This window comes from Durio zibethinus, chromosome 2 (assembly GCF_047325235.1).
Source record: "Durio zibethinus cultivar Kanyao isolate XHJ-2024 chromosome 2, ASM4732523v1, whole genome shotgun sequence".
Taxonomy (NCBI): Eukaryota; Viridiplantae; Streptophyta; class Magnoliopsida; order Malvales; family Malvaceae; genus Durio; species Durio zibethinus.
This window is the reverse complement of record NC_143163.1, coordinates 7,237,252-7,377,852: the sequence shown is the minus strand read 5'-3', so window position 1 is coordinate 7,377,852 and position 140,601 is coordinate 7,237,252. Positions and strand designations below refer to the sequence as shown.

The 140,601-nt window shown below is 31.9% G+C and overlaps 15 protein-coding genes and 1 pseudogene across 30 annotated transcripts; 7 read left to right on the top strand and 9 right to left on the bottom strand.

The window, feature by feature from the left end:
• Nucleotides 1-4,174: 4,174 nt before the first annotated feature.
• LOC111309162 (3-hydroxy-3-methylglutaryl-coenzyme A reductase 1-like) lies at nt 4,175-6,673 on the bottom strand. Its single transcript, XM_022908094.2, has 4 exons — nt 5,558-6,673; nt 5,277-5,458; nt 4,834-5,180; nt 4,175-4,689 (listed from the first exon to the last, which is right to left on the bottom strand). The coding sequence occupies exons 1-4, from the start codon at nt 6,541-6,543 to the stop codon at nt 4,447-4,449; spliced, it is 1,758 nt and encodes a 585-aa protein (XP_022763829.1). The 5' UTR covers nt 6,544-6,673; the 3' UTR covers nt 4,175-4,446.
• Nucleotides 6,674-52,920: 46,247 nt separating this feature from the next.
• Nucleotides 52,921-64,056, bottom strand: LOC111309161 (brefeldin A-inhibited guanine nucleotide-exchange protein 1-like). Of its 3 annotated transcripts, XM_022908090.2 has the most exons (12): nt 62,748-63,929; nt 61,646-61,963; nt 59,711-59,788; nt 59,278-59,611; nt 58,622-59,047; nt 58,057-58,349; nt 57,283-57,556; nt 56,073-56,575; nt 55,578-55,899; nt 55,134-55,494; nt 53,842-54,524; nt 52,921-53,745 (listed from the first exon to the last, which is right to left on the bottom strand). In XM_022908090.2, the coding sequence occupies exons 1-12, from the start codon at nt 63,788-63,790 to the stop codon at nt 53,137-53,139; spliced, it is 5,244 nt and encodes a 1,747-aa protein (XP_022763825.2). In that variant the 5' UTR covers nt 63,791-63,929; the 3' UTR covers nt 52,921-53,136. The 3 variants fall into 3 exon arrangements, with proteins under 3 accessions (XP_022763825.2, XP_022763828.2, XP_022763827.2); XM_022908093.2 differs by lacking the exon at nt 59,711-59,788 and having other exon boundaries at nt 59,278-59,621; nt 62,748-64,056; XM_022908092.2 differs by lacking the exon at nt 59,711-59,788 and having other exon boundaries at nt 62,748-64,048.
• A 1,361-nt stretch (nt 64,057-65,417) lies between these two features.
• On the bottom strand, nt 65,418-68,018 carry LOC111308083 (glutamate--tRNA ligase, chloroplastic/mitochondrial-like). Its single transcript, XM_022906423.2, has 7 exons — nt 67,915-68,018; nt 67,727-67,829; nt 67,452-67,515; nt 66,951-67,065; nt 66,748-66,848; nt 66,099-66,255; nt 65,418-65,975 (listed from the first exon to the last, which is right to left on the bottom strand). The coding sequence occupies exons 1-7, from the start codon at nt 68,005-68,007 to the stop codon at nt 65,745-65,747; spliced, it is 864 nt and encodes a 287-aa protein (XP_022762158.2). The 5' UTR covers nt 68,008-68,018; the 3' UTR covers nt 65,418-65,744.
• Nucleotides 68,019-68,939: 921 nt separating this feature from the next.
• On the top strand, nt 68,940-71,648 carry LOC111309159 (vacuolar sorting protein 9 domain protein). 4 transcript variants are annotated; one of them, XR_002692371.2, is made up of 4 exons: nt 68,940-69,302; nt 69,541-69,983; nt 70,644-70,710; nt 71,219-71,648. XR_002692371.2 is itself a non-coding variant. In XM_022908089.2 (3 exons), exons 1-2 carry the CDS (start codon nt 68,967-68,969, stop codon nt 69,940-69,942), a joined length of 738 nt encoding a protein of 245 aa, XP_022763824.2. In that variant the 5' UTR covers nt 68,940-68,966; the 3' UTR covers nt 69,943-69,983; nt 71,219-71,648. The 4 variants fall into 4 exon arrangements, 2 of the variants coding, with proteins under 2 accessions (XP_022763824.2, XP_022763822.2); XR_016330579.1 differs by having other exon boundaries at nt 70,644-71,019; XM_022908089.2 differs by lacking the exon at nt 70,644-70,710.
• Nucleotides 70,768-71,750, bottom strand: EXPA20 (expansin A20). The gene is made up of 3 exons (XM_022908086.2): nt 71,617-71,750; nt 71,170-71,488; nt 70,768-71,074 (listed from the first exon to the last, which is right to left on the bottom strand). The coding sequence occupies exons 1-3, from the start codon at nt 71,744-71,746 to the stop codon at nt 70,768-70,770; spliced, it is 756 nt and encodes a 251-aa protein (XP_022763821.2). The 5' UTR covers nt 71,747-71,750.
• Nucleotides 71,751-73,795: 2,045 nt separating this feature from the next.
• On the bottom strand, nt 73,796-75,905 carry LOC111308375 (uncharacterized). Its single transcript, XM_022906698.2, has 2 exons — nt 75,323-75,905; nt 73,796-74,214 (listed from the first exon to the last, which is right to left on the bottom strand). The coding sequence occupies exons 1-2, from the start codon at nt 75,886-75,888 to the stop codon at nt 73,953-73,955; spliced, it is 828 nt and encodes a 275-aa protein (XP_022762433.2). The 5' UTR covers nt 75,889-75,905; the 3' UTR covers nt 73,796-73,952.
• Nucleotides 75,906-87,506: 11,601 nt separating this feature from the next.
• On the top strand, nt 87,507-92,503 carry LOC111309155 (uncharacterized; annotated as a pseudogene). Its single transcript, XR_016330553.1, has 5 exons — nt 87,507-88,309; nt 88,509-88,771; nt 89,713-89,850; nt 90,270-90,494; nt 91,946-92,503. The product of XR_016330553.1 is annotated as an uncharacterized LOC111309155 (transcript).
• A 15-nt stretch (nt 92,504-92,518) lies between these two features.
• REME1 (Pentatricopeptide repeat (PPR) superfamily protein) lies at nt 92,519-95,037 on the bottom strand. Its single transcript, XM_022908084.2, has one exon. The coding sequence runs from the start codon at nt 94,498-94,500 to the stop codon at nt 92,572-92,574; it is 1,929 nt and encodes a 642-aa protein (XP_022763819.2). The 5' UTR covers nt 94,501-95,037; the 3' UTR covers nt 92,519-92,571.
• A 218-nt stretch (nt 95,038-95,255) lies between these two features.
• LOC111309157 (uncharacterized) lies at nt 95,256-96,599 on the top strand. The gene is made up of 2 exons (XM_022908085.2): nt 95,256-95,699; nt 96,169-96,599. Exons 1-2 carry the CDS (start codon nt 95,520-95,522, stop codon nt 96,340-96,342), a joined length of 354 nt encoding a protein of 117 aa, XP_022763820.1. The 5' UTR covers nt 95,256-95,519; the 3' UTR covers nt 96,343-96,599.
• LOC111309156 (exopolygalacturonase-like) lies at nt 96,169-99,743 on the top strand. 3 transcript variants are annotated; one of them, XM_089749025.1, is made up of 7 exons: nt 96,169-96,291; nt 96,730-97,774; nt 98,061-98,193; nt 98,284-98,460; nt 98,706-98,995; nt 99,120-99,348; nt 99,435-99,743. In XM_089749025.1, exons 2-7 carry the CDS (start codon nt 97,764-97,766, stop codon nt 99,660-99,662), a joined length of 1,068 nt encoding a protein of 355 aa, XP_089605151.1. In that variant the 5' UTR covers nt 96,169-96,291; nt 96,730-97,763; the 3' UTR covers nt 99,663-99,743. The 3 variants fall into 3 exon arrangements, with proteins under 3 accessions (XP_089605151.1, XP_089605152.1, XP_089605150.1); XM_089749026.1 differs by having other exon boundaries at nt 96,726-97,774; nt 98,284-98,423; nt 98,732-98,995; XM_089749024.1 differs by having other exon boundaries at nt 96,726-97,774.
• Nucleotides 99,744-106,217: 6,474 nt separating this feature from the next.
• On the top strand, nt 106,218-110,645 carry LOC111309153 (damage-control phosphatase At2g17340-like). Its single transcript, XM_089749007.1, has 12 exons — nt 106,218-106,615; nt 106,931-106,996; nt 107,117-107,183; nt 107,264-107,332; nt 107,726-107,866; nt 108,286-108,418; nt 108,556-108,638; nt 109,382-109,456; nt 109,558-109,635; nt 109,727-109,804; nt 110,172-110,234; nt 110,339-110,645. Exons 1-12 carry the CDS (start codon nt 106,446-106,448, stop codon nt 110,417-110,419), a joined length of 1,104 nt encoding a protein of 367 aa, XP_089605133.1. The 5' UTR covers nt 106,218-106,445; the 3' UTR covers nt 110,420-110,645.
• Nucleotides 110,646-111,140: 495 nt separating this feature from the next.
• LOC111309151 (cysteine protease XCP1-like) lies at nt 111,141-112,854 on the bottom strand. Its single transcript, XM_022908079.2, has 4 exons — nt 112,170-112,854; nt 111,825-112,060; nt 111,595-111,735; nt 111,141-111,510 (listed from the first exon to the last, which is right to left on the bottom strand). Exons 1-4 carry the CDS (start codon nt 112,630-112,632, stop codon nt 111,295-111,297), a joined length of 1,056 nt encoding a protein of 351 aa, XP_022763814.1. The 5' UTR covers nt 112,633-112,854; the 3' UTR covers nt 111,141-111,294.
• Nucleotides 112,855-113,666: 812 nt separating this feature from the next.
• LOC111309152 (CMP-sialic acid transporter 4-like) lies at nt 113,667-118,935 on the bottom strand. 3 transcript variants are annotated; one of them, XM_022908080.2, is made up of 16 exons: nt 118,881-118,935; nt 118,599-118,658; nt 118,045-118,111; nt 117,890-117,938; nt 117,664-117,775; nt 117,508-117,587; nt 117,342-117,417; nt 117,147-117,247; nt 116,839-116,910; nt 116,410-116,458; nt 116,261-116,302; nt 115,897-116,018; nt 115,596-115,655; nt 115,037-115,085; nt 114,242-114,336; nt 113,667-114,032 (listed from the first exon to the last, which is right to left on the bottom strand). In XM_022908080.2, exons 2-16 carry the CDS (start codon nt 118,623-118,625, stop codon nt 113,981-113,983), a joined length of 1,053 nt encoding a protein of 350 aa, XP_022763815.2. In that variant the 5' UTR covers nt 118,626-118,658; nt 118,881-118,935; the 3' UTR covers nt 113,667-113,980. The 3 variants fall into 3 exon arrangements, with proteins under 3 accessions (XP_022763815.2, XP_089605138.1, XP_022763816.2); XM_089749012.1 differs by lacking the exon at nt 118,881-118,935 and having other exon boundaries at nt 118,599-118,776; XM_022908081.2 differs by lacking the exon at nt 118,881-118,935 and having other exon boundaries at nt 117,147-117,208; nt 118,599-118,751.
• A 1,632-nt stretch (nt 118,936-120,567) lies between these two features.
• Nucleotides 120,568-121,692, top strand: LOC111308082 (uncharacterized). Of its 2 annotated transcripts, none has more exons than XM_089749019.1 (2): nt 120,568-121,093; nt 121,411-121,692. In XM_089749019.1, the coding sequence occupies exons 1-2, from the start codon at nt 120,690-120,692 to the stop codon at nt 121,514-121,516; spliced, it is 510 nt and encodes a 169-aa protein (XP_089605145.1). In that variant the 5' UTR covers nt 120,568-120,689; the 3' UTR covers nt 121,517-121,692. The 2 variants fall into 2 exon arrangements, with proteins under 2 accessions (XP_089605145.1, XP_089605148.1); XM_089749022.1 differs by having other exon boundaries at nt 121,406-121,692.
• Nucleotides 121,693-123,200: 1,508 nt separating this feature from the next.
• On the top strand, nt 123,201-126,019 carry LOC111309150 (uncharacterized). Of its 2 annotated transcripts, none has more exons than XM_022908077.2 (4): nt 123,201-123,771; nt 123,977-124,617; nt 125,150-125,350; nt 125,743-126,019. In XM_022908077.2, the coding sequence occupies exons 1-4, from the start codon at nt 123,513-123,515 to the stop codon at nt 125,800-125,802; spliced, it is 1,161 nt and encodes a 386-aa protein (XP_022763812.2). In that variant the 5' UTR covers nt 123,201-123,512; the 3' UTR covers nt 125,803-126,019. The 2 variants fall into 2 exon arrangements, with proteins under 2 accessions (XP_022763812.2, XP_089605126.1); XM_089749000.1 differs by having other exon boundaries at nt 125,150-125,354; nt 125,747-126,019.
• A 598-nt stretch (nt 126,020-126,617) lies between these two features.
• On the bottom strand, nt 126,618-132,882 carry LOC111309149 (calcium-dependent protein kinase 26-like). Of its 4 annotated transcripts, none has more exons than XM_089748995.1 (9): nt 132,824-132,882; nt 131,508-132,424; nt 130,641-130,784; nt 130,403-130,555; nt 129,672-129,787; nt 129,171-129,338; nt 128,244-128,468; nt 127,578-127,726; nt 126,618-126,899 (listed from the first exon to the last, which is right to left on the bottom strand). In XM_089748995.1, the coding sequence occupies exons 2-8, from the start codon at nt 132,268-132,270 to the stop codon at nt 127,604-127,606; spliced, it is 1,692 nt and encodes a 563-aa protein (XP_089605121.1). In that variant the 5' UTR covers nt 132,271-132,424; nt 132,824-132,882; the 3' UTR covers nt 126,618-126,899; nt 127,578-127,603. The 4 variants fall into 4 exon arrangements, with proteins under 4 accessions (XP_089605121.1, XP_089605116.1, XP_022763810.2 ...); XM_089748990.1 differs by having other exon boundaries at nt 127,615-127,726; XM_022908075.2 differs by having other exon boundaries at nt 131,508-132,333.
• Between the last annotated feature and the right edge of the window lie 7,719 nt (nt 132,883-140,601).

The following is a 140,601-nucleotide window of genomic DNA, read 5'->3' as shown; positions in this document are numbered from 1 at the left end:
AAAACCAGCTGGGGGGAATCTTAAAGGTTTTAGAGCTAGCGTGAATGGCCCAAGGATCAATCACCTCTTTTTCACAGGTAATAGTTTGCTTTTCATTAAGGCAAACCAAAGGGAATGCGAAAGAGTGAAGCGCTTGCTAAAGATCTATGAGGATGGGTCGAGGCAGACAATCATCTATGATAAACCGGTTTGTTTTTCAGCCGAAACACTAGAGATGATATAAAGGAGATGGTCAAACAGCTTTTTGGAATCAGAGTGACAAGCAGCCCAGAGAAATATCTAGGTTTGCCAATGATAGTTGGGAGAAATAAAAGGAGAGCCTTCCAGGATATTGTGGACAGAATGAAAAAAAGAATACAGTGCTGGAGCAACCAATGGATATCTCAAGTGGTAAGGAAGCGTTTATAAAGGCTGTTCTACAATCACTCTTAGCTTATGCCATGTCCGGCTTCTTATTCCCACAAGGATTATGTCATGAACTAAACAAGACAATCTGCAATTATTGGTGGAAGCAGAGTGCAACAAGTAGAGGTAGTCACTGGCTCGATGGAAAGACATGTGTACAAGCAAGCTGGAGGGCGACATTATTTTCCAAGATTTTGAACTGTTCAACAAAGCACTGGTTGCAAAACAAGGTTGGAGACTCATTCAGAATACGACGTCATTGGTTTACAGAGTCCTGAAGGCAAAATACTTTCCCAAAACGTCATTTATAGATGCTGACCTTGGCAATCTTCCCTCATTCTCATGGAGAAGTATTTGTTTGAGTAAAAAAGTGCTGGTAGGTGGAATTAGGTGGAGGGTTGGTAACGGGTTAACATTTAACATGTGGACTGACAAGAGGGGTTCCAACTATTACAGGCTTTAAACCTCAACCACGTGAGGGGATGATTGAAGATGAGGCTGTGGAACACGAGTTAATAGATTGGAAAAGGGCACAGATGGAATGAAGAGAAGGTTGACGCACTATTCTCAATCCAGTCAGCAGAGGAGATCAAAGCAATCCCTCTTAGCAGAAGTAGTTACTTGGACGTGATGGTGTGGCATTTTACACATGATGGAAGTTACAGCGTTAAAAGCGGATGCAAGTTTTTGTGTAGCAAGGAACGAACCATCGAAGATGCTCATGGGTCAACTGAAGGGGGGAAGAAGATGCAGGAAGGAGATATGACGCAAACTTTGGAAGGCTCAAACACCCAGTAAGGTGAAAGTATTTGGATGGACGCTCATGCGTGGAATACTACCAGTTTATGGAAATTTAAAGAAAAGGAAAATCATGGAACGAAGAAACTGCAAACTGGGTGGTACATTTTTGAATATATCAAACCGGAGCAATTCAATCATGGGGGTATGAAAGAAAATGAATATAAGATGTGGCAGTCTTTGTGTTGGGCGATTTGGAAGAGCAGAAATGATGAAGTAAAAAATAATATCCACAGATCTCCACAGCATATAGCCCTGTATGCAAAAAGTTTCCTGGATGAGTGCCAGAGGGTTCAAGAGATACAGGTTGTAAGGAGTCGGCATGAGGGGACAAGGTGGAAAGCACCTTCCGGAAACCGATACAAGGTCAACTTTGATGATGCGGCGAGGGCAGCAAGCAGGATAGGTGGGATTGGAGTTGTTATTAGAGATAATATAGGAAGAGTTTTGGCAACAATGTCAACGCCAGCCTCACACGGACAACCCCATGCACGTGGAAGGACTGAGAGCAGTTAGAGCGCTAGATTTTGCTAATGAAATGGGATTCAACAGAGTCGAGTTAGAGGGAGATGCTCTGAGCATAATCAACCGGATACAAGATGATGGAAACGACCTTTCTACCATAGGTAATGTTATTGCAGATGCAAAATTGAAGATGAGAACTATGGTGGATTCAAGATGTGTCCATGTAAGGAGAGAAGCGAATGAAGCCGCCCTTACATGGGCAAGAATAGCAGCTAATAGTGGTGAAACTAGGCTCTGGGTGGATAAAAAAAAAGGTGAGATTGTTAATTATAATGGAAGTGAAATTAATTAATTTAAAAATGAGATTAAAATCAATAATGAAATATGTTTAAATATAAAAATAATAGTAGTAGTGAGAGGAAAAAATGATAATTAAGAATATTAAATTAAAATTTGTATATAATAAAAATTTAAAGTATTGATATTTATGAAATTAATAAATAATTAAAAATTATTAAAATTATTCTTATGTTAAATAATAATTTAGTTAATAAATAATTAAAAATTAATAAATTTGTTAAAAATGATAATAATATGTCTAATAAAATTTTTAAGAAATTGATAATAATATATTTACATATATTGAAACTTAACAAAGTAATACTTGTTCGCTTCATTATTTAGGATATATTTTTATATAATTAATTATGTATGTATTTTTCATTTATGTAATTCTTTTATTCAATGAATAAATTGATTATATATTTTATTATTTATCCAATTATTTATTAACTTTATGATTATTTTATACGAAGATAATAATTATCTTTTAAAAAGATAAAAAGATGTAATGTATTTGCTTGTCTATAACATTAATTTTGGTAATTTTGACTCCTATAAAACTTGCCATTTGATAGTGCCTTTTTCTTTTTTTTTCTTTTTTTTTTTAATTTTAAAATTCCTTTTTTTTACTTTACATATTTAACTAATTATCTATTTTTTAAAAAATAAAAAATTGTATGTGTCCATTTGATATTATTGGCTAAAAAAATATTTTTTAAAATTTTTTGAGCTTTTTTATTTTTTGTTTTTAATTAATTATATAAATTTTCATATTTTTACTTTACAAAAGATCTTTCACATGTCATCCTGATTTAATAAAAACAGTTTTATTAAATCAAGATTAGAATGTGAATATTTTTTTTTCTCAAAATCATGGTTAGATAGAAATGAGTTTAAGATACTTTTTTTTTACATTATGTTTAGATAGATATCAATAAAAAATAAAAAATAAAAATTTTTTAAAGAAAAAAATATATGTACCTTTTATTTAGATAATTAAAATTAATAAAAAAATTTAACAACCATATTCTAGATCATTTGTAATTCTATTTGCATTTACTATTTTTCATCAAAAGTTGAAGTTAGTTGTTGCAAATGCTCATTTTATTAGATCTTTAAAAAATTCTCTGTTTTATGCCTTTTACAAATACTAAGAAGAAGCTAACTGAGCTTATTTCTTAACCATCTATGATCTCATGCTTCCAATAACATTGGAAATAGCCCTTCTTTTCCACCTATCTGGAAACAGATTGTCAAATCTCAATAGGTATACCCCGACCTGAATAGATAGCAAGTAATTATCCAGCACATAAAAACCGTTGGGATTAAGTTAAAAATTGTGAGGTAATGATTTGACATCCCATAAAAATAGTAACCAAATCTCAGATATAGCTTTTTAGCATGAAATTAAAAAACCATGAACCTTTAAATTTTTTATTGAATTTACATGATTAATAATGATACATTATTTGATTTAACATAAATAAAGATAAAAAAATAAATATTTAAAAGGATAAAAAACCGTAAAAGTTATGAATATAAAAAAATAAGTTCATACATCTAAAAAAAATTATTATATATGTCTGATCATGTTCAATCATTTAGAAAAAAATTAAATCATTAAAATAATTATTTATTAACAATTTTTATATTAAAAGAGCCATGTTACACTTAATCAAAAAAAAAAAAGGTTGACAGGAAAACATTGTAAAATTATCATGATACAGCTAGTTTAAATAATGTTAATAAAAATATAGATTTAATAATATTTTTATAAAAATAAAATTTTTTCTAATTTTTTCTAGTATTTTTCTCTCAAATTGAAGTATTAAAAAAGTTAAAAAGTAAAAAGAAAATAAAAAATTATTAGGTTTTCATCTCTTTCTTTTTATTTGAATTAAAAATTTATCTAAACAAGAAAAAAAATTTTCTATTTTTATTGCTTTCTTTTATTTTTCTTTAATTTCCTTTCCAGTATTTTTTAAATTAAGTAAATTTTTTAACAAAAAAATTTGGTGAATAGAGATAAGAAAAAAAAATTTTTAATCCAGACAACATGCAGATACCCACCTAATTGAAATAAAAAAAAAATACTAATCTTTATTTACTTCATTATATATGTATTACCTACTTTAATTAATTATTTATTGTGAAGAGGAAAAAATAGTAATTAACAATTATGTCATTTTACACAATTCTCAGATTACATGGCTTCGTTTTTTTTTCTTTTCCTAAATATAAATAAAAAATAAGAAAGAAAAGACAAAATACAAAATACAAAATATAAATAAAGAAAATTACAAAGAGATGATATCTCCTTAGCTTATTACAAAGAGATGATGTGTCCTTGCTTCGATTGGTTTATACCATGGGATCTGCAACTTCATACTAATTTCAGGCTTGGAAAAGCCTTAGCAATATCTCATTACGAGTTTTCTATGAAGAAGCCTTGGAAACATCCCTGCTGGACCTATTGTATTTCATATGGCTCCGGACTAATTGGCCTGCTGCAAGTGCGGACATGAGTGACAGCTCCCCAGCAAGGACAGCACCAGCTACAACGGTTGCAAGCATTCTAGAGTTTGCTCCAGGTGACTCTTTGCTAGCACCCTTGACCCCAAGCAGGTTCAAACAGGCTGACTGAGATGCAAGCTGAGTTCCACCACCAACAGTGCCAACCTGAAAGATAAATCAGACAGCAACATAGATATTAGGCACTGAATAAATATTCAGGTACCGTTAAAAACAGTTTTACTCTTGACAGATAACTTTGACAGTGAAAATCCTTGTGTTTGATAATCAGACAGCAATACAATCAATTACCTCGATGGACGGCATTGTAACAGAGATGTGAAGGTCCTTGCCATCATTAACAGCTTCCATCATTGTGATGCAATGAGAACTCTCGACAGTTTGAGCCGGATCTTGGCCAGTAGCTATATAGACTGCAGCCACAATGTTACTGGCATGGGCATTAAATCCACCCAGAGCTCCAGCCATAGCAGAACCAGTAAGGTTCTTAAGCATGTTAAGCTCCACTAGAGATTCAACACTAGTTTTCAAGACTTTCCTCACCACATCACCCTTAATGATGGCCTCGCAGACAACAGATTTGCCTCGTCCTTCAATCCAATTTACTGCAGCTGGCTTTTTGTCGGAACAGAAATTTCCTATATCCATCATAAATCCATAAAAATTCAGTGATCTAGCTAAAACAATAAAAAAGACGAATAACATAATTACAAGTCTATGCAAATGAAGCTCACCAGAGATGCCAATAACATCCATGTCAGGGAAATCAGTTTGAAGGAAATCCAAAACGTTTTGGACTCCCTTGGAAACCATGTTCATCCCCATAGCATCACCAGTACTGCAAGTGAATCTCAAATATAGATTCTTCCCAGCAATGGCACATTTGATACCTTGAAGTCGAGCAAATCTACTAGATCTGCAACCACCCAGAAAACCAAAACTTTCAACAAACCAGCACCAATATTAGCTTGCATTTAAATCATTCAGTCTGGATTTCGAAAAATGTTCAACAAACCTGTTAAAAATAACAGCCAAAGTCTCGAAATTGTCAGGATCCTCCAAATACAACTTCAGTTCAGCTGCCCTTTTCGCGGCACCGAACCTTACAACAGGAGCTCTAGTCATTCCATCTTTCAATAGAACGCATGTAGCTCCACCAGACAAATGAATAGCTTTACATCCCCTATTAGTGCTAGCCACCAAGCACCCCTCCGTGGTTGCCATAGGAACCGAGTACTCTCCTCCATTAAGCAACAAAGGCCCGGCAATTCCCACGGGAATCTGCACGTACCCAATCGGCATCTCACAACACTGCCCCAAAATCGACTCGTAATCAAATCCATCCAAAGGCAATCCTGATAATGACTTCCCAGTTAACCTCTGCAACGCCTCACGCCTGACCGCAGCCGCTCTCTTGCAATCACCTAATTTGGATTCCAAAGAATATGAAGGGGTTGTTCCAGCCACTACAGATTTAATTATTTTTTCGTCTTCCTCGGTTGTAACTGTCGCAGGCTTTTCATTGAACACTTTCTGGGTAGTTACAATCGGTGCCGGAGGTGGCAGAGGAGGAAGCGAGCAATCAAGAGCTTGGCCGCAAGGGACTTTACGGCCATCTTCTTTACGAAGCAAAACTTCATTTTCCTCATCATCGTCCTCGGAATTCCAAACGTCAGTCGATGGTCGGAAAATCAAAGACTGAACAAAGTCAATCCCGAAAAATCCCACAAGATAAATAAAGGAGGCGACAAAAGCGAGAATCGCGACGATCTCGGAAAAGGTGACGACATGGAGAGGAGTGGAAGTTCGGATCTTCTCTCGCCAACGGGAAAGAAGAAAATAAACCACAGAGAAGAAGAGCGTGAAGAACACCGCATTGGTTATATACAAAGGAAGAGGTAATGCGTCGGAGGCTTTGGTAGGATCTTCCTCTAAGGGAATCGTTTTTGCTGGCTTGAGAGATTGAACGGGTTTAGTAGATGATCGCCGACAGGCCTCCATTTTGGGTGTAGGTGGCGACGGAAGCCGGCGGCGGAGGAGGAGAATATAAGAGGAATGAAAGGAGAAAGCAGGAAACGATTACTGTTCGTCGTGGGCAGAACCGTTTTCGGGGGTTGAGTGGAGAAGCGAGAGTTTAGGGAAGGGAATATTTAAAGCGTTGTTGGGGAAAGCGCGTGAGCAAAATGGACAGGAGAAAGGGCGCGTGAGCAAAAATGGACAGGAGACGAGTCAAAAATGTTTAGGTTGTTGTTGTTTTGCAAAGTGCATGCATGGATGGTTGGGTTTGGGGAGAAATGGGCAATTGGGCGCTGCGGGTTACAATGTTGTCAGTTTCCCGGTTGTTTCATTTTATGATTTGGTCTTCCCCATGTGCTGCTGTTTTCTGTCCTTTTTTGTTTTCCTTCATTTACATGTTCGACCCGTAATTTCCAATCTTATTTTTTACCAAATTAAAATTAATATTATTCTTTAATTTGATTCATTCTTATTGATTAAAATATTAGGGTTGAAAGTGTTATAACCTCTTTGAATATCAACTTTTAATTGCCTAAAGTTTCGAATAACCAAGTCAAAGTTTGGGTTGCAGCCACTAATATATTTAAGGGAACCTTTGATTCAAGTTTTGAGATCTTATTTGCTTGGGATATTTTTGACACTTAATATATTACACATATCATAATACCATAGTCGTCAATTTACCTCTTCTTTCACATTTGAATAGTGGGTCGATAAATCTCTCATTTGTACTTTGATGAGCATGATTCATGTATTATTATTTAACTTAAACATTACTGTCAAAGTAGTCAAGGCATCAATAATCTAATTTTTTCTTCAAGAAACATATTGAAATTGGATCTCTTTGAATTGTTTTATTAAGTTAATTATGTGACTTTGGTATAATACTAATTTCGGGTCTGTGGTCTCCCATTTGCCTTTTAGTTATTAAAAAAAACCAAGGTTGAATCTCTATATACTTATAATGCCTCAATCTTCTTTTTAACGGCCATCTATAAAATCATGGCACATATTTTATATTCACCAATATTATTTGTGCAATTGAAATCCAACCTTGTAATATAGGGATAGTAATTTCTTTTCGGGGATATTAGCATTGCTCTAATGCCATGATCCATTATAGTAGATATACCCTATCGAAAAACATCTTCCACAATTTTCTTACAAGTTCTTCATCTTCATCCTGCAAGATTGCCATTAAGTCTTAATCTAGAAATTCAAACTTCACGGGTTCATAATATTTTGTAGTTCAGTCAAAAAGAAAATTAACTATTGCACTTCTTTTATGGATTTTTGTACCACATATACAATATCATATTCTGAAAGCAAGACCTACCATCTCATTATCCTACCTAACAGAGATGGTTTCTCAAAAATGTACTTGAGGGATCTAACTTTGATATCAGTCAGGTCGTATGATAGAGCATGTTCTATCTGAGCCTACTGGTAGTCCAAGCTAGGGCATAACATATTTTTCTATTTAGGAGTACTTGACCTCATACTCTATAAACATTTTACTTAAATAGTAGTAGCATACTTTTTCTTACCAATTTTATCCATTTGCCTTAGTATGCATCTCATCGATTTCTTTTATACTATTAGATACAAAACCAATGGCCTTCTTACAACTGGTGGTACCAATACTGGTGGGCTTGTCAAATACTTTTTAATCTTTTCAAAGGCATTTTAGCATTCTTCGTCCCATTTACCAAGATAATTTTTACAAAACAACCTAAAGATCAAATCGCATCTCGAGGTAAGTGGAGATATGAAGCAAGAAATATAATTCAATCACCCTAAAAAGCCTCTCATTTTTTTTGCATGTGTGACACTATCAACTCTTGAATGGCTTGAATCGTATTAGGGTCTACTTCTATACCTCTCTCACTAACTATAAATCCTAGCAATGTTTTAGATTTAACATTGAATGTGCATTTGGTCAAAATCAACTTAAGCTGATATCTCTATAACCTTTCAAAAAGTTTTATGAGATTAGCAACATGATCTTCACCATCTTGAGACTTAGCTATCATATCATCAACATATATCTTTATCTCTTTTTACATCATATTATGAAAAAAAGTGACCACTGCTCTTTGATATGTGGTACCAGCATTCTTTAGCACAAAAGATATGACTTTATAGCAAAATGTAGCCCGCATTGTCACAAATGTGGTTTTTTTCATATCTGTTTTACCTATTTTGATTTGGTTATAATTGAAAAAGTCATCCATGAATGACAAGGTAGAATGTCTAGTAGTGTTGTTCACAAAGGCATTGATATGAGACAACGAAAAATCATCATTTGGGCTAACCCTATTTAAGTCCCGATAGTATACACACACCCTAACCTTTTCATTTTTTTTAGGAACCAAGACTATACTGCCTACCCATTTAGGTTATTTGGTTACTTCTAAAAAACCCGCATCAAACTACTTTTTCATTTTTTTTTTAATTTTTAGTAACATTTTTTATTTCATACGTCTCAATTTTTGCTATATTGGTCTGCACTTTGGTTTTAAAGCCAGTTTATGTTCAATCACATCTGTGCTAAATCTAAGGATATCCTGATAAAACCATGCAAATACATTACATTTCTTGCAACAAATCCATCAGTTTCTGTTTCTCAATTGATGATAATGAAATACCGATCCTAACTTTTCTTATTCTCACCACCCCTCAAATTCAACAGGTTAGTAAATTATTGATAGTGTTATTAATTTTCTTTTCCTACTTCACCTGTTTTAATAGATCACAAGGTAAACTATAGTCTTTTGAATTAACATCATTATCAAGCTTGCTAACATGAATTGAACATTCGAAATCAAATCTGGCATTATTGTCTTAGTCATCCAGAATGTTCAGTATTAAAAAACTTGAAAATGGGTACAATCATAAGAAAATATAGACTGATTTTAGAAAAGGCAAAAGAAATATAAGTAACAACAAAAAAGAAAAAATAGAGAAGATGGTATATGTGAAATGCATCACATTTATCATTTTATTAGGATAATAAAAGTAAGCTCATACATTAACCTCCGTATGCTCTTGGGCAATAGCAATTAAAATTTTTAAGTTTGAACGATTCAAGGATAACGGAAACAGTACATCATTCTTGGATCTCTTAACCTAGAAATAGAAAAAAGAACATTTTTTCATCCTACATAACTTTCTCATCTGCACCAATTCAAACTTGAGAAAAAGCTTCTTCTAATCCCATTACTGGCTCACCCTTTTTAACCTTTAGCGATCTAGGATGGACATATTTGCCGAAGCAAAATGTCTCATACATATAGGGGAGCACCATTCTTCCATCAATTGACTTGTGCCTTTTGAGGTGTGCCATTCTTTTCTTTTTTCTTTTTAGCATAATGTTTCTTCTATCAATAGCAATAAATTTACAACCTAAACCTCATCTCTCTTTATTCTTAGTCGTGCTTGATGCCTTCTTAATTCCTTGTAAAACCATTCTCAAACCTTGTCCTGCTTGCCAACCTTTGTCAATAGTTTGCTTGATCACCATATCTATAGTCATTGATAACCAAGAGACTAGTATCTTTGACTATTTACAGACATAAGTAGCATTTGATATTTCAAAAGCTCTAAATGAACATTTAGTCACCTCTTCAGCAACTTCAACATAAAGAGTAATTAAGGTTTTTACTAATAATTTTTCCTTACCATCTAAACAAACTTGTTTCCCTTCAACAAAAAACTTTACCTTTTGGTGTAAAAATGAATGTATAGCTCTAGTTATATGAATCTAAAGTCTTTCAGGTAAACAACTATATGTTGGTGTTATATCCATCACCTGAAATGGGACAATAAACATACATGGACCAATTTGTAATGGAATCCCTATATCATTGATTATCTCTCTTCATGCTATATCAAATGTCTTTACTATCATGTGGTTGTTTCACATGTGGAAGGGGTCCACTAGAAGTTTTGATAATGTAGTCATAGGCATAGGATTAATAAATGACCCATTATCAATCAATACTTTAGTCATGGTATAAGTTTTACAATTAACAGTGATGTGCAAGACCTTAACACTATCTCATCCCACCAAAAGTATTTCATCATCATTAAAAGTAATAAAGTTAAAGGCTATAATATTTTCATTCATGTGATCTATTTTCTTAATAGAAATATTATGTTTGACATAAGCCTGATTAAGTACTTTCAGCAAAGCATTCCTATATAGCTCTAAGCTTAACAATAGTGATAATAAAGAAATGCGAGTTGATAGTTTGTTTAACCGATCATCCATGTTGTACTCACTGTGTTTGATGATCTTTAAGTACTCACAAGCTTCTTTCTCTGATATCGGCTATTTAATTTGCATTTATGGGTTTATCATTAATTGAGTACCTTGACTTTCCACTATATCATTTTCTTTCACCTTACCTTTCCCTTTTTTAGCCTTTTTGAACATCTCAAGAGTGTAATACCAACCACTTTGAGTTATTCTTCTTATGCCTATTATGTTTGCAATATTCTTCATACCTGTAGACACCAAATTTTATCCGGGTCTACTAGATTAAATTTTCAAGTTTTATTTATTAATATTAGAATTAATTAATAATTAAATATATTAATAATAAAAAAATTAAATAAAAAAAGAAAAGAAAAAAGAGACAGAGGTGGCAGTGGTGCTTTGCACGGCACCACTGGCCACCCACCTCACTGCCCATACCCATACCCTATCCAGTCCTATCACCAAAGCTCTACAGCCACCCCTACAACCATTTTTATACCTTACAAACCCTGTTCACCCATGTGCACCCCTTGTTTCCCATACACCCAACTCCTTAAAGCACCTGGCTCCTTTCCTCTGCCGAAAACCTCTCGAGCACACCAAAAACCCCAAGCTTGGACGCCCAGTTTTCAGACCTCCAAAAACTCCTAAATTTCCCATACCCCAAAACCATAAGGCTTGAATGACCCTGATCTTTACGCTTGCACCCAAAGTCCTAGCACCCAAACCGAATCCTAGCTTGACCACAACTACTCATCTGCCTATTCAACCTCTCACCCATAGCATTTGCTCGTTTAAGACACCACTTCGTAAACCCAGTGCCAAGTTTCCATCCATACAGACACCTAAGCCAAAACATACACAAAAATAAAAAAACACACAGTCATCCCTGTAAAGAGGAACCTTATCGCCAAAGCACTCCTACAACAAAAAAAGAGATCATTAGTTTAGGTTTTCAAAAAAATAAAAAAAATACCAAAACTTTGAGCCCTAATCTAAGTCGATTAGGGTTATTTTCGGTGAAAAGAAGATCAGATCTAGAAAGATCACATTGAGGTGAATGTTTGGGAGTTTTTTGGTGTTTTTCAACCACCAACTGCAGTCGACACGATAGCTAGCTCAGTGGCACGGACACTGGTGGCCAAACTCCGGTAGAGTCCCTAGAGCTTTGAAATTTTTTTTTGGTAAAAAGGATAAAATGAGCTAAAAAAATTTTGGTTTTATATAGAAAACTAAAGCTCACAACAATGTTGTTTTAAGCCAATGAAGATTCGCACGTAAACCTGGATCTAACTCGGGATCTGTGCAACCCGACCCAGCGACCCGTTTTAGCCAGTTTTCAATCGATCCAGACGAGCCGTCAGTAAATTGGTTCGAATCGGTTTGAACCGTCAAACCGTCGAGTCGACCCAGATCGACGTTGACCAAACCGTTGACTGATCTGGTTCATTTTTTTATTTTTTATTTTTTTGAATTTTTTTTATATTATTATTTTTGTTATTTTGAGTTTTATTTTTTTAATATTTATGCATGATAAATTTTTAAAATTGTTAGAATAAATATTTGATTATTTTTAATAATAATAAAATGAAAACAAAGTAGGATAATAGCTAAAAAAAATACTAAAAATGCTTTAAATAACAACAATAATAATAATAATCTAAAAAATGATAATAAGAATAAAATAATTTTTTTCTTACCTAAATGTTGGATGGAATAAAAACCTCAAATCTTAAAATATAATTTCGCCTAGATGTTAGAGAATTATAAAAAATAAAAAATAAAAAAACATAATAATAATAATAATAATAATAATAAATAACTGATAATAATAATAATAATAATAATAATAATAAATTTTCATAAAAAAGAAATATATAAAAAATTTTAATCATTTTTAAAAAATTATAAAAATCGAATTTGCTTTAAAAATCCGTCTAGAAGTTTTTGATTGTTTTTTAAAAATTATAAAAACCGAATTTGCTTTAAAAATCTGTCTAGAAATATTTTGATTGTTTTTAATAATAATAAAATGAAAACAAAGTAGGATAATAGCTAAAAAAAATACTAAAAATGCTTTAAATAACAACAATAATAATAATAATCTAAAAAATGATAATAAGAATAAAATAATTTTTTTCTTGCCTAAATGTTGGATGGAATAAAAATCTTAAATCTTAAAATATAATTTCGCCTAGATGTTAGAGAATTATAAAAAAATAAAAAATAAAAAGCATAATAATAATATTAATAAACAACTGATAATAATATTAATAATAATAATTTTCATAAAAAAGAAATATATAAAAAAATTTAATCGTTTTTAAAAATTTTAATCTATGTCGATCGGGGCTATTTTCAGTGAAAAAAATTGGATCTAGAAAGATTACATTGAGGTGAATGTTTGGAAGTTTTTTGGTATTTTTCGATCATCGACAGCGATCGGTGCGGTGGTCAGCACAGTGACACGGACATCGATGACCAAATATCAGTAGAGTCCTTGGAGTTCTCCCTAAAGCTTTGAAAATTTTCTTTTGGCAAAAAGGATAAAATGACCTAAAAAAATTTTTGATTTTATATAGAAAGCTAAAACCTAAAACGATGTTATTTTAGGCCAAATAGGATCCGCATGTGGACCTAGATCTGACTTGGGATCCACGTAACCCGACCCAGTAACCCGTTTTAGCCAGCCTTCAATCGATTTAGATGAACTATCAGTGAACCAGTTCGAATAGGTCTAAACTGCCAAACCGTTGAGTTAACCCATATTGGCATTAACCAGACCGTTGACTGGTCCAATTCAATTTTTTTATTTTTTTAAATTTTTAAATTTTTATATTATTATTTTTGTTATTTTGAGTTTTATTTTTTTAATATTTATGCATGATAAATTTTTAAATTTGTTTATTTAAATATTTGATTGTTTTTAATAATAATAAAATGAAAATAAAGTAGGATAATTACAAAAAAAAATACTAAAAATGCTTTAAAATAATAATAATAATAATCTAAAAAAAATGATAATAAGAATAAAATATTTTTTCTGCCTAGATGTTGGAGGCAATAAAAACCTCGAATCCTAAAATATAATTTCACCTAAATATTAAGGAATTATAAAAAATAAAAAATAAAATAATAACAAAAATAAAAATAAATTGATAATATTATTAATAATAATAAATTTACATAAAAAAGAAATATATGAAAATTTTTAATAAAAATAAATTGATAATATTATTAATAATAATAAATTTACATAAAAAAATATATATGAAAATTTTTAATCTTTTTTTGAAAAGTATAAAAATGAATTTTCTTTGAAAATTTACCTAGATGTTGGAGATTTTTAAAGATGTTTGCGTTTTCTTTAAATCTTAAAATCGAAACCTTAAATTTTAAAACCCTAAAATCCAATCCCTAAACATTCCAAACCATAAAAACAAAACCCTAAACCTTTTAAACCCTGAAAATGAAACCCTAAACCTTCTAAACCTTCAAATCAAAACCCCAAACCTCTAAATCCTAAAATTAAACCCTAAATCCCCTAAACACTAAAATCAAAACCCTAACCTTCCAAATCATAAAACCAAAAGCTTAAACCCTTTAAACCCTAAAAACAAAAACCTAATCCCCAAACCCTAAATCAAAACCCTAAACTTTCTAAACCCTAAAATTCAAGCCCTAAAACCCTTAAAACTTGAATCAAAACCCTAAAATTTGAATCTTCAAAATCTTGAAACCCTAACATTTAAAACCTTGACCTAAGTTCTAACCAAGACCATCCCAAAATCTTAGGAACACATATGAAAATTTCACTTGAAATAATTTGTTTTCAAACGCTGCCTATATGATGAGGTATTTAAGAAACTTTATTTCACTAAGTTTTCATGCCAGTCCTAAATTTGCTTTAACCATCAGATTAAAATTAACAAATAAAAAAAATATAATAATAAAATGGGATCTTAAATATGAATAGCCACACTTAAGCTCTGTTTAGATGTTGGAGGTCAAGGTGGTCTCTTTATATTTAAGAATTCAATTTCAAATTTCTTCATACACAACACTTATTGGCTTACATGTATTTACTTATTATTGTTTGCACTCATTTGCATTTCTTTGTCTTTAATTTTTACTTGCTATTTGATAATATCATCATTTTTTTTGCACAAAATATTTTTTTAATTACTTTAAAAATGTGAAGTTATAAAATAAAACAAAAATAACATTCCGAGGGGAATAATTCTTAATACTTTACTTAGATGTTAGAGAGTTATCAACAATTATCCTTCCCAAAGAATTTTATTTTCATTTTTAAGGGATGTCATAGTAAATATCAGTTAAAAGTATTATTTTTAAAGTTCTGCCTAAATGTTGAAGAATTTTAAGATAATTCTTTAACTTAAAGACTTCTTCGATACTCCTAAATAAATAATTTTGATAAATTTAATTTTTTAAAAAAAATAATAAAAAAGGATTATTATTAAATTTTAAATCGAAACCATTTCATCTAACACTAAAAATAGCACATGATTAAATGGTACTAATTTATGGGCATTGTGAAGGTATTAATCATTCCATACGTGTAACCGACTCCTAAGCGTAACTTGATTTTTCGTAGACCAAAAATTTATCTTTTTGATAAATTTTAAACCCACTTTTATAGTTTTATTAAAAAGATAAACTTTTGGGTGACCAATCATACCCTAAAAAAGATTGGTAACGACTCTTTATTTTTTTTTATTTTAAAATTTTTTTTGTTTGGAGATCGTAAAATCGTTACGACAATACCTGGATCATTTTAGGTCATATTGGGTCCTCAAACTACGACATCATAGTTGTAGTTTCATGGGATTGCTTTATTAGTTTGGTAAGGGAATAGACTAGGACCATAAATAGTTATTGTCATCATAGAAAAAGTGATAGCTTTCTTAATTACAGGCTTTAGCTTTTCATCATATAATATCATTAGAGGTTTGGGGATAAAAGACTTGCTAGGGGCTCATCATCCATCATATTCACACTACCTTCATCAGATTCTTCATAAAATTTTATTACAGCTACATCCATCAAAGTTTGCAAATTTGCTGAAAGACCTCACATCTTTGGATCAAATGTTCGACCATTCCTCTATGGTATTTACAAACATGGTCATGGTCTTCATGGCTTCTGTTGTCATCCAAAGATATCGGTTGAATCATGCTTGTCTTAATTAAACAATCATACACCTGTTCAAAAAAGTCTTTACTTTATCCATGTATCTTTTGATCCTCATATTTTTTTCATTACCCACAACATTAATCTTCTTTTCAGTGTGGTCTAGTAAAGGGTTTCCACTAACACTGGGCTTGAATTTGGTATAAAAAGCTAAAAGCCCATCTTTTATTAAACCTTATACCTTATGTTTAAGTGCTGTGCAATTTTTATTGGAATATCCTGCCACATCATAATGGTAGTCGCACTTGACGTTAGGGTCATACCAACTCAAGTAGGATAGCTTTAAAGGTGCCACACAAATAAGGGAATAAGGTGGCCTTTCATCAACTGGGGTACAAATTGGTGTAAGACATGAAAATTGGGTCAAACTAAGGCTTATCTCAATTATTATTATTTTGTGGGTTTATTTGATTATTGGTTCGATGGGTTAGTTAGGCGAACGATTGAGTTAGAGGTATAGAGGTGTAATTAGGTGGTTGAGGACTAAAGCTCGGCCTGTGTGGTGGCTGTTGGGGTATTTAGTAATAATATGATTTTTGAAAGATTTTGTTGGTAGTAAGGTAATAGGAAAGGTATGGTGGGTTTAGATTATATGGAACAAAGGAACGACGTGAGGAATTTTTGTAAGTGATTATGTATGTCTCATGCTATTTCCTTTTTAGATTTGTTGTATTCTTTTCAAGTCCTTCAATTTTACCACTCTTGATGGTATTCTCTATCATTTCCCTTAAAATCACCATATTAAAAAAAAATTTTATTGTATTTCTAACCAATTTATCATAATATAGGGCTTTTAGTGTGTTGACAAATAGCATAGTGATCTTCTTTCCAGTTAAAGGTTGTTGGATTTGGACCACTATATCTCTCTACTGATGCATATATTCCTTAAAGGTTTTTATTGACTTTTTTTTCATATTTTATAATAATAGCTTTATCAAGGGTTGTGTCAAGGACATGCTTATATTAGATAATGAAAGTTTCGACCAAGTCCTTCCACAAATGGATTTAACTTTGATCTAGTTGTACGTACCATCTTATTAATGATCTGATTAAACTATCTTGGAAACAATGTATCAGGAGCTTGTCATTTGGAGTATAACCTGTCATCTTTAAACAAAACATCATAATGTGAGCAAAGAGACATTTTGTTCTATTATATTTCTCATAATCTAGGGTTTTAAATTTTGTTAGGATAACTAAGTCAGGTATCAAGCTGAGCTCATTAGCATTAATAAACCTATAGATATCGCTACTTTGTACTGCTCTAAGCCTTTCTTTAAGTTGGTCATACATGTTTCATATTTCTGAGTTCATAACCAACTTTGATATGTAACGTGATTTCTCTTATTTAATCAGGTCATCTAGATTTGGTACCAAGATAGAGTCAACAGGGATAGATCCGAGTTAGCATTCAAGTGAATCTATGGTTAACAAGCAAATAGATTGTAATAAGGGTAAGGTTGTACATTTTGTGGCTACACATGTATGCCACAATGAGCTTGAGCATAAGATGGGGTGAACCGTAAAGGGTATAACGATTCTTTTGCATTAATCTTTTTTTCTCTTGGTCTTGATGTACCAACAACTCATTTACCCTTTAATGAACTGGGTAACAACTGCTTTAGTTCAGCCATCTATGCCTTAATACTTTGCTGAATTTTTATTACCCTTTCTCTTATTTCTTTTTACGCCTTTTTTACCCTCTCAAACCTAGCTGTATTTTCTCCTTTCATGACTTAAGCTTGGAAACGAATGTTATATCTATACAGGATTGATTAACTTGGGTTTTTTGGCTTTGCTATCCTTGAACATTAGTTTATTAACCATTAATAAGAGCGCACGATACAATATCATTGTTATTATTGTTAATCATTACTTTTATTAAATTGCATGCATGAAATTAATGTAATGTAAATTGTGTTTTGGATTAATCCAAACAAAAAAAACTTCCATTGACCATAAGAATTCTTGTACATCATCTGATCATCCTTAAATTAAAATCATAAAAACATTTAACTTGAGCATATTGTTCTCTAGCTTCACATAGAAAATCTAATAACTGCTGACTATAGCCTTGGGTAGGTGTAATCTCTCGTTCAAGTGCTTCTACTTTCTTGACCATTTTGCCCACCTTTTGAATAGCCTTGTAAATTTAATAGGTCAAGTGTTTTATGTATTGCTGCTTTCCTAAGCTTTTCACTCTTTACATTTCACGGGCTTCTACTTCTATGTTGTAGATATAGGCCTATTCGTCTTTTTTTTCTTGCCACTTCATTAGAATCTTGTCCATATGATTTTGGTTCTTGACCAATTAATGTTTTAACATTATCAATTTTTGTTCCAATGCCTTTTACATAATAAAATTTTTACTTTCTTCTTTCCTTATTTTGATCTTTAATTACTTGTTTTCTTCGACAACTTTGAAAAACTTATCTTTTCATGCTTGTTGGTCTTGAGTGAAAACAACAATAGCTTCCTTGTTCTCTTTGGCTCTATCTTTTTTAGTACTCCATTTTTCTTAAATCCTTTGTTTTCTTCTTGGATCTTCTTAAAAGCCCAACATTTAATATTAGTTTTTTGTTTTTTTGATGAAGATCTTTCAAATCCCATTTCAATACCTTTTGTTTCTTTGCCTGTTTTTGTAATACATCATCTTTCATCATTAAATCATATCTTAATTGATTAACTTATTCTAACATCACCATCTTTTCTTTCTTTATTTTTTTCTTTTCTACCTCAAATTCTTACTAGAAAATTTTGAAGGCTATTAACATTGACTTCGATGTAAGGGTGGGTAACTATTCTGAAACATCTTTTGGCAATGGCCTAACTTATTGATTCTTTTTACTCTCTATGAAAGAAATCCTTCTGCTACATTGTTCATATACCTGGATGGATTCATTTGATTGATCTATTTTTAAGTTTTGATGATTTCTCAAACTTTCTTCATATAATTGTGTGCACCATAATCTAATTCAAATAGGTTGAGCCCATGAGTCTTAGGAATAATTGTCAAGAATCGCATTATCTCTAGACCATAAAAGGTACGTAACTAGTTGTTAACCATATCCCTAGCAATAGGACCTATAGTTTGTCTCCATAACTATATAATATGATGAAAGAAAGCATCCATGGGGCTCTTCACGTTATAGCCTCACTCATGAGATTAAAAAAAAAATGACATCCAATGCTTTTTGATCCAATCTCTTCGTCATTCTTTAGTAACAAACTCTTTAATCGAGATAAACTAAGTAGAGAAAGGTCGAAATGACATTTTTTCCCTAAAAGTGACTCTAAATCCAAATGTAAAGTAGCTAAACACATCATATGAATCACCCTTCACCTTTCTTTCGATAATAATTTAATGATCTGATGGTTTCAATTAGGATGGTTGGAAACAAATTTATGCCCTTACCCAATTGCTTAAAGAAATCAACCACGGACACTTTTACATGCCCTAGTACCTTGGAAAATATTACCAACCCATAAACTACCAAAGCAAATATGTTTTGCCCACAATCATCATTCAAATGTTTCTTTATGTGCTCTAGCAAAAAATTTGAAGGAATTGACTCTATTTCATTCTTTTCTTTCTTATGCTTATCAATTTTCTCGATCCCAATTTCTATGATCCTAACCAACTTCTTCCCAAACTCGATTATCTTTTGTTTTTTTTAGTAGATCATATCCTGACTGATGGATTTTATTCAAAGCAATGATGAATACTCCTCAATCGTAAGGGTTAAATCTTCTTAGTTGAACATAAAGTATCAATTAGATAGATCTCAAAATTGCATCACGAATCTAATCAGTAATTCATCAATTTTTACAAACGTAAACAATGCCACATCTCTTATTTCTTAGAAAAAGATTCATTTCTCTTTACTCCCCATTGTGTTCAGATAGCCTCTAATTTTGATATGTCACTTTGACTGAAATCCATATACACTAACTATGAAAGCGTCGAGATATGACTATTTTCTAAACAGTCCCTTTTTTTTTAGTATTTTTTGACTCGTTCTTAACCTCTAAATAATACTTACACACAAATGATACCACTATAGGCTTCCTAAGAGTTTCTCTTGCTGAAGATTGGCCCAAAATAATAACCCTTTAAAAAATATAATGCCTATATAATGCATGCAACAAAATTGAAGGCAACAATAAAATAAATAAATAATCAAGCATAACATATAATAGAGTAGAATATATAAAGTGTCTTTGCTTTAGGTAATTTTCTTAAGAAAGATGGAATGACTTTATCCTAGGCTGGATCCTTATACCTCACGATATCTTAGGTTAGGATTTATACATCTAAAGGTTCCTAAACTATTTCTCACATTATCGTCTATTATAGATTAGTAAGGCTCTCCGATCCTCACCCATCATAGGCTACTAAAGGAAATGGTTTAATTGAGCGAAAGTATTTGCTAACAAATACAGAGATTATCAACTCATAAAAGCATAGCTACTTTATTTCCTCCTAAAAAGAATATAGCCCAAGTCTAAAACTCATGCATGCAAGCGAATATACAAAGTGTGTGCAAAGAGACATATCAATTAAACAACATAAGAGAAAAACAAATGATAAAACCAATGTAGGATGCTAACATGCAATGTTTTTTTTTTTCTTTTTGAAATAATTAAAATTAAGGGAATTAAATTTAAATATCAACTAAAACTATAAAATCCAACAATTCGAATAATGCATGATTAATTTTTAGCTTGATTCTCAACCCACTCCCTATTAGAGTCACTAAGCTATCATAATGGTTTTGGACCACCATACGTTTAAAATTATAAAATCAAAAAAAAAAATGAGAGTTGCCATTAATTTTTTTTAGGGTGTGATTGGCCATCTAAAAGTTTATATTTTTAATAAAACAGTAAAACAAGTTTAAAGTTTATCAAAAAAATAATTTTGGTCTACGAACAAAATTGAGTTTAAGAGTCAGTTATACGTCAAAAAATATTAACACCCCCACAACGCCCATAAAAATTAGTCCCAATTAATCATGTTTTATCTTCGTAGTTGGATAAAATGATTTTGATTTGAAATTTAATAATAATTTTCCTCATTTTTTAGAAAAGAAAATTAATTTTATTAGTCCTTTATTTAGGAATAATTGCAAAAATATTTTGGATAAAGAACTATCTTAAAATTTTCTAACATCTAGATAGAATTTAGAGATAATTCTTTTCGCCTAAGATTTATTATAACATTTTTTAAAAATGAAAATAACACTTTTAAAGATAATTGTTGGTGACTCTCCAACATCTAGGTAGAGTGCCAAGAATGATTTCTTTTATGATGTTATTTTTTATTTATTTATAATTACACATTTTAAAACTAAATTTTCTTAAAAAATATTTATGCATAAAAAATAAATGATGGTACAGTTAACTAGCAAACAACAATTAAATGTGCAAACATACGAAACAAGTACAAATAATAATGAATAGATGCATGGATGCCAATAAATATTATGCAAGATAATGAAATGCAATTTTAAAATCGGGTTTTTAAATATAATGAGACCACCCTGATTCTCCAACATATAAATAGAGTTTAGGTACGATTATTTATATTTAAGATCTAATTTTCATTTTTTTAATTTAATCTCATCATTATCACAGGTTAAAACTCGTACGAAAAACTTAATGAAATAAATTTTTTTAAATACCCCATCTTTGAGGTAGTATTCAATAATAAATTACTTCATGTGAGATTTTTACACGTATCCTTAGAATTTTGGAATGATTCTGGGTATGGGTTTAGGTTAGGGTTTTAAGATTTGAATGATTTTTCGGTGATAATTTGGGGTTGTGTGTTGAATTTAGAGTTTGAGTTAGATTTAGGGTCTTGATGGATTTTTAGGATTTAAGGCTTCGTGTGAGGTTTCAGGGTTTATAGTTTTAAGGTTTTGAATTTTATAGTTTCAAAATTTTAGGGTTTCAAATATTAGATTTTTAGGGTTTTGAAAGTTTTAGGGTTTCAAATTTTAAAAATACAAACTTTTCTAAAAATTCAATATCTAGACAGATATTAAGAACAAGCTCCCTTTTTATGATTTTTAAAAATCAGTTAAAAATTTTTCATATATTTCTTTTTTTATAAAATTTATTATTATTATTATTATTATTATTATTATTATTATTATTATTATTATTATTATTATTATTATTATTATTATTATTATTATCATCATCATCATCATCATCATCATCATCATCATCTTTAGTTTTTTTTATTATTATTTTATAAGATTCATTTTAATTTTTTAATAAAATTATCAAAAATTTAATCTTTATTGTTTATTGTTTATCTTTATTGATTTTTCTCATTTTTATTATTATTACTATAAAAAAGCAACAAATATTTATTCTAGAAAATTTAAAACTTTAAAAATGCATAAATAATAATAATAAAACTTAAAATGATAAAACTAAAAATCAAAAAATTAAATCAAAAATTAAAAATTAAAAATTAAAAAAAAGGTACCTAAACTAAACCAATCAATGGGGAGATTCGATCAGGTTGGTCAAGGGTGATTCAATAGAACATATTGAAGGCTGAAGGAGGTGCTGGGTCTATGTAGGTGCATAAGTTACAGATCAAAAGGTTAAAACAACGTTGTTTTACCCCTTGCCTTTTATATAAAAGCCATTTTTTTCAGCTCATTTCTTTCATTTTCTCTAAGAAAAAAAAACTAAAAAAACCTCATAACCAAAAAACTCAATGAGCCAGCTAGTTTTAGAAATTGACCACCTTTTGCCTTGCTGGTCGCCACCTAGTTCGCCAATGATGGTTGCTGTTCGTCATGTCGTTCATCGAAGAACCCAACAAAATACCCAGAATTCTTTTCTTTCTTTTTTTTTTTTCTAGATCTAGCTTCATTTCACCTAAAATTTCATCTTAAACTCTAGATCAACCTTCTAATTTTCAATCAAACTTTTTTTCTTTTTTTTTTATTTTAGTTTGATGGGGTTGGGTTCCCCATTCCCAAGAATTTATGTTTTTTTTTTATTTTTTATTTCGGTATTTGACTTTTTGGTCACTTGAAAAAATTTTTTCTTTTTTGGTTTTTTCTCTATCATGATTTTACTTATTTTTAGGTATTCTCCAACAAGGGTTTTCTTTTTGTTTTGTGGCTATTGTTTTTCCTTCTGGCATGGTCTTCGTTCTTTTTTTTTTTTTGTTTTGGTAAGATTGTTTTGGGCAAGAACTCTTTTTTTTATGGTTTTTGTGAAGCTATATTTATAGGGCGTAAATGAAGGTAAGTCCCTACATTTCTGGCCGTAATCCCCATTACCATGGATGATAGTAGTAGTTAAAGGGCTAGCAGGGTATGGTGCAGGGTAAGGATAGTTAGAAGATTGGGTATGGTTGGGTAGTTGTGGCTAGTGATGACTAAAAAAAGTGGTCTAGTGGTGTCGTATAAAATTTAATGTCTACTAGTAACATCAAAAACCAATCTCATTTACCATTTTCAACCACACATCACTTTAATACCCATCATATCAAGAGCCATTATCACCAAAACCACCTAATACCACAAAAAGAAAGAATCAGCACAAGCCAAGACCCCATTTAACGAGTAAGAAAGCAAACAGAAAACCCACCCCTAAATAAAGCTTCAAGCCCACTGCCAAGCCTAAATCAGTAACTGAAAACATTACCCACTAAACCTCCACTACAAAAATCCACTAGCACCCATTTTCTCATAAACAGCCATCCTTAACCAAACCAACTACCACACACAAAAAAAGACCTCAACCAAACACCCAAGACACAAAAAAAAATCTTAACAATCTATTAGTAGCAAGGAAAACCTAGCCACAATCTTTCTAAAGTAACAAGAAAAAACCATACAAAAAAATCAAGAAAAAGAGAAAAGATAAACCTTTGGGGTTTTCAGTTTGGAGTATTGGGAAAAGATTTAGGGCCCAAAGTTTAAAGAATAAGGGGTTTATAGAAAGGTGAATAACATAGTTTAAATGGGAATTGAAAGGAGTGACAAAAAAGGGTGTTTTAAAGAAGTGAACCTGTGACTTTTGGTATGGATTTAAGGAAATTTGGTGGGTTTTTAGGCATAACTAAGGCCAAATCAGGGAAGAGGGGACTGAGTAGAGCTTTAAGTGAAATTTTTTTAATGAAAAGGTGTTGGTCGACAAAGGCACTAATGACGAGAATGGAGGCCAGCCGCCAGAAACTAGATTTGAAATAAAAGGCTGGCTTTTGGTTCTAAGAGAAAATGAATTTTTTTTTTGAATAAGAGATGAAATGATTTTTAAAAAAAGGTTTGTTTTTATAAGGTAAAAAAAGTGGGTATACCTGATATGTGGTTAAATATTGGAGGAAATCCAAATCACGTTTTAAAAGACTAATTTTCTTAAGTTATGCCTAGATATAAGAAAATTAAAGGCAATTTTTCTTCACCAAAATAAATAAAAAATAATAAAATTTAAAATTTATTTCACCCTTAATTTTCTTGCAAATACATAAAAAGAAAAGAGTAATGGAAAAAAAATAGAGTTAAACATATATAATATAGGTCAATTTGATTTATGGCTGGTATTTACATCATTTATTTATCTTATGTCCTCATATAAAAATGTGAATTGGTAAAATGATAATTTTGAAATTCATTTTTTTAACAATGATTAATAGTCTTAGTAAAAATAATTATTGAGACCTTACTTAGATATTGAAAGGTTTTCAATAATTACTTTTTACGGAGGACTATTACGCATGAATTTTAAGGGATATCGTAAGAATTATAAATAAAAAAATATTTTTTTAAAATTTTATCTAGATATTAAAGAATTAGAAAATATTTCGATACTAAAATTTTCATTTTATTTCAAAATAAAGGTTTTTTAATGAAAATGAATTAAAATAAAATTTAAGTATATGTTAGATAAAGTTTAATTGATTGCTTGCATTTTATTTGCATTCATGTTATATCTTTGTTTCATAAGGTATTTGCTCGGATTTTGTTTCCCTAAAAATGGCATTTATAGAATTGTTTTTAGATAAAACTAATATTTCTAAATAAAAATAATTTTTTGGGACATGCCTAAATATTGGAGGATTTCTCAATAATTTTTTTTTTTGTTACATCAGAAGGACAAAACTCTAATATAAATAAGAGGAAGGGGAGAGGCATGGTTCAAAATCAGGCCCTTGATATTCCCTCAAACGCCTTTAACCACTAGTCTCAAGGCTTAGAGATTATTTTTTAATAATTATTTTTTATAAAAAAAATATCATGTGAAGTTTTTAAGGGATTAGTATGAAAATTCCAAGTAAAGAAATATTGTTCAAAATTTTACTTAGATATTAGAGAAATTAGAAAATATTTCAATACTAAAATTTTTTATCTTATCCCTAAAAAAAAGGTTTAAATAAAAAGAGAGATTGTTAATAAAAAAAAAAAATTGGAAGGAATCATTTTTTATGAAACCAAGGAGCCTGACCTCTCACCAATCGGTATTATGAATGGAGAAGGAAGAGATAAGATGGCTTGTATGGATGAAGGTCCATGTGTCACGGACCTAAGGGGGAGTCCTGAATCCCACATCGAACATAATAGGAAGGTCCCTGGGGTATAAAAGGGTTCACACCATCTCCGCCTTGTGAGGCGCCTTTTGTAGGACAAAACCGTGAGGTCAGGGGGGGCCAGAGCGGACAATACCTCACAAGGGTGTGAACCGTGGCAGGAAGGCTGATCTGGGACGCCGGAAGGGTGAATGCCCGGGTCCTGGAGCCGCGCGGGTTCGGAGCTTGAGTCTCGACCCGTGACAAGTGGTATCAGAGCCAGCCCTAAACCGTTCGATCCACGCCGAGCGCCTCGAGAGAGGTAGGCAGGGTGGCCGGCCTCCGTGACGAGGGCGTCACGAGGTTGGGTGCGGGAGAATGTCACGGACCTAAGGGGGAGTCCTGAATCCCACATCGAACATAATAGGAAGGTCCCTGGGGTATAAAAGGGTTCACACCATCTCCGCCTTGTGAGGCGCCTTTTGTAGGACAAAACCGTGAGGTCAGGGGGGGGCCAGAGCGGACAATACCTCACAAGGGTGTGAACCGTGGCAGGAAGGCTGATCTGGGACGCCGGAAGGGTGAATGCCCGGGTCCTGGAGCTGCGCGGGTTCGGAGCTTGAGTCTCGACCCGTGACACATGCACGTTCCAAAACAAGGGAATAGGGCGGTCCATAGCCTAGCTAAACACGGACTCCATGGTACAGAAAATCGAAGTCTGGGTTGATGATTTTCCCAGCTTCATTGCACAACTCATACAGTTCCCTTTTAACAAATGAAAGCGATTATTTTCCTTTAAAAAAGGAAAAAAAAAAAAAACCCATTTGATAGATTCAAATAACAATTACGTTAAGAGTGCACAATGTCTATGCGAATTATTACAGATTTTTAAGATATTTCTATCATGAACCAGTCACTTTAAGGTAATTGTTCATAAAAATAATCCAATATTAAATTTAGTAGAAATGTAATAGTATTAGTAGATAATTTAATAATTTAGATTCACTGTTCATATTAATGATGATAAGTATTCAAAATAAAATAAAATAAAATAAACGTAATTTTTTATCATTTTAAGAAACAACATCACTTCAATGCGAGGACTGATTAATCACCTATTATAAAATCGCAGATTGACTAAAAAGCACGTGTACTTAAATAATTTTTTTTTTTTTTTTTTTTTACTTTAGGTGTCTGTCGGGTTAGGTTGACAATTCAAATTTATTTTTCAAGGCCCGACTTGAAAGAACTCAAATAAACCTGTTACTATTTTTAAAATTTTAAAATATTAAAAAATTATTTTATATTAATATTTTAATAATTTTTTATATTTTTAGGTTGAAATTAAATTAAAAATTTATTAATGTTGTTAGCAAAGTTAGATTCAAATTTAAAAAATTTTATCTAAAATCCAACTTGAGTTGGACTAAATCATCGGATCAAACAAACTGATAACTTAATTCTTGAACATGTTTATATTGTACCAAATTAATATTTTAGTCTAATTAGGTGCTTAAAACCATTTAACATTTCAAACTGAAAACTATAAAAGTAGGTAGCATGCCAACAACTGTACGCAGTGGCTGATGTAAATTGATGAGTAAGGTGTTTGTAAATACTTAAATTTTGAAAAATAATAAAAAAAGTTGAAAAAATTATTTGGATATTCATAAATTTTTTTGAACACCCCAAATTTTTATAAATATATTTTTTAAAATTTCCAAATCACTCCAATCATTATCATTATTCAAGTCTTTATTATAATCACAGTAAGTCAATACTCATTGCTCAACAGATATCCATTGCAATAAATAAACATCCTAAAAAAAAAATTTTGCAGCAGTTACTCACCATATGATTTCTTAGTAGAACAATAAAATTTTAGTTTCAGAAAATAAAATTAAATTCCTATCAACCTTACGTAATAAAAAAAATTCAAAGGGGAAATGTGAACAAAAGCTTGAAAAAAGAATTCTGTCTTCCTTTTCTCTCTCTATTGTTTTTAAATTTTTGCCACAAAGTCAGAGGGAAATTACTTAGGAGGTTACCTAAACCCTTGACGCTGGAGTAAAAAATTAAAGCTTTTGTCGAGGGAAGAAAAGGGAAAAGTTTACTATTAATTACTGATATTATCATCAAATTATGCATATAGGACATTGCGTGAAAAAAGTCAAAAAAAGTGCTCGGGAGCTTAGCAACCCTCTTAAGAAAAGTATGAAAACCTAAATGTCAAAACAAGTTTGTCATACTTCTTTCAATATAAAACAGTTGGCAAATATTGTAAATATTAAATTTTAAATTTTAAATTGTTAAATATTTTATTTTAAAAATAATTATATGATCTAATTGAATTAGTCTTAAATTCATGTTTTCTCGTTTTCACATTTCATTGGAGATCAAATTGATTAATTGCTATATGTATAAATCATGCATGCTCAACAAATTGAAGCCAACTGAAAAAAAAAAAACTCCTACTATATGTGAGAATAATAACATATATGTATATGAAGAAATTATTTTCTTAACGCCCTGATTTGTAGAAATTGCTGGTAGTAAAAAAAAAATGGCAGAATGTTCAATCTAAGAAATATGATTCAAAATAGGATACGTAATTGATTATTATTAATGTACAAGTGGTGCATGAATGTGTTCTTAATATAAAGTAAACAATAAAATTGCATTTTTTTTTTTTCAAATAATAAGCATGATAATTTCTCATGATCATGTTCCAATGACTTACGCTGTATGTCAAAGTGTTGTTAAGACAAAAAAAAAAAGATAGATTATAACGTTGCTGTCATATGTATGCATGCATAGTCAGGCCATCCAAACAAGAAAAAGATCTGTTTGATTTTGTCCTTGGATCATTTTATTTGCACAAGTTTGGTGGAAAATTAATCCCCCATCTTCAAACTCAATTAAATCGTGGATAGAGACACAAATTAAGTGTGAACTTACTAAAGATAGTTGGAAGCAAAATGTCATTTCAAGATAGGTAGAAAATGCAATCAAAGGAGATATTATTATAACTATATGTCTACTAGGTGGTGGCCTCGTGTTGCCGATGTCAATAATTTTTTTTTTATTATCAATCCTATTCATTGATTTTTTTTATTGAAAATTTTGTTTTTAAAAAATTAAGAAAAAAAACTTCAAATGAGAGTAACACGTGAATATATAAATTAGTCTCTTATTTCATAAAATATAATTTATAAAAAATAAATTTTTTTATTTTATTTTTTGTGTGTAGAATCCACTTAATATCAAGTTTTCAACAAAAAATTAGTGAATACATATTTATAAATATAAAATTAAATAGATAATAAAATATATACTTTTATATGTATTATAGGATGGTTTGGGACAAAAATATCATAAATATATTTTTGACCCATCCTCAATTTCTATAAAAAACAAAAATCGATTCAAATTAATTTAATATCGATTTTTGTACAAAAACATCCATATCCGATCAGACAGATAAAAATTTATTGGATATTGATTAAGTGTGTTCAACATAAAAAATTAAATTTTAAAAAATATTAATTAAAATTTTTGGAAAAAAAAAGAAAATGATAAAAAAGGAAAAGGAAAAAATTAGGTATAATGTGGATCCCACTTTTAAAAAGTTAGATCCTTTAAAAAAATTTTACTAAATATTTTTAAAAAATCTTTAATAAAATATTTTTAAAATAAAGGGAAAAAAATGATAAAAGAGTACCTACTGGCAACATTAGGGAGAGTCAAAATTAATAGTATGAATTGATATGCTTGATGCATGCATGTGAAGAGATGTGAATAATGTCATATATTTTGAAGGAAGATTGCCCTAAAGTCTTTTTTGTTTCTACTAATTAATTAACCTAAACCACTAGCAATATTTATACATCAAAGAGAGAAGATTAATTAAATGAGCTTATGAAAAGATCCTATTAAAGAAAGGAGTTCCAATCAACAAATTGATTCTTACTTTTCCCCCAATTTCATCTATTTTTTTTTAAAGTGTAATTTGAATATTGAATATCATTTGTTAAAATTGATTACATGAACTAACTAAATTTTTGGTAAAAAATTAATTTTCTTTGTTTTATTTGTAAGCATTTATTGAAGTTACCTTCAAAGTTAATGAACTCTTAAAAGAATGCTTGCCAACAATTAACTTAATACAACGCTTGCATGAACCTTGATAAGCTAGCTATTCTTAAGCAGCCAAACTATTAAAATCTGACACCTAATTTATTAGTTACTGTTAAATTAAGTTTGACCAGTATTTTATACATATATATATATATATATATATATTAACCCACACGGCACACGCCTCAGCCCAAGAAATCAACATATCAAATGTCACAAATTTCATTAACATGAAAAATGTTTAAATTAAAAGAGAAAAGGGTTATCAATCAGTATATGATGCCATACTATAAATATTGATTTTTTCTTATATTTTATACTCTAAATTTTAAGTTTTCAGAATTTTTGGCATAGCATAAACATCATATCATTTTTTTTTAAGTATCAAATATTATCATTCAATTTGAAATAAATAAAGTAATTAATACACTTTAAAAAATTAGTCATAGTTCTATACAAAATATATATATACACATATTTTTTTAAAAAAAAAAGGTGTTAGTTTGCTAACAATCATATAATTAGTTAATAAAATATTGAATTTTTAATTTTTGTGATTAAAATTTAAGTTTTGATAATTTTAAATATAAAAAAATTAATAATTTGATTTAAATTAGTTGTATGAATCAATTAATTAGTTTCATTTAGAAATTTAAAGCCGACGGTCATTGAGTACAAATTTTGCAATGCCCGTTACACTACGCAAGTTGCATGTCAACAAAAGTACATTTGTACTATATATAGAATTATTTCTTTAGCAATATTTCATGTGCCTCAATTTTCAACCAAAGCAATCTGCACGAGATTATATTTTAATATTATTAGGAACTAGTTATTAGTTGGATAAATTCATATAATTATGTCTAAAATTAAACGGGATTAGTATTATTTTAGATACAGATCCCCAATAAAATTTTTCAAATTAGAAATTATTAAATAAATAACATAGCCATTAATTTTTATAAATATACCCTCACACTTGTCAATCCTCTATAACTCAAAAACTAAAAATTCCAATAGCAGTATTTAAGATAATTAATTAATTTTCGAAATGAGAAAAAATATATAAAAGGACAAACTAGCTAGGTAGCTAGCAAGAGGCACAAATTGTCGCCAGTTCCTAAAGTTTGGTCTGATGGGGGTGGCGCAGGTCATTTTCTTATTAGACTTCAGAAAAATGAATGCTCATCAATCACTACGATAAATATTCCTAGTCCAACATTTATTAAACTTTCATATAAGTATGTCAGAAAAGATATGGACGAGACACTCAGCTCATAGTCAACTTCATGCATCCATATATATATATATATATATATATATATATGAGATTGATTTATACAATATAAAATAAAAAAATTTTATATAATTTTTTCATCATTAATTTTTATATATCTAAAAATAAGATTAAATTATTTTTTTTATTTTTATTTATCTCTCATCTTTAAATTTATTAAAATTAATAATTAAAAAATATATAATTTTTTGTTAATTTTATACAATATAAATTGATTCCTTCTCATATAATAATTATAATTATAACGGGTGTTTTATTGGGTTTGGACCTGATTTCTGAATAAGCAAAGGCATGAGCTGAGAGTTCACAGAATAAGGGAGACATGCATTTGCAGTTCACATAATAGGTGTCGATAGAACAAAAAGTTCATGAATCTCTTGGTTTATTAATTTTAACAAGTGATCATAAATAATATTTTAGAATTTAATTAAATGAATAGATAAAAAAGATATATAAGAAAGGTCATTAATATTCGATACATTTACACGAGAGTGTAAAACGAATAAACATTGGACAAATAAAATAAACAAACTTAATTTTTCTTTATTTGTATTTATTTATTAAATTTAATAAATCATAAATTTATAAAAAAATTTATTTATATTTAATTCATTTATCACTCTATTCAAAGTTGCGGTAGTGTTAGACTTAGGACAAATAATAATCTTAAAGCTGATCAAAACAAAAGCAGCTAAAAAAATTGGACTAATTGGGATACATTAATTGGAGGATGAAGACCGCTGTTGTAATTTCATGATCATTGTTATAAATGTGGGGGCCATTTTAGTTACTTGCTAAAATCAATTTTACGTTTGGATACAAATAATAATCTGATTCAATGTTTTCAGTTGTAATTTGAAATACGATACGAAAAGATAATATCAAAATGATATAAATAAAAGACATAAAAATATATAATTTAAAATTTTATAAAAAAATGTAAATATGTTTAATAAAATTAAAAAATTATATTTTATATTTTTATATCAACACGAATTATAATACGTAATTTTTATGAAAATATGATATAAACATAATATTTTACACGATATAATAACATAAATTGTCATATCTAATTTCTAACGAGAGAACAATTAATTAGAAAAAAAATGTCTTTATACTCATATTCGTGAATTAGTTAAAATATAGAACAGTTTTGGGATTAGAATTTTAATATTTATAATTTTTTTTATTTTTAAAATGTGATCTTTTTCTATAAAAAATATATATATATTAAATATATATGATATAACTCATGTATCAGTGAATCAAATGATTTTGAAATAATTTGGGCTAGTAAGGACAGAATTTTTATATATTTTTTCTTCCCAATATATTTTTTTGAAGAATTTTTCTTCCCAATATTAATGCTTGCCAGACCACATTATTGTTTCTTATATATGTTTCAGTTTTTGCATCAAACGCCATATCAATAAATAGCATGTGATAATTTCATGAATAATTTTTGAATTATATATAATATTTAATATAGTATTTGAATTTTAAAAATTTTTAATATAATATTTAAATTATAAATTTATTAATTAATATAATATTTAAAAAATTATTTTTCAATCACATATCATTATTTGAAGTTAACGATATTATAAATAAGTACCACATTAATTAAAATATTCATAATTTATATATATTAAAAAATTTTTAAATTTAAATATCATATTAAATATTTTAATTATTATTTAAAAATTATTCATGAGATTAAATAGCCTAATATACTAATATTTTATATGTTAATATTTTTATATTTTAAATTACGATTAAAATTTAAATTCGAAATCATCAATTTTAAAATCAATTTCAATATCATTGAATTAGCAGCTCAAATATAAACATATATATATATATATATGTATGTATGTTTAATACTATAATATTCTCTCTCAACATTGGACTTCTTCTAGTTTCTTCGAATTTTAGGCAGCATTCAACCAAGCAATGATATTTGATAATCAATGATTCAGAATAGGATTAGCGTCACCCCACAAGTTATTGAACAATTATTATTATTATTATTTTAAGAAAGAATACTGAATCAAAACCTTAAACTACTACTGCATGAACTACTCAACTTGAGTGAATATATAAATTTTGAATTATTACTTTGAATGTTCACTTGTAGACTTCTTCCAATGAAAAGATATTATTTTATGCATTAATCTTTGGGAAAAAAAAACTTATCATTTATTTGGTTAAAACTAAAAAAAAAATATTATTATGCATAGTAATCGTTAATACATTAATAAAGTACTAAATTTTTAATTTTAATAATTAAAATTTAAATCCTCACGTCTGAAACATAAAAAAAATTATTATATATTTCCAACTTAACTAGCAAACCTTCAAGGTGGACCACAAAAATCAATTCATAAAAGTACAAGTATTTGCGAAGAAATAGTCAATCAGTCAAATATGAATCACAATTAATTTCTTATTAATTCAGCTTACTACATCCCAAAGTTTTGAAAAGTTCCAAATTTTAGTATATTATATATATATATATATATAAATTACCACCAAATTTATGAAATAAAAATAATAGTTCTTAATTGAGAGAACAATCTTTTGATTCAAGGCATCTAATTTCCTTTTATTTGGGCCTATAGAATATATGTATTTCAAATGAGGATCATATGCCAAATATTAATTATTATTAAAGTGGGAAAAGAGGATTTTAAAAAAAAAAAAAGTGGGAAAAAGTACACAGAGGATAGAACAAGAGGGAGAACATTAATGAGTGAGTTAATGGCCTAACAACACCGTTTGCTTCTTGGATTAATGAAATAAATGGAAATTAGAGAAGTAGAATAAATTGGAAAATATTAATTAGTTTTTAATTGGTTTGCTGAATAAAATATATATATATATATATATATATTTTGGATTTGTTTGCATTGAATGATATATGGATTGAGTAATAAGGAATAACTCCACAATTACCATTCTTGCAAACCCTAACTTTAGGGTTTAGGCCACATTCACCGCCAATATTAAAAAGAATTAAATCTTCTTCATTTAGATTTTTGTATAAACTCAAATATATATTATATATTATAGGATAATTAAAAATTAACCAGATTAAATTATGAAATAAAAAAATATTACTTTCATCGAAAAAGAATTATATAAAACAGTACTTACACCACATTATCATACATCTCTTTCATTTAAATCACATCATATAATTATATAATTTTTAAAAAATTCATTATTTATTATAAAATAATTAGTTAATTTATTAAAATAAATATTCATCATTTAATTATCAATAAAGTGATTCCTAGATATAATTTAAATAAAATATATATATATATATTAACGTGACGTGTCTTTTTCATACAATTTTTTTTTCTGCTTTATCAAATTTGTTTATCAGCTTTTTACTTAATGACTCCAGGATCTTTCAGTCCAGATATTTCACAAAATTTTCAGTCGCTAATAAAAACTCGTGAGGGAAAATTACTACGAAAAACATGCGGTATCCACACCGACCAGGTGCAAAAACCTTGCTCTTTGACAATGGAGGAAGAAGAAATTTTCTTTGGTGAAAAAAAAAAAGGGAGAGACATTTTATCAGGGAGCAATTTCACACTATTTTTCTGCAAGTCCGATAGCTACTTATCCTAGTGAAAAATTCCAAATCTTTTATTCAACTTAAGAGATAATTAGTTAGGATTTAAATCCCAATATAAATCTCAGTATAAAAACTTAATATTAATCTTTAATAAAAAGAGTCAGTAAATTATTTTTTCATGATGAATTTTTCAATACTGAATAGTGGCATCAGTGCAAAGGACACAATTAGGTTTCACCAAAAGTTTATTTAAAGGTGACAAACACGTTATAGACATTGAATTTTGTTTGGATCTATTAATGTCTTAAATCACATTTTTAGTTTTTGATTATTAATATTAAACTATTAATAATAAAAAAAAATATTGATAATAAAATATTAATATTAGTTTAATATTAAAAAAAAAAAGAAAAAAGAGAGAAAAATTAATTAAAAAAAGAGATACAGAAAAGTGGCAAAAAGTAAGGCGGCTGATGCCTGGCACCAGCCACCCTGCAACCACCTCTAGCCATCCTACCCTGTAGCTTTCTGCCACCACCCTACAACCCCTTGCAGCCTCCCGACCAACATCTTGCTACCATCTTACAGCCACCCTACAATCTACCTTAGCCATATCTGTAGCCACCTAGATCCCCAACTACTTAAAGCCTTAGCATTTCTTTTTTCACTCTCTCGGACACACCTTTGGATACCATACACCCAGCTCTCGAACACATGTCATAATGGTTTTGGGACCGCCATGACGTAAAAGAGTTTTAAAATCAAAATAAATAGGGAGTCACCACCAATCTTTTTTAGGGTGTGATTGATCACCCAAAAGTTTATCTTTTTAATAAAATTATAAAAACGAGTTTAAAGTTTATCAAAAAAATAAATTTCGATCTACAAAAAATCAGGTTGGATCTAGGAGTCGGTTACGTGTAGGAAGAATTAGCACCCCCACAACGCCCATAAATTGGTACCATTTAATTACACACTATTTTTGGCATTGGATAAAAGTGGTTTTAATTTGAAATTTAACATTAATTTCCTTCATTTGGAAAAATAAAATTTTTGCTAAAATTTTTATTTAGAAATATTGAAAAAATCTTTAAGTTAAAGAATTATCTTAAAATTCTCTAACATCTACGCAGAATTTAAAATAACTCTTTTCGTTTAAGATTTAACACAACAATCTTTAAAATGAAATAACATTCTTTATAGAAAATTGTTGGTGACTCTCTAACATCAAGGCAGAGTATCAAGAATTATTTCTTTCAGAATGTTATTTTTATTTTATTTTGTAATATCACAATTTTTTTTAAAAGTATTATTCTTTTTTATTATAAAATATTTTATCACCAAGTAGTAAATAAAAATTAAAGACAGAATAGTGCAAATAATTATTGATAATAACATGTTAACGTATGTATGCCAATGAATGTTATGTAGGATGAGATGCAATTTTAAAGTTGGATTCTTAAGTATAATGAGACCACCATGACTCTCCAACATCTAGGCAGAGCTTAGATGCAACTGTTTATATTTAAAATCCCAATTTACTGTTATACTTTTTTATTTGTTAATCTTATTGTTAATGTGAATTAAGAAATCATGTGAAAAGACTTAACGAAGTAAAATTTTTTAAAAACCCCATCATCTAGGCGACATTCCGGAACAAATTGCTTCAAATGAAATTTTCACATGTGTCCTTAGGATTTTTATGAGGTTTTGAGTAAGGGCTTGAGTAGAGGTTTTGAAGGTTTGGTTTTAAGGTTTAGAGGGTTTTAAGGCTTGAATTTTAGGATATGGAAGGTTTAGGGTTTTGATTTTAGAGTTTGGAGATTTTAGGGTTTGGATTTTGTGGTTTGGGGTTTTGATTTAAGAGTTTGGATTTTGGGGTTTGGATTTTTGGAGTTTCGGATTTTAGGGGTTGGATTTAAGAGATTTTAGATTTTTAGGGGTCTCGGATTTTAGGATTTTGGATTTTATGAGATTTTGGATTTTAAGGGTTTTAGAAACCTAAGATTTTGAAAATTAAAAATTAGTGTTTAAGGTTTCGTTTTTAAGAAAATACGAACATCTTAAAAATCTCCAGCATCTAGACAAATTTTCGAAGCAAGTTCGATTTTAATGATTTTTTTAAAATTAATTAAAAATTTCTTATATATATATATATTTTTCATGAAAATTTATTAATAATAATTCCCCAACATTTAGGCAGAATTATTTCTTTAGAAAAATATTTTTATTCCCTTCAACATCTAGGCAGGAAAAATAATAATAATTAATATTTTTTGAGCATTTTTAATATATACTTTTAATTATTACTTGTTTTTAATTTTATTATTATTAAAACAATTAAACAAAAAACTTATCCTAACAAATTTAAAACTTATCATACATAAATATAAAAAAATACTTAAAATAACAAAAATAATAATATATAAAATTATCAAAAAAAAAATTTTTACCTGAACCAGACCGATCAACGGTCCAATCAACGATGGTTCGGTTAGATCGAAAAAAGTTTGATTCAGCGGTGGTTCGGTTGAGCCGGTTGAGGCGCGATTCAGGCCGATCTAAGGAGCGATTCGATCCGGTCTGATCAAATCGGCTCAGAACCATTGAGAAGTTGGGTTAGTGGGTCGATTGCATAGACCCTGAGTCGGGTCCGGGTCAACGCGTGGATCCTCTACGCTTGAAACGACGTCGTTTTGCCATTATGCTTTCTATAAAAATCAAGAAAAAAATTTCAGCTCATTTTCTGTTTTAGAGGAAAAAAAATGGGAGAAAGGGCTCTGGGAGAGGTTCGATACTCTCGCCGTCTGCCGTCGTCGCCTATACCGTCACGATGGTGGTTGCTGGTGATAAAAAATTCTAAAATCCTCCTGGAGGCTCTTTTTGGTGCAATCTTTCCAAATCCGATCTCCTTCACCGAAAACGGCCCCGATCAACGTAGATCGGGGTTCAAAGTTTTCTGTTCTTCTTTTTTTTTCTTTTTTTTTTAAAACTCAAACTAATAACATTTTTTTTTTGTAGGTACATCCTTGACGCTTAGTTCTTTGTCGATTCGGCGAGGACTGTGGTTTCTGTTTTATGTTTTTTTTTGTGTTTTGGCAATTTATTTTTTTTACAGCGTTACTCCCCCTCTGTCTCCGTCTTTGGTTTCCCTAGGAGCTCTATTTATAAAGCTCTGACCGTGTGTGTTTGAGGGAAGGGCATGGGGTGTAAGATGAGCCTTATGCCTCTTTATTTCTTCTGTATTTTCTAGTAGTAGGGCAGGATGAACAGGGTATGGGTAAGGGATGGGTGGTAGGGTATAACAACCAGAGGGGTAGCAGTGGTGCCGGGGATGGCACCACTACCATCATCAATTTCTCTTTCATTCTTTTTTTGTTTTGTATTTTATATTATTTTTGGTATTTTTTGTGTATTTCATATTTTGAATTTAATAATATTATTATTTTTATTTTTTTTAGGATAAAATTGATGTCCACAGTTGTCCCTCTTTGCACATTACTGATAATTAGTAATAGGGCAAAGATAAAGACAACAATTTTGTCCGAAATTCAAATGGATTTTTTTTTCTTTTTTTTTTACAGGTCAGGTCAAGTGATAAAGAAAATGACATCGTGTGTTGAAAAATAAAGAATCGATTAAGGCAACACCGAAAGTCGAATAATAAAGAAAGTGATCGGGATAACACTACGAGTCAAGGAATAACAAGATCAGGATTGAACTTGAATTGAATCACAAGTCAAAAATGAGGCGACTGGGATTAAACCACGAGTAAGAGAAATACTAAGGATCAGGATTAAACCGTGAATCAAAAAATAAAGAGACCGAGTTTAAACCGTGAATCAAAAAATGATGTTAACTTAGATTAAATCGTAAGTCAAATAAAAATAAGAAGATCGAGAATAAATCACTAGTCAAAGGTTAACAACAACAATCGAGATTAAACTACGATTTTAAATTAAAAAGATCAAGATTGAATCGTAAATCGAAGAATAAAGAGACCGGGATTGAACCACGAGTCAAAAAATGACATTAACTTGGATTGAATCACAAATCAAAAAATAAGAAGATCAAGAATAAACCACGAGTCAGGGGTTAACAACAACAATCGAGATTAAACTATGCTTTTAAATTAAAAGGATCGAGATTGAACTGCAGATCGAAGAATAAAAAGATTGAAATTAAACCACAAGTCAAAGATTAACAACAACTGAGACTAAACCTCAAGTCAAAAAAATAAAGAATCGATCGAGAGAACATCGCGAATCGAATTTATACCTAGGGTCTTAAAAATCATGCCTGAAGGTCTTAGGAATCATGTCGGAGGTCTTATAGAATAACTGGGATAACACCATCAGTCAAAAATAATGAATCGATCGGATAACACCGTGAATCAAAATTATGCTCAGAGATCTTACAGAATCATGCCCGAAGGTCTTACAGAATCAACTGAGATAACACCACAAGTTAAAAGATAAAAAAATCAATCGGGATAACATCGCAAATTAAAATTATACCCGGAGGTCTTAGAAATCATGCCCGAAAGTCTTACAAAATCGATTGGGATAACACCGCCAGTCAAAAATAATAAATCGATCGGGATAACAGCATGAATCAAAATTATACCCGGAGGTCTTACAGAATCGACTAGGATAACACCACAAGTCAAAAGATAAAGAATCGATCGAGATAACACCGTGAATCGACTAAAAAATCATGCCCGGAGGTCTTACAGAATCATGCCCGAAAGTCTTACAGAATCGACTGAAATAACACCACAAGTTGAAAGATAAAGAATCGATCGAGATAACACTGCGAATCAAATTTATGCCTGGAGGTCTTACAGAATCGACGGGATAACACCACAAGTCGAAAGATAAAGAATTGATCGAGATAACATCACAAATCGAATTTATGCCTGGAGGTCTTAGAAAACATGTCAATCGAGATAACACCGCGAATCGAATTTATGCCCGCAGGTTTTAGAAATCATGTATGGAGGTCTTGAAAGTTGTGCCAGAAGGTCTTAGAGATTATGCCCGAAGGTCTTACAAATCTCAAAATCTTTGAATGCTCCTCATAATCAAAGGCAATGAAACTTTAAAAATTTAAAAATCTTTTACTTAAACGTCTTGAAAATTGTGTGCAGAGGCTTTAGAGATTATGCCCGACGGTCTTGAAAGTTATGCCCGGAGGCTTTAGAGATTATGCACAGAGGTCTTACAAATTTTAAAATCTTTGAATGCTCATCATAATCAGAGGTAATAAAACTTTAAAAATTTTAAAATCTTTTACTTAAACGTCTTGAAAGTTATGCACAGAGGCTTTAAAGATTATGTTCGGAGGTCTTGAAAGTTATGCCCAGAGATCTTAGAGATTATGCTCAGAGGTCTTACAAATTTTAAAATCTTTGAATGCTCCTCATAATCAGAGGCGATGAAACTTTAAAAATTTAAAAATCTTTTTAAACATGGCTTTCGCTTGATCAGAGATTTTTGAGACTCTAAAGATCTTTTCTGAGAAAGGTTCCTTCTAAACAGAGGCTTTGAAATCTTGATTGAGAACGGTTCATCTTAAATAGAGACTTTAAAATTTTAAAAACATACCCCTTTTTTTTCTTTTTTTTTGTTTTTAATACTTACAAAGTTGATAAATGCAAACATGATACAAATGTCTATTCTCATCAAATGATGCTAATGGAAATGTCAATGCAAATGTCAATGCCAACATAAGAATGCAAATGCTTGATACATTTGATTTTTTCACAATGCCCCTACAAATACATTTTCTTAGGATGCAGATGCCATGATGCAAATGCAAATTCTTCTTATGGTGTGAATGCAAATGTCTTTTACAAATGCCAATGCAAGTGATGCAAATACGAATATCTTTCTTGTGATGCAGATGCAAGTGATGCAAATGCAAAAACTCTTCTTGTCCCCTCTTTTTTTTTGAAAAATTTTTGTTTAAATTTTCATTGTTTCATTTTCACCCAAAAAATGATCTCAGTATTATGTACAAAATACTCAAATAATCTATGAAAATTTTAAAAATGATCAAAAATTGACCCACATAAAGTATATTTGTAATTGAATGAAAATTTTAAAACTCAAGACTTTTGAATCTCTTGAAAATTGATTATTACTATTTGGAAGGCTCATGGGTGAGGTAATTGATAATTCAATTTTTTTCACTAATGGCATATCTCATGTAAAGCCCGATGAAAGTTGCAAGGATTTCACTTCGGCTCACAAAAGAGATAATTTTTTAAAACATTTCTTTTATTGAAAACGTGATACTCCAATGTGAGTCAAAACTAGCCATTACTTTTCAAACAAGATTTGAGAAGAAGATAAGGCTGGTCTTTTTTAAAAAAAAAAAAGTTTTTATTGGGTATTGGTCCTTCAAAAAACTTTGTATCGAGACCTTTTATTTCGGATAGAACCTTGGAACTCTGAAATTCATTATGAAGTCTCAAAAATGACTTTAGCTATAAACTGCTCTTTTGGGGTTTTCACCTTAGAGCTATATTTTTTTTTTATCAATGAAGAATTCAACAAGTATATATAAATTCAAGGATATTGCTCTTCAATCCAAGTATCCACATTTAATCAAAATGGGCTTTTCAAGGTGTGTAATGTAGGCTGAGGTTAAAGGTTTTGAAAGAAAGGATACATAGGCTCAAAATATGTTATTCAGGGTGATTAGGCCAAGGATCCTGATGAGCATTCTCTGACTTTTTTTTTTTTAACATTTGGCTTTAATTTCAGTAACTTTACTTAACCTTTTCTTTGGCCTTGAATTCTCATTTTCAAGGTACATATTTTTTTTATTTGATTTTTTTTTCGAATTCTAATTGAAGCTTCAAATTCTTATTTCTAAGGTTTCTTTGTTTTGCCTTAGAAATACTTAACTTCATCTTTGGCTGTTCACTTTCTTGAATCTTGAAATTTCAATTGAAGCCTTATTTACTTTTTACGCCAGACTTTTACCTCCGAAGGGCATGTTAGATGCTTTCAATTATTGGATGCTTTCAATTATCGGATACTTCTGTATCCTAATTTTGCCCTTTAATGTAGAAAATGATCCTTGGCTAAGGTTTATTTTAGAACAAAAAATTTAATAGGCTTATATGGGTAGTAAATGGATAATTTTTATGTATAAAAAAGATAGAAAAAGATGGCCATTCATCATTTCAAACATGATCACTTCGTTAGAAGAGCAAATCATTGAAGATGTCCCTTTTGTTTGTTTTTTTCTCTTTTTTTTTTTTACTTTTTTTTTATGTCCCATCCTTTTTTACTCAAGGTTCTAATGACGATCAAGTCATATAAGATCGATCGCATAGTTCAAAAAGGCTCTTTGGGCTCCAAAATTTTTTTTTGATATTTTCTTTGTGAAAGGAAAAAAAAATGTATAAAGGTATGAAATAAATTGTCTTAGGCAGAAAGGGATTCTTTTTTTTTTGTATAATGTACCTTAAGACATGAAACAAAAGTTATTTAAGAAAAAAGCTCAAGCGTTTTTGTATCTATGGTCATAGTAAAATTTTGACACACATTGAATTATCAATTGAAAGAGTATCTGATTTTTGAAATTCAAAACAAACTTTCAAAATTAATCTCTTTTGTTCTTTGCCCAAGAAAAGATTATCGGCCCTTTAAGGTCTGAACTCAAACTCACATTCCCTGAAAGATTGTGGTTGATAAGTCCAATCATTTGAGTGATTAGGGTCATGAAAGTATTCGAAAAGGTGTGAAAGTATTTGATGAGCTTTTTCCTAATAGTAATCACCATTTCTTTTAAGAATCCTTCCATCTTTATTGCAAAATAAAGCTTCTTTTTCTCTTTTTTCTTTTTTTTTGACTTTTTTTTTAAAGTTACTTATGTGTGACTTTTATTCAAACAAATGCATAAAGAGAAAATTTCATGAAAAAGATCCAAAGTATTCAATTCTTCCAAAATAAGTTAGATAACTTCTAGAGACATAATGCGCATGTATACATATACAGTAAAAAAAAAATCATCCTATCCTGATTTTCAAAACTCGAAACCTCCCTCTTCATCTCAACTTCTCATATTTGACAATTGAATGGAGTCAACAACTTTCATTGTTCTATTACTTCCAGAGTCAGAATACCATTCTTGATAAGATCTTCAACATTTTCTTTCAACTGCTTGTATTTTTTAGTTGAGTGACCAATTACCCTCACATGGTAATCACACTTGTCATTGGGATTGTAACTCGTTACTGATGGATTTGGTGTTGTTTTTAGAGGTACAAAAGTGAGATATCGACCTTCTATTAGTAAAGGTAAAATGTGAGAAATAGGGATGGGCAATTTCTCTTGATCATTCTTTGGTCTCTTTCAATTCTTTGTTGGTTGAGTGGTGGGTTCAAATGTAGGAACAAGATCATGAATGACCATTTGAGGATGAGAATTTACTGGAAAGCCCAAATGCTGGCTTGGTTGGCAAATATATGAGTTTTGAGAGATATGACTTATGGCAGGGTGATGAGGTTGATAAATAGGATAAGGATCGTACGAGATAAAGCTATTAGGTAGATGTCCCTCCATTATGATTGCTTGCACCTTTCTTTTATTCTGTTCTGATGTACTTTTCTTTTCAACATCTGTCGTATCTTTTAACTTAATCCTGCCACTTTGACTGTATTTTCTATAATTTCATCAGAAATTACCATGTCCAAAAAGTTTTTAGAGATATTCTTAATCATTCTTTCATAATAGAAGTGTCCAAAAAATTGACAAACAGAACAATAATTTCTTTCTCTGACAAAGATGGTTGTACTTGAGCTGCTATGTCTCTCCATCTAAATACATATTCTTTGAATGTTTCGGTTGATCTTTTTTTCATGTTCTGTAAGGACAACCTATCTGGTACCATATTTTCAACTTGCTTGTATTGTGCTAGGAAAACCTTAGCCAATTCATTCTAAGAGTAAATTTTACTTCGGTCTAACTGAACATACCATCTTGCTGTAGGTTCAATGAGACTATCTTGAAAGTAATGGATCAATAATTTATCATCATGAGTGTAACCTATCATTTTTTGATAATCCATGGTAATTTATGTTAAAGGGTATTTCATTCCATCGTACTTCTCGAAACCTGGGGCTTTGAATTTTGATGGAATAACAAGATCATGTGCTAGACTAAGTTTACTGGCACCAACATTCTCGTACACATCATGGCTTTCAATTGCTTTCAATCTCTCTTCCAACATATCATACTTATCTTTCATCACTATATCTTTTGATGGATCTGGCACCCTTTTCAATTTTTTTAATTCTTTATGATCATCCACATTAGGCACAGAAGTGAAGTCATGAGGAGTATGCCCAGGATTGACATTTGTCTGAATTGATGGTAACTAGGCAAAATGGCCAATCTAAGGTTGATGAGTTGTTGAAGGTGCTTGTGACACATGAGGATCTTGAACATATGTGAACCCAGATGGATACAATGGTGTCTGGATAGTTGTTTTCTCCCCTGTCTTATGCATCTCAATAACTCTTTTTCCTTTTGTCAATTCCATTATCATCTATTTTAATTCTACCAGTTGTCTGTTCCTATTTTGTTGCATTCCCATAATTGTTTCGTTGATCTCTTCTTAGGCTTTTTTTACTCTATCCATTCGATTGGCATCTTTATTTTCCATGATTCTGGTACTAACTCGAGTGCTATAAGTGTGTAGACTCAACTGACGTCGTTTCCTAGGATAGCTATCCTTGAACCTTTTATTAATTATCAGAAGTCAAAAATGCACAACATGAATTTTATTATAAAAAAATCTTTTGGCTTTGAAGGTTTAACAAAAGCATATTCACAATCATCATCTTTTGTCTTTAACTACATGAAAAATAATGAATTTAAATAAATGATGCATGATGTGCAAGCCAAATTTTATTATTATTAAAATGAGGGAAAACTCGAGTTTCATCATATATTCTGGCTGGGTTATCTAAAGACATTCTTTTCTCTTTGAAAGTTCGATGAAAGTATATTCACAATCGTCACTCTTTTTCACTGGCTCCAATTATTAAAGGTAGACAAAGGCATCAGTTCATAGAAAATCTAGGTTAAAAGAAATTTTCATTCATTCCAAAAGTATTAAGTTTACACATCATAAACCATTCTAGGGTTAGGGCCAAAAAGTACCAAACCTGCTCCCACTTCCTTTTGTCTCACCTAAAAAATAGTTGATTATGATTACTAGAGAGGATAACTCTTTGCTTAAAAAGTTTTTTATTCATCATCCTGACCAACTTTACTGTTGCCTGCAACACTGTCTACCATTTCAGTATGGATCAAAAAAAGGTTCTCATGAATAACTGGCTTCATCTTGGCATCAAAACTCTAATATTCAATTTTCATCAATCCATGTACCCTATGTTTCAAAACTGTGCAATCTTTCAAAGAATGGCCCATAACCTCAAAATGGTATTCACATTGGGCATTTGGGTCATACCGTTTGGGGAAAGGTGGTTTGCAAGGTTCAACAAGGATAAGGGTAATGAGGTAGTTCCCTATGAGCAGTGGGTATAACTCTGTGTAAGATATGGGTATTGGATCAATAAAAACTTTTCTTTTGGTATTACCAGAGTTTTTCTGTCTTATGATTGGTTTGCTTTGCTGAAAAAGTGATGGTATAGTTGGTCTCGAGGTGAATTGAGAAACTCTGGGTTGAGAATTAGGCCGATAAAGTGGTGATTGGATAGCATGCTGAACAAGCGATTGTGAAATGTGAGGTGGGAGACGTGAATTCAAGTGTGAAAATTTTGAAGGTTGCATGACACTTTGGTGCTTAATTTTAGATGCTTGGAAAAAAGGTTGAAAGTAGTCATAAGGAGAATTTAGGTACGGGTTAGGATTTGAGATAGTTGGTGATGGTTGTTTGAAGCCAGGTGACTCCTTATTGAAAATCAAACTCTTAAGCTCAGTCATTTGCGTGGCACGTTCACCCATTCCTCTCTTGAGTTCGCTGAAACTTCGATCACTGTTCAAATCACCCAATGCCTTAGTTGTTCTAAAAAAGTGCTAGGACTAACAAGAGCTGATTGATCTTGACTTGATGGAATCGAAAGTGACAATGATCCTTGAGGAGGAACAAACAACTCCACCACTACCTTTAACCATTTCTATCAATTGAGCCATTGTCATTTCATCTCTCAAAGCTCAAGCCATAATTCATTTTGATTTAACTCCAAAGCACTGATTTTTGCTTCTAATTGATCTTTCATTTTTGCCATTCTAATTTCTACCAAGACAAACATTTTATTTCGAGACTTAGACCAAAAATTCTAGACTATTACCCTTATTGAATGAATATCATAAAAACAAAGACACACAAAGTATGTTTATGAATACATGAATACACACATTTGGTAGGCATGTATCATTTATCAATAAGTGTATAACATGGGATGCATGCACTGTCCATTGATGTGGATGGGATGGAATGCTCATATTATCCTATCAAGATGCGCATGGGATGGGATACATGTATTATTTCATCATGATGCATGAAATGCGAAAGATGTAGTAAAATACAAAATTTTTTGTTTTGAGAAGGAAAAATGAAATAAATAAGGCTTGAAAATTAGTCTTTATTCGACCAATAAACAAAGAATTTAAGAAAAATCCTTAATCTTTGAAAATGTTCTTTTGCTTTTTTTTTCTTTTTTTTCTTTTTTTTCAATGATTGACCTAAAATAAATACCACATATTCAAATATAATGCACACAATCAAAGAATATATATACAATAAAAATAAAATAAAATAAAATGAATCAAGAATTCAAAACAAACAAGTAAGAGAAATAATATAATAACCATACAACAACATAATATAGCGTATAATGTCCTAATTTTTGGTAATTTTCTAAAAAGGTGGCATGGCTCTATCCTAGGCAGGCTTCCTATGGCTCACGATATGTTGGGTTATTATTTATATGTCTAAAGGTTCTCAGACTATTCCTTACATCATCGCCTATTATAGACTAGTAAGGTTCCTCGATCCTCGCGCATTATAGGTTGTTAATGGAAAGGGTTCAATCTGAGTGAAAGTTTTTTGCTAGCAAATGCGGAGGTTATCACCTCACAAGAGTGTAGCTACTTCACTTCCTCCTAAAAAGGGTAGAGCCCGGGTATAAAGCTCATACATGTAAGCGAATATGCAAAGTGTGTGTAAAGCAATGTATTAATCCAAACAAATAAATCAAAAGAACAAAATCAAAATAACAACTAATATACAATTTATTCTGTTTGTTAACTTGTATATATATATTTTTTGTAAAATTAAAGTAAAGGGAATTAAACTAAACATTAAATAAAACCAATTAAATCTAACCATTACTAATAGCGCATAATTAAAATTTTGGCCTGACTCTCACCTCTCCCCACTAGAGTCGCCAAGTTATCGTAACGATTTTGGGACCGCCATGACGTAAAAGAGTTTTAAAATCAAAATAAATAGGAGTCGTCACCAATCTTTTTTAGGGTGTGATTAGTCATCCAAAAGTTTATCTTTTTAATACAATTATAAAAACGGGTTTAAAGTTTATCAAAAAGATAAATTTTGGTCTATGAAAAATCAGGTTGAGTCCAGGAGTCGGTTACGTGTGGGAAGAATTAACACCCCCATAGCACCCATAAATTGGTATCATTTAATTACGCGCTATTTTTGGTGTTAGATAAAAATGGTTTTAATTTGAAATGTAACACTAATTCCCTTCATTTGGAAAAATAAAATTTTTGCTAAAATTTTTATTTAGAAATATTGAGAAAATCTTTAAGTTAAAAAATTATCTTAAAATTTTACAACATCTAGGTAGAATTTAAAATAACTCTTTTCGCTTGACATTTAATACAACAATCCTTAAAATGAAATAACACTCTTTATAGAAAATTATTGGTGACTCTCCAACATCTAGGCAGAGTACCAAGAATTATTTCTTTCGGAATGTTATTTTTATTTTATTTTGTAATATCACAAATTTTTTTTTAAAAGTATTATTCTTTTTTATTATAAAATATTTTAACACCAAGTAGTAAATAAAAATTAAAGACAAAATAGTGCAAATAATTATTGATAATAACATGTTAACGTATGTATGCCAATGAATGTTATGTAGGATGAGATGCAATTTTAAAGTTAGATTCTTAAGTATAATAAGACCACCACGACTCTCCAATATCTAGGCAGAGCTTAGGTGCGACTGTTTATATTTAAGATCTCAATTTACTATTATACTTTTTATTTATTAATCTTATTATTAATGTGAATTAAGAAATCGTGTGAAAAGACTTAACGAAGTAAAATTTCCTAAATACCCCATCATCTAGGCAGCATTCGAGCACAAATTGTTTCAAATGAAATTTTCACACATGTCCTTAGGATTTTTAAGAGGTTTTGAGTAAGAGCTTGAGTAGAGGTTTTGAATGTTTGGTTTTAAGGTTTAGAGGGTTATAAGGCTTGAATTTTAGGATATGAAAGGTTTAGGGTTTTGATTTTAGAGTTTAGAGATTTTATGGTTTGGGTTTTGGGGTTTGGGATTTTGATTTAAGAGTTTAGATTTTAAGGATTTTGGATTTTGGGGTTTGGATTTTTTGGGTTTTGGATTTTAAGGGTTTGGATTTAAGGGATTTTAGATTTTTAGGGATTTCGGATTTTAGAATTTTGGATTTTAGAGGTTTTAGAAACCTAGGATTTTGAAAATTAAAAATTAGTGTTTAAGGTTTTGTTTTTAAGAAAATACGAACATCTTAAAATTCTCTAACATCTAGGCGGATTTTCGAAGCAAGTTCAATTTTAATGATTTTTTTAAAATTAATTAAAATTTTCTTATATATTTTTTATTTTTTTTTCATGAAAATTTATTAATAATAATTCCCTAACATCTAGGCGGAATTATTTCTTTAGAAAAATATTTTTTATTCCCTCCAACATCTAGGTAGGAAAAATAATAATAATTAATATTTTTTGAGCATTTTTAATATATATTTTTAATTATTACTTGTTTTTAATTTTATTATTATTAAAACAATTAAACAAAAAAACTTATCCTAACAAATTTAAAACTTATCATACATAAATATAAAAAAAAATCCTTAAAATAACAAAAATAATAATATATAAAATTATCAAAAAAAAATTTTTTACCTGAACTGGATCGTCAATAACGGTTCGGTTGGACCGAAAAAGGTTCGGTTCAGTGGTGGTTCGATTGATCCGGCTAAGGCACTGTTTAGGTCGGTCCAAAGAGTGGTTCGATCTGATCTGATCAAACCGGTTCAGAGCAACTGAAAAGCCGGGTTAACGGGTCGGTTACGTGAATCTCGGGTCAGGTTCGGGTCAACGCGCGGATCCTCTACGCTTGAAACGACGTCGTTTTGGTCATATGCTCAAAACGACGTCATTTTGCCATTATGCTTTCTATAAAAATAAAAATAAAAATTTCAGCTCATTTTCTATTTCAAAGGAAAAATAAAAGGGAGAGAGGACTCTAAGAGAGGTCCGACACTCTCGCCGTCCGACTGCCGGAGCACCGCATCCGTCGGAGCACCGCATCGACCGTCGCCTGTGCCGTCGTCGATGGTGGTCGTTGGTGATCAAAAATTTTGAAATCCTCCTAAAGGCTCTTTTCGACGTGATCTTTCTAGATCCGATCTCCTCTTCACCGAAAACGATCTCGATCAACATAGATGGGGTTCAAAGTTTTTTGTTCTTCTTTTTCATCTTTTTTTTTTGTATTTTGTATTTTTTTTATATTTTTTGTGTATTTCATATTTTGTATTTAATAATATTATTTTTTTTATTTTTTGGGGGCAAAATTGATGTCCATAACACAAACGCCCAAAAACCTCCTAGCACCTACACTCAAACCAAGTCTCCCACGTCCAAAACCCCAACGCTTAGCGCCCAACGCCACCACAACACCTTTAAAACCCAAAAGTCAAACTTTCACCGCACCCTACCAGAAATCCAAACCTAGTGCCACATATCCATTCCCTTCACTTGAAACCACCACACCAGCCCCCAACAAAAACCCTTTATCCACTGGAAAGCTAAAAACCCAAAGCCAAATAAAAAAAAATAACAGTCCTCATCACATGGAAGAACCCAGCACCGAGCTAATTGCAAACACAAGAAATCATCATCAGTTTCATTTTATTAAAAAAAATTTAAAAAAATTTAAAAAATTTAGTTTAAGTTTTTTTTTTAAAAGAGACCGAAAACTTCAAGCATCGATTTACGACAATCAGAGACATTTTTTATGAATGAGACACCGAATCTGAAAAAAAGACGAAGCAAGGAAGCTTTGGGGTGTTTTGGAGGCTTTTTCGACTTTAGTGATCGGTGGGTGACTAACTTCTGGCAGTCGACCAACCTTCTGTTTTTTTTTGTTAAGAAAGAAAAAATGAGTTTTTTTTTTTCTAAAGAATGGGGGAAATGAGCTAAAAAAAAAGAACCTTTATATAGAAAGCCTAATCCCAAAAACAATGTCGTTTAGACTAAGAAAAATCCGTGCGTCAACCTAGATCCAACCCAGAATCAGTGCAAACTGACTCGACAACCCAGTGTCCTTCAGTCTTAAATCAGTTCGATCGAACCTTTACAAACCGCCCCTATTTGGTTCAACCGTACTGAACTGCTGAGCGACTTAGATCGACGTTGACAGGATCGTTGACTGGTTTGATTTAGGTTTTTTGTTTTGAATTTTTTATTTTTTTTATATATCATTATTTTTGTTATTTTGAGTTTTTCTTTAATATTTATGCATGATAATTTTTTAAAATTTGTTAGAATAAATATTTGGTTGTTTTTAATAATTACAAAATAAAAACAAAGTAGGATAATAACTAAAAAAATACTAAAAATGCTAAAAATAATAATAATAACAATCTAAAAAAGTGATAATAACAATAAAATAATATTTTTTATTTTTTCTACCTAGGTGTTGGAGGGAATAAAAATCTCAAACTCTAAAATATAATTTCGCCTAAATGTTGGAGAATTATATAAAAAAAAGCATAACAATAAAAAGTATTATAATAATAATAATAATAATAATAATAAATTTTCATAAAAAGAAATATATAAAAAGCTTTAATTAATTTTCAAATTTTATTAAAATTGAATTTGCTCCAAAAGTCCGCCTAGATGTTGAAGATTTTTAGAGATGTTCGCGTTTTTTTCAATTAAAAAACCTAAACCCTAAAATCAAAAACCTAAAACCAGAACTTTAAACTCTCCAAATCCCAAAACTAAACCTTAAATCCTCTAAACCCAAAATCTTTCAAACCCTAAAATCAAATCCCCAAATCCTCCAAACCATAAAACAAATCTCTAAACCCTTTAAACCTTAAAATTAAACCCTAAACCCTTCAAGTCCTAAAATCGAAACCTTAAACATCCAAACCCTAAAATTGAAACCTTAAAATCAAAATCCCAAATCTCAAACCCTAAAATTGAAGCCTTAAAATCGAAACCCCAAATTTTAAACCCTAAAATTAAAACCTAATCCCCAAACCTTAAAATTAAAACCCTAAACTTTCCAAACCCTAAGATTCAAGCCCTAAACCCTCAAACCCTAAAATCCAAAATTCTAAAAATCTAAATTTCGTACATGAATAATGTGATCAAATTTGATATAAACTAAATGATGATTTTCAATTTTGGTGCCGAAGACCAAACAAAATCTGGTTTTGTAGACAACGAAAAATCAAGGTTGAATGAATTTGTTCAAAATTGTGAATTAAAAACGTTTAGAATTATTCCTTATTTGGAAAAAAAAAAAAGGCCATTTTAAGGTGGAACTTTCCCATATCATGTACTATACATTTTGATCAGGAAAATCTTTTCCAACACTTAAAAATGCAACCAAAGATGGGAATAATGTGATATTAATCTTGATATAATGATTTTTATATTTGTATCATATAAAATATTAAAATTTATATATTTATATCATATTTTATATAAAAATTATATGTCACAATTCTCTTCAATACAAAAATATAAGATATATTTTTTTTGTTTTATTAAACTCATATATAGTTATTACTAAAATTTTAAATTGTATCATTTTTATATTTTATTTTTATATCATATTAATATTATATTATTGTGTCCTATTTTAAATTGTTAGGGTAGAAAAAAGGGGAGAAAAAGCCAACAAAATGGCCTGTTAAAGACTTGAATTGAAACCTTGGAAAGATGAGAAAGAGATAAGATACCTTTGAATTTACACTCTGACTTGGAGACCAAGAGGGAAAAAAAAAAGGGTTTAAAGAGTTGAAAAGTGATTGAGCTTTTGAGTTCAAATTTTGCACTTCACCTTTTATTGAAGTTTTGTCCAACAATTGGATAATTAATGGTAGTATTAGAAGCTAGTAATTTGTTTTGTAGAGGAAAGACACTAGGAAAAAGACGAATTGATAAGATGAGAAAAAGAATTTAGGTTCAAAGCCAACAAGTTGTTTGTTTAATTCAATGTGCTGGACTGCCCCCATCAAAGTTGAAAATAATCAAAATACAGGGTAATGGGGGCAGCCGCAGCCAGCCATGAACCAACCCAATGTCTTCATTTTCCCGCTGCTAGAATTAAAACTAACCATAACAGATGATGCACTAACAAAACAACCAAAAACAGGACATAATACCTGGTATACTGGATCATATAAATTCCAGACAGGCATATGCATCCAGATTAGTAAATAATAGGGGTGAGGAATAAAAATTGAAAATTGATTTAAAATTATAATATTCGGATTGATTCATATCTTTTTTATTCAATTCAATTTGGATTTAAGTACTTTTATGTTTTAATTCAATTAGATTAGATTTTTGGATAAAAAAAACAAAAATAAAAAATATCTTAACTTAATCTAATTATATATTTTTATTAATTTTTATGCCTATTTTAAATTTTTATAAAGTAAAAATAATTATTTTATATTTAAATTTATTTAAAATAATAATTATTATTATTATTAATTAATTTTGAAAATTAATAAATCAAATTAAAATGATAAAATTTAATTTAAATTAATTTAATTTTTAAAAAAATTAATTTAACTTTTTATAATTCATAATATTATGTACAACTTAAAATAATTAAAACAAATCCGATCTGATTTGACAAGTATAATAAATAAATGACGCTAGTAAGTAAAGACATAGGCACTTGTCAACAACTGCATGGCTGTTAATAAAGTATTATATTTTTAATTTTAATTATTAATATTCAAATTCTGAAAGCATCGAGTAAACAAAAAAAACGTAGACACTTCGAATTTTGAAGAAATTTACATTTATATAATCAGGATGTTCATAAAAAAGTTACTCCTTTTCGGAGGAAAGAAAACAAAGAAAGAAAAAAAAGAAGAAAAACTAAGAACATGCTACAAAAAATAATATTGATGATATAATGGCTCCTCATCAACTATAATGATCAAAACTGTGACATACTAATGAAATATCAGTCTTGTAATATTCTATAACATAATAGATTATTGCATTATTATTGGACCTATACATGCCAGGAGCATGTTGCTTAGAACAATCTGTACTTCGCCCGAGCTATGCTCACTCCGAACAAGATCTATCAACAGATGAAAGAAATTTGCTATGTACTTTCTAAAGGAATCCTTCTCCAAGCCACTCAATGCCTTCAATGTTGACACAAGTAAAGGAGTTCTAGCCACCAATTCTTCCCTCTTGGCTAAACCCAAAGGAAGAATCCAACGGGTCACCAGCCTGTCAACCGATTTCTGTTGCATGTAGTAGTAATCAGTACAGTTAAGGTATATCTGCAATATTTTTTCACACACTGCCACAAGTAGTGATTCTAGATTCAACTCCTCCGAGACAGATGGATTATTTTTTACTAAATCTTGGAGGAAGTTGAGGTAGTTTTGATAAGCCTCGTTCTCAAAGTGAACCATAGGAGGATCAGAGAGCTCCAAGATTGAGCACGCTTTCTGTATTCTCTTTTGCAGTGCAGTCCCAGAGTTCAGTTGCTGAGCATGTGATGAAATTGAGGAAAATATCTCAACAATGATATTGATATTGGCAGCGGACAAGAATTGTAGGTGTTTTTTGTACATATCAGTTATAACCTGAAATGATGAAGCCAAAACAAATATGGTTATGTCACATGTTTCTATGGCATAGTAAAAAATAGCATGCAAGAATATTGCTTGTAATGAGAGAACCTGCAAAATGAGCAGCTGGATGGCAATATGACTCTTCATTCTTGAAACCACATGGGCCACAGTTTGCAGATTATCATCCTCAAGATCATCATTTGTTAATTCATGATCAGAACTTGTTTCAGTATTAGAATACGATTGAGAATTGTCAAGCACCTTGATGTCATCCATGGTTCTCAAAAGCTTCAAAAAGTCTGGCAACGTTGACATGGCTGCTTCTTTTAAAGCTAGAAATATTTGTCGCCATTCATCTTCTGAAAGTCCGCTTTCTAACTCTCCTGTCAAACGAAACATCACCGTAACCCCAGTGCTTGCAGGACCCTGTATTGAACTTTTTAAGTATCCTGTCAGCACAGATAACACATTTGATAGCTGGGGCCTCAATACATTATAAAAACTAATAAATAGATCTACTAGACACTGTGCTGCCACAGCAGAAGTTTCAGTGTCCCATGTACTTCCATCAGGATGAGGAGATTTCAAAGTTGGTGAATCCTTCTCATCTTTTACAGCCATGTCTCTCTTTTCGCACACACCATTGAATATGGGGAGAACAACAGAACTAAAAACACTATCCCAGAATGTTCGTGAGAAAAGATGACCATGATCATTCAGTATGTTGAAAAGCACTTCCAACGAACTCTTTCGGATAGCTAATCTTGAGTCAGATGTTAGTTTTGATAAACCTGAAACAACATATCAAAATTCTATAACTTCGAAACAGGAAAGGCACTTATGAAATGTTAAAAACTAAAGGTGATAACAATCATGTTGCCATTCAGAGAGAAACAGTTACAAAGCAAGTTGAGGTTTTTTTTTTTTTTTTACATTCAACATGGTAAATACGACTTTAACCTAAATTGGAAGCAGTTTGTTGGATTAGCGAAGGCAATTGAATCAGGAGGAGTCACATACAACACCTCAGTACAGAATAAATTGCTGATAAGAGGCCCAAAACAGTGGGGTGTAAGCAAGGGAAATCATGAAAAAGGATCCTGTGCAATGATTTAAACAACAAAAATGGATATCTCTGACATGGGGCTTAAACAGGGAGTGTGATGGGGCAAAAAAGTAAAGTGCAACAAGAGGAAAGATGACATATACATGTTGAACTACTCGTTCAAAGAGTATAGCATCCATCAATCAAACATGTTATGTGAACCATATATAATATAACCAACTTAGTTTTGTATTGTTAAAGGGCACAGTCACACAAATAGCCCATTATGCATCCATATTGCATAACAGTGTCAACAAGGTTATAGGATTTGCAGGGAACTAATCTAGCAGGTTACCTGTTAGCAAAGGGACCCAACAGGATCCATGATCATCAATATCAGTGAAACTTTGTACATCTGAATCATCCTTATTTACAATTGAAACAGATGAACCATCATCTGAGCTCTTATCAGTGCAAACAAGTCCTCCCTCAGCAAGTTTGACAGCACAGAATCGGAGAAATGCAATAGCATTGAGGCTAACATCACTATTAAACCTGCTATTTGTGAACTTGATGAGGCATCTTACACAATCAGTTAAAGTGGCAGCCTCTGTCTCAGTTATACGAGGAAAGTACTCTCGCACTATTTTTTCCGTTGTCTCAAAAGCCAGTAAGACAATATTCATACGCTCATCTGCAGCAGCAGCTGTGAACACCTGAGAAAAGGACAGAATTGTGTGAAAAGAAATGCTATAAGAGCTACATGACAATAGAAATCTTATATGAGCCCTTAGCATACCACAAAAACACTTTTCCATCCAGATTTCACATTACTGACACGGCTGAGGACCATCTGAGAAATGCATCGAACTATTAATTCCCTTATTTCTGGAGAGTTGCTTTTCTGCATAACAATCACAAATGGTTTCAAAAATTCATTCTGGAAATTGTAATTTGCAAGCTCCTCGCGTTCTAAGAATTTCATAGCAAGCTGCCGCAATGAATCCATCACAAAAATTGCTACAGATAAATTCTCAGACAATCCAACCAAAACAAAGAAATCAGAGAGAACATTCCACATGCGAGACCAAACTAATCTGATGCGGTTCATATTGTAATGCCTGCAATAGAACATTGTAGGATAAGGGTTCTCCATAGACACACAAGGGAAGGAGATAGACAGAGATAGATGCACTTGAGAGAGCGGGAAATTTTATCTGTGAGGGTAAAAACTTGAGATTCGTTGGAGTAGCATTATAGGAAATTTTCTAAAAGAAAAAGACAAGAATCTTACGCAATTTCAACTAGTTTTGTGAGGCTAAAAACTCGAGGATCTGTTGGAGACTGCAATTCTGATATAGAAACTTTGCAAAGAGCTTTCACAAATGCCACTATTGCTTCACTGTTTAACCTTTGGCTATGTGCAAAAACATGGTTCAACTCGAAGTTTCCTATCTGGTCCAATAAATTCAAGTTAGCAATGAAGTGATTAATCTGCTCTGGAGAAACCAGTCCAGAACTATTGACTCCAACAGTGGTGCTATCATAAGAACCACCTCGGACAACTGCCATTACAGCTGGATTCTGCAGGGTTCCTTTTTTCTTCAGAGATTGAAGACCAACGGATTTGGTCATCTTTTCGTCTGTTTCAGTGTCAGACACAGATAAAAAGGATGCATCAGTTGGTGCACCTTCTCCCAACAGTTGCAAATGCTCAATTCTGGACAGGCATGTCAATATATGCTCCCAGGCTTCCAGAAGATAGTTACCATCTTCAATGGCGATAGAAATTATTGCCTGCATACAGTAAAATGTTTCAACAAGTGAGATATAAAAAAGAACATCCATATGCATGCAACATGCATTGCTAACTAGATTCAATGCATTAACTTTTCACACTCCCTTTACTAACAAACAATTGGAAAACTTTTATTATTCAACCATCACAGTTTAGGCTAATTGGTAATTATCCATGCATAGCCTCGTAGGCTTGTAAAACACAACCCTCTATGACTAACCTAATAGGCAAATAAAGTGCAACCCTCACTGAGGTTGCCTGCTTCAACTTATTGTTTATCAATGATTACTTAAATGATAAAACAAATATCACGCAAATGGCCAAGAAATTTATACATAATCATATTCACTATAAAGTGACCACACTTACAATTCATGATGCTCGCTAACAAAAGTTTAAAAATTGCATTATATTAAACAAAGGCCACAAGAGCAACCAAAGACTGAACATCCTCAGGCATCCTTGAACTGATTATTTCAACTTACTAGATTATCAATGTTCCATAACCAAGCAAACACAAGGAGAAGGAAATAAAAAGCATAAAAGTATAATGCACACAGCAAATGAATTTTATATTATCTGTGGCGGGAGGCCATAAGTGCAAACATTCAGATGCAGCAATTCTAACTCTTCCTGTGATATAGCATACAAGAATACCCAGGGAAGATTCTATTCTTTGTTATTATCGCAAACAAATACTAATTACCTTTACAGCATCAACATTCTTTTGTTTCATATCTGCAGCACAATGGAGAAAAGTGAACTTTGCCACAGATGTGACAAAAGCATCTCTCTGCGTCTGCATGCCCATTACTGCAGTTACATGCACAGCATATCGAAAGCCCTGTAAGCATTGAGTGGTAGCAAGTCTATCATCACTCTGGTCAAGAGTGACACTAAATGCAGCCAGCATAGGTCCCCAGCAGACCTCCACCATAAACCTTACGATTGCTATATCTGAAACAGCATGATAAACAAGCCTGCAACAACAAAGAAAAAAAAAAAAAGGCTACAATTAACAAACATTAGTTCTAGGTCTTCTGGGATATTTGGGATGATAAAAGAACAAAGAATATATTTAAAACAGAAGCAGGATGGAGAGAATATATAGAGGAATATACAAGAACTGAATTCTCTTTGTTTAAGGATGCATGTTCATTTCTCAGACTTTTATGCCAGCATCAACAAAATCAAATGACTTCATTTCCCAACCAACATATCACAACCTATGGCATGCAAAAAAGGTACTATAGCATCTCTAATCATATATAAAAACATGTGAAAAATTCATCTGGAGCTCACAGATAAATGGTAAGAAGGAAAAATAAACTGTCAAAACTATAAAAGAAAAAAAAAAAAACTATGATTCAAGACATAACCAATGTATGACCTATACAATTGCCAAACTTCTACTATTCCTTGCCCAACCAATCATCTGATCTTGGAAGGAGCAACCTTAAAAATTAGACTAAAAACTTACTCTGATTTTCCTGACTTTGCCTTAAACTGCTCTTGAATATGTCTTATAAGAAGCCCATTTGCACCCAATGGCCTTTCTTCTGTTTGCTTCCAACTGACCAGATTCAGTATACCATCCAAACCCAATAACTTATTTAAGCTGTTTGCGTGCTTGCTTTGTGGAACAGAAGAATCAGCATTCATCTTAATTTCATTTTTCACAATCTGATCATAAAGAGCGCCAAGATACTCCTCAGGTAAATCCTTGCCATCATCTATTCCTCGGTTGTTTCGGATAAAATCAGACTTGGTCATCTGAATACAGTAGCAACATATAACAGAAATGATAACAGAACTGAATCTATTGTAAGTTTATCTATGTACAATTAAAAACATAATTCACAAGAGTACAAAGAAAATTCCATGTTATTGACTAGAAAATTTTGAAACACCAGAATGGCTTATAAGCCCCAGAAAAGATCAGAAAGGTTCTTCAAAAGACAAGTACATATGTAGCAAGCATGTAAAACAAAAGCTCACAATTTAGTGATGTTCCTAAGAAACAAAAACAGGTTTGACAAACAAACCTTATCTTTGACCATGTTATTATGGGCATCAGTGTTGAGCAAGATGACAGAATATGCCAGAACATAGGCAGTATCTGCACTAGTAAATGAGTTTGGATTGCATTTACAATAGCGCTCGGCAAACTTTTCCATGATGCGGTCAATTTTCTGTGCCTCTCCTGGTAACCTGAAGCCACGTAGGAAGAACCTTATCGATTCACCAAAATCCATAGATTTGAAATTAAAGGAATCCACATAAGCATGCATAACTCTTAGAGCAAATTCCTCCCTTTCACCCAAATAATCACCAATCATGGTTTCATTCAGCCCAGTAGTGTTTTTCTTCAGAAAAGAAGCCACTTCCTCTGGAGAGTTGCCAACTTTTTTGGTGTTTATAAGAAACTCGATGCCTTTGGATGGCTTCCTGTTGAACAATGAGACACTGTTCTGCATGTAACCCAATGAAGCTGTCACTAAAAACTAAGCTTGTGAAGAAAAGGAGAAAACTACATAGCTAATAAAGCTACAAAAAAATTGAAAGAATATAAGTCAATAGTAATATGGCAAATTATCATGATATATAAAGGCAGCCATCTGTGACAATTTGGGTACTAAATAAGTATGTGCTAATTGAAGATACAGCCATGCTTTACGGCTTAGTTAAAGCAATAACTAACCTGGAGTTCAATCTTGTAAGCTCGGCGTTGCTCAAGTGTAGCAGCATCTGACAATTCAGAATTCATTTCTGGATGCAAGTCGCAATCAGGGACAGTTCCATCTTCTGCAGTCGGGGTTGAATGGCTCTCTGCTGAAGTGTCACTCTCGAAGCTCTTAGGCAAGTCAGAATCACCTATCTTCAGCTGTTGGTCCATCCAAGCTCCCATTGACTTAATAATACCAACCAAGCACTTCACTGATTCATGACGGAAAGTAATATCCTGGACTGCAGACAAAGTTGTGGTTGAACCAGGTGGTGGCCCTAGAGCTGTTTTCAGAAGGCCATTGACAATCCTGCAAATATCTGATGGAATTATAACAGTTTTAATACATTTTACTAAAGTGAGATGCATTAAGAAATAAAAGAGAATGAGAAATTAGAAAAAGAATTACATTAGAAAATATTCTAAAGCAAGCTCTGAGAACATCACCAAGTGACAGGTGCTCCAATTAATTCCTATGTTGACCTGCCTTCTTTTTGGAAAATTTGGCAAAAGGTTTTAAATTCATATACGATTTTACATTGATTTGATTACAAGAGGTCTAATACATTTTGCTAAAGTGAGAAATCAAGAAATAAAAAAGAAAGTGAAATCAAAATAAAAGTACATTAGAAACAAAGCTAAAGCATGCTCTGAGATCGTTAACCAATAACTGATGCTTGAGTTAATTCCTATATTTACCAACCTTTTGCAAAATTTGAGAAAATGTATCAAATTCATATAGGATTAGAATTAGACCAGCACTACATTGCAGGACTATTTTTTTTTTTTTTAAATTATGTTTTAAATATAAGAGAAGTAAAATTTTTATACCAAGTTTTAATGAATAACAAAACATAGACAAATATAAATGTATTTATTTTTTTAATATAAATTATAACTTAATTATATAAATGTGATTTTTATTAAATTAAAATAGTGCATAATATTTTTATTAATATAATACATATAAAAATACAAATTAAATAAATAATAAAATATATTCTTTCAGCCCAAACCAATCCCAAATTGACCCAAATTGTTCAAAAAGGAAAAACTTAACCCAATCCTTATTTAAAAAAAGCATATCAATTGGATCGTGACAAATTGAAACTCATAGGTTATAGGTTGTTTTGTCATCCCTACATCCATTTATTTTTCTCTACAAAATTTATCTAATAAATAAAATTTTAAAAAACAAAGAAAATGACCAAAAAAAAAAAAGAAACCACACATGGATTTATTAAATTTACATATTAAATAATACTTTTTAATTAAATACATATATAAATATAGAATTAAATAAATAATAAAATATATTGTTATATATACCAAAGCTGAAGCATAATACCCAAAACTTTACCTTTATCCAAGCTTGATTTAAAAAAAAAAAATCTTAACCCAATTATCTCGAATTAAAAAAAAGCACACCAATTGGATTGGGGCAAATCGAATCTCATTGAATACAAATTATTATGTAAAATTTATCTAATAAAAAAAAAAGAAAACAAAAAAAAAGCTTTAAAATAAGAAAATGAAAAAAAAAAAAAAAATGGAGACACCCAAGACAGGACAAAAGACTTTGTATCCATCTGCAACCCAACATCATTTTAAAAAAAAAACACGTCAACCTGATCTTAATTTTTTTAAAAAAACGTACTTATGCTAGATTGATGCAAATCAAAACCAATTGAATACAGATTATTTTATCATTCTTACCTCTATTGATTTTTTTTTTTTTTACAAAATTTATCTAATAAAAGATAAAATTTTAAAAAATTAAAAAAATTAAAAAAATGGATTTAATAAAAAATAAAATTTTAAAAAATTGAAAAAAAAGTAAAGAATGGAAGAAGGATGGGTGCCAGGTGGACACCGTCTCTTTCCTCCATTCTCTACAAAATTAATATATTCATCAATAATAAAATTTAAAAAGCCAAATAAAAAATTTACCAAACAAAAAAAAATGGATTTGATAAAAAATAAAATTAAATAAATAACAATAAATAAATAAATAAATAAGTAGACAATGAAGGATGGGGTGCCACGTGAACACCCTCTACTTCCTCCATTCTCTACAAAAGTAATAATTTATAAATAATGAAACTTAAAAATATAAAAAAATGGATTTAATAACAAATAAAAAAAAGTAGAGAATGGAAGAAGTATGGGATGCCACGTGGATACCCTCTCCTTCCTCCATTCTCTACAAAATTAATATATTAGATTTCACATATGATGTGTTGTACACATCTATAGAAAATTGACTTGATAAACATACTTGAGGACATGGATCCAGCACTAACATCAAACAATTAGACAAACAATTATTAGGGGAAAAAAATACCTTTCAAATATGTTTGGTGAATCCACATCGCAGTCATAGTTCACAAATATATCAATGATAATCTGTGAATCCCCCACAATCTTTTCCAACAAATTAAGGACAGTCATTTTCTGTACAAAACTTGGCTGGAGAACATTCTCTAGAACTCGGAGGATTAGCATGGGAAAGAATATTCCAATTTCAGCTTTCAACCCTGACCTAAATTTTGTTAACAAGGTCACAAAAATAGAACACTGGAGCTGGAAAATTGACATCACTGACAATGCACTGTTTTTTAACAATGATAAGCAGAGATACTGCTTAATTGCATTAAGAAACCTGCATAACGTATCACAGAATATAAGAACACTAGAATAAGTTCAACAGAGGACCTTAGAAAAACAAGTGAGTTCTTTATTGCAAATACTAAATGACATACAAAACTTTCAAGATAAACAATAAATGTTATTAATAAATTATATATATAAAGAACTGATAATGGTTTTGGAGCATTTTTCTTTTTATTTATTTATTGTATCAACTAGCTAAACAAATGATTCTTCAGATAATTCATGAAAATCCCACTTCTTGGTTTACGTAAGCACTTGAAAAGAAAGAGTTATTTGGGAGTTATGAGCACAGAATCGGGAGTGAGTAACTAAGCATTGAAAACAGTCATATGTCTTACACAGGTTCATTCAGGTTTTTCTCAAGTTTCCCTCATATTTGGAGGATCAAGACCCCAAATGAAGTCCGCTTTGAGGTGTTGGATATGTGTCCTGCCACTGCCAGAATTTGGAAAAATGAAACCTAAATACCTTTTCATTTACTCAATTATATGACACCCATATCTTGATAAGATTAGCAAACATAAGACTAAATGTTCATTACCATTTTAAATTTCTTAACACAACAATCATAGTACTAGTAGTAGTAGGCCAACAACTATCTGAAAATTTCTGATAACTATCAAAGATAAAAACTATCTGAAAAATTCAGGTAACTGTCAAAGATAAAGCCTAAAGTATGGCATAATGCAAACAAATTATATCCAATAATAAGTCCATATTTCAAGGAAATAAAAGATCAGAATCCTAGGTGAACATAGTATAGGATGACTTGCCTCTCATTTGAGCGCCAAATTGAACCCCCATTATGCATTATAACCTTGAGGAGTTCCAAAGACACTGTTTTCCCTCTCAAAAGGATCTGATCATCCGGATTCTCCTGTGACGAAAACTTCATGGACAATTTACACAAATTCTTAAAAACAAGAAATCCATCCTCCCTAATTTTACTATCAACCCCACCAGAACCCGATTCCACCCCTTCCTTCGTCTCTTCCTCCTTCTCCTCCCCTTTCGACACCTTAGAGACACCATTTTGCAACTCCTGACCCGTACTCAGCTGCGAAAGCTTCGAATCTGGAACCCCTTCACTGGCACTCATAATCTCGCTGACAAAATTCTGACAGTAATAAATTGAACTCCCTTCATTTAAATTCTTATCAGTAAACTCTAAAAGCTCACTAACCAACACTGTTTTGATAGAATCATCCATGGAATCTTCTTCCGCTCTCGTGAATACAATAAGCATAATCTGAGCAAGAACGGACTTAGCACAGATCTGATTGGTTCCGTTTAAACCGCCTAAATATACGTTATAACAAGTTCTAACGACGTGAAGCAAACACTCTCCACGGATCAAAACGCAGGGGCATCGAACGGCGGAGAGTAAAACTCGTAGCACAGCGAGCTCTACCGATTCCTCGCCAATGCCGCCGACTTTGCAAACACTTTCGACAATTTTGTACAGGATCGAATTGGACATGTAGCTGTCGATCTCGCCGCGAACGACGCCGAGAGAGAATAATTTGAAGGTGCATTCGAGGGCAGGCTCAGCGACTTTGGCGTAATTGGAGTCGAGGGCGAGGAGGATAGGGTTGAGCACAAAGTCGGCGTCGGAAGAGGAAAGGCCAAGTAGAGGAGAAGTCGGATCGGATAAGGCGGTGTCGGAGAGGGTCTCGAGCTTGTCGAGAGCAGATTTGCATGAGGAAACGAGGTGAGAGTGTTTTCGCCAAGCGGCGTTTTTGACGATCTTGTCGAGAGAGGGGCCCAGAAGGCGGCCACACCGCGACGGACCGCCCAGCGTTTGGGAAGCTGACATCACTCTTTAATTGTTTTCAGATCTGTGAAATCTGAACCGAGTGTTAGTTGAAATGCAAATTCATTAGAAATTGAAATGCTTGAGATAGAACCAATCCAGATAAAAGGAAGAAGAAGAGAGCGAGCCTTTTTATTTTGGATAATAATAATAATGACTAATTTGTGGGAGGGTGGACTGCAATTTGATTTGCCTGAGGCTGAGCTGAGGGGGTGTGGGTGGGGAGCCGAGTCGAGCCGACAGATGCGTGCTTGAAAAAACAAGAACTTGTGTTTGTTTGTAAAATTTTTAAATATAAAAAAATAAAATAAAATTCTTTTCTTTCCTTTTTTTTGTTGGTCTGTCGTTTGCCGTGTGGTTGTCACGTGAAGGCTAAGAAACAAAAGCATCCAATCCAAGTATCCAACCACTGATTATTAAATATTAATATACCCATTTTTGCGTGTTTAGTCCGTTTATCGGGCCCCTTAAACCTCTTCCATCGCTTTTATTTTTATTTTTTTTAAACTTAGGGGGTAGGGGTGGGGAGGTTCGAAACCACGACCTTAATGTTTCTTTTAGAGATTCTTTGGCCCCTACGTTAGGAAGCACGAGTATCAACTCTTAGAAGTGAACCGTCCCTTATTTTTAAATTTAAATGATTGTATTATAACGAGTTAATTATATTTTTAATACCAAAATTTTAAAAAAATGTATAAATTGATATTTTAAAAAATAAAATATATAACTTGTATTTTAAACTTTCAAATAATGTATTATTTCCTTCTAAATTCTACTACTATTAATTTAAATTTCTTATATGGTAAATAATCAATATAATTTTATTATATACATGTTATTTATGAAATAAAAATGTTAAACATTTTATAAAAATATGGCGTGAATATCACTATACAAATAATAATTGATCAATCCCCTAGATAATTTTTAACGTTCAATTAAAAAAATATATATTTTTAGATCCTTTTTATTAAAAAAAAATTTAATGTGTAAATAAATAATTTAATAATATTTATCAAATATCGCATATATAGATTGATAAAGTTAGTGAGATTGAAGTATGGATTAATATAATTTAAAAGTTTAAGGTGTAAATGGTATATTTTATAAAAATATAAGGTGTAAACTGTACATTTTATTTATTTATATACCAATTTATACATTTTAAAAAATTTAAGTATCAAAATTTAATTAACTATTTAAAATTTGTGCAAACACGTGAAAAATATATTTTTTATTTTTATCAAATTTATATGCTTTTTTTATCAATTTTAAACCATATCATGGTTTTATTCATATTAAAAAAAAAATTTAACCATATCATAATTTTACTCATATTATCACACTGTGCTTAAATTTATCACATATAAACAAATTGAGGGAAGTTTATTAAGGCAACAAGCAGCCGGAATTTTCTATGTTAAACTTTCAAACTTGTACTACTTAAGAATGAAAACCGTAAAGCACTCACTAAATTGCAGAATTAAGCGGCATTCAAGCTAATTCATGTTGCCATGATTTACTCCGATGCATCATTACATGTATAGTAGTATTTAATTGAATTTCAGAGTCGTCAACAGCAACACTGCTTTTCAAATGTTAAGCTGAAAAAGCAAATCAATTACGGACACCTTTTAACATAGAATTCCTCTTATGATTAAGAGTACAACATTTGACAAGCGAGCTCTTATGGCAGCATGGCCTATACAGAAACACAACCATGTCCCCAAGGAATGTTAAATTTGAGTCAAAACATTTCAGTGGAAGAAAAATCTCCACATGATTCAAAAATATCCATATGTTAACACTACCTAAATGCTTATCACATTCACAAACGTCAAACCATGATAATATTGAACCATCATCTCATCAATATCTTTGAGAGACAAAAGGGAATCTAAAAAGCGAACCTCAAGCAATTATTAGATTGCGAACTCTGGAACAAAATTTCAATTTGTTAATTTGATATAGTAGCCGCAGACTCCAAAGCAGGCTGATCCTGGTTAAGTGCTTCCCAGTCAAGTTGTCTCAACGCTTCAAACCTTTCTCTCAGTGTCATGAAGCCAGCTTGAGGAGAAACAACACCATGTTTTCCAGCTTTATGGATTAGGATTATACTGGAACCGATATCAGGGCCATGGAGTTTTCCTGTTAGTAACACCCTCAGGGGCATAAAAAGTGATTTCCCCTGCCATGAGTGTTGTAGCAAGGCAAGTCTAAGTTCAGTACCATGCATGGGATTACTATTTCAAGAAGGCCATAAAAGGAAAAATCAAGACCACAAAAAGGCAATGCATAAATTAAAGCCCACCTTGCGCTGCAGAGTTTTGCCAAAGCCCTTTACCCACCTCTGCCAGCCAGCATGGCCCTCTTTCAATGCACCAAGGAGTTCACCACTATCATAGGCAGCTAAGAGGCTGGCAGAAACCTCTGGAAGCTTGTCTTCTACAATAGGTTTACCTTCAGGGCTGCAGAGGATACAGAGTTAAACAACAGAATAATAGAATTTGTTGATGTAACCAAACTCCCACAAATGCTTTGGGCATCTTGTAAGCTATAGTAACAAATGCAGAACATAATTTTGCAGCAGGAAGTCTGAAGATATTATGGCTTTTTCAGATTCTAAACATCCAAAATTCCCAACATTTCTGATAGTATATTCATTTGTTAGCATGAACTCACAAAAACCAATGAACCCACAAAATGGAGAAAACATAATGTTAGAAAGCTGTGTTCTCGGTTTCTGATGGTCCATGTAATATTTCGAAGCATTTTCAGTATTTGGATCCTAAATTAGAAGTTTAGAACATTAGTAATTTCTATACTAAAGGCTTTAACCCCAAGATTATGAGACTGGGAAGAATGAACAAGCACAACCAAAATTGCCATCAAGAAAAGTACCAAAGCCAAAAAATAATACCATAGAGACCAGAATTTAGGGGCAAAAATTCCATAATCACCTTGACAAGGTAGCATGCAAAGGATAAGACAGCAAGTTTGAGAGTGCTGTATCTGAATCTGTTACCAAGTCAATCCCATCCTTAAGCAGCTGAACTGCCTCCTGTTTGGACATATTTACATACCATCATTATCATAATCTATTTGTGCATGATGTTGCACAAATGTAGAATACTTTCAAAATATGTGCTAGAAAGAAACTTACATCTATTAATGGCCCTTCTGATTCTGTGAGAAGACCAGTACTCTTCCAGCGCTCACCAATAAGCTTGGTCAACTCCTCAAAGGGAAGTGCTCTTAAGTGCTGACCATTCATCCACCTTTAGGTTTCATGGGGAAGGAATAAATTAGAAAACTATAGCAAGAGAGCAATATTTAGCAGACAAGAATCAAGAAAGAGATATATTTCAGTATTAGTTCTTCTATTGTCCTACAAGCCTTATGTCATGACAAATTGTAAAATCCATTGTAGTTATCGACAATGATCCCATGTGAATATCTTGATCAAGATTAGAATTTGCATATATCGTACAATTTAAGAAAACAGAGATCATTAAAATATAAGCAAATATAGGAACTTGTAAGACAGTCATGAAATTAGGATATCTTTGGTCTATCTCCCACAGCATGCTATATAAATAACCTGGGCCTGGGTATACTTGCAAAAAGTAACAAAGAATGCAACTTCAAAGTATAGAGAAGTTACCTTAACTTGGTAGATTCAAAAACAGCACCACTTTTGTTCACACGACCAAATGAGAACTTTTCAACTGTGAATTGCATGAAAAAATATTCAATTGATTAATAGGTCAAATTACAATCATCCAGATATTATCAGCCTAAAGTGATCCTGATTTTGCTTTCCTCATTCCTTTTCTCTCCCTCTATCTTTTCACAGAGAGTGGACAAGGGAGGGCAGGCTGTTTAGGACTTAGGAGTAGAGAAGCATATACATTAGAACAAGTCCAAGGAAAAACTAACCAAGTTGCTTAATTGTGAAAAACTCATTTTCAGTTCCATCACCCCAACCTAAAAGTGCCAAGTAATTCACCATTGCCTGAGGCAGATATCCCATCTCTCTGAACTGCAACAGTGTAATTGTTAACACAAAGAATTTTAATCCTCAATTTATTGCCACAAAACAAAGTAGAATGAAGATAACTACCTACCTGACCAACAGAAGTTGCACTTGCACCATGGCGTTTTGACAGTTTACTCCTATCGGGTGCAAGAATCAAAGAAACATGGGCAAAAAAAGGCATTGGGAATCCAAGAGCCTGAGATAAAATAATATTTAAATGCCAAGATATGCTTCCTCTTATTGTTGAAAGCAATCAAAAACTCCAAAAGCCACCAAACTCTTTAAAAAAGAGCTGATGCTTTTTAAGATTACCTTGTATATTAAGGCTTGCCTTAGAGTATTAGGTAAATGCTCTTCCGCTCTAAAATGCCAGTGTATAGAGAGTGTGAGGACAAAGAACCAAAAAAAATAATAATAATAATAAATAAAACAGATATTGGATGCAGTAAAAGGCTAAAACAATTTGACTTCTCTAATTACCTTATAACATGTGAAATAGCCATGGTAGCATCATCAACTGTAACACAAAAGTTGTAAACAGGTTGCCCATTGCTCCTCATTATAACAAAATCTCCAAGTGTATCCAATTTCCAGCTAACCTTCATGACACTATCCAACCAAGTTAGTGCCTGTGTAACTAAATTACAGTTAAGTGTTAAAGGACCACTGAAACTTAAACATAATGAAGCAGCTGAGACAAAAATCCACGGGGTCCCTGCAATGAGAGTCGCCATTTCTGAAACGAAAATGGCGATGAAGCGAAACGCAAAAAGGCTAGGAGAGCAGACTGCTATAAATAGAATCATATAATGACGGTTACAGTCTTGCAGCCGTGCGTTAAGTCCATTTCATGCGAGATGAACGGCTACGATGAATTGAGGGAGTGAATAACAGAATAAAGTAAGGTCAATTTTTACATAAATAAATAAAAGGGGCTGCGGTGATCATGACCGTCCATCTATATAGACTTACCGTCCACGATTCCCCTGCTTTGCTTTAAGTTATGCGAATTCTTGCCACATAATGTAGGACAAAGTGGGACCTGTATTAAAAAACGACGTCGTTGGAACCACGAAATTTTTATATCAGCAGCATCGCTAGCTGATAACAGTTGATGGTTGTACGTGGTGTTTGTTCGGGATGAATCGAAGGATTGCAACGCCAACTACTCCGGCTTGCTTCCTTACTATTGGTAGCATCACCTCTTTACGGTTCGAATTGAACCATAAAGCTATGCTAATCACCATGAAAGACAGAAGCAAGAATCGAAAGCCGCTGCAAAAGGGTAGGAATCTGAGCATCGAAGCAATTCAAGCGGTGCAGGCGTTGAAGCGAGCCAACCGTAACACTTATAACAGTTCATTATCGGAATTGGAGCGCGTCTTTGACTCCAAGTTCCGGCGCTTATTAAAGTTCGATATGATGGCTGTTCTCCGGGAACTCCTCCGCCAAAACGAATGCCTTTTGGCTCTCAAGGTTTGTTGCATTCTTAATTTTGTTTTCCTTTTATTGTAATTCGTAGTCAAATAACTGGAGAAATATGAAATTGAAGTAAAAATTTTGCATCAATTAATCTTAATTTGGAGAATAATGGTTTCACTGATTAAATTTTCTGTTATTGATTGGATTCAATTGGGCTTTAATTATTTACCCTTTGATTTTCATTTGTGTTAATCAGAAACCTAAATTAGTTTAATTGATTATTGTTGTCTAGGTTTTCGACGATATTCGAAAGGAGGTATGGTACAAGCCTCAGGTGTTGTTATATGCTGATATGATTGCAGTGTTTGCCAGCAATGGGTTGTTTAAAGAGGCTGAGCTTGTGTACTCATATTTGAAAACAGAAAGAAGTTTAGATCCTGATATCATGGGTTTCAATGCTCTATTCAATGCTTTGATAAGTTTTAAGCTCACTCACCTTGTGATGGATTGCTATGGGTTGATGAGAGCTGTTGGGTGTGAACCAGATAGATCATCGTTTAGAATACTCATAAATGGTTTGGAATCGATAGGCAAAACGAGTTTTTCAGCAATTTTAAGACAGGATGCTCAGAAATGTTATGGTGAATCTTTGGAGTTCTTGGAGGAGGAAGAAGAGGTTACAGCTCGCTATTAACTGATTTGGTCGGACTATTGATTAATCATTGTTTGTAAGAGGTCTGGAGCCATCTTTCTTGGGACCGTATGTTAAACTAGTTGAATTTAAGATAGAGATTGCTTGCCGGGGTTGTTTTTGTATGTTACCTAGTATCTATAGGTGTTATTTTGGTAGAGTAATCTTATTTGTCTTGGAAATAAGATGCCAATTACTAGCATTTCTCTTTCTGTGAAGTAATACTACCAGTTTTTGCAGATCCCATGTTTTTGCTACTTATCAGTCTATTCTTTAGTTGTTATCCCAGCCTCTCAGCCTCATGAATCAACTTTTGCTTTGTGCTGGTAGAGCCTTGTTGGGATAGGTGCCCTTTGGTGGGCATTCCACATAGCTGATTTCCATATTTTGCGGCTAACTAGCTTACTGCTACTGTGGAAGCAAACTATGCGGTGCAGCATCTAGAAAGACACCCTAAAGCAAGATCAGAGAATTCAAAGTGGGATTTATATAACATTGCTCTTAAATAAGTATTATACATTGCATAGATAATTTGCTCTCTAATGACTATATTATAAAGTGACAAAACTGGGACCTTCTATTCTTGTTTCTTTTACCGTTTTCTTCTACGACTTTTTCTTTTCTTTTGACTATTATGCTGAATCCTTGGCATAACTGGAGATGTTCTCACTTCTCTCTCTAACTCGTTGGTTTTGAACTTGTAGACCTCTTCAACACAGATCTTACATATGATCAGATCTTTATGATTCCAGCAATGGTTCAGAGCCGGAGGTGAAGTTATCTCTGCCATCCATCTTTCCATATATAAAAATCTCAAATATTGTCGCCTTACTTGAACTGTTTTCCTTCATACGTCTGACCAAACTGCCAATTTGCTGGAGCAACACTGTAAGATGCAACTGTCCTGCCAGTACTGGCTGTTACTTCAAAAGAAAGTGGCTGTCCTATAAGATTAATATTGCTCTGCCAGTTTTGTCCCCAGTTCCTTGCCATTGGTATCCACCCCGTTTTCGGGCCTTTAACTTTCACTGCTACTACTTCACCATCCAATCCCACATTGGTAATCAGGACCTGACAGAAGTGAGCACTCCCGCTCATTGTAAATCTTATCCCACCCCTTCTTTCACACTTCACCCTGCACAATGTTTGCAGAAACAGTGATTTCTTTTATGCAAATATATGGAAATTTTCTTAAAACTTGCCAAACGGTTATAGTTTGATATGTTGTACCTCTTATACTGAACTGGCACAATATCTGCTCTTTTCTCTGCAATTTCAGCAAATGCTGCCTCAGACATCTCAAAGTGTTCTTTGGGGAAATTGCACCAGCCACCATAATCTGCTGAAAGCCCATAATTCGGTGGACAGAAATCTGTGGCAGTAAGGATGACTGAGGGGCTTCCTTGGAGACACCACAAAATGTGGTCAACACATCTGAGCTCAAAGCAAGCTCCACAGGTACTCCCTCTGTTGAATAACATGGTACTTAGTCCAGCACTGTACTTCCCATAGCTGGCCTTGTGAAGGTCCCCATAACCACAAGCTCCTTCTGCAAGATCAGACCGGTTCTGTTAGCTGGAATTAATTGTAGCTTTTGGTATCAATTTAGAAAGTTGTTAATATAAAAGCGCATTGTGTGTTTAAAACTTGGGAATGGAAAATTGCAAAAGAAAGTACCTGTGATGATTGATCCGTCCATTTCTTTGGTATATGTTGCAGTAGCTGACTTCCATTGTTCCTCCTTGGAAATGACCTGGGATGTTAGCAGTAGAATCAAATAGATGACGGTAAGTTGAAGGGCACCCATTTGAGATAATGAGGTCTCTCAGAACTTTGAGTTGTGCTTCAATATGGTTCCTTTTTCTTTTTCCCTCTTTATTGGGATTGTTGTGAGAAGAAGGGTAAAGAAAGCCCTTTTCCCTTAGGAAAGGACCTCAACTTCCTTGGTGAGGTGCAGCTAGGTCTGTTGTTAACTTGTAATTGATCTAGGTGGAAACCGCATTCAAAGTACAAAGTTTGAACTTGGGCCAAAAGACAACCAGAGCGATGGAGTCCTTAGTTCACATTGTGGGGTCACTCGACGAGAGCCTGATGGAGGAGGGTATCTTTGTCTACAATGGAAAAGAAGGTATGCTTTATCTTTTCATTTCTTCTCTTTAGTTGGTAATGAGACCGAAAAAGCGCGCGCAGCCTGCAATTTGCGACATAGTTAAGAGAGCAAGGCCAGAAGGGTTTAAGGCTTTGTTATGGTGGCAGACAGGAAAAGCTGAAAGTCTGAGAATAAGATAAACCAGGACTGTTAAGAATCCTAAAACATAGTTTTAAGCGGTTTAGATTTGTTTGTAGCAAACACTCAAAGAAAGTCAAGATACATCCATGGCTCTTCTTTTTAGGAGAGAAAAAAATAAAGAGGGGAGGGATTTGACAGGGAAAAAGGGTTTTGACTGTTGGGAGGCGCTCACCAGTGAAGAACAGTAGCAAACACCATAATCTTATAACTAGCTGTATTATTCAGTATTTTTGCTTGACATCATCAAAGATGAAGGGGAATATAAATATATATTTTTTTGTTTAGGCCAAAACTTTAGTATAAATAAAAAAAAAAAAGTTTGATTCGAAATTAAATTTTTGATTTTTTTTAAGTATTTTTAATCATTAGATTAAAAGTTTGGAACGAAGGAAACATAAATATTGTTTTAGAAAATTGTTAAAAAATGTTAGAAGATATTTGTTAAAAGGATATTTATAAAAAGATTTTTATAATTAATATATTAATTCTTCTTGAATTTAAGAAAAATAATGCATGAAAAAATATTTCTTAAAATAAAAATTTAACGTATATAGATTTAATAAAAGTTAAATAGTATGTTTCATATGTGATATATTTACATAAATTATGATATGATAATTTTTATATTTTATATATGTTTAATACAAAAAAAATATATAATACAAATATACAAATTATTAAATAAATAAGATAATATGAATTAAGCAAAAGAATTAATAAAAACGTTCAAAGAAAAATTCCATAATCAAATAAATTCTTATCATTTTATTTTAATTTTAAAATATTTATTTTTATCGATTGAGCTTTTGTCAAGTAAAATTTGATTAGCCATTAATATTAATTTATATCAAGTTAAAATTTTAATTAAAGTGAAAATAAATATTTAAAAATTGAATATTTAATTGATTTGAAATAAAAAAAATTTAAGATTTGATTAATTATAACAAAATATTAAAAATTGAAATGGTTTTTTTTTTTTTTTTTTTTGAGTTTATTGGCCCTTTAGCCATTATAAATTAGCTCAAGTGGACTCAAGTGGGCCACTGTAAGGCGTGAGCCCTCTACCATTGTTGCCCGAATTGGTTGCCACTTGTTTGAAATGTCATTTAACTTGAATCTATCCATCCGGCTATTACTAAGTTAATAACAGCATTTTGGGATTGGGATTCTTTCATTGAAAAAACTAATAAAAGACCTAAACAAAAGAAAAATGAAATTAGTTGGATCATGCTAAATTATAGCACAACAAATTTCAAATATGTTCCTTCAATTTTGGGATTTATGTTTAGGCTAAGTAGCAAATTATAGCAAATTTTGTCTTTTATGCTTGCTACAACTACCTGGCCCAACCTGGAGAAACCTTCAAACAAAGGTCCATCAGAACCAGTCCGAGCCGCACACAGATATCTCCATGTGAGCAGCAGAGCCTACGTTGTCAGCTCAATGTAGTATCCTGGGTCCCAATTTAACTCGGCTGCACCGAATTTAAGTCGACGGGTGACACTAGAGCAATCTAGTTCTTTCCCCTTTTTCTTTTTTATCCTTCTTGATGATGAAAAAAGGGTGTATCTAATAGTAAAGAAATTATTCTATGTGATTAAATATATCATTATTGTTTAAAAAAAAACTCGAAAAAACAACTTGAATTATATCAACACCATGACAAAAATGTGAGCCTTACGGGCATGGTGTTTATGCTTTAAGTGTCCAAGCATGTTTGTAGTCATACCATACATACTATAATATCCTTCAATGGGACAAAGCAGCTAACAGGGGTGTTGTTCCCTTTGTCACGAATGACTATGGAACTGTAGCCGTTGCAGCTGCCATTGCTGCTGCTGCTGCTGGAGTTTGGCTTGTTGAAGTGATACAAGTTATATGTCGTTTGTTCCAGTGTTCCTTCCCTGTAGACAAACACACTATCATCTTCTTCCATACATCTCCACTTCCTGCTCCGGTCATGACTCCGATGAAGAGGCATTCCCCTGAAGGAAAAAAAAAGGAATCATTATAAACTATTAGTCATAGAAAGGCATTGAGCTCGAAAAACATTAATTAATTTAAAATCCAGGATTTTGCATGAATTTGTCAGTAAAGATGCTTCAGTAAAGCCTGCTAAACTTTATTTTTATATTTGCAAAGATTAAAGATATTTACAAGGGTCACACATGTACTACCTACCTCTATCAGAATAAATTATACTAAAAGATATAGATCAACCTTGCATTCATTTAAATTTATTGAACAAAAAGCACCCTCCAGACCTGTGAGAGCACTCTAATCGAGCTCCAAAACGAACCAAAGGTAAGAAGAAAAGTGGGAAAATATTCTACTAACAAGCATTTTAGGGAGATATGGTGGGATAGCTTTCTAAGATTAATTGCTAAAGATATTCAATCTCAGTTTTTCTCATTTTACTTGCTACAAAGAGATTAAACACATTCCTGCTAGCTAAACAATGGAAGAAAATCAGTAAACCCAAAAGCTTGTTAAGCCTAGCACTTGGACTACATGACTAAGCCAGTAGAAAGTCAAGGAATATCATTGTCAAGAAATATACTGTGAAAAGGGTTTCTCCAAAGACAAAGAGAAGAAACTTAACACAGGTTTTTAGTGTATAATCCCAGTAAGGTCGGAACTTTGGTTGGTAAATACTATGAGAGTAGTTGTCTCAGATATCAAAACTCAAAGTTAAAAACTGAGGCTTACTCGTACTGTTTATCTAATCGCCTCAGCACCTATAATCTTTTCTTTTATCTCTTTGTTAGGTTCTTAGTACAAATTCAAAGGTAGCAACATCATTCAAATGCAATTCCATTTGAAAATGTAATAATTTTTTTGGCTAAAATCATCACAGAGTTTTAAAGTGAATTAAGAATGAATAACAGAAAGCTGTTCACAATAAATAACTGGTTCCAATGCACACAATAAATGTGGAACAAATAATTAATCTTCCTATTTGGACATGACATAGTGATTTTCCAACAAACAGACTTTAAGACAGTAAACGGAACTAATTAATGTTAGTGCCAAAGAAAATAAAATGAATTGCTAGCTTGATTGAAGGAAGAGAAAAAAGAAAATGATCCGTACCTAATGTGAAAGAGTTCAGAAATATCGCACTTCTCGAGATAAAAGTTAAGGGCGTCAAGGAAGGCGCGATAGGTGTAAATGTGGAGCCCATCGATCCTGGGGTAAGGCAACTTCGGTCTAGGGGGCTCCGTCATAGGCAGTTCACCTGCCGTGGAACCCAAGCAAGACGAAGACTTGGACCGCCAGGAAACCACAGGAGGCGACGCCGCGTAAACGTACTCCTTCCAGACGAGCGGAGAACTTCCCTGGTCTGGCGGGAGTCCGACGAAGCCCATGGTAGCCATGATGGGCTCGAGCTCGTCGTGCGTCATGAGGGGTTTGAAGGTTTTGGTGTACCAAAGCGCCAGCTTTCTCATGCAAAGTATCATGCAATCCTCCATTGTTGTGGGGTTCTGAGAGAGGAATGGAAAAGGGATTGCCCAGGAAAAAAAAGGTTTGGTTTTGTTTGTAAAGGTAAGGGAATAGGGAGATCGATTGTAGGGATCCAAAGTGTTGATTTTGGAGGGTGGATTTGAAATGGCTTCTTTATTTATTTGACACCTTACTTGACATCTATTTACTCCCATTACCAATCACATTAAAATCAAATATGGTCAAACTCAATTATCAAAATCCGCTTTTATGTCCCCCCTTTTTTTTAAAAATTTTTAGTGCACAAATTATTAATAAAATTGTCTGTAAATTCTCATACTTAATACAAAGTTTAGAAGTAAAAACTTTTTATTAGAGTAATTAATATTAAATTTTTATTAATTTTCACAAGCATACCATTGAAAATATAACTTTAATAGAAAGTTTATGAAATTATGCTAGAAATAAAATTTTAACTCAAATTATATTAGAAATTAGATAATGTGTATATAGTTGTATTAAAAGATTTGGATCTAGTTGACCCAACACTTTTGTGACTTAATACCCATGAAAGTTCTTAAAGAAAATATTTAGCAATATAATATTTATGTCTTTTATCTTAAAATAATTTATGAATTATTATTTTATATATACAAAATTTAAACGTTTTATAAATGAATTAAAGTATTAACATATGTTCTTATTTTTAGTATACGTTATTATTTTTTTAAAATATATCTTGAAGATTGTGTCTACCTTTTATCTGTGGTAGAATTTAAAATTTTTATCAGATAAATTTTCTTAAGTAGTTAATCTCGTTTTTTCTAAAGAAATTTAAAATTGTTAATGTTCCAATATGTTTTTATTTTGTTGCTTGCTTTTTACCATGACATTTACTTTTTCACCTTTACCGACTAGGTAATGGTATTAACAAATAATTCAAAATTTATTTTTTATATTTGAGGAATAATTTAAAATCGATACATCAAATTATACATATATTTCATGTATTAATATATTCAATTTATACTCTTTCTAACTTATAAAAATTGTCTTAATTCTAATTTTAATTTTTTTTAATATTTGATAAAATTAAATTTTACATAAATACGTATTTGAAAATTAGTTTGCTTACATTTAAAATATATGTATTTTAAAATTTTTAATTAATAATGATTTTATAAAGCACTATGTTAACCTTAAATTGATTAAAAGTTTTAATTTGACAAAACAAAAATTGACCTAATTTGAATTAAATTTTCTTAATCTTAAATTGAATATTTTTTCAGCCTTCTATCTTGTCCAAATTCATTTAGAACTAAAATAGAGTAAATTCTCGAAACAAAATAGATCAAGGCATGTTTTGGATAAAAGGATCGATCTCTTAAGGGAATGGATCGATCCCCTCCTTTACCTAATCGATCCCCTAGACAAAAAGATCAATTCATTTTTCTTTTAAAAGCTAAACTCGTGGAATTTGAGCAAAAACCAATCAATCATTTTCCCTGTAGGGATCGATTGGTTAGGGTTTTAAGCTTACCCGATCGATCCCTCTTTTAAAGGGATTAATCTCTTTTTTATACAGAATGCTATACTCGGTTGAAAATCTATAAAAGGGATCGATCCTCTCATATAAGGGATCGATCACCAGGCATGAAATCGATCCTTCCCTTAAAAAATCGATCTATTTTTCATACAAAATGTTATTTTCATTTAAAAATTCAAAAAAGGGATCGATCCCCCTATATAGGGGATTGATCACCCAAGGAATGGATCGATCAAGTATACTACCTGATCAATCAAGTAAAATTTTTAATGCACAAAATTAGGCCTTTCTATAACTAACCCAATCGATCCCCTACATAAGGGGATCAATCCTCTTATGCCCAAAAAGCCCCAACAGCTATTTTTTTATTTGATATTTTACAGGTTTGAAGTATTAAATGCAAGGCAACGACTTTCAACTCCTTCCTACATATAAATGAAGGCTTTTACTGCAAATCAATAGTATAAATTGCTAAGAGAACTTATTGCCTTCACTAACCATCTTGTTTAAATATTCAAACCAATTCAAAAGAGAGAAAAGTGTAAAAAATCCTTTTTGTATTAGTTTTTCTCTAAATTCTCTTGTCAATACTGCTTTGTACTTCAAACTAGCAAACACCCAACCTTAGAGAGGTCTTTTAAGCTTGCATAACATTTCAAAAAATCTATATTGAGAGATTATGAGCTTAAGGGGGAGGATACCTTAAGAGTTTGTGGTGTTGATTGTGTAAAGCTTTGAGAAGCTCGATTGTATCTTTCAAAACATAATGGATTGAACTTCTTGGCAAGTAAGGTTAAGAGAGATGACGTAGATGCTTAAAGAAATGATCGAATCTCTACAAATCTTAGTGTCTAATTCTCTATCTCTATCTCTTGTTTACTCTCATTTATTGTGTTCATTTGCTTAGATAAATTATTTTGTAAAATTTGTGCTTATTAAATATTGATTTTTAAAAATTTTATTATCAATCAATTCACCTACTTCTTGGTTTATTTCAAGTCTTTGAACTAACAATTGGTATCAAAGCTAGTACTCTTTTTTTATAGGTCTAACAACCTAAAAGTGATCCTGAAAATAGCTCAAAAAAATATGGTGATCAATGTGAAACAACCATCCTCAAGCTACAACAAATATAGTGGACAACAAAAGGTATGTCTCATGACAAATGAAACAATTGCAACATCTCTTCGAAGTAAAGGCCATTCAATTGTAAAACTTCATCTCTTTGTTGGTGACAACTACTCTTATTGGAAGACTAGGATGGGATTATTTATTCAAGCCAATAATTATGAAGTTTGAAAGGTCATTGTAAATGATCCTCAAATTCTAATGAAGATGGTGGATGGTAGGAAGGTGATCAAGTAAGAGAGTGAATAGGATATAATGATATTAAGATAACTCAACTCAATGCCAAAACAATGCATACACTTTTTATGCATTGGGGCTAATGAGTACAATAGAGTTTTTTTGTGTAATAATATAAAAAAAATTTGGGATAAGTTAGCTGTCACTCATAAAGGTATAAATTAAGCGAAAGAGATAAAAATTGGCATGCTCACTCATGATTATGAATTATTCAAGATGAAACTGGATGAAACCATTCGTGAAATATCAAATCGCTTCACCAACATCATTAATGATTTAAAGACTCTTAGGAAGACTTACTCAAATGTGAAGATTGTGTAAAAAATTCTTAATAGTCTAGTAAAAAGCTAGGAAGCCAAAGTGACAGTCATTGAAGAGTCTAAAGATCCTCACACACTCTTTTTGGATGAACTAATAGGTTTTCTCTTTACCTATGAAATGAAGCTAAAAAAAGGATAAGAACCAATCAAGAAAGGTGGCATTGCTTTTAAATCTACCTTTTAAGAAGATAAAGAAAATCTTAGACAATACAAGGATGATGAAGTTAAAGAGATGGCCAGATTTGCAAAAAAATTTAAGAAGTTCATGAGAATGAATAAGTTCTCAAGTAGAAGAAGACCACAAAGAAAAATGATTAAAGAAGAATCAAGTAGAAGAGAAAGAGATTAGTTTATTTGCTATGAATGTAACAAACTGGGTCATATTAAATTTGATTGTCCTTTATGAAAAAAGTAAAATATGACAAAGCAAAGAAGAAAGCAATAGTTGCAACATAAAGTGATATTAACTTCTCTGAAAATGAATCAAATAAGGAGAAAATAGCCAATCTATGTCTTCTGGCTCTTAATAGGCCCAAGGTAACTTTTAATCCATATGATTTAAATTCATACATATTTGATAAATTACAAGATGCTTAGGATGAATTAGCTATAGAATTTGAGAACATGAACATGAAATATAAAAAATGATCTCTAAATTTAAATTAGAAAATGAACTTTTGACTAAAGCAAAGGATGACTTAAAAAAGAAAGTTGAGCTCTTAAAGTTGAATATCAATGATTTAACTAAGAAAAATAAAAATTTGCATAACTCATTTTCTAGATTTTATATGGGACATTAAAAGCTCAATGACATGCTTGAAACACAGATAACATTTTTTGGTAAAGATGGATTAGGCTATAATGGTGGCAACAAATATACTTATTTAAAGAATTTCCTTATTAAGTCAAATAATTAATCTAGCATATGTGCATATTGTCATAAATTGGGTCATTTTATACAATATTATTCATTGAAAAAAGTTACTTATAGAGGTAAGCTCATTAGGAGAGTGTGAATTCTAAAAAGAGTTAACACATCTCAAGATGAGATTACTAAAATGAAGTGGATTCCAAAATGCACAAAAATTGTTAGTACTAAGACTCAAGGACTCAAGAAATTTTAGGTACCAAAAATAAAATTTAATTGTGTTTTTGTAGGTGGATGAGCATTGCTACAAAGTAAATTCAAGCCAAAACAATCTATGGTACCTTGATAGTGGATGTTCAAAACACTTGACCAAAAATAAAATTATTTTTGAGGACTTAAAAGCTAAAAGTGGAGGAGATGTTACATTTGGTGACAACTCCAAAGGCTAAATTGAAGGGATTGACTCCATTGATAATAATTCTTTTACTACTATTAAAAATGTTTTACTTGTAAAAGGACTCAAGCATAACTTACTTAGTATTAGTCAATTATGTGACAAAAGACTTAGAGTTATGTTTGAATCTATGTGCTATCAAGTGGTTAATATCAAAACTAACAAACTTATTTTTGTTAGACATCATTAAGTAAACATTTATGTAGTGCATCTAGATGATCTTTTCCTCTAAAAATGTTTGATTTATGGCTAAAAAAGAACATAAAAGTTAGATTTGACATAGAAGACTTGGACATGCAAGTATGCATATAATTTTAAAACTTTTTCAAAATGATTTGGTTATTGGTTTGCCAAAATTGAAATATGAAAATGACAAGGTTTGTGATGCTTGTGCTTAAGAAAAATAAAGACAATTTTTTTTCAAACCTAAGAATTGCATTTCAACTACTAGATATCTTCAACTACTTTATATTGATCTTTTTAGTCATATTAAGACAATGAGCCTTGGTGAAAAATAATATGAGTTTGTTATTGTTGATGACTTTACTATATTCACATGGGTTCTTTTTTTGCATTCAAAGAATAAAGCTTTGAAAAAATTTATCACTTTTAGCAAACAAATACAAAATGAAAAAGGTTTTTCAATTTCTAGTATTAAAAGTGATCATGGAAAAAAATTTAAAAATATTGGCTTTAATGTGTTTTGTAGTTAAAATGGTATTAGCCATAATTTTTTTGCTCCTAGAACTCCTCAACAAAATGGAATAGTATAAAGAAGAAATAGGACATTAAAAGAAATGGCTAGAACCATGTTTTGTGAAAATAATTTACCTAGATATTTTTAAGCGAAAGCCATAAATACCTCTTGTTATATTATAAATAGAGCTATGATTAGGTCAATTTTGAAGAAAACTCCCTATGAACTTTTTAAAGGAAAAATGCCTAACATAAGTTATTTTCATCCTTTTTGTTGCAAATGTTTTGTTTTTAATAATGAAAAAGATGATTTTGGAAATTTTGATGCAAAAAGTGATGAAAAGATTTTTTTAGGATATTCTTTGAATTCAAAAGCCTATAGAGTCTTTAATAAAAGAACATTAATTGTTGAAGAGTCTATATATGTTATCTTCGATAAATCTAATCCACTTCTAAGAAAAGTACCTCTTGATGATGATGATATAGGTATATTTCAAGAAAAAATCAATGATGCATCACTTGACATCGAAGAAAACATTTAAAATGAAGATGATGAGTTTTTAAAGGAGCTACAACATATAAAAAAAGAGCCAAATCAACATAGATGAAGGAGTTATGTCAAAGATAATGAGATTATTGGTGATCCAACTAAAAGGGTAAGAACTAGATATTTTTATAATATGTGTAATTATATTACTTTTTTATCACATATTGAACCCAATAATATAGATGAAACTTTAGAAGATGATCATTGGATATTGGCTATTGGCTATGTAAGAGGAATTAAACTAATTTGAAAAATGCCAAGCATGAAATCTTGTATTTAGGCCTAATGATCATCCTACTATAGGCATCAAATGGGGTTTTAGGAATAAAATGAATGAGTATGGCAATGTTGTTAGAAACAAAGCTAGGTTGGTAGCTCAAAGGCATAGTCAAGAAGAAGTAATTGATTATAATGAAACCTATGCCCCGGTTGCAAGGTTAAAAGCCATTAGAATGTTGCTTGCATTTGCATGTTTCAAAAATTTCAAGCTTTTTCAAATGGATGTCAAAAGTGCATTTCTAAATGGTTTTATAAATGAAAAGGTATATGTAGAGCAACCTCTTAATTTTGAAAATCTTAAATTTTCAAATCATGTTTATAAATTGACAAAAGCTTTATATGGTTTAAATAAGCTCCTAAAGCTTGGTATGAAATATTGTCAAATTTTTTAATTGAAAATAGTTTTAATAGAGAGAAGATTGATACTATACTTTTTATTAAAACAAAAGAAAAAAAATTATCATAATACAAGTTTATGTTGATGATATCATATTTGGTGCTACTAATGAAATTTTTTGTCAAGAATTTGCTAAGACTATACAAGGTGAATTTAAAATAAGCATGATGAGAAAACTTACATTTTTCTTGAGATTACAAGTAAAGCAAACAAAAGATAGTACCTTCATCAATCAAGTCAAATCATCAAATATTTGTTCATAAAATTTGAATTGAGAGAATCAAAGCATTGCTCAACACCTATGAGCACTTCCACAAAACTTGACAAAAATGAAAAAGGTAAATATGTTGACTCTAAATTATATAGGTCTATGATTGGTTCATTACTATATCTTATTACAAGTACACTAGATATAATGTTTAATATATGTTTATGTGCTAGATTTCAATCATCACCTAGAGAATCACATTTATCTGTTATCAAAAAAATTTTTAGATACCTTAAGGACACCCTTAATTTATGATTATTGTATCCAAAAAGTTTATCTTTTGCTTTGCATACATATTCTGATGTGGATTTTTATGGTTACAAAATTGATAAAAAGAGCATTTTCGGTACTTGTCAATTGTTTGAAAATATGCTCATATCATGGTTCTCCATGAAACAAAATAGTATTGCTCAATCCATAACCGAAGCCAAATATGTAACGACCGGTAGTTATTGTGCTCAAATTTTATGGATTAAGCAATAATTGAAGGATTTTGAAATTATCATAGATCATATTCCCATTAAATATGATAATACTAGTGCCATCAATCTCACCAAAAATCCAATTCAACTTTTTAGAACCAAGCATATTGAAATTAGGCATCACTTTATTAGAGATCATGTTCAAAAATGTGATATTATGCTGGAATATGTTGATACCTTGCATTAATTAGTTGATATTTTCATAAAATCTCTTGATAAGGATAGATTTTATGTAATTAGAGGTGAATTTGGTATAATAAATGCTCCTTTAAATGAATTTCTTGATGGTATGATGAATGTTGCTACCTTGATTGATCAAATGTATGTTTATCTTAATATTTTTTTTAATATTGTGTATGATTGTATGATGCATATTTGAATGTTTATGTTGCATGGCTTTAATTTATAAAAAAAAAGCTACAACCAAAATCGATCGATCCCTTTTTAGATCAGATTGATTGGTTATTCTTCTAGTAGCTAAATTAAGGGAAAACATTGAGGAACCGATCGATCCCCCTTGGACCAAATCTATCGACTCTCCATCCAGTAGCCAAACTGAGTGAAAAACAAGAAGAACCAATCGATCCTCTTTTATAATCGATCAATCGGTCCAATGCAAAACTACGCCCAATCAATCTCCTTTCATAATCAATTGATCAGGTCATGCATAATTGTGCTATGCATACCGTTTTGGCTTGTCAAAATCGAGTCCTTTCTCTTTGGCCTATCATTCAGCCTTTTTATCTGTTCTTTTTCTTCCTCAAACACACTTTTCTCAAATCCTAGAAATTCTTGCTCTATTTTCTCTAAAAATTGATCTTTCTTAACCAAAATTTTTGACAAATTGCTTTATTTCTATTTAGTTTCTTGCAAAAATCATCCTTAAAAATTATCAAATCACACAAAAATTCTTACTCATTCTTTTCACTTTAGAAAATTGATCCCCTTTTTGAAACTACCACATTCACTCATCTTTTTTGCCTCTCTCAAATATATTCTACTACCTATCATCTACAATCACCAATTTATTCATCAATTTCACATAAGCTTACCTATTTCAATCTCATTATTTTTATGGCTCTAAAGATAAAGAAGAATCTTTCAAAAAAGGCTTCTAACTCGTTAATGAGGCCTTTATTCAATCAAAATTTTATCAATCTTGATGTCAAGGAAAGATATGAGACACATTTTGATCATAAAGAAATCAAGTATGGAAGGGTAATTTCACTTGAATTATTACAATCTATAGAATTCCCTTATTTACATACATTTGAGATATTTGGATGGATGAATTACTTGTGCATGGATGAACTTTTATTTGAGAATCTAGTTAAGGTGTTCTATAGCAATGCCACTTGTATTAAAATTGAAAGGTCACATAAATATTATTTTGATAGATTTAGAACCTATATGATGGGTAAAAAAATTATGATTACTAAGCAATTATTAGCTGAAGCATTCATGCTAGATGATGGAGAGACACCAACACTAGGTGTGACATGTTGGAACTAGCTCAAGATATATTTAAAAATGATAATTTAAGAGTTGCCCCTACTTAAGCCTCTAGACTGTCAAGCATAATAGATTGTTACACCTTATTGTCACTTATGTATTGATACCTTTTGGCATTCAGTACGCAACATTGAGAAGCAAGATTACTGGTGGATGTATAAAATCAAACATAAAAAAAACTTAATTTGGTGCATTTTATTTTCAGTGATATGATGAGGATAGTACAAAATAGAGACTATACCTTGGTTTATGGGTTTACAATCAATAATCTTTTGAGAAAATTAAACATTAATACTAGATGAGATAAAGAGATGGTGTTTAATGATCCATTTAGCATCATTCTTAGTGATCTTACTCTGCATAGTATAGGATATATTCAAAATACAGCATGTTTATGGGTTAGAAAAATTGATATTAGGGCTGTGCAAGAAGAGAGAAAAGAGCATGAAATTTTAGATATCCCTGATGTACCTTAAAGAAAATCTTTTATCCCACCATTTGATACCCAAAGAACCTTAGAAATACTTATGCTTCAAATGAATAGTCTATATTCAGTGGTTGGGATTATGAATTCTCGATTGAAAAACATTGAAGAGACTCAAAATGAGCTAGTTTCTCACTTAGAGTTGATATTGAATATATCTGATCTACACAATAGCAAATGAGGTAACACTTCTCTCATTCTTCTCATTCTCCTCATTCGTCACCTCCTCCTCAATGATCATTCCTAATGCCATTCCTTATATGTTTTCCTACATCTTTTTATGTTGTAAATTTTTCTATAAAAATACTTTGCATTATGGTTTGTTATCAAACTTTGGTATTTCATGTTTAGATTAATGAAATCTATATTTCCTTTTCATTATGATATTTGCTATATCACTTTAAAATTTAGCTTGTGAAATTATGGATTGTGATATTGGTATATTACTTGATAATTGGTATATTGAGTTGGTATAACCTTATGTTGTCAAATTGAGTTGGTATGGCATTGAATTGATTGCTATCTCCATTTGCTTAACTTCATCCTTTTTGCTATGACAAAAAGGGGAAAAAGCAATGGTATGAAAATTTTCTATTTGATTGATGAGCTTAATGGTATAAACATTATTTTTGTTTTTAGTTGTTTTAAAATTTTTTAAATTTTTTATGCTTAAATTCAGGAGGGAGCTTGTTTTTCATATGAAAAAATATTTTTAAACAAAATTTTCACTAGGTTTTGTCATATCAAAAAGGGGAAGATTGTTGGCCTTGAATTGATTAAAAGTTTTGATTTGATAAAACAAAAATTTGCCTAATTTGAATTAAACTTTTCTAATCTTAAATTGAATATTTTTTCAGCCTTCTATCTTGCCAAAATTCATTTAAAAACTAAAACAAAGCAAATTCTTGAAACAAAATGGATCAAGGCATATTTTGGATAGAAAAGATCGATCTCCTAAGGGAAATGATCGATCTCCTCCCTTACCCGATTGATCCCTTAGACAAAAAGATTAATCCATTTTTCTTCTAGAAGCTAAACTCGTGGAATTTGAGCAAGAACCAATCGATCTTTTCCCTGTAGGGATCGATTGGTTGGGGTTTTAAGCTTATCCGATTGATCTCTATTCTTCCCTTAAAGGGATCAATCTTTTTTTTATACATAATGCTATACTTGGTTGAAAATCTATAAAAGGGATTGATCCCCCCACATAGGGGATTGATCACTTAGGCATAGGATCAATCACTCCCTTAAAGGGATCTATTTATTTTTCATACAGAATGCTATCCTCACATAAGGGATCAATCACCCAAAAAATGGATCGATTAGGTATACTACTTAATTGATCAAGTAAAGTTTTTAACACATAAAATTGGGCCTTTCTATAACTAACCCAATCGATCCCCTACATGAAGGGATCGATCCTTTGTTGCCCAGAAAACCCTAATGGCTATTTTTTTTTGTCTGATATTTTATAGGTTTGAAACATTAAATGCAAGGCAACGGCTCTCAACTTCTTCCTACATATAAATGAAGGCTTTCACTACAAATCAAGAGTATGAATTCTAAGAAAACTTATTGCCTTCACCAACCATCTTGTTCAAGTATTCAAACCAGTTCAAAAGAGAGAAAAGTGTAAAAAATCTTTCTTGTATCAATTTTTCTCTAAATTCTCTTATTAATACTACTTTATACTTCAAGCTAGCAAACAACCAACCTTATAAAGGTCTTTTAAATTTGCATAACATTTTAGAAACTTTGTATTGGGATATTGTGAGCTTAAGGAAGAGGATAACCTTTAAAAGTTTGTGGTGTAAAGCTTTGAGAAGCTAGGTTATATCTTTCAACATATAGTGGATTGAATTCCTTGACAATTGAGGCTAAAGGAGAAGACGTATGTGTCTAAAGAAAAGACTGAAGCTTTATAAATCTTGGTATCTAATTCTCTATCTCTATCTCTTATTTACTCTCATTTATTATATTCATTTGTTTAGATAAATTATTTTGCAGAATTTGTGCTTATTAAGTATTGATTTTTAAAAATTTTATTATCAACCATTTTCACCCATTTCTTAGTTTATTTTAAGTCTTTGAGCTAACACACTAATTAGTTATCACATATTACTATTTTTAAGTGCAATTGTATAAACATCAATTATATAAAAAAAAATGAATTTGTAGTTTTAGATTACAAAAAAAATTTTTATTTACAATCAAATTTGATAACTTTAAATATCATATAATGATACTATACAAAAATTACTATTTTAGTCTCAAATTGTTTGGATATTAAAAAAATTATTTTGATTTTAATATATTTAATATTAAAATTTAAATCTTTTTTATAAAATTAAAGTTTCATACTTTTAAATATTAAAAATTATAAAAATTATAAAAAAATAATTTTAAAATATAAAAATAAGAATTTTAAATATTAAAAAAAAAACAATTTGGAGACATTTGGAAAAAAAAGATGGGCAAAAAAAAATTGAGACAAGAAGAGTATGTAAAAAATAAAAATTGACAGTAATTATATATAAATTTAAAAACTAAATATATATTTTTTATTTTAACATATTTATAACATAATAAATTTTATATTTTATAAGAATTTGAAAGAAATACAACTATAGCAAAAGTTCAAACTTTCACCTCACTTGCCCTTCCGGAGCTCTAATTATGAGAAGAAAAAGGCAGGTGGCAATAAACGTTAAACAAACTAAAGTAATCAGCATCTTCCCTGGAAATATAGACAGACAAGAAGCAATCAGAATTCAGTGCACCCATTACTACAAGTGAGAGCCAAATTGAAGAAGCGACCGAATCAATGGGAAAACCTTGCAACTTCAATCATCAATTTCTCCTTCTTCTATTCCTCTCTCTTCTTCTAGGCCTCACATATTCAACAGCAGCGCCAAACCAAGACGAGCAATCCAAAATCATATCAAGATTCCAAGAATACCTTCAAATCAACAGTGCCCAACCATCCCCAGACTATCAGAAATCAACCCACTTCATCCTATCTCAAGCCGATTCCCTTTCTTTGGAATCCCAAGTCATTGAATTCGTCAAAGGCAAACCATTTGTTCTCCTCAAATGGCCAGGCTCCGACCCTTCCCTTCCTTCTATCCTCCTTAACTCTCATACGGATGTCGTCCCCTCTGAACACTCAAAGTGGGTCCATCCTCCTCTTGGGGCCCACATCGATGAACAAGGTAATATCTTTGCTTGAGGCTCCCAGGATATGAAGTGCGTTGGCATGCAGTATCTGGAGGCTATTCGTAAGTTGAAGTCTTCTGGGTTTCAGCCAAAACGGTCTCTTTACTTGTCCTTTGTTCCTGATGAGGAGACTGGTGGCCGTGATGGTGCTGTTACTCTGATGTCTTCAAGAATATGAATGTTGATGTAGTGCTTGATGAACGTAAAACCAAAGTCAACTACTTTTTTATATTTATTTTCTTAAAAACATGCAATACCATGTTTGAAAAGGCCGATAGTGAGGGCCTATTAGAATTTATAAGTATAATAGTTGGGTCTTTTCCCCTTCTTAATCTTAGACTTTTGAACAATTGGTCGTCCAGCTATCTCTTAGTGATGGTAATATGTGTTTTAAGAAACAGGGTTGGCTTCCCCCAGTGATAATTAGAGGTTATCTTATGGGTAGAGGACTCCATGGTCGCTGGTAATAAAGGCTACCGGAGCTCCTGGACATGGGGCAAAGCTCTATGATAATAGTGCTATGGAGAGCCTTTTCAAGAGCATTGATAGTATCAGGAGGTTCCGGGCTTCACAGTTTGATTTGATCAAGGCAGATTTGAAGGCTGAAGGGGAAGTCATTTCGGTTAACATGGCCTTTCTGAAGGCTGGCACGCCTTCTCCCACTGTAAGTCTCCAGAAATTTAGGTGCTGAAACCTTTGCTTTTTTAACTCCCTTTGTTAATTTACATGTATTACTATTAATTACGTATGTCTTCAGTTGATATTATTGTGCTGTACCGAAGCTTGAGTTGTTTTTTCTTAATAGTTTAGCCTCATATTTTTATCATAAAAGCACAGAAGACATAACCCATATTGCATTTAATTGTCAAATTGTTGTTTACTATTCACATTTCTTATTGTGGAATCTGTAACTGTTCTTGTGGCTTTCCTGACTAGAGCTGGTTTCGATGTATTAAAACCTTAAGAGCCGTTATGAGTTTCTTCCAATTTCTTTCTTCAAATATTTAAGAAAAATGAATCAAATGGGAAATCTATTTTTATTAAAATAATTAGTGTATGAATCTTTACACGAGACATGAGGTGCACATTGGTTGACACTAATAATATGAAGCATCCTTGTGAGGCTTTTACTGGATATGAGATGTAAGTCATGAGCATTGATGGAATAGAAATAACTTCTCAGTGATTGCAAAAGTTGATTTCCTTGTGTCGATTTGAAGTCTTTAGCAGGGATCATTTAGAAATTAAATATGTTAAGTATCTATCAATTTGCAAAGCTGTGGCATGCTTGCATTGTTTCATTGAAGATGGAAAACAATGTGCATTAATTTTTGTCTCATAGTTCCTTAAAGCACTGTGTTGCTAAATGAACTAAAGTACTAAACTTTCTGTTCTAAAAATGTTCAGTCATTTAATGCATGGTCAGTTAGGCCTTTTGGCCTATCTTTCTCTTTCCAACTATCGCATATGATCATTCTGCTGGTCTTCAATCAATTTCGTTGCTATCAAAGTAGCCATGTATATTCTTTGCATTAATGTAAAAAATAGTGATATATGTGATATCTGCCTCTAATATGCCCAGGTTCTTTGATATTTGTCTGCCAGGGTTTTGTTATGAATTTGCAGCCATCTGAACGAGAAGCTGGTTTTGATATTCGAGTACCACCAACAGCTAATACAGAATCCTTGGAGAAATGGATAGCTGAGGAATGGGCACCTGCTTCACGAAACATGACATTTTAGGTAGGACTGAAACATTTCTCTCTTAGAAAAAAATTGGCATTCAGTAATAAATAAAAGAGTGGTGTACCATGTTTTCAAAAACTTTTAGCACAAAATTTCGTGGGATCTTGCAATGCTGGACTTGGGATCAATATGGTGACATCCTATGTTTTGTTCTATATTTTTTTCTGCTCATTCTATCAGAGATATGACATTAAACACTCCCCCTCTCCCGCTTTTCAGAGATAGTGACATTTGTCCATTTGTATCAATTTGGCATCATCTGAGTCACCGTAAATACAAGATTGGTGCAATATTCCAGGGGAAAAAGTTGATTAAATTTAGGAAAAGAAAAGGATTGCAAAACTGCCCACTTGTTTGAGTTGCACATGGTGTTTTGCACTTTGTTTGCTTTCTGAACTAATTATTTCTGTCTGCAGTTTAAGGATGAGAGTTCTTTGCATGATGCCCTGGGTAAGCCATTCCTAACTGCCACTGACTGTTCTAATCCATGGTGGACTCTGTTGGAAGAAGCTATCAAGAAAGCTAATGGAAAGATCGGGAAGCCAAAGATTTTTCCTGCCTCAACGGATTCTCACAATTTTCGGCAACTGGGCCTGCCAGCAATGGCTAACACTCCTATTTTACTTCATGACCATAATGAGGTAAACTTTGTATTATTATTGTTATTATCATCATTGTCATATGTTGATGTGCATGCTTGCATATTTATGCACATTTCCTCAAGTGCCACAGGTTCTCATACTCAAGATTGTGATGCATGTTTTCTTTCTACATTTTGGTTTTGGATGGGTTATGAGTAGGGGTGAAATCAAGCTGATATAGTTGCCAGCTCAAGCTTGGCTGAGCTTTATTTTTTGTGCTCAAGCTAGGTTCAAAATAATCAAGCTACTCAAGTTCAACTTGATAATCATTCATTTATGTAAGGCGCTCGAAACTCGACTTGAGTTTGGGTTTGAGCTCAAGTTCAAAATAAAAACTCAAATAAAACTCTAAAACATGTAAGTAAATATTATATTTTATTTATATATGTATATAATTTTAGAAAATATTTATAAAATTAAAAAAAAACTCGATAAGCCTCGCAGGTATTCAAGCTAAGTATTACAAAGCTCAAACTTGGCTCTGACTTGTTGGTCAAGTACTCAAGGCTCAAGCTTGGCTCAGCAACGAACAAGTCGTATTCATGGAGTTGAGCTTGAGAACATAAGTAGCTTGACTCATTTATTAATTGGCAGGGTGATACTTTTATATTTGATGTATGTATGATGAGTGCAAATAGCCAAAACCTGACGTATTGTTAACCACAAAACTCTTCATTGAGCATTCAAGAAGAAACAATTTCTTGTCGTGTGCATTTTGGATTCTATGTGTTGCAACTGGCTAGTGGTATCTGATGGAAAATGAATTGTGAGCATTTATGGCTAACCTTTTTCTGATATAGAGTACTAAAACATTCAGACTTTGTGAATGAGTTTGACCAAGGTGATCTGATATGTGAATGTATGTGAGTGATAGAAGAACTAAAGCCCCTTCCAGTTGTCTTTTGCTGCTAAGTTTTTACTTTGACCTAGGCTGCAGTTCATGTATCAACTGGATTTTTACCATTGGAACCTTAAGAGTGCAGCTTTCATTCTTTTCTTGTTGTTTGTGTATTGGACTGAAAACTCAGTCTGGGCAAAGTCAATGGATATGATTGCCCTCTTAAGTGATTTCCATTCTACCATAAGTATAACATGACCGAAGACTAGCCCATCATTGCAGCTATTTGGTATTCTGATTGGTGGAGCATTGTCTTTAATATGTATAAAGTCTTTTCGTTGCTTTTCCTTGTTCAGTTTCCATCTGAATTTTAATAAGTTACGTACCACCTGCTGCAGCAAACTTGCCTTGTTCTTGGTTAGATTATTGTCTTTTAACCTTTCTTATTTTAACTTAAAAATATTTATAGCTATGCCATGCCAAGTAGCTTTAAATTCTGATGCTAAAACAACTAATGAACTTGATGAATATGTTTTGGGTGGTATTCATTGCAAAGGATGCTAGCAACTGGCAGTCATGTGATCTGACTGTAGTCTTTTCTACCTTACTGCAGTTTCTAAACAAAGCCGAGTACTTGAGAGGAATTGATGTGTACGAGTCTATCATCAAAGTGTATCTATCATATATCCCACCTGGAAGAGATAGACTTTCAAGAGACGACTTGTAAGGGACCAGCAGGGCTTATCGTCTTCCTCAAGTGATAACTATTAGTTTCTCTCTCTGCCTCGTACCATAAGGGGAATGGAGGTAGGGTTATAACAAGGGAAGCAGTTTTACCACACATCTATGCCGAAGAGAGCTCATTCATCATGCAATTTCCTGGATGATGTACTATTTGAACGTGCTTGATGAGATGTGTCATGTTTCCTTCTTGTTAGAGCATTTCATTTTCACAGTTCTAAGTTGTCAAAGTTTTGCTTGTTGGTGGTGATGACTATAGATGATTCAATGATTGTCTGCAGTGTTTATTACTATCAATTTATTAACTGTTTATAATCATAAAATCACAAACAATACGGAATGCTAGGATTGTCCTCTGCTTTCGATAGCCCATATACCGATGTACAACTGGGCTTCATCAAAGGAACCTGTTGTGTCATTTGTAATAGAATAGAATTCAAACCCATTATTCAACAAAGCAACTTATTAGAAAGGGTCATTGGACCACATCATGACTTGCTACCAATAGTCACCACAGGAACATACTCCATTCTGAAAATGATGGTAACGAATAGGATCTCTGATGACAATAAGTCGACAATCCATCTTTGCTACAAGCTTTGCAAAGGTATGACAGTCTCCACAGATCCTAAGGTTTTTTCTGATCCTAATAGCACTTCCGGTTGACAAGCTCATCAAACCAAATACAATTGCCAACTTCTCACTATGATAGCGAAGTGAGTCGTCTCTCTGTTCCCCCTCAAGATCTTGCAAAACAAAATTAGTGTCTGGAACATAGCCCATTCCCATTAATTTGTGAATTAACTGATTTAGCCGCCTGTTGATTTCGTTGATCTTTGGATGTGCAGTATCTCCTAAAATGAAAGCATGAATTTGCTTGTTCACTTCAATCCAGCTGGAGCCTGGCTCCTTTTTGATGCCCTTGTCTCTCATTGCCCTCCTAATTTCAGAGACATCTTCCCACCTATCAGAATTTGCATAAATATTGGACAATAGTACATACGTCCCTGCATCTTCAGGATCTAGTTTTAGAACTTGTTTCGCAGCATATATAGCTAGATCCACATTACGGTGAACCCTGCAGGCACCAAGCAAAGTTCTCCATGTCACAGCATCTGGTTCGCATTCCATTTCCTGAACCAACTTCACTGCCTCGTCAAGCTTGCCGGCCCTTCCAAGAAGATCAATAATGCAACCATAGTGTTCCCTACCTGGGTCAATCCCGTAAAGTTTCTTCATTGATCCAAAATAATACCACCCATCATCCACAAGGCCAGCATGGCTACAAGCAAAAAGAACCCCAAGAATAGTTATATAATTAGGTTTCATACCTGAAGCTTTCATTAAATCAAAGAACTTTAATGCCTCTCGGCTAAACCCATTTTGAGCTAACCCTGCAATCATTGTACTCCACGAAATCACATCCCTATGTACCATCCGCTCGAAAACAGACTTAGCATCCTCCAAACTACCACTCTTACAATACATATCCAAAAGTGCATTATTGAGTATCAAATCCACATCAAACTTTAACACATGAACATGAACTTGCCTCCCTACTTCCAGCAGAGCTAACCCTGTACAGGCTCTCAAAACACTTGTTAGTGTGGCTTGATCAGCAGTAAAGCCAGCTCTTTTCATCCTCTTAAACTGATTCAAAGCTTCATCACCATCACTATTCTGGGCCAACCCTCCAATAATAGAATTCCAAACAACCAAGTCCTTAGTTTCCATTTCATTAAAAACGCAAATTGCATCTTTCAACTCATCCAATTTTGAGTAAACATCAATAAGAGCACTCCTAACAAAAACATCAGATTCTAAACCCACCTTAATTATGCCACAATGAAGCTGCCTAAGATTGACTAACCCATTACACGCTCTCAAAACCGAAGAAAACGTATACATATTAGGCAACACGCCTCCTCTAAGCATTAAAACAAAGAATTCCAACGCCTTGTCACTTAGTTTAGCATTAACATAAGCAGATATTATTGTCGTCCAAGAAACAACATTTCTCTCAGGCATTTGGTCGAACAATGCCTGCGCTTGCTCTAGTAAGTTAAACTTAACATACATACCGATGAGAATGTTGAAAAGAAACGTTTTTGGTTGATAACCATTAGAAAAAACGTGCTTGTGAACGAGCTTGCCTTGTTCAACAGCGTTGCGGGCTAAGCAACACTTGATCAATTCAGAGTAGGTGATTGCATCAGCATAAATACCGTGCCTTTCCATGGCAGCCATGGCTTTCATAGCCCTGGGAAGGTCCCTTCGATAGCAGAAGTTTATGAATTCATCTAGCAGAGTTGATGAAGGTGGGTTTCTGGGGTTAGTACGGGAGGCAAGAGGAGCTAGAGAATAAGACCACGATAATGAAGAAGGTGAAGTTCTTATGTGTTTTATCTTCCCTGATACGGCTTTCATTGCTTCGTTTTATCAGTTTTCATAATTTCTCTTCTAGAAGAATTTCAATCGTTATTTGAAGTTGAAATTCCTTTGGTTTCGCCTTGTATTTTCTTTCTCTCGCAAATGAGAAAAAAGAAAGCAGAAGGCGAGAACACAGTGTTTATGGAGGAATAATCTGTGGGCTGTGATGCGCTTGAATCGACAACAATCAATCAAACAACTCAACACAGCTATTCGATCAACAATAGAGAGGTAAGAAAAAGAAAGTAAACGAAAATAGCAGAAGAACAATCAAGAAAAGGCAGAGATAGAAGAGAATGAGGGGAATAACCAATCTCATTATATATATATATATATATATGTATTTTTTTTTTTTTTTTCATTTAGCAAGAAGTGGTCTTGGGCTGAAAGTACATCTCTTTTTCGTCGATTCAAGTATTCATCTATGTCAAACCTACTGAATTCATTCATGAAAAAATATTTTTTTCATACTCTCTTTTCACCTTGAGCCGTCCCTCGGTGAATCTCAGTAATTTTCACTCAATAAACGCAGACTCTAAATTAGCTGAAGCCCTCATAATTGGGCTGGACAACTCCGGAATAACCAACTCAGAATTTGGGCTTGCAACAGGTTGGGATGGGACGAGAAGGCAACGTGGGCCTGCTCCTAGACAAAAACATAAGGTTGACAATCGGCTGCTCTTTCCGTTCACACATTTTATTTTATTGAAAAAGAAATTCTTGTATATATACCAAAAAAGAGAAGAAGGAGGGATTGTTTTTCGGCGATTGTCCATAGTTTGCCTTTGATTCGGTGAAGTAACTTCCTTTCTATTGTTTCTTTCATCGGGGTTGGGGCTTCTCTCGATTCATTCATTCTTTACAACAAAATGGAAAGTATCCGCTGAAATAATGGAACAAAAGGGCTCTTCTGTGATGTTCGATCCACTCAACTGAAAGAGATTGGAAGTGACTAACAGTTCTAGTTCGGTATAGAGAAGAGAAAAGAAAAGGGTGGGGAGGAAGAGAAGAAAGAGATGTCGCTGAGAATAAAGGCGGTGGTGGATAAGTTCGTGGAAGAGCTGAAAGAGGCGTTGGATGCCGACATACAAGACAGAATAATGAAGGAGAGAGAGATGCAAAGTTACATCGAGGAACGCGAGCGCGAAGTCGCTGAGCGTGAAGCCGCCTGGAAGGCCGAGCTCTCTCGCCGCGAGGTACGCTTTTCTTCTTATCTTTGCCTTTTAAAGGAACAAAAGTGCGAAACTTTAGTTGATTGACATCAAAGGTAGCTGCTTGGTTGCGCTTCATTGCAAGTATTTTTGAACTTTTCAAGCTCATGGAAAGTGAGATTGATCGGTACTGATATTGAAAACAGTCTTTGATGATTGAATTTCTTTTGGATGATTCTTGAATTGATTACTTTTTATTTTTTTTTTTTTTGGGGGGGGGGGGGGGGGGGGGGGTAGGCAGAAGGGTCAGTTTCTCAAATAGAGAAATGAGAAATCTTTATGATTATTGTTCGTTAATTCTTGCAACAAGATGTTAGTAAATTTAGAGAATTGTGATTTGAGTTAGCATAATAGCAGTATATAAAGTACATCATATTGCGTAAATGTATATCGTGGGCTGTTTCTTGACTAGGTCTGTTTTGTTCTTTTGAAAAAAAAAAATTTTCTCTTCCAGGCAGAAATTGCCCGACAAGAGGCTAGGCTGAAGATGGAAAAAGAAAACCTTGAAAAAGAGAAAAGTGTCCTAATGGGAACAGCATCGAATCAAGATAACCAAGATGGAGCTCTTGAAATCACTGTAAGTGGTGAAAAATATAGATGCCTCAGGTTCGCAAAGGCAAAGAAATGAGGCTTTATAAAGAAGATGAAGAAAAAAAAAATACAAGGATAATGCGCTTGATGTCTTTGCTAAAATTTGCTGGAGCCAGTTTGCTATTTTATAATTTTATTCATCCTAGATGCATTGATTATATACATGTAATGTAGGTTTGCTTTCGGTAAAATCTATTCATCTATCAAGTATACAATTCCATTTCAATGAAGAAAAGAAAAAAAAATTGTGCTGGTGATTAACCAAAATAAAACAAGTTGCCAGTCCTTTTCGCATTTCTTCTTTGATGATACTTATAATTAAGCATGGTTGAGTATTTATATTGGTGCTTGTTTTCAAACCCAATCGGTCAAATTCCTTCCTTTGCCCAAGTGTCAAAGGTTTTTTTCTTTTTCTTTTAGGAAGTTCCATCGAGATCTCGCGAATCCTCTTGAAAGAGAAGGGTGCCTTCACGGATACAGATGGTGCAACACCGCCGTCAGCTCACACCAAAACTAATAAAATGAGATAACTGATTAATCACGTGTTGAATTCACTCAGTTGTAAATGCATTTGACAAAGTAGCTTTGCCCAAATCGGGGAGTTCTTACGTTTTATGTTAGACTCTATAATATTCAGTTCAGGAGAGGGATCTGTGAAGATTGATCGATGCCGAGGCATGGTGTAGAATCCAGTGGTTTATGACCCACCAGACCAGAGTTCCAGTAATTAAGATTAAGATGTTTGAGAAGGGGATTCTCTGTCAAACAAGGTGCATAAGGAAAACGTATGACAAGAAGAGCGACCAGCCCACATAAAATTCACGAAAATATTAGCTTTCTAACATGACGACTTGGTGTTAACAAAGCGTACAAGCAGGCTGCCTGTGCATGAAAGGCAAAACCTGAATTTTTTGTTTCTGTTTTGAGATTACATTGGATATTGTTCAAGAATATTATATGGATCCTTATTAGTGGTTGTGTAAATGGTAAGGCATGTATTTCACCTCCCAAAATTGTACTCCTGTGAAAAAAAAAAAAAGAAGAAGAAGAGAATTCTGTGATTGAGATGGTTAATGGGAACTCCAGATTCCCAAAAGGCCGCCCTTTGCAATTGTCACTTGAAAATTCAAACCATCCCAGTTGGCCTGGTGTGGCATTATATTCTTTTGCTGATCTCAGTCTATAACAAGTCTACGAGAATACTCTCACACAACTGCAGGGATCAGCAGCAAGAAGATAACACATTGTAGGAACATAAGCCTTGACATTCGCATGAAATTGCTCTTGGTGTTTTTGTCCTTTTGTTTCAATGGAGTTTTTGCTAGAGGAAGTGGAGGGAGAACAGCAGGTGTAGGAACTGAAGGTTTGTAAATGGAAGAGGGCTATCATATAACAATGGAAGGAGCTCTCATTTCTTTAATGTCAAGAGATTCGGAGCTCGAGCCGATGGACTGACCGATGACAGCAAAGTTTGTTTTCTTCTCTTTATTTCTCCATTGAACTCATGCAAAGAGTAATAGCTGCATCGTTTAAAATTCCTAAAATGGCTTTCAAAAATTCGACTAAAAACCTCAGTTGTTTACTTTCCTGTGTTGATGTTCAACATACTATGATGTAATAGGATCTACACCTATATGACTGGAGTGGTTTGAATTTTTGAGAGTAACAGACAAGATAAAATCATGATAGTTTCATCAGGTGTTATTTTTTTCCCGTAGATAATTTTGTTTGACTTGTTACTTTCAATGCCTTCAGAGCAGCATGGAAGAAAGCATGTCAAGCTACAGGTGAGGTAGACCTTGTGATTCCAAAAGGGACATACTTGGTTGGCCCTCTTAAATTTGCAGGGCCCTGCAAAAATGTGTCTAAAATAACAGTTCGTGTCAATGTAATTCTGAACACTTCCTGGCTTACTTTCTTGTGTCCCTTCTGCATTTCCACATATAATTTTAACAATGATTGAGCAAGAAGCTTTCAGGGTTGTCTGAAGGCAACAACAAACTTGTCTAAATATGGAGATGGTGCTGGTTGGGTTGAATTTCGATGGCTGGAGGGGCTGACCTTGACTGGAGGAGGGACCTTTGATGGGCGGGGTGCCAAATCATGGCCTTACAATAGGTGCTCCACTGACTTTAACTGCAAACTTCTTCCAACTGTATGTTTCATAACCTTTTAACCTCAAACATTTTATTATTTTAGCTCTAATAAAATGTATTTGCAAATTGTCCTTTTTTTTTATATCTTGCTCTTGCACCCCAACGGCTTCTAGTCAGGCCCTGGGCTTAAGGATTAAAAGAAACATTGCTTTTTTGCAGCCTGCATGAAGCCAGTATTTGTGCATTTACAAGTCATATTAGTTTGCAGATCAAACTTAATGTGGAAAAACTTTCTTTTTAATAGAATGTAAAATTTGCGGCGATGAATAGGACAATTGTAAGAAGCATAACATCAGTAAACAGCAAGTTCTTTCATATGGCTCTTGTCGAATGCAATAACTTCAAGGGCAGCAAAATCAAGATTTCTGCCCCAGCAGATAGTCCTAACACTGACGGTATCCACATTCAGCGAAGCTCCTGTGTCCACTTTTCAAGATCTCTTATTGGTACAGGTGATGACTGCATATCTATTGGACAAGGAAATTCTCAAGTCACCATCACAAGCATCAGCTGCGGGCCAGGTCATGGCATCAGGTACTCTTTAACTTTCTCATTAATGTCTGCACCCTATTCCTCTTTTCTCCATTAATTGTATCCCTTATCCTCTACTTTGATCTACAAAATTCAAAAATTCTTGTTCTTTGATTGCCTATTATAGCGTTGGAAGTCTAGGAAGATACAAGGATGAAGGTGATGTAAGTGGATTGGTGGTTAGAGACTGCACCATGACAGGGACCACAAATGGCATTAGGATCAAGACATGGGCTAACTCTCCGGGCAGAAGTGCTGCCACCAATATGACATTTGAAAACATTAAGATGAAAAATGTGACCAATCCGATTATAATCGATCAGGCATATTGTCCATTCACATCTTGCAACCCAATGGTAAGTACTCCAGTTGACAATACCTATAGTTCTGCTATATCCAGAAAGAAACTGACCAGAAAAAGGCCAAAAATGATCGAGTGCAGGGACCATCGCAAGTGAAACTGAGTGACATATATTTCAAGAAAATAAAGGGAACATCATCATCTGCAGTGGCAGTAGCACTAGAATGTAGCAAAGGGATTCCATGCCAGGATATTTACCTTGAAGATGTTCACTTGGAGCTGGCATCAGGGGAGAAACAAGCTACTTCCACTTGTCAAAATGTTAGGGCTAAATACATTGGCACCCAAATCCCACCACCATGTGCCTAGCTTTCTTGTCAAGGCAGAATTTGATATTTTCAAGTCACCCTGCAATGAATTAGCAATATATATATATATGCAGTTCGTGAAGCTGTTCTGTGCTGGCAATCCCTGGATAATTTGATTACTGTTTGAGTGGTTCTCATGCTTAACACGAAACAGCCAAGTAATCTTTTGGAAACTAAAACAGTAAAATATATATATATATATAATGCAAAGACCAAAGATTTGTTGTTTTTCTTTTTTTTTTGGATTCATAATGCATAACTATTCTTTCAGTCAAAACTTAAAGAGTCGTGTTTTCTCTTTCTCCTAGGAAAGTCGCATAATGAGATAGGAAAATGAATTATATTTATTGGATTATTAATTTTACGTAAATCAATTGAATTATTGAAAAAAAAAAACAATTGAATTAAGTTTTCGTACACTTAACATGTATATTTTATGACAATTAAATACTAAATTAATGGTAATGTCAAAGGCTTAGGTGAAATTAATTCAAATTAATAGTAGTAGTACAATAAATATTTCCAAACATAGTAGTAGTACTATATAATAAAAGAAAAAAGAGATAGGTTAGATTGGCATATGAGAAGAAAGAAAACTATTTACTTGTTTGATTACAAAATTGAAAGTAGAAGAAAGAAAGAGGTTATATAATTCTTTGTTCTTGAAAACGTGTATAATATTAATTAAAATCTTATCCACGCAATATTGCGAGAATTACTCTCTAAAGAAAAAAAAAATTGAATAAAATCATACTACACTAATTATGTATCATACATCAATAATGAAACTAAAAGTTCACTATTATTAACAATTTCAAAGACAATTAATTATAAAAAAAAAAATGAAATGACTTATAGAAAAATTCAAGGATCTTCAAACTTAAACAAATATCCCTACAAAAGAAGCTATATGATAATAATAGACAAAATTAAAACTAACAAGATTAATTGAGGCCACTTTATTATTCATGTCTTAAAAGTGGCAACATTAATACATTTATAGTTTAGAATAAACATCCACAAATATCAATTAAGTAATAACAAAAATAAAATATAAATTTCTTATGGCTACCTTTATCAAAATAATTGCAATAGTGCATAGCAGAACTGCTGATGAGAAGAAAAATAAAACTTAATGAAATCAATATATATATTTATTAGAAACAAATTCTACACTATCAACATCATAAAAGATTAATCCTATCTATCATATAAATGTCGATTGAATTTCATAAATAAAATATTTTTAAAAAGTCACACTATAAGAGTCAAATAAATCCAACCATCAAAGCATAAAAAAATTAAAGCCAACAGTGAATGGCAAACTTACTAGTAAAAAAAATAACAAAATTTAATAAAATTAATATATATATATATATATTAGCAAAAAATTTTGCACTATCAATATAATAAAAAATTAATCCTTAACTACCGTCTAAAAATACAAAATTATAAATTCAAATCCAACTTCCAAAGTGTAAAGAAAAAAAAATCTAAAAACCAAAATAGCTTAAATTACATTTAAAGTGTTCTAAAAAATCAACAAACCCTTGACAAAAAAATTTCAAGATAACCATAAAGAAAAAAAAAAAACATTACTCACATCCAAAATAATTCTATCAAATTGAGAATAACCTGAAAATGTAAATAAACAAAAAATTAATTTATTAAACAAAAATATTAAATAAATAACTTAAGAAAAAACACATGCATAAAAGTGTGAAGACACAAATCAATTGCTTGTATCAAAAAAATATAAGGATCAAACTAAACAACCAAGCAATGTTATCACCATTTTTGTGGGTTCACAAAAAAGAATTAACTTTTAACTTCAAATTAAACAATCAAGTAAATGTAATAACAAAATATAAGAATTTAAAAAAAAAAAAAGAGAATAACATACCGCAAGAAAAATAATCAACAAGTGAAGTGACTATAAACTTAAATTCAAGCAAAAATAAAAAATTAATATTTCAATCAAGAAATAAATCTCTTTGGATGCTATTCAAAACATAAAATGAATCATAAATTAATCTAACTGAAACATTACCATCAAGCTTACATTTCAAATTCAAAGTGAAATAGAACAAAGTAAAATCTTTACTTAACCCTATTAATTTAATAAGAAAATTTGACATTTAATCCTTTAACAAAAAGTTAAAAAGTTGTATAAGAAGTTAAATAATTGAAACAAAAAAATTCGAGTTTAAAATTTTGTATTTAAGGTAAAAAAATTAAAATACTTAGAATTTTATATATTAAAATAGTAAAATTATTAAAATTACTTATAACAGTAATAATTTTTTTACTAGTCATAGTCATACTTTCCTCCATCGGTGGAATAAAGTGGATTATCAATGCCTCCCTTTCCCACTCCCACTTTTGCTAATCCAAGTGATAACATAACATTCCCAGTTTTATTGATACTGCAAAATCAAAATCAAAATCCAAGCTACAAACTTATTTTAATACTTGCAAACCAAAGCATTTTTCGTTTCACTTTGGGTCAATTTTCATTGCTTAAAAACATTGTTTCCTTTTAAAACTATACTTGCATTGCAATTTGAAAATAAAATTGAAAAACCATCAATCATTTTTTTTATTTTTAAAAAGAAAAAAAACTTTTTTTTTGTTTTAAATAAAATTGAAGATATTAATATGAAGGAGCTTAGCGAACCACCTTTTGAAATCGACAAATTAATCTAACAATTATGGCATGAAAGTGAAGAGAAAGAAACAAATAAAATGTTCTTAACCTGAGAAACGAATTGTTTATACCATCAAAAAATTCATCGAGAGAGGTAATAGATAAGCTGTAGCAATTCTTGAAAAAAAGATCAAAATTCTTTTCTAAATCCCTAACCAATCCACCTACAAAATAAGAAAATTATTAAAAATATTAAAAAAAGAAAACATGGAAACAAATAACCTAATAACAAATAAAACTTTGAAAAATTAAAAGGAAACTAAATTGTTGTGCTTTAGACAAAATTGAAAAAAAAAACCAAAAACATAAAATAGAAACAAAAAGCAAAGAAACGATGGATCAATAGAAAGAAAAATAAAAGAGCTCTCACCTACCAATCCCATTATTTTTTTTTTTCAAACAAAAAGAAGATTTATTAATATTTTCAAATAAAAAAAAAAATGTCACCTCCCTTTTCTCCCTATCTTTTCTTTTGTCCTTTGTTACATAAAGAAAAGATGATTTTTTTTTCCTTTATTATATGAAGATTGTGAGATGAAGAAAAATAGGTTTTAAGTAAAAAAAAAAGGGGAAAGAAAGAAAAAAATAACTTTGGATGACACGTGGATAAGTTGAGGTGAAGTCAACGATAAGTCAAAGTTAATAAAATTAATAGCATGAACAATATAACGTTTAAAAGGGGCTTATAAATACAAGTTTTGACTTTTCAAATATCACATTTCTATATAAGAAATGTGGTTTTTGAATTTTTGTGGATTTTATTAAAAAATTACATATCAAAAGTAATATAAGGTTCAAAGTGAGACTGACAAATATGAGTTTTATCTTTTCAAAGATCACGCAAGAAATATAGTTTTTGAATTTTTTGAATTGTATTAAAAACTATGCATCTAAAGAAATATCAAAGTCTTTATTAGCTTTTCAATTACGTTTTTTTATGTCAAAACATGCTTTTCTAGATTTTTTGGATTATATTAAAAACTATGTATCTAAAGAAAAACCATAATTTTTGTTAGCTTTTCAATTGCCTTTTTTTAGGTCAAAACATGATTTTTGTTAATTTTTCGTGTCATAAACCTTTCCACATACTTAAAATACTTGTTTTACTAAAATACTTAAAATCTATTTTTTTTTCAAAAATAAACAAAATTAAATATAAAGATAAAATTGAATAAAATTAAAAACATTAAGTCAAATTTAATTCTCACATACTTAAAACGCTTATTTTACTAAAATAATTAAAATCTACTATTTTTCAAAAATAAACAAAATAAATATAAAGATAAAAGTTAATAAAATTAAAAACAATAAGTCAAATTTAATATTAAATTGTAATATATTAATAAATGAACCAAAAAATAATAAATGGATTAAAAGTTCAAGAAATTAAGATTTTCTTCCATGCAACCTGACAAGTACAGGTTTTAACTTTTCAAATATCACATTTTTATACAAGAAACATGATTTTTGAATTTTTTGAATTATATTGAAAAATTACTCATAGAAAGAAAGAATATCGTTTTTGTTAGCTTTTTAACTACATTATTTTATGTCAAAACGTGGCTTTTTTTTTTTAACTTTTCATGTTATAAACATTTCACCTACCCTTATCTCATTCTTTCTTTGGTTAAATCAAGTAACAACTACACCTCGTTTTCTTATATATTTTTAGAAAGAAAAAAAAAAGAATAAAAGAAAAGACAACCATGAAACAGCTATGTAGGTTAAATTTTTTTCTTTTTTTTATATTTAATTCTCTTACTTTTGTTTGTTTTAAACCCTGATTCACTAAGTCGGGATTACTAACTAATACTAATCTAATACTAATAGAATAGAAAAAATAGAATAGAAAATACTAATATAATATAAAGAAAAGAATTATCTTTTCTGTATACTTTCCCTTATTTCATTGCTACCGCGAGCTTTACGTAATCGATCGAAGAATAGAGATATCCCTTCAATACAACATCGGTTGTTGAAAAGATCTCGAAGACTTACTAAAGCACGAAAGCTACGATCTTTCAAAAAATAAATTCCTATTTGAAAAGTGTATAACCGCATGGATAAAATCACAATAACCCGTCAATTTGGTATCAGTAAAGAATTGGAAAGGAATACTATTAATTCATTTAGATACAAAGATCAAAACTCAAGTAATATAACATTTAAAGTAGGGTTGATAAATACAAGCTTTGGCTTTTCAAACATCATGTTTCTATATTAGAAATGTAGTTCTTGGATTTTTTAGAATATATTTAAAAACTACGTATCATAAGTAAAAGTGAAACTGACAAATACAAGCTTTTAATTTTTCAAAAATTATATTTCTATATAAAAAACGTGATTTTGGATTTTTTGGATTGTATCAAGAAACTACATATCGAAAGAAAGACTAATCTTTGTTAGCTTTTTAAACTACGTTTTTTAAAGTTAAAACGTAGTTTTTGGTTAACTTTTCATGTCAAAAACCTTTCACCTACCCTTCTCTTATTCTTATTCTTAAAACTATAATCTTGCTTCTTGATCATTCTTTCTTTTTTTTCTTTAACTTTTTTTTCAATCAATCATCCTTTTTTACCTACTCTACAGGGTCTCACCTGCTCAAACTTTTCATTTCTTTCAAATGAGGTAAGAGAAAGAGAAAAATCTCTCACAAATCTATTACAAACTATTATACTAGTGAGAAACAAAATGAAAAGAAGAAAGAGAAAGCTAAAGATGTGGCAACTACCAAAGTAGGATGTAAAATGAAAAGAAACAAAAAAACGAATCATGTGGATCAAAACACAAAGAAAAAAGGCAAATAAAGGTATAAGGGGTTAGATGACATGGATAGTCCGATAGCTCAGCAATTCTTCCAAAATTAATAGTATGGATAAGAAATAAGCAATATCTTGGTGCAAAAGGTGTGTACGCTACTGGGTTTATTTTCTTTGGGGTTTCATTCTCTTTCGATGCTAAGTAATAAATCAATTATAATTTAGTAGTAAATTATTCATAAATTAGTAGTAAATTATTGATAATTTAATAGTAAATGATTGATAATTTAATCATATATTATTGATAGTTTAATAGTAAATCGTTGATAATATAATAATAAATTAATGATGATGTAATTGTTAATCATTGATAATTTTTTTTTAATTTAAAATTGTCAAGAATTAAATTTTGATTAGTAGTAGAAATAGACTTAAAAATTTTATCTTAAGAGATTAGAATAACTCTACTGTAAACCTATTCAATAAAAAAATTTAGTGAAAAAAATTGAATGAAATAATAATATTATTGCATAAAAAAAAAATTATCTTATACTAGAACTGAATCTATGTTTTTTTATAAGAATCAATTGTTAAATATATGATGACATAAATTTTATCAATAATTATTAAAAGTATATCATAAGTTATTAAAAAATTACTAAAATTACATCAAAATATTTCTAAAATTTTATCAAAAATTATCAAAATTATATCGTAAGTTATCAAAATTATATCAAAAGTTATCAAAATTTTATTAAAAGTTATCAAAATCAAAATTATATAAAAAATATCAAATTTTACTTGTATCATACCAAAATCAAAATTAAATTATTAATATTTATCATTATTATCATAGTTTAAAAAAATTATTTATTAAAATAAAATTTTAAAGTTTAAAATTACATGTGCGTCAACCATAAAAAACTAATGATAAAAGAAAAAAGAAATTAGTTAGATTGGCATATAAGGAGAGAGAAAACGATTTACAAGTTTATTTACACATTATCTTTCGCTTCGTGATCTAGTGACTACAAAAACTTATAAAAAATATATATAAGTTTAGTTTGGAACCTCTCTCATTTCTTCTCTTGTAATAAGACTTTACCTCTCTTAAAATTAAAAAAATAAAAAAAGGATTGTTTACACATTTAAAAGTAGAAGAAAGAAAGAGGTTATATGATTCCTCGTTCTTGAAAAAGTGCATAATATTAATAGGAAGGAAGTATATATACTAGTGCGTGGGGTGCGTGCGCTATTGGGTTTATTTTCTGTGGGTTTCGTTCTCTGTTCATTTTTCCAACAAAGAAAAGAAAAAGGAATGGAGAGTGATTCTGAGATGGTAGTATTTCCATTGCTGACAACGCCTATCGAAACCAACTACAGGCCATGCACCATTCCCTACAGATTCCCTTCCGATAACCCTCAAAAGGCTACCCCTACCGAAATTTCGTGGATCGACCTCTTCCGCAATTCCATTCCCTCCTTCAAGTACCCTCTCTCTCTCTCTATTTTTAAATTCCCACTCTTTCTGTTTCTTGTTTCTTTCCCTTTTTATTTTGTTTTTCATTTGAGGTTCTCCCATTAACTTCTGCTCTAATCATTGTTTTTTTTTTTTAATTACTATTCTATTGATTGATGAATTTTACTTTTTTTAAAAAAATTTTAATCAGGTTGCTTTGCTGATAATTAGGCGGTAATGATAAAATAAAAGGGTGAAATTTGTTATTTTTTATATTTTAAAAATTGTATGCTTGACTCTCTGTGTTTTCTGGAGATTTTGCTTATTGCTTCAATTTATTGTAGGAAACGAGCTGAGAACGATACTACTGTGGCTGATGCTCCAACTAAAGCTGAGAAATTTGCTAAAAGGTTTTGGCTTTTTACCCTCTCTCTATAAACCAAGTTTAATTGATTGCTAATAAGAATCTGCAACTGTCTCTTTCAGTTTTATTATCACCTTTGAATTTTTGTTTGCTTGATTTTTTTAAGGTATGCACAGATACTTGACGACTTAAAGAAAGATCCTGAAAGCCATGGCGGCCCACCTGATTGTATTGTAAGTCAGATTTATGGATTTCAAATGGTTTTTCTTGAAGATATGTGTGTGGTCCTCATGGTAGTTTTGGGGTTTTGTAGCTTCTCTGCAGACTTCGGGAACAGGTTCTTAGAGAATTGGGATTTAGAGATATATTCAAGAAAGTCAAAGTGAGTATTGACATTTATGCTACAGCTTCCTGTGATGCTAAAAACTGTTGTTTTACATGCAAGCAGTCAGAATGCCAATTTTTAACCTTTTTCTTTTGATGAGTGAAAATATATCAGCTTGGATGGACAATGTTGGTGCTTTTTTTTTCATTTTAGTAAACTGATACTTTTTCAAGGAATAACAAACAAAATTAACATTGTGGATGGAGGGAAGGATTGTGAGCATACACTTGTTATAACCATCTTACAATTTCTATTGTTCAACTTGCAATGTGAGAAAAGGAGATGAAGGGGTAGTGGAGGCATCGGGTGTTAAGATATATAGTTGTTGGTGTTGTTGGCTGCTCCCTTTTTTATTAACGCCATTCTTCTTCTTTGGAAAACTTGCTGTAGGATGAAGAAAATGCAAAGGCTATCTCCCTATTTCTGGATGTAGTTCATCTTAATGATAATATTGAAGATGGAGGGAAGAGGCTGGAGAATCTGATTAGAGGAATATTTGCTGGAAACATATTTGATCTTGGTTCTGCGCAGGTAGTTATATTGATCTCATCAATCATCATTATTTTCAAAGGTATTTACACTTAGTATAAGTGGTAGACCGCATTTGATATTTTAGTTATAAAGTCACCATGTTTACTACACATCTCCATTGAGCATTGAATCCCAATTATCTGAGATAGCTAAAATCATTCGTCTTTGTAACTTTTTCCACTTGGATCATGGTTCTTCTTTATTGTCACCATGGTCATCTTTGCCATGGATGAACTATCATTGATAAATGAAAATCTTCTGGTATATTTTGCCAATGCTATAACAAATTTCATGCAATCTGGTTAAGATGATTTATGTGGTATTTATACTAATTTTGAAAATAAGAGTATATCATATAGGGATAACTTTTCCGGTGGTACTTACTTTTTGTTTGTACTGTTTTACCTCTCCTTTTGAAGCTTGCTGAGGTTTTCTCAAGGGATGGAATGTCCTTTTTGGCTAGTTGTCAAAATCTTGTTCCTCGACCTTGGGTCATTGATGACTTGGACACTTTTGAAGCAAAATGGAGTAAGAAATCTTGGAAAAAGGCAAGTCCATACATAATGAATTTAGCAAGACATCTTTTCTCTTTGCAGTATTCACTATTTCAATGAAATTGAAAGTAGTCGATGCTGTTGTACTTGTGTCTCATTTCCCAACTAATTGTTTTTGTTTGCAATGGCAGGCAGTCATTTTTGTTGATAACTCTGGTGCAGATGTGATCTTGGGTATTTTGCCATTTGCAAGAGAGTTGCTTCGACGTGGGACCCAGGTTTGCAGTCAAAATCCCAAAAACTTTTTCATGTATATTTTCAATGACATAGATGTTATATATTATGTTACTTGGACTTGGGGGTGAGTGTCGGACATAGGTATGTGCCAACATGGGTACGATTAGATTTTTCTAAGTTCTTCCTTATATTCGGAGGGTCAAACCGCCATTCGCATGTCTGTTGGAAGTGTTGGACATGGGCATTTCAAGACAAATGAAGAGTTAAAGCAACATAGATTATATATATATATATATATATATATATATATATGCATGTGTGTATGTGTATGTGTTACAAGTTCATTCACTTCAGACTGTTTATGTACAATATTGTAAATAATAAAGAAGAAAGGAAGTTTCAAAATTTCTCATACATATTTTCACGGTTTCAACAATCTTAAAGTCTTTCTCAGATATATATACATTGTCATGAAGCTGTATCCCTGCATTCATTTTAATAGTACTGTGTATGTACATACAATGATGCTAATACTAGATTAAACAATCATGGCTAAATGACAAGATTCTGAGTTACTCAGTATTGTTTTCTCACAATGTTTGGTTTCTTGTTAATCACAAAGTCAGAGTACTTATAGATTTTGCTTTACAAAAACATTTCCTGTTTCCTGTATGATCAATCTTTGATCTATACAACAATCTCAAAAATATCATCTTAACTAATGCTAGCTATTCATTAGAAAAAATCAATCAGAATTATGTTTGCTATTTTTTCCTTTGCTCAGGTTGTTTTGGCGGCTAACGACTTGCCTTCCATCAATGATGTAACTTATCCTGAACTGGTTGAAATTATATCAAAGGTGATGGAAAGAAAAACAGTTTTAGAATTATGATCATTTTGTTTTTTTTTTTTTTTCTCTTCTTTTAGTTGACTCTAACATATTAAATGCAAATTTACCAGTTGAAGGATGACCATGGTAAGCTTGTTGGTGTTGATACCTCAAATCTTTTGATTGCTAATTCTGGTAACGATTTGCCGGTAAGATATAGTAGTGCTATTTTCCTAATGCACCCAAACTCATTAAACAGTACATATGTTGGTTATTGAAGTAATAGCCTCATCTTTGCAGGTTATTGATCTTACAAGAGTATCACAAGAGCTCGCTTATCTAGTGAGCGATGCAGAACTAGTTATTTTGGAAGGCATGGTAGGTTTTTCATAGTCCACAACTTTAATGAAGTTACGACTAGTAGATTTCTGGTTGAAAATTTTTCTTTGTTTGAAAATGTAAGCCAAAATTTAACCCAGCTATTCAAATAGTGTCATCTATAGTCTAAATAGGTAACTGTGAATTGATTATAATTTATTTGTTTATAGATTGCATCAGTGTTTGACATGTTTAATGATGTCAATGATAAAAATCTTTATCATGTATTGGTTGAATAGGTCAACAGAGTTGCAGCTATGGTTTAGATTTTGTTTAGTTTAGGTTTGGTCATCATATTGTATAAGTGGAGTTGTGTGTTCTATGCTGGGTTATATTCTTTATACATTCATTGCTTTATTTATTGCAGGGTCGTGGAATAGAGACTAACCTTTATGCCCAGTTTAAGTGCGATTCGCTCAAGATTGGAATGGTAATAGTCTTACCTCTCTCTGCATTGTTTTGGTAGCCATTTCAGTTAATGAACACTTATGCAGAATTCCATTAAACTTTATCTCGTTTTGCCATTTTTCATAGGTGAAACATCCGGAAGTTGCCCAGTTTCTTGGAGGACGGCTGTATGATTGTGTCTTTAAATACAATGAAGTTTTGGGTTGATAATGCCATTCTTGCTTGATTCAATATTTAGTGTCAGGTCGTATGGCCTCGAAAACTTTTGTTTGAACATCAAAAGCTCTCACTCAATCAATAATGAAATGTGAAAACTACTTACATGCACTTGATTTTTTGTTCTATGCATGTAAACTTGGATGCTGAATCTCTGTTGCTATGAATTATTTTAGAGAAAAAATTAATAATGCTGAGGCTTTTTGCTTGCTTATCACCTGATCATGATTTTGTTAAATTAAATAAATTCTAAGGGGCCCATTCGGTGGGATGATCTCACATTTAGACTTATAATTTGTGTATATGAGTTATCTCTTTCATGAACGCTTACTAAACATGAAAATTGACTAATTGTTGTGCCAAATTAGCATTGATATAACTAATATAAAATATATTTTTTAAGTTTTTGTCAAATTAGGTTTTGTTATAATTTTATAATGTTATTTTCATGTTATTTTATATTATTTTTGTAATTTGTTACTGTATTGTATTTAAAATTATCTGATTACATCTAGAAAGACAAAAGATTATTATGATTAATATTGCGTTCGGTTTTATTTTTGGTGAATGTAATATGTTCAATTCAGAGAGGAGAATAACGTCAATGCCTGCAAATGTTTCCGTGTGTACTCTGGTTTAATTATATTTATATATATCATCATAAAATAGGGTATACACTGGTTTGCGTTCTTAATTAAAGATTAATACAATGTTTTTCAAGCGAAAGCCATTTTATTGAGGAATGAACATGGCAAAAGTAGGCCCACAAACTTTATCAATACAAGGTACTATGGAAAAAGCTTAAATGAAGAAAAAAAAAATTAAGTTTTCTTGAACAGCGAAATCCACATGTTCAGGTCAGTTCTTCATTTCTTCTTAGTAGGATACGAAGCCATTTTGTTGATACCACAGAGACCTTGACGTTTTCCAGTGTTCCTCTTCATCCTTATGTACCCTTTTTCTCCCCATTCGGGTCCCCAGGAGTTCTTGACGATGATGTAATCTGACCCCTTTGATGTTCCGTAGCCAACTGCTGCTACTCCGTGATCTAGTTCAGTTCCACATGGCCCGTTGAATAAACCCTGTGAAACCCCCCCAAAACATTTCGTAAATCTTGAAACGTGAATAGTGTGATCACAGATCATGTAAAAAGCTAACAAGCTTACCCCACTATAGAATTGGAAATCTCTGCCAGAAGCCTCAATGGCTACACTGAGTGGTTGGTGAGCCAGGGCTTTCAAGAGACTTTGCTCATCATTTTCTGGTACGTCGTGGTAACCACTAATTGTCACGACATCCATTTCCCCCTGACATGATTAATCAAACAAGCAATTGCTTACATTACAATGTAGGCGTAGCTTTCATGAAATGCTTATTAATATTAATATACATTTACCTTCTTTCCTTCACAGGTGCCTTCTTCCATGAGGTACGGGTAGTCTTCCTCTTTGTGAAGTCCACCATTGGCGACAATGAACTTAAATGCATAATCCATGAGACCTCCATTGCAGCCATTGTTGAAAGATGTATCGCAATCAATCAGTTCTTGCTCGGACAAGGAAGTTAAGTTTCCTGTTACTATCTTGTTTATGCCCTCAACAGCTGCTACCGTTGAAAAAGCCCAACAGCTACCTGCATTCATGTTTACCGATGTTGTCATAAAAATTGCTATGCATTGATCTCAAGAAGACCATTTAAGTATGCAAAGAGAGAGAGAGAGAGAGAGAGAGGATATGCTTACCGCAAGAACCTTGATTCTTGACTGGGGTAACAGCTCCTTTCTTTCTCCAATCGACAGACTTTGGCAAGTCCGTCACATCTCTGTAAGTGAAGTCTCCAGGTGATTGGGTCTTTCTGAAGACTTCTGATTTGAGTCCTAAATACTTGTTCTTGAACTCCTCATGGCTCAAGTCAGCAAACTCATTCAACCCAAGCCAATAGCTACTGATTTCCTTATTCCTCTTGTCAATGTGCTTCAAGTTATCCTTGAAAACCTCAAACCTCAGAAGCTTCTCTTCAATGGATTCATAAATTTTCCCATGCTTCGATATCCATGATTCAAAGAGCTCAGTAAGTTTATCCGTGGAAGTCAAATGCTCTGGTGAATAACCCACTATGGAGAAATCATGAGCCAGAGCAGAAGACATGAAAAGTGATGCAATGAATGTTAGAATGGAGAATTTGGAAAGCAAGGAGAGAGCCATTTTTTCTGTTGATAACTCTGGCTTCTAATAGATGTTGAGAAGAGTAGATGGGTGGATTTGAGGATGGGATTGGGTGGTTATTTATAGATTTAGCTTTGTATATTGCTTTCAAGTTATGTTGGAGAAAATGGTTCTAGAATACTGAGCCTTTACGTTTGGTTCTTTTGACAAGCTTTTCTTCCAAGTATGCTTATTAGGGTTAAGTTTCGTCAAAAACAAAATGATACCTGAATCGCGCTTTCCAATTGATAACTTGACGAGAGCGAGCTTGATTGGCAGGTAGGAAATTCGTAGTCTCATCTTCTAAGTTATGGAAACAGCTCATTGTCAGTTGGCTGTAGCATTTCCATTTTCAGCTTGGCCAGAAATAGTATGTTCACAGATATTAGATAATGTGTTTTTTTTTTTTTTTTTTTTGGTTTTTTGCGTGCATAGATCATGTGTAAGAAACCTAGGATAACAAAAAAAATAAGACAGCCAAGTTTGGAACATAAAGTAACAATCTTTACTCCAGAATTAAATCGGAGCATCGAAGAGAGTAGGAATGGACTTCCATTTTGGTGTTTAGAATCTCACCCAGATTTAGGGGGAGCAAATCATATTGAAGCATGTTAAGGAATTGAGATAGAAGTAAAAAACCGGCTTTTATATTTGCAAGTTCATGATTATGACCCTGCTCTTCTTTTTTATCTTGTTTTTTTTTTTACGAGCCATGTTTTTTTATTGCTTTGAGTTGTTGCTTTTTCATGATTATTATCCTCTTTCTGATTGTTTTGCGGTGTATTAACCTGAGAAAGTAGTTATATAGACTTTATTTTTGTGCTTCATATGATTCCCCTGCTCCATATATTCTCAAGACACATAGCCAGGCGCCGTGTTTTTTCAGCTGAGACCGACCGGTATTGGGTACTTTATATATCTGGCTTCCAAAGTAAGGTCTCATAGGCACACATTTGACATTCCTTCGAACACCAAATTATCAGTATTGCGTTACCACTGGATAACTCAATAATACACATTTTGGATTTTGCAAAGATAGAAGTTAGTCAGCTCAAATTACTGAAGATGTCAGTGATTTTACATATGAAAGTTCTAATATCACCTTATACCCCTCAACTATCTAACTGCTTAAAAAAGGTTAAACAAAGAATAGGAAACTGGGAACTTACCAGCTTAACAATTTTGAACAAAATGAAACAGAAATTAAAAAAAAAAAAAACACTTTTCACCTTTTCGCAAGTGTAAGATTCTAATGAAATAAAAGAAATAGGAAACAAATACGGAATGAAAACAAAAACCTCCGTACACAAGACTTTACAATGTCGGGGCAACGCAGCACAAGAATTCACTATCTTTGCAGCTTCCCGGTAGAGTGTAAGTATACCGACACCGAAACAACACTGCAATAACAAGATAAATACAGTAAATAAACATAATTACTATGCGTTGTGATCCGGTTGAAATGCTTTACTCCCTTGTGTGTGAGAAACATGACCTTTTACCAAGTAGTGACATTCTGGATCATGACAGATGCTATATTTGAATTTTGCAGAGCTTAAGAGACTCTATTAACTGTATGGATATTAAAACATGGCCAGAGATAACTTACGTAGCACCAAGGAAGAAAGCAAGGGTAAGATGAAAGCCAAACAGAAACACTGAAACAACAGCTGTAAGAAGCACTGCCACCGAAGTAGAATACACCTGCACAACATTGGGAAGTTAAATGAACATTGGAACTTCAACTGGAGGATTCAAAATGGTTACTAATGCTTTATGCATGCACAACACATTCCTCGTACCATTTGAGCCCTTTTGTTACTTTGAGTAAAAAGACTGATGAGTACTTTATGTTTAAAAAATCATTTCAATGAGATTTGATCCATAGAAATATTTTTAATTTGGAGTGTGGATAAATTGTTCATGGGACGCTAAAGGTCTGTCATTATGAAGCCACAAAATCATTCCTTACCTTCGATTTCTTCCGAGCAGGCTTCTAATATGCAGCTATAGAAGAATCTCAACTTATTATTAAACCTCAAACGACTCTATTGGGATCACACCAACCTTGTAAATAGTATAATCAACGGAGACAGAAAATGAAGCTTTTGCTCATTTTAAATAAAGCATCTTATTTACAGGTTCCAGCATCAAGAAAACTGGCAGTTACATATAACATATGCAGCGGAATGAACAAGTAGCCCAATCATCTTGAGAAAGGACCAGCAATTTCCTTCATTTTTGATCGAACTACAAATATATGTCCATGCAAATGCATGAACATTACTCTCTGGAAACAACCATGACATGCCTAACTCATAAGATTCTTACATATCATAGAGGTGAATGTGAAAGCAGACAAATGAATAATTGACTACATGTAAATTTTCATTTCAAGCCTTACCTTCACAATATTGTCTGCATATTTCATTACCATTGATACGGCGATGCCACTGCAAATGGAACAATTACATAAGCATGTTTAATTAAAGCACAACAGGGAAAATAACAGGCCATTACTCATATAGTAGTTCACCGGGACAAGGAAAATGATCATCACAAATCTAAGCTCTCATTTCATAAAGAAGATATTTTTAGGCAGATGTCAGAGATTCTTATTACTTATTTCTGTAGTTCAGCTATAGCAGTGCCAACTGAAGTGCAGAGTTAGTTTGTCCAACTTCAGATCAAGGGTTAGTCCATTTCTTAAAGTATTGAAGAGGAGAGGCAGATCAGGAAACAAAAGGCTAGGCACCCCAAGAATAGTGGTTGTGTAGCTCATTACATTTTAAATATGCTATTCTGACAGTTATAAAATGTCAGTCTGTCAAAATTTATTCAACATAACTATCAGAAAAAATTGCAAGATCATCCTAAATACAATCTCTATTGCAAAAAAATTAGTGGAGTCGGCAACTAGCCGCTGGAAAACTTGATCAAGCCAGAAAGGAGAATGTAAATACCTGAGTGCATGGTTAAGGATCATGAGAGTGGTAATTATTGAGTATCCGTGGAAGAAACCCCTGAGCAAATGAAACATATTTTGAAATATAAATAACTGACAAAACTTTCTAGGAATTATGAAGTTATTCAAATAGAACTCTATTTTTTAAGTGCTAAATAGAGGATTCATCCCAGCAGCGTAAGGAATAGATGCATCAACAAGTAATGAGTCACATACATGCATATACATGCATGACTTGCAGAGTCAATAAAACCATTTCTAAGATAGGTGCCAGCAACAGATTAAAAGGCTCAGATTACTTGTTCATGACAGCATCAAAATCTTGTATTAGTATTGCTACAGCATTGAAGGCCATTCCAAAGATATACAACCAGAAGTTCTGCACATTTATATTCCTCGTTGGGCGCTTCTTAATTATAGCCTGCCAGCAGACATGAATGTCAATGACAATTAAAAATTTTGGTAGTTGCATTCAGCAGAAACTCCGCATGCTTTTAATTGAATCAAGACTTTTTCATTGATTGAGAAGAATTATAAATCAAATAAATTCAACCAGAATCAGATCAGGCAACATTTGACTAAACATCTGAAAATTAAGTAATCTTCTAAACAAGGATGCAGCTTAAAAAAGAAGAATTGCAACAAGTATCTCAAAAAGTTTACCTCAGTGTATACTCCTGCAAATCCACTCAAAAGGGCCATCACCTGCAAAGATATATTTTGACTTTTCAAATTTTGACTTCGAAGCAATAAATAAACCTCACTTTCTCCTTCATTGGAATAAAATACCAAAACACTTTTCGGCAACTTACAATGGCCATTATCCAACCTTGCAGAGGTGTTTGAAGAACACGATCAGAACTACAAAAAAACAAAGCCATTTAATGATGCAAGCTAAATGATAAATTTAGCATAAAACTTATAATTATTCCAAATTAAGAACAGCAGCCCCCATCCTCGCTGAGCATAATGGCTAGTAACTGAGATATTGATTATCATTTCAAATACTCTACTTATAACCATATAAAATATACAAGTTAAAATTCTTCAACCGTTACCTGTCAATTCTAGAAAATTTTCAAGATGCAGTAGACACATTCATCACTTAAACCATTACACAGCAGCAACAAGACAATTTCCAAGGTCAGTAAGTTTGCATCAAATTAACAAGCATATGCTCAGAGAAGAACTATGGACCCATCCAATCAAAGGAACAATTAGAAAGGTTTTATCACTCTTACCGAGAGTTTAGTTGCGCTGTGGTGCAGCCAGCACATAGAAGAATAAAAGCTGCCCATTGAATCTCGCTTAATCTGAAATCAGAATATCAATTAGAGAAAAGGGATGCAATCTGAAATGTTGACAATACATGATTATTCAGGTGTATCTTCCACTTGAATGTATATTAGATTTATTTCATACTGTCAATTTCCATAGCCATGTTATGCTATACTGAATGATCAGCAGACATTTTCCATCAACTCTTTTCAATTGGAATTGCTCCCAATAATTACAAAAAACCCAATATGCATGGTTTTATGGAGCTTACTTTTTCTTAAGGATAATACGATACAAAACACCAGTGCTGATAATATTCAGGTTCTTCAGTATCTGATAACCCGGAGCATCAACATAGGCAAATATGTAATACTACAACATAAAATTGAAAAGCACATAAAATTACATTACGGAAAATAAGACCAAAATATCATTACTCACAAGACAAACAACAATTAGAGTCCACCTGTAGCAAATTCTTGACAAGATAAAGTACAGCAGGAATGGGATAAACAATAACTTCATCAAGGGTTGTACTCAACCTGGTTCAATGACAGATAGAAGAAAAAAAATGTTAATCATCTCCATTATTAGCAAAAGGATATCCTTAAGTGATCACAAAGTAAACTTACCTGTTATCTTCTGTAACACCTTCATTTTTCCATATTTTTGCCAAAGCTGCAAGTGATAAGGCACATTTCAAAGTCTCCACCTGTTTCCCAAAATAAAAGTAGTTCAGTCCCCTGTGCATCATGTCAAGTCAAACTCAGGATGACCATTCCACTCACCAAAAAGTTTGCTGTGGTAACACTATACTCATACTTCCCAGCTCTCTTCGACCAGACAATAAGAATTGCTTGTGAACTTGTAAGAAAAGTCAATGCGAGTGTAACAACTGTCCTACTCAAGAAAAAAAAAAGGGAACAGAAACCATCAAAAAATATATTTTCTGCTTTTTTTTTCTTATTTGAACCTAACAGTTACTAAAATGCAGATTATAAATGTTGCTCTTACTTGCGTTTCCACTTGGCCTGTTCCCTTGTAGGCACATTACTTACAGAAGCTGCATATCAATGGCAATTATAACGGAAATGAGACAACAAAATAAGGTAAATTTTGTGCAATGGAAATTGATTACCATTCAAATATTATCTTTAACCAAAACATACCACCCCCCGAAAACACTTTGCCTCGAAGATTCTCAATGTCATCACTTATTGTTCCTGCATCATTATCCTACGAGTCACAAGTCATTCAAACAAGAAAAAAAAAAAAAAACCGATTAGATTAGATAACTTTATGATGTCAATATCAATCAAACGAGAACAAATTTCACAGCTTTGCAAGTAGATAGTATTTCTTCAATTGACGAGTGAAACAATAAATCACATTGTTAAACTAAATTTACTTTAATCAGAAATACTCTTACTGGATAGTTGTTTACTGCGCTATATATCAAAATAAATGACAATTATATCAATTTTTTGAGGAATTTATGACGAAAATGGCCATCAGATTCACAGAATAAACTATATGAATAACATAAAAAAATGATCAAACGAGTTTAAAACAAAAAGAAAAAAGACGCTAGTGCCGTTGAATAAACTACAAATTTTAGCCAAAATCAACTTTAAAATATCAGTGACAATGGATTTTAGTTCGCGTCCAAATGTGATAATAGAGAAAGTTGCGACGAAAGAGAAACGATAAGAAAAAAGAATACCTCATCTTTGATTTTGCGATACTCCATTTTCGATGCGGCTTCCACCAGATCTCACTGTTCTGCTATTTGCTCTGCTTTTTTCTTTTTTTTCCCTTATTTGATGAAAAATAGAAGAAATGAACAAAGAGCGAGAGAGCGACGTTTCCTGATTGGGCTTCTGAAATTGTAATCCGTAGGCGAATGGTTCAGAAACAGCCCGTCACGTCATATGCAAAAATAGAATTTTGCCATTTTCATAATTCGGGTTCGGGCAACTTAACTTGGGCTTATTCAGCCCAAATCAATACTTGGGCTTGCTATCTGTTTTTTTAAGGTTTTGTTTATTAGGCTTCATTTCAATTTGAGTACCTATATAATAAATATTAAATTTATCCTTTATTAAATTACAATTTTACCCTCTTTTTCTTTTTTCTCTTTTCTTCCTTCTTCTTCGTCCTTTTTCATCCTTCTTTTTCATATGCCCAGTTGAATTTGGCTTTTTTTATGTTTTCGAAAACACAACATAATTTTTTAAATCTATTTCCAAAAATTATGATATATTTTTGGAAATGAATTTTAGGAATTTATGTTGTAATTTAGAAAATGAGGTTTCTTAAAAATAGATTTTTGAGAACTTTAAAGAATTTTCAAAAATGCATTTCAGAGTCTTAAAAGTTTTTTTGAAAATTCATTTATGATAAGCTTAAATTCTATGAAATTTTTTTCATAAATCTTAACCTATTTTTGCATATATTTAAACCAAATTAAACAAAATAAATCTCAAAGCCTTACTTTTAATCAATAGAAGACTTTTTAAAAAATGGAAATTTTGGGGTTAATTTTATGGATTTATGGTTAATTTGGCTTTGAGATTGAAGAGAGAAGGAAGAAAAAATATTTAGGTTATGAAGGAAAAATCAATTGTTGAGGAATGAGGTGTTTTAAATAGAAATAAAAAAAATTTTAAGTTTGAATTTGAGATGTATTTAATAGTGTGGTGTATAAAATAAAAATGAGAATATAAATAAAATTTTTATTTTTATTTATTTATATTTAATAAAGTAATATAATTTTTCCACCTTATAATTTTCTTTTGGACTTCAATTTTCAAAATATTAATTTTTTAAAGTAAGATGTCAATATATAAATTTGAAAAGATGTCATAAGCAACAAACAATAATGATTTTATAAAAAAAAAAAATCAAGTAATGTAGTAAAAATAATAGTGAATGTGACAATGTCATCCAAAATCTTGTAAACACTCATATTTTTCATAAGCATTCCAAGTTTTATGTTTTCAAAATATTGGCTCCGAATTCAACTGCTGAAGAAAAGAAAGCGAAAAGGAAAAAATGAGAGGAATTACGTGAGCAGTAATTAAACAAAGAGAGAAAGATGAAGACCTTGCAACCGACATCCCCAGCATGGTCATTGGTACCCTACACCCACAAGCCGCCTTAAATTTTTTTGGCCGCTAAATGCCGTCTCTCCACGTTTTTGGCACCTCCTCATCCCAATTCTTAGCTCCTATGGTATTTCTTTTTTATTTTTACAAAAAATCTAATTTCTTAAAAAATAACGTTTAACATATTGAAATTATCTTTTGTAAATCAAATTGCGACCTTATTGTATTACCCTTTTATGGTTTGCCCTTCATCCCATTTATACATTTTTGCCTATTTCTCAAGAATTTATAATCAAACCATTAGTACAAAGATTTTGAAATATAAAGTTGGCATTGTCCTCACTTTATTTCTTTGCTTTGTGTTATTGTAATTTTGTAAATGAATAGACAACGGATCTACCTTTGATTAATGACTAATCAACACCTAATTTGACAATTTAAGTCACCACAATAAACAAAAAAGAAAGAGACATAAAAAAATAAAAATAATAAAAATTGCTAATAAATGATGAATACAATCATGCATGGATCCCACTATCACCATCATCGCTTTTCCCTTGCAAAAACAGAATAAAACAGCCTGTAATAGAGCTGTGAGCACAACATTTTACCTTTCTCTCTCTTCTCTTCTTTCTCTTAGCAAGAACGCCACACTATCAACCATTCCCACTCGCTTGGGCGTTTCTTGTTCTTGTCAGAGAGCCACCATGAGCTCTATTATCCACAACTTTCAAAGGAGCCAAGCACTCCCTGTCTCTCAAACTGAATCAAAAGAGCAGCTGCCGGGGCTACGAAGAAGGCTTTCCTCTCTGTCTATTAAACTACAGCCTATCTCTTGTCCAGCAGCGTCATGGACATTCCCCAGATCAAAGTCTTTGTCTTCCATGGGAGAGTATGCTGGTAGCTCCATCAGGAAATGGTGGGACTGGGGCTGGTCTTGCGTTTTGTCCAGAAAGCCCATGTTTGCGCAGGACCTTGAAATGAACGAAGAAGAAACTAGGGTTCTAGGCTGCCACAATAAAGGCAGCTGGAGACATGTTTTTTACAAGGTTAGGTCTGAGATCAAAAAACTGGTGGGAACTGACAAAGTTGGCCTCCCACAAACTTACAGGTACGATGCTTTAAACTACGCCAAGAATTTTGACGATGGAAAGAAAATCTATGGTTGATCATTCGGAATGCATGAATGGAGGTGTTCAAAGAAAGCTTTATAGGGAAATTAATAAGCAATTCATTGCTTCATTATTCAGATCATCAGAAAGACTGTAGAATTCTATATTTTTTTGTCTGGCTCTTGTTTTTTTTTTCTTTATTTGGTTTCAGCTTTCCTTTGATATTATAATGCAAATGTTGATTCGTGAAATGAAACATTAATGGCCTCTAATTAATTTGTTCTGTCATATGATGTGATTTTGCTTGGAAGGGAAGAGTTAAGACCTTCAACTACCTGTTGGTTTACTCGACTAATTGCATTCTTCTCTGGCTGGTGTCCAACCACACCTTCAAATCTACATTGTTCATAAATTCAAGTTAATTGGCCATAATTATGGCTATGGGGGTACGATTGAACAATAAGGAAGTTGTAGAAAGAGGGTTGTATTCACTGTGTTACACATCGTGATCTGTTAGCTGCAATCACAGTTGTTATTGTACTATAATTTTTTAATTTCATTATTTATTTTTGCAATGTAATATCGATAATTTTTGCTCTTTTAATTTGCAAGATATATTGATCTACGAAAATAAAATACAAATTGCAATTAAAAAGAGAGATAGAGTTTCCCACTCCAATCTCACTATAATTGCAACCCCATTATAAATATTTGCACAGATCTAGTGGTTTGTATGATACTGAATTTCCAGTATTTTTGGGGCTTTTTTATGTAATTTAAGTTCTGATAACAACTGAGGCCAGATAAGCTTGAACGGATGAAAAAATTTGGGTCGCATTCTCCACAAAACGTCGGTGCCAGAGACAAAAGTGCAATTCCAATCACTGCCAGCAAAGATGACATGACGATTATGATGATGATGATAATGAGACTGGAGACCAAGCTAAAGCTTTAGCTGTCCCCCACTGCTACAGATGTTTGCCAGCCAGTTTTCTTACAAAACAGACATAGATTCAAGTGCCAATGAAAGTATTGTGTTGGTGTCCTGAGATCCTCCTAGAAAGATTGCCAAGTGGGGTTAGCACCGAGCATCACCTTGAATCATGCAAAAAAAGTGTCGGTGGTTAAATTTGGATTTATCAATTCATTCACTAATTTTTTTTTCCATAAAAAATATAAAGATTGTAAGAATATCATAATTCTGTGGTTGACTCTAATCTTATAATAAAGTCACACGGAGCCCCCAAATCAAGGACGAAATGGACAAAATATATATTTTAAGTAGGGACTTGAGAGATTAGTAATTAATTAGCCATCGGTGATGGGAGTGAAATGTGAAATTTGTGTTGGTAGTAGCAGGTAAGAAGGCAAATTTGGGTTAAAGGAATATACTTTTTTTTGGTATGGTTTGGCAGGACATCGATAGCTCCCTCCCTCTGTTTCTATAAAAACAAAAAAATAATAAAGGAAAACACAAAATGTGTGGGACAGTAGTTATGGACCTTATGGTGATGCATTGTCCATAAATATTTTGGTGGTCATGAAGCTGCAAGTCACATCAACATGATCAATTGATCACGTCAATACATATAATAGAAGCATTTTGATAGAATTATCAATTAAATTGTTATTAACATGTAGATATTGTAAAGAATATTTAATTTTACATGAATTATATGTAACAATTGAATTTCAAAATTTTTTGGGTGCATTTTTTAATCTCAAATTCTAATTGAATATAAAGATTAATTGTATAATTTGATTAAAAAAGCTAAAATGTTGATTAGTGAGTAGGGATAGCAACTTCCCAGCTTCTATCTATTATATGTGTTGAGGTGGCATTTTATATTTTATTTAAAAAAATTAATATCATTAATTTGATCAAATACAATATTAAAAAATCAATATCCTTAATTAAGTTTTTAAATTTTGAAAAAGCATTCAAAACCAAATTAAAAAAAAAATTATGCATTAATCATTGAATCTAATACTTGAATATTCTTAATTAAGTGCTTTTGAAGTTTTTGTTGTATTAAATTCTACCTCTCATTTTATTTTAAAGGAAAAATATACCATTAATCCAAGGAGTACTTGGCTTTTATGACCGTTTAGATCGGCTATGAGTGGCTGCATCCATGGCAACTTTAGGAAAACCATTTTAATGTTCTTTTTTTTTTTTTTTTCCCTTTTTTGGGCGAATACGTCGGCTGCTTTACTATTGGGCTAATTTCATGGAAACAAATGGCCATCAAAGCGGACCTGAAAACAACTTCACCTTAAATTTTCGGGCCCAGGTGGACTGCATGTAATAGCATTGGCAGTTGTAACTTCTCCGTGGGAACCGCCGATGCTTTGAGACCAAACATCAAACCCAGGATAAGATTAAAATAGAAGGACAGCAAGAACCAAAGATTGAAAATGGCGTTAGCGGCAAGCAGTGTAATATCACACAACAGAACCGTTAAATCCCTGGCTTTCCCATTGCCAAAGCATGGAAATATAGCGGCAAATCATCATCAACATCATTCTAAACTCGGTCTTCATTCATTTTCACACCCACAATACGTTTATCAATGCACCGATAGTAGAATTTTCACCCCATCTTGCATAGCCAAGACTGCTGTTTCTGATGTTCAACTTCACAACTCCAATCTCACTACAGCTGCTGCCGATAATAGTAAGTTGTTATTTACTTGTTCCTTGTCGCTTGCTTTGATTCTTTTCTTCTTAATTTAAAGTACAAGTGATCATAACTCTGTGTAAAGAAAACCCATTTTATAAACTTTACTTATTAGTTGGAAGGTACAATGAATGCGAAGTTGGTGTTGTATATTCTAATCGTAACCAAAGTATCTGATGTTGGTCTTCTTTTATTTGTCAAGCATGGTCAGAATTTGCTAGGAATGTGTCAGGTGAATGGGATGGGTTTGGAGCAGACTTCTCAATTGAAGGGACTCCAATTGAACTTCCTGAGTCTGTTGTACCTGAAGCTTACAGGGAATGGGAGGTTAAGGTTTATGATTGGCAGACCCAGTGCCCTACCCTTGCTGAACCAGGGGAGAATGTTATGACGTACAAAAATATAAAACTACTTCCAACTGTTGGATGTGAAGCAGATGCCGCAACACGGTATAGTGTAGATGAGAGGAACATTGGGGGTGTAGATAATAAAGTTTCTGCGTTTGCATATAAATCTAGTGGATGTTACACTGCTGTCTGGCCAGTTGCAGATAATGGCACACTTAAACTATGGGAGTTGGAGCATTGCTTGATCAATCCTCGGGATAAGGAGTCTCGTGTGAGAATATTTCAGGTTGTTGGTGTGGATGGTACAAAGTTTGTGTTACAAAATATTAGAGTGTTCTGCGAACAGTGGTACGGTCCATTTAGGAATGGTGACCAGCTTGGTGGATGTGCTATCCGTGATTCTGCATTTGCTTCAATGGCTGCCACAAAGGCTTCTGATGTTGTAGGTGTATGGGAGGGGCCTAATGCTGTTGCCGATTTTCATGGTTCTGGGGATGTGAGTGTAACGTCCTTCTTTGCTAAGCTTCTTTTTGTAGCTTGAATTCTTGCTTTAACATTCATATTTTTTCTTGATGGCGTAATATGTCTGGCTCTTTTGCTTGCCCTATTAATCTTCAAAGATAAAGAATTAGTACTTTTTAACTATTAAGTTTCAACTTGAACCATAGCAATGATGAGCAAATACAATACTAATTGGCGATTTTCTCAGAAATGTAGCCGATCCAATTGAGATCCACTACATATGGACTGATAGTTGAGCTTCTAACCTTTTTTTTTTCCTTCCATGCATTATTGTATTTTATATTGAATTGAAAGTTAGAAAATTTTTTTGTGGATACTGTTGCTTTAGCTTCTTATTCTATGCTTTAAGTAAAATAACCCTTCTCAAGTGTATAATATGTCACCCACATAAGTTAGTTGTTTATCCCTCTGGATCATTAATAGGCAATTAGTTATAATTTGGATGAACAGAATGTTATTCTATAGCATGATCACTGTTTGTTGTGAACTTGTTTTAAAAACTCCAGAACTTTCTTCAAGAGCTCAAAGATAACGGGGTGCTGAAGTCGATAAGAGATGACAGCAATCTCATATTGCTTCCCAAACAATTATGGTGTTCACTAAAAGAAAGAGAAGAAGGTGAAACCTGCAGTGAGGTGGCCTGGCTGTTTGATCAGGGATGTGCTATTACATCAAGATGCAGCTTCTCAAGTGAGGGAAAGTTGAAGGCAAGTTTTTTTAAAGCTTTTTTATAGGATTCAAGTTTCTGATTTAACTACTTACCAAACACTAATATAGCTAACCAGAGCTAGGGGTTCAGTCTATAGACCCACTTGTTTAATTATATATTTTATGATAGAATTCTCATCTTTGGTCCTTTAAGCGTCAAATTACTTTTCAGGCCAATATGAATAAATTCTCTGGAGTTTTTTTTGGTTAAAATAACGTTAATGTTGCAAACCAAATGAATGATTTCAACTTGCTTTCTTGTTTACTAGTCTATATTATCGTTCTTTTTTCTTTTGGTTGGGTACAAGAAGCTGAAAAACCTTTATGGCTGCTTTCTGGAAACTGGAAACCATTTCATGCTTGTAAAATACTCTTTTGGCTATTTTTGCAGGAAGTTTCAATAGCACAAGAAACTACAGTTTCGGAGGGTGTAAAGCAAGCCACCAGATGATTTAAATCAGCATTAGTAATTTTATTTTTATCTTTTTGGAACTTTAGCGGACATTACTTACGGTTGAAGTCAAATGAAACCACAAAAATAGGAATTTCGTGCACAAATTGTAAAATTTTGCTTTTTTTTTTCTACAAATTTATATTACGTGCAGCATATGCATATGCTAGCTGTTGAAGGTGGATTATCCTTTAGGATGACCTTCAGCTATTCAATATCTTGTTTCTTCACCATGGCTTGTTTCTTGAACGTATGTAAATTCATGAACTTGTTCTAACTCAAATACGAACTCCTGGATATCAAATATGCTGTCAAATACCCGCATTTATGCAGTAAATTTTATGGGATGATAATAAAAGGAACAGATGGTAGGCAGGCACAGTTCACAAATTTTGTGAAGCTAACAGTAGTCTGCCGGTGTCTAGAAAGAGAATTGTCACCCACAATTGTGATTTTTGAGTTTTGGCTCTTACAAAATATCAGTTTGTACACTGAATGACAAATTGAGAAGGAAATCAACCCACTGCGATTTAGCAGTCAAAGAACCCCCTTTTTAAGTTTTAAGACTATTGCGGAATAGATCCGCATACCTGCCAATAACCCCAGGTGACATTCTAATGATGAGAATAGATATACTTACCAATTGGGATATCACCTATCTGTTAAACAATTTTCACTTTGGCAACGTTATGATTACCAATTTAGGAACTGGTGCTTCTGCAGATACACAGGCTTGTCCATTTGCTCAGTCAAGCCCGAAAATCAATGGCCTTTGCATACAGGAAGAAAATAAAAACCAGTTTCGAAGCACAATATCTGCAAATCCTTTCCTTCAAAAATCAATAAAAAGGCTCAATTAAAAACATTTGCTAATAGCTTGGTAATTTGAATAACAGTAACACTTCACACTCCTGAAGTTTACAAAGCTTATGAATGGTCATATAGCATTATAAACCAATAGCATCTCAGTTAATCCTCTAACAAAGAACATTCCATAACCAATTCTTCAGTGACGAAATTCTGGGGCATGAGAGGAACCAAAACTGTTTCCTAAAAGATTTGTCACGGATCATCTTCTTCTGGCTTTGCTTCACAATCTGCCAACAAGCAAAGATCAGTTTTTTGGACTAAGAATAGAGAGAACAGCCAGGTTTCATATAATTAGCAGAAGGTTAAAAGAATCCGCAAAAGGAAGACGTGAACCTGATTTTTTTTTTTTTCAGAGAAAGTGACAATTTTCATTTGTAAAATTCTAGTTGCTAGTCTGACACTGACACTGTCTAAAAACACATGCAGAAGTCTATCTCCCAATCCTTTAATGACTATGTAACATCAACACAACAACCTTGGTGTTTTTCAACTCATTATCAATCCATACAAATTATATGCACAATCAGAGCAGGTTCACTAATTGTGCACCAAAATTATCAAGTTTTTCTAATATGTTCTTGATTCTTCACCGTAACTTCTAAAGTATCACAACAGTTCTAAGCCACTTCAATGAGCAAATTACACCGTTGAATCTTCACCGACTACTGCATGAGCCTTTACAATTATACATTACAGACCATTTGAATTTTCAGGTTAGAAATGAGTTTGAATGTCCATTTAATCCAATTTATAACCTAAACAGACTAAACTGCAAGTTGCTTTATTTTACTTGTGCTTCAACTATCCCAAAACAAAAAATATATGATGCTTAAGAAGCTAGCCTGAGACTGGGTAGAGGATATTAGAAACCGAAAAGCGCATATAAATAGACGGTTCCAAGACACCTGTACATGATGTGCGTGGCTGGAAATTATTGAGCACCTGGTGCATCTCTCATGCTCATATTCAGACTGTTTCGCATGGTTCGTCTACCAATTCCTGCATTGCCTTTTTGCATCATGGCAACAAATTCACCATAATCAATTCTTCCATCCTGAAATAAAGCAGAAGTAGCAGAAAATTGAACTTAGTCAACAAATGAAGCAAAAAGAATATCTATTCTAACTTTGAAAACAGTGCAACGTGGACTTGCTTGCCCAAACCCCACTGCTTTTGTCTAATGTAAATTGACATGGTATCATTGATGTCAAGTCATAGACAAAATTACCCATCTATAACATTTTAATACTTTCCCAAAGTAGATATGTAAACTGAAAGCCAACCATCCAGTAATGTTTCTATCTTTTTCCTCCCTGCTTCCCTTGCTCTCCCTCTTTCCTAGAAAGAAGACAACCTTTGTACCTCCTTCCCCTTTCTTTTTTTTTCCCCTTACAAAATTTAGGAACTGTAAACAGCAAGATGGTGAAGAGGTACTTGAAAATTCGACATCGTTGTTATCAGTATTCAGTACAATGCTCAACCATACAAGAAAACTATTATAAAGATTAATGAAATAAATTGGCTAGCTTGAGTGTATCGTTACCATCCGGTTTCAAGGTAAGATGACTTACATTATCTTGATCAACTTCTCTGATTATATCCTCAAGCAAAACATCTGTCATGTTATGTTCAGCACAGGCTTGCTGAAGCTCATCAACTGTAATATAGCCACTTCTGTCCTTATCAAAGTATTCGAATGCTGCAACGAGATGTTCCTCACGCTCTAGTTTATTAAGATGGACTGTTGCAGCTATAAATTCCCCATAATCAATGGTCCCACTATTGTCGACATCAGCCTGAGAAGAAAAAAAATAGCTCAGATGATTGGGTTGCAAATTTGCAATTAGCAGATGAATAACATAGCAAGCACAGTAGCCACATAAGTCAATGTCACCCTTGCACAAAAATTTACCCACAAGCACAAGTAAAGACAAGCATTTTCAATCATAAGAGACTTTTCCTCTATCCCAAGATATGTATGATGAAAGGAAGTTCTTTTTCCTTAAAAATGCTTATGTAAGGATGGATGCAAACATAAGACACTCCAATTGGTTTAAAAAAGATCCCTGCTAGAGAGAGACTCTGAAGTCAGTAGTCTAAATCACATACCAAAAACTATTATTCAATTGGTTAAGAGGCACCTTATGGCTCATTAAGAAGAGCATTATTCACATTACAATTCGCCCCATATCTCAACCGCTATTTCCAATAAGGCATTGCAACTTTGACCTTTTAACCCTATGCTTCTCTGTTAAAATTGCCTTCATACTAAAATTAAGAAAAGAATCAAGAGGGAACAGAGATGCAGCATCCCTCACAAATTCATGAAAACATGTAAGCTGACATTTAGACCAAAGGAACGAGAAGCAATACAAGATTTACTAAGCAAGAAGAAGAAAATAAATTAACAAAAGACTGAAAAATGAGCAGGAAGAAGAAAAGGAGATAAAAATGAAAATGAAACAAATATTTAGATTTCTGCTTCAAAACAAACTTACTGCATCCATGAGGTCCCGTATTTCTGTATCCTTCAAGGTAGAGCCATATCTTCGCAAACCAGCTTTGAGTTCATCAAATGTGATTGCACCACTGTTATCAGTATCCATAGCTGTAAACATTTCTCTCAAACCAGCAATCTCCTCCTCGGAGAGACTTTCAGCTATTACCTGATGGTACAGAAAGGGCAGAGCTTCCTCTGTCAGAAAGAGTTTGACTACATTAACTCTAAAGAAAGCATGTTTAAAGCCAACATGAAGTTCCATTGTTCTTGAGACTAATATCTAAACATAGTAAGTGCAAGAAGCTGCCAGACAAAAGGCATAGAAATATTTGAAAAAAATTGGTACTCGCGTTGTCTAATGAGACAAGCAGCTTGCTTTTGCTGCATTAATTGGGTAATACTCCTTCAAGATTTGAAGAAAACATTGTCTGATTTATTTTAATTACTAAAATATTAGACAGATGCAGACTCAGACAAACACACATCTTGAGAAGTTTACCCGTAAAGCCATCTTCTTTAGTTTGTTCATTGCTGAGAATTGCTTGAGACGAGAAAGTACAGCTGGATCCAGTGCCCTATCTGGGGCAACACCATTTTTACAAATCCATGGATGACCTAAACAATTCAAAAAGAAAACAATGTCACAATTTTGTTCTTTATTTCACTTAAAGAAAAAAAATATATGTGCTAAGGAGCTAACAAACTATACTGACCAATAGAGCGAATTCTCACTTAACACTTAAGAAGAATTGTTCTGATTATACATTTGCTAAAACTAGCAATACTCTAGAGAAAGAACTGTATTTAATTACTGAAATATCCAAGGGCAGAAATGGAGAAGGTGCATAAATAAACTAAATAATAGTACTTATTGCTTTGTATAAAGGTGCACTATTGATTTTGGGATACATTTTCAAATAACAATTTAGCTGAGATTGCAAACACGCTAAAATATTTAGATCAACAAGAAAACCAAATTTGAAAAACATATTGAGCACCCCATACTGAAGCAACACCATGCATCTCTACATGATCATACTAATACTCAGCAGTTTACCAAAAAAAAAAAGATACTACTACCATGCCACATTCATCCATGCCGCAGTAATAACATAAAAAAGAAGTATCAAATGATAGAAAGCAGCTTCCTTCATTTAATCTTTTTTATTGGTTCAAAACATTCATTAACATCAGCCAGACAATAATAGAGGGGTAAGAGGTATTACATACATAATACTTCATGAGCAGTCAGCCGTTCTGAAGGTCGAGAGCATAACATCTTCCGGATTAGGTCCTTCGCACTATCAGATATTACAGGCCATGGGTCTGACTCGAAGTCAATATGTCCTTTTAACACGGCATCAAATATTCCTTGTTGTGTTTCTAAGGAACAGAAAGAGGAAGGTTGTAAGTATATTACACATAGAATTAAATGAAAATGATGCTTAACCAAAAAAATCAGATGTACCTGCCCAAAATGGTGGCACGCCACTTAGCAATATATAGAGTATAACTCCTGCAGTCCATACGTCTGCTTCTGGTCCGTAATTTTTGAGAAGAACTTCAGGAGCAACATAATATGGGCTTCCAACCACATCAGTAAAAACTTGGCCTGAAGTAGTAAACCACACATTATGTTAAACAACTTGAATTTCAAAAAGACATTGGTTTCCTTTTTTTAAGATAATGGAATTTTATTTACCCAAAAGAAAGCAGATAGATCTGCTACATCAAAGAACTCAACGCTACTCACTATGTACAACAATTAGAAGAATGAAGGAAAAAAAAAAAACCACCATACAGCAAACCCTAAGCTATATAAAATCAACTGCAAATTCCCCAATTCTGGCAGATGTATCCCTGCAACAGAAATTAACTTGCATCTAGCATCTTCCATCACACATTTGAACACCCGTTCTACATCTCTATATTGCTTCTTATGTAATCTGCGGTTCCATTCCATCCAAGTATGATATATAGCAGCACGAAAGACATTGGTTTCATTATCAACTAAAGGGGCTGAAATTACTCTGACTCCCTAAAGAAAGAAATTTGGGCTCTTCAATTATTAGGAATGTATTCTTCCCTGTAACCATTTAATAGGCATTCACAACATATACCCATTAAGGAAGCATTGATTAAGTTTAAATGTTAAAGGTTTAAGAATTGGGCTTAAACAAGACCAAGTAATTGACCTACTAAAAGAGGAATAAGTAGTGGATTAAATATGCCACAAAAAGATTCTCCATTAATTATGTTCCAGCAACTTAAGTTGCTTCAAATTCAGTAAAAATTAAAAATTGCCAAAATTAAGGAAGAACAATCCACTGCTTACCTGGTTTAAAGAAGACTGAGAGTCCAAAATCAATGGCCTTAAGTGAGAAATCGTCATCCTTGTTAACTAACAAGAAATTCTCAGGCTTTAAATCCCTATGCATAACCCCAAGTGAATGACAAGCCTCAACAACCCCAACAATAATCTTTGTCAATTCAGCTGCCTTCCTCTCGGTGTAATGCCCCCTCTGGATGATACGGTCAAACAATTCACCTCCAGAGCAAAGCTCCATCACAATATGCACATATAAAGTATCCTCATATGCACCTTTAATCGTCACAATATTCTTGTGACCCGCCAAATGGTGCATTATCTGAATCTCCCTCCTAACATCCTCCACGTCCTCCTTGGAAATCAACTTCCTTTTGGATATAGACTTACAGGCATACTCAATGCCTGAAGAAATCTCAGTACATAAGTAAGTAGTCCCAAACTGTCCTTGTCCTAACTTGCGACCTAAAGTGTAAAGGTCACGGATGTTTGGAGTCTTATGACCTAAAACGTAATAAGTCTGGTGATCAATGCCACGTCCCATGGTGTTATCTTTCTTGGTGGGGCTAATGAGAGCCAAATGGGTATCTTTTTTAGTGGTTTCTTTGGATAATTCTTGGGCAATAAGTTGTTGAGCGTTTAAACTAGAAGGGGAATAATCAGAATTGGAACGGTCAGAAGAAGTGTTGTTGCGCTTGGAAGAATGATCCTCGGGCTCACTGTAACCCTGATTAAATTTCCCCTTGAAAGATCCACGGCATGTGTTGCCCATGAAACAATCAATAATTCCCCCACAACAGTGTTTTCCTCATCCAACGATATCTCATCAATTACACTGAAAAGGAAACAGAAAGAACGTAGATTTTCAATGATCCCAGAATTGGAAACTTCAAACATCACCCAATTTTCATGCAGAAACCACAAATCTAAACATCACAAGAATCCCATATCAGATCAGAGTAAAAAGCTCCATTCCATTTTCTACAGAAAAAAAAAAAAGAAAGAAAAGCGATTCCTTTTCACTAATTTCCAGGAAACCAAAAATGAAAAATAAATAAAGTCACATCCTTCTACATGGACATAGCATGTACCATGATACAAGATTCACAACAAACCAAAGCTATCAAAGAAATTAAGCCAATCCTAAAAATCAATAAAAAAATAATAAATCTTCAGACCAAAAAAAAAAAAAAAAGATCAACTTACAAAGATGTAAACATACATAACAATCAAGATAACAATCAAGATAACAAGAAAAAAAAGAAAGAAGCCAAAGATAGGGAAAAGAGGAGAGAGAGAGAGAGAGAGAGAGAAAGATCAAGTACCAGTTTGGAGTGAAAATGAAGAAAGGGTGAAAAGAAAAAGAGATGATAGAACGAGAGACAAAGAAAGAAATGGCTAAACTGGATGAATATAATTGATCCTAAACACATCCATAAGAACAGCTGTGGGTTGGTATTTTTTAATTTGTTTCTGTTTTTGTTGTTATTTTTGGGGTGCTGTTGCTAAGAAACATCGGATACGTGAGAGTGCTGGCCAGTTAACCTCTTTCTCATCCTTTGTTCCCTTTTCTTATCATCTTTTTCCTCACTTTTTTTTTTCTTACAAAACATGGATAATAAATTACAATGAAATGAAACGATAAGAACCCATTTTTTTAATCTTTACTTTTGGATTAACTTGAAATCAAATTAACAATACTTATTACAGACCGTGTTTCGAGGAAGTGCAGTGAAGGGTAAAAACGTAAGAAAACCAAATCAGTAAACCACACCGATTCACGGTTGACCATTCTGCAGGTTGGAGAATGGGGACAACGTTGGAGTTTGTCGTTTGTTGGTTGGTACGTGCTGTTCACGCTGAGCAAAAGGTTAGTAGCTCTACGACATGTCTTAAGGTTGTTTTGGTCAAAATTTCCAGCTAATTTTGTGGAGAAAAAAAAATCCAAAATCTAATTTTGGACAGTCTGGAAACTTACAACAAGCACCTCTGTTTTGAATGGTCTTCTCCTTATTCTTCTGTTTTAGCTTTTGCTTTCTTCTAGCTTTGAACTATGAAATTTCCCCTTGCATTACCAACTTTTGTCCCAATCCAGAACACGAGGAAGACGGGGAGACCCAACGACAATTTTCAATTTTCAACGTCACTTTCCTATTTCCAAGGATTCCCAAAAAGTCTATGGCTGAACAGAACACTTGTTTTTTTTATTAGTATTATTTTTAATTTAAAGCTTTTTATAAATAGAAAAAATGAAATGTAGGAATCTATTTTTTTTTTCAAATATTCACTTACAATATTTTGTATAGAATTTACTAATTTTATTGATGAAAAAAAAAATTCAAAAGAATTTTAAAATATTTAAGAAATTAATATCTTTTTTTAATTTAAATTTTAAATTTATTAAATATTATTTTAATAAAATAATTACATGAATTAATAAAATAATCTTGGATTCTAAGTCAAAGCTTTCCTTAGCAGCCAAGAAGATCCTAGCCCTGTGCACCTTTTAGTGTTATATTTTCGGTGATTTTAGGCTACTAGCATTGGATAAATGGGATCAAAGCTAAGATCTGCGAACATGCACTTATACAGAATCTAAGAGTGGAATTAGTTACTTTAGTAATTTTCTGATCAAGAGAATTTGGTATCTCCATCTGTACTGAAATCAACAAAAGTACCGCTCCCATCGGTCAATCATTACAGCAGTGAAGGATCACAATTTTTCAACACCAAAGATTTAGCAAATAGTAATGGCCCACCCTATACTTTCCTAGGCCAGCACAATTTTAATCATGCCCAAAACGTGAAGTTGTCAATTTCTTTTAATTAATGTTTGATGAAAAATTATCAATAAAAGATTAACTCAATTAATTAAATTATTTTCATTAACATAAGTGATTTTAAATTTAAATTTAATTAATAATTTTTTATTAAAATTATTTCAAAATATAATTTACAATTATTACTTTCTAAATTATAATTACAATATATCTTACCTTAATACAAAAAATTGAATAATTATATGAAAAAATAAAAATATAATTGATGAAAGGAGACCAAGTCAAGTATCTGAAACCAACTTACCACAAGCGCACCCAATTTTTTTTGCAAATTTGTAACCTAAAATTGAACTCTTGTATTTTGTAATCTTGAAGTTATCTCTTTCATCAAAAAGGAAAAGGAAACTAAGTAGCTTGTTCTTTGAAAACTAATATGCTTGCTCTCATAAAGTTTTTTATTGGTGATAAGAATCGAACAAGTGAAAAGGAAGTAGCTATGTGATAAGGTGAATGACTATCTTATTTAGGTTAAACTGTTACGAAAAGTAACACCTACATGTAACAATTATACACAAAACAGTAAGTTTAAATCAAGAATAAGAATACACAAATATATTTGGTTCGATCCAACTCAAAATGACCTACTCCAAACTTAATCCACTATCAAATAAATTTTTATAATTGTGAGACTTTTAGAATGAGAAAAGTCTCATAAAATTTCTTACTCAAAACTTAACCTAAAACTCAATTACATCATTTTAATAGCCTACTCACTTAGCTATTCTCTTGGTGTCTAACTCTCTGAGATTATCAAATTAAAAATAAAATACCTTATTTATAAGGGTGAGACCCCTTATACTTTTACTAAACTCTCAATGTGAGATACAAGACAAACTCAAACTCACTTAACTTTTGATGTGGGATTCTGAAATTCAAGGCAAATCTCAACAAATTCTCCTTTGACTTGAATCTCTATACATTTCAACAGTATCTGCAAAGCTAACACGCTTACCTTTCTGTTTTTCTTTCATCACAGACATCCCAACAACTAAGCCTCCATCAAACATGTGTAAGTGATTTTTGATCCTATTCTCTTGTAGAGTCACACTATCATTCTTTTACACTTTCAACCAATTATTACTACCATAATATATGTACCCCCGAGAAGCTAACTCACCCAAAACGATCAAATTATAGTGACAACTTGGTACATACCTTACATGACGAAGTGTCTTAATAACACAATTGTGAGATCTAAGGGGAACACTTCCAATGCCTTGAATCTGTATCTTTTTTTTGTTAGCAACCACAATATCCTCATACTTTTCATTCTCATCCAACTCCACAAATTAACTACTATCATTGCAAACATGAACTGTAGCAGCTGAATCTAAAACCCAATATTTATCACTTTTCAAAGTCTGAGTCTCATCAACAGAGTTGTCAAAACAACATCATCATCATCAGACACTACAGCAGCAGTATCATTATTTTTTTCATCTGATTTCTTCTCATCATTCGCCCTTTTAAAAGCAGTCATATCCTTTCTCAACTTCCTGCAGTGCACTTGAATATGTCTCTTTTCACTACAATAATAACATTCTATATCATTGTAATCTCTGTCTCTTGACTTGGATCTCTTTCTTGATCCATCAATCCTCTTTTGAGTCCTTCATCGATCAAAATCCTCTACAGCTAGTGTACTCCTCCTAGGTGATGAGTTCTGAGATCTTATAAACCTTTTATTCTCACGCAACAGGACAATCACATCATCTAACTTCAAAGTAGACATGTCCATCAACACAGTCTGAACTAAAGGCCTATAAGACTTGGACAAAGATGACAGCAAAATTAAAGCCTTCTCTTCATCTTTTAACTCATCAACAGAAATCGTTAGCAATTGAGAAATCAATATATTAAACTCATTCAAGTGATTATGAAGACTCATACCTTCTTCTATCTTCAGAGAATACATATCAATCTTCAAACATAATCTATTAGTCAATGACTTCGAAGCATAAATATCTTTAAGCTTATCTCACAAATTTTTTGAAGTACTTTCAGTCAATACATTATACTTTACCTCTGGAGTTAATACCAATATAATGTACTAACAGCTTTCTTTTAAATCATATTCCAATTAGCATCATATATTTTTTCAAGCTTACTATTCTCTAATGCCTGATCTAATCTTTGTTGTACTAACAGATCTTGAATCGTACTTTTTCATAACATAAAATTATTCTTTCCATCAAATAACAGAATCTCAAACTTAGGCATAAGCATACCAGATATATTTTCTTCAGACATCTTGAAACACTGTTTCACGATCTTTTGGACCCACGAATCTTAAATCTCGAACTTCGCTCTGATACCACTTGTTGAAAAAAATAATACTCACACGCAGAATTCACACATAAAATAGCAAGCTCAAATCAAGAATAAAAACACACAAATATATTTGGTTCGGTCCAACTTAAAATGACCTACTCTTAACCTAATCTACTATCAAATAAATTTTTATAATTGTGAGACTTTTAGAATGAGAAAAGTTCCTTAAAATTTTTTACTCAAAACTTAATCCAAAATCTAATTATACCATTTTAATAGCCTACTCACTTAACTATTCTCTTGGTGTCTAACTCTTAACTATTCTCTTGGTGTCTAACTCTTTGAAATTATCAAACTAAAAATAAAATACCTTATTTATAAGAGTGAAACCCTTTATACTTTTACTAAACTCTCGATGTAAGATATAAAATAAACTCAAATTTACTTAACTTTCGATGTAAAATTTTAAAATTTAAAACAAATCTCAACATAATCAATAAAAAAGATATCTAAAATTGGTTAATAGAATAGGGAGGCAAGCAAGTTGACCACGTCATCATCCCTGCCACTCATTTCAAACACTCAAGAAAAATTTGTTCATCCTGATCCATTGAATCGTAGGGACATTGGCGCTAAACAGCCAAAATCATTACTTTTTTATAAAAGAATGTTAAAATTTTTTCAAAATAGATTAAATTTTAATTGCAAAAAATTAAAAATAATAATGAAATTTAATATATTTTATCATACTTATTAATATATATATACACAAATAATATACTAATAAAAATATGACAAACTAATAAAATTATCAAACAAAAATATTATTATGACAATACTATACTTTTGATAATACTAAAATTTACAATTAAAGATAAAATTACAAATTATATAATTTATCAATGAATTTTGAGAACTTTCTTTATTTTTTTGACAATTTTAAAAAATAAGTATAAATAAATCAATTATTAAATTTTTATTAAAACAAAAAAAAAATAAATATGACTTTAAAAGGAATGATAATGAAATTTTGATACTAAAAATTAAAGCATTTTTAGATTTTTATAAAGTAGTTAATATGATTTTATTTTTTGAAAAAAAATTACATCAAAATGAGATTGGCATCTAAAGTAAAAATAAAAATGAAAAATAACACATAAAGCAAAAATTGTAATAAACTAAAAATACAAACATAGACATATATACACATAAGACATTTCAAATGATTCACCAATTTTTCTAGGGATATGATTCATGCAAGGTTGGGGTTTAATCCTCGACACTTGCAAATTCCTTCCCTTAAATCCCTTAAGTTTCAACTTCCCATGCATAAAAAAAAAAAAAAAAAAATTGGCACTTGATTGAAAATTTGAAGTTCTGCTGAAAATATTAAAAAGTTAGTTTAATTTTTGTTAAGTTTAATAATTTAAAACTTGCAACAAATTTTTTGATTTTAACAAATTACATGTAATAATTGTTAAATATAATAAAAAAAACAAATATCAAAGTGATTTGAACATATCTTAAATTATAGTGTTTAGAATTAAATTATAAAATAAAAAATAACATTTTTAGTTCGAATGTCAATTTAAATGTGTTAATTACAAACATATCCACACCATAAATTTTGTTCATGTAGGGTGAATAGTAGTACATGACCAAAATTTACGTCACGTGGCACATCATATTTTTTGTTTTTTTTTGTCAAAATCTTTTTATATTAAATAAATATTTTTAAATATTTTATTTTTTTAAGATGGATCCCATTTTATATCAAGTTTTATTTTTTTTGTTTTTTGTTTTTTGTTTTTTTAAATTTATTTTTTATGAGATCCGTTTAATATTAAAGGAATGATACTATTTTTTAATTTTTTATTATTTTCTATTTTATATATCTAATAAATAATTTTTAAGATTTTAAATCATTTTTTGTCTCATCAACTTGATACTAAATATATAACATGCTTTCAATTATTTTCTTCAAATTTTTTCTTTTTCTTATTTTTATCATTCTTTCCATTTAAATTTTCTTTTTTTTTTCTTTTTAAATACTTATAATTTTTTTTAATATTTTAACTTTTTAATTTAGAACTCATTTGATATTATTGATTAAAAAAATTATTTTCTTTTTTATTTTAAATTGATAGTTTTTAAAGAAATGGATATTAGAAAAAGCTTATCATTACCAATTCCTTCTCTTTTATTTTTTTTTTTGCTTTTTCTTCTTTTCTTTTTAATTTTCTCCTTTCTTTATTTTTATGATAAGATAATTTTATTGAAAAAAAGTCAACAAATGTGTACCAATGACACGCAATTTCGATTTTTTCCCTTTCCATTTTTTTTGTTTTTTTATTTTTATAATCATATAATTTACAATAAAACAAATAAGTAAATAAATTTTTAAGAAAAATATCGAATGGATAACAAAATGATCCATATTCAATAGGTTTTAATTTGTTTCGAATTTAATAAGTGTATTTTTTATTTGAGATCGAATTAAGATTTTTTTTAAAAATTAATATTGAGTCTAAGTAGATTTATAACTTTTTGTTTTGTCATGATTATATATTAAATTATATTTTAATTAATTATTTAATTTTATATTTATATATGTATTATATTAATAAAGATATTATTTAATATCTTAATTTAATAAAAATATTATAATTATACATTATTAAGATATAATCCATTTATTCATTATTAAATTTGACTTTTTTTTTACCCTTATTCAAGGTCTAATGTGTTAATTTTTTTTTAATTTTTTTAATTTTTCTAACTTTTAATTTTTAATTTTTTAAAATTTAGATAAATTTTGTGAAAAATAAATTATGTAGGTATCCACATTACACTCAAATTTGTTTTTTTTTTTTCTTTTAATTTTTAATTAAATAAATTTTGTAAAAAAAATAAATGAATAAAAATGACAAAATAATTCGTATTTAATAGATCTTCACTCAATTGAGATGTTCACATAATATTCTAATGAAGTTTTTTTTTTTATCTTTTTTATTAAAGTAATTTTATGAAAAAATCTAATTAAAGTGTCAATATGACACCCCATTTAGGTTTTTTACCCTTTTGGTTTTTTTGTATTTTTTATTTAAATAAAATTTTCAATAAAAGATATTAATTGATAGAGATACCAAAACATTTTTATATTCAACAAGTTTCGGATCCATCTGATTCTAATAAAAAATTATTTTTGATCCATCTCATTCTAATAAAAAATGATTTTTGAAAATCAAGTTGGATGAAATTTTTTAAGAAAAATGACTTAGGTTTGAAAGCTTATTTAGGTACATGATTTGATCTATTTCGATATATATAAATATATGTATATATAAAAAAGTATATATTTTATTATTTATTTAATTTTATACATATAAATTATATTTATTAATGAAATTATTTTTATTTTAATTTAAAAAATTAATATTTTAAATTCAATATGAAATGCCAATGTGGCACCATATGTGAGCACCTTTTGTTAATTTTTTCTCTTTTTTAATTTTTTTCCATTTCCTCTTGTTCATTTTTTTATTTTTTATATTTATTTTTATTAAATAAATTTTATGAAAAAAAAAGTTAATTAAGAGTCATTCTTATTTTTTTTTTTTACTTTTTATTTTTTAGTACATAAATTTAAAAAATATATATATATATATATATTAAATAAAATTGACAAAACCAAAAAATTTAACCGAAAGCATCACAGGATATTTTTCTAGTATACTTGGTAAAAAGGGTTTTAAAATTTTTCAGGGACTTAAGGGGTAAGGCACCATTACCAACCACCCCTGGCGGCTGGTGTGAAACGTTCAAAAAGACTAGTTAGCAACTATGATAGTAACATATTCACTGCATCTGGCTGGATTTTGCATATGACATGGCTACGGGTTTTTTTTTTTTTTTTGTTCTCGGGTATGGCTTTTGTCAGATGAAGACTGAAAGTGGACGTGGATGGAAAGCAGAAATTTCCAAAACCAGAT

What these genes read in the sequence shown, in the direction of transcription:
- LOC111309162 (XM_022908094.2), bottom strand. Translation starts at nt 6,543, where the DNA reads ATGGAGGCCTGTCGGCGATCATCTACTAAACCCGTTCAATCTCTCAAG. An exon ending in TTGGCTGTTATTTTTAACAG is followed by an intron (nt 5,459 to 5,557) that starts GTTTGTTGAACA and finishes GGGTGGTTGCAG; the next exon opens with ATCTAGTAGATTTGCTCGAC. An exon ending in GGATGTTATTGGCATCTCTG is followed by an intron (nt 5,181 to 5,276) that starts GTGAGCTTCATT and finishes TGATGGATATAG; the next exon opens with GAAATTTCTGTTCCGACAAA.
- LOC111309161 (XM_022908090.2), bottom strand. Translation starts at nt 63,790, where the DNA reads ATGTCAGCTTCCCAAACGCTGGGCGGTCCGTCGCGGTGTGGCCGCCTT. An exon ending in ATAACATGGTCAAAGATAAG is followed by an intron (nt 58,350 to 58,621) that starts GTTTGTTTGTCA and finishes TACTGTATTCAG; the next exon opens with ATGACCAAGTCTGATTTTAT. An exon ending in GATGGAAAAGTGTTTTTGTG is followed by an intron (nt 55,495 to 55,577) that starts GTATGCTAAGGG and finishes TCCTTTTCTCAG; the next exon opens with GTGTTCACAGCTGCTGCTGC.
- LOC111308083 (XM_022906423.2), bottom strand. Translation starts at nt 68,007, where the DNA reads ATGCCTTTTTTTGCCCATGTTTCTTTGATTCTTGCACCCGATAGGAGT. An exon ending in TTTGAATCTACCAAGTTAAG is followed by an intron (nt 67,066 to 67,451) that starts GTAACTTCTCTA and finishes TGAAACCTAAAG; the next exon opens with GTGGATGAATGGTCAGCACT. An exon ending in TTGCATGCTACCTTGTCAAG is followed by an intron (nt 66,256 to 66,747) that starts GTGATTATGGAA and finishes TATCCTCTGCAG; the next exon opens with CCCTGAAGGTAAACCTATTG.
- LOC111309159 (XM_022908089.2), top strand. Translation starts at nt 68,967, where the DNA reads ATGAATCGAAGGATTGCAACGCCAACTACTCCGGCTTGCTTCCTTACT. An exon ending in AATGCCTTTTGGCTCTCAAG is followed by an intron (nt 69,303 to 69,540) that starts GTTTGTTGCATT and finishes ATTGTTGTCTAG; the next exon opens with GTTTTCGACGATATTCGAAA.
- EXPA20 (XM_022908086.2), bottom strand. Translation starts at nt 71,746, where the DNA reads ATGGGTGCCCTTCAACTTACCGTCATCTATTTGATTCTACTGCTAACA. An exon ending in GGACGGATCAATCATCACAG is followed by an intron (nt 71,489 to 71,616) that starts GTACTTTCTTTT and finishes CTGATCTTGCAG; the next exon opens with AAGGAGCTTGTGGTTATGGG. An exon ending in GTGCCAGTTCAGTATAAGAG is followed by an intron (nt 71,075 to 71,169) that starts GTACAACATATC and finishes AACATTGTGCAG; the next exon opens with GGTGAAGTGTGAAAGAAGGG.
- LOC111308375 (XM_022906698.2), bottom strand. Translation starts at nt 75,888, where the DNA reads ATGGGAGTAAATAGATGTCAAGTAAGGTGTCAAATAAATAAAGAAGCC. An exon ending in TCTGAACTCTTTCACATTAG is followed by an intron (nt 74,215 to 75,322) that starts GTACGGATCATT and finishes TTTTTCCTTCAG; the next exon opens with GGGAATGCCTCTTCATCGGA.
- REME1 (XM_022908084.2), bottom strand. Translation starts at nt 94,500, where the DNA reads ATGAAAGCCGTATCAGGGAAGATAAAACACATAAGAACTTCACCTTCT.
- LOC111309157 (XM_022908085.2), top strand. Translation starts at nt 95,520, where the DNA reads ATGTCGCTGAGAATAAAGGCGGTGGTGGATAAGTTCGTGGAAGAGCTG. An exon ending in CCGAGCTCTCTCGCCGCGAG is followed by an intron (nt 95,700 to 96,168) that starts GTACGCTTTTCT and finishes TTTCTCTTCCAG; the next exon opens with GCAGAAATTGCCCGACAAGA.
- LOC111309156 (XM_089749025.1), top strand. An exon ending in ACTGCAAACTTCTTCCAACT is followed by an intron (nt 98,461 to 98,705) that starts GTATGTTTCATA and finishes TCTTTTTAATAG; the next exon opens with AATGTAAAATTTGCGGCGAT. An exon ending in GGGCCAGGTCATGGCATCAG is followed by an intron (nt 98,996 to 99,119) that starts GTACTCTTTAAC and finishes TGCCTATTATAG; the next exon opens with CGTTGGAAGTCTAGGAAGAT.
- LOC111309153 (XM_089749007.1), top strand. Translation starts at nt 106,446, where the DNA reads ATGGAGAGTGATTCTGAGATGGTAGTATTTCCATTGCTGACAACGCCT. An exon ending in GCGGCCCACCTGATTGTATT is followed by an intron (nt 107,184 to 107,263) that starts GTAAGTCAGATT and finishes GGGGTTTTGTAG; the next exon opens with CTTCTCTGCAGACTTCGGGA. An exon ending in TTGATCTTGGTTCTGCGCAG is followed by an intron (nt 107,867 to 108,285) that starts GTAGTTATATTG and finishes CTCCTTTTGAAG; the next exon opens with CTTGCTGAGGTTTTCTCAAG.
- LOC111309151 (XM_022908079.2), bottom strand. Translation starts at nt 112,632, where the DNA reads ATGGCTCTCTCCTTGCTTTCCAAATTCTCCATTCTAACATTCATTGCA. An exon ending in CAAGAATCAAGGTTCTTGCG is followed by an intron (nt 112,061 to 112,169) that starts GTAAGCATATCC and finishes ACATGAATGCAG; the next exon opens with GTAGCTGTTGGGCTTTTTCA. An exon ending in ATTTCCAATTCTATAGTGGG is followed by an intron (nt 111,511 to 111,594) that starts GTAAGCTTGTTA and finishes GGGGTTTCACAG; the next exon opens with GGTTTATTCAACGGGCCATG.
- LOC111309152 (XM_022908080.2), bottom strand. Translation starts at nt 118,625, where the DNA reads ATGGAGTATCGCAAAATCAAAGATGAG. An exon ending in CAAAGTGTTTTCGGGGGGTG is followed by an intron (nt 117,939 to 118,044) that starts GTATGTTTTGGT and finishes ATTGATATGCAG; the next exon opens with CTTCTGTAAGTAATGTGCCT. An exon ending in TTGCAGGAGTATACACTGAG is followed by an intron (nt 116,019 to 116,260) that starts GTAAACTTTTTG and finishes GTCTGCTGGCAG; the next exon opens with GCTATAATTAAGAAGCGCCC.
- LOC111308082 (XM_089749019.1), top strand. Translation starts at nt 120,690, where the DNA reads ATGAGCTCTATTATCCACAACTTTCAAAGGAGCCAAGCACTCCCTGTC. An exon ending in GGCCTCCCACAAACTTACAG is followed by an intron (nt 121,094 to 121,410) that starts GTACGATGCTTT and finishes TTGGAAGGGAAG; the next exon opens with AGTTAAGACCTTCAACTACC.
- LOC111309150 (XM_022908077.2), top strand. Translation starts at nt 123,513, where the DNA reads ATGGCGTTAGCGGCAAGCAGTGTAATATCACACAACAGAACCGTTAAA. An exon ending in TACAGCTGCTGCCGATAATA is followed by an intron (nt 123,772 to 123,976) that starts GTAAGTTGTTAT and finishes TTATTTGTCAAG; the next exon opens with CATGGTCAGAATTTGCTAGG. An exon ending in CAAGTGAGGGAAAGTTGAAG is followed by an intron (nt 125,351 to 125,742) that starts GCAAGTTTTTTT and finishes CTATTTTTGCAG; the next exon opens with GAAGTTTCAATAGCACAAGA.
- LOC111309149 (XM_089748990.1), bottom strand. Translation starts at nt 132,270, where the DNA reads ATGGGCAACACATGCCGTGGATCTTTCAAGGGGAAATTTAATCAGGGT. An exon ending in TAAAGAAGATGGCTTTACGG is followed by an intron (nt 129,339 to 129,671) that starts GTAAACTTCTCA and finishes CTGTACCATCAG; the next exon opens with GTAATAGCTGAAAGTCTCTC. An exon ending in GAGAAGTTGATCAAGATAAT is followed by an intron (nt 127,727 to 128,243) that starts GTAAGTCATCTT and finishes GCTTTATTTCAG; the next exon opens with GATGGAAGAATTGATTATGG.